Source organism: Ammospiza nelsoni, chromosome 3 (assembly GCF_027579445.1).
Source record: "Ammospiza nelsoni isolate bAmmNel1 chromosome 3, bAmmNel1.pri, whole genome shotgun sequence".
NCBI lineage: Eukaryota > Metazoa > Chordata > Aves > Passeriformes > Passerellidae > Ammospiza > Ammospiza nelsoni.
Window position 1 is genome coordinate 114,568,347 of NC_080635.1, and position 140,377 is coordinate 114,708,723.

Sequence of the window (140,377 nt, forward strand, 5' to 3'; positions counted from 1 at the left end):
CTCCTGTCCATATCAAATCCCTCCTCTTCATTATTCTGAGTTCTTTAGGGAACCAGTCTCTTAAGATTTTTATTTCCTTTAGGAGTGTAAGGCATTAAAACAGCTGCAACACTGAATCTTGATGCTGGCTAAAACCATACAGTAATTATTAAGGTGGTGATTATAAACAGATGTTTCACCAGGTCCAGCTGGGTACCCATGAAGGACATTTGGTCCAGATTTCTTCAAATCGCCAGGAGCTGTTGGTTTTGAAATTTGAGTTTGTTTCCAGATTTCCTGGACAACTGTAGACACTCTACAGTGTTTTTTGGTCAGTGAATACACAGCAACTGGAGTTAATTATAGTCCATGTTCCTCCTTGTGATGCTAAAACAAGGTCTAGTGCCATTTGGTTTTGTAAAACAGCTCGTGACAAGCTCTTGACTTCTTCCCAAGGGGCTTAGGCCCTTTTAATTCTGGAACAAGGTATCCAAAATTTTACTTTGTGCCGTTTCAACGCAGTAAAAGTTGTCAGCAGTGCTTGGAAAGGTCCCTTCCACTTTGGTTGGAGTGCAGCAGTTCCCCAGTCATTCAAACAGACCCAATCTCCTGGTTGGAACTCGTGCCCTGGTGTGTCCAACCACTGCAAATCCTGAAAGGTTTTACTAAGAGAAATGAGGTAATTATTCAAATCAACCTCTGCTTTTTAACATGTGTGTTTCCTGGAGTGTGGCACTTGGTAGGGTCAACCACAGAGCAGCTCACAGGGGCTGATTTTGCTGGTGCCCCACGGCTGAATTCTGCTTTGAAGCAGAGCACCAGGTAAGGCTTGGACCCAGGTCAAGGAGCTTTCCTGACACATTTTACCCAATTGCAATTTGATTGCATAATTCACTCACTCCACTTTGCCACTAGCCTGGGGCCTGTAAGGAGTGTGAAGATCCCAAGCTATTCCCAAGGCTTTCCTAAGTTGTTGTATCACTTCTGCAATAACATGGGAATCTGTGTCTGATGACACTCCCAAAGTTACCCCCAATTTTTGATTTATTGTATTTTTGGGGTTTTGTATTTATTTGATTTGACAGTACTTTAGTGACTTCCCTAACCGGGTTGGTGTGACAAGGGAAGATTTCTGGCCACCCAGAGAAGGAATCCACCAGAACTTTATAATAATTCTGGATTTATACCCCCCCTTGTCTGGGCAATTCAGTAAAATCAATCTGCCAATGTTCACCCAGAACATTTCCAGGTTTTATGGCTCCCAGCATTATTTTGTTAGCCTTGTTAGTGCTGTTTCTTTAACAAACTATACTTTGTTGGATCCTTGATTGCACAATCTGAGCCATTTTAGACCCAATTATAGATTTTTGCAAACGTTTTAAAAGTTTTTCAGCACTCCAATGAGTGTCTTCGTGTTTGTGACCCCCTATTTCACACAAGATCAGTTCTGGGACTGCTTTCCATCTGCTTGGGGTAACTGCCCAGCCTCATGGATCGAATTTTGCTTCTAAGGTTCTGCTGTTCAACTCCTGCACTGGGCAGGCTCTGCATTTTTGGGGGGTCACAGTGATCTTGGGGCTCCTCCAGCACTGTTCCTGCATGTGTTGCTCAGTCCCAGCTGCTTTGTCCTCACACGGCATCTCCTCTGCTCCCACAGGCTTTGGGACATCCACAGGGACATCATCTTCACTCTGGGCACAGGGGAGAAGGTGACACTGTTGTAAATAACTGTGTAGTTGTTGGCTTTCGCTATTATATTGGCTTTTGCAAATTATTTTGTGCTGTTTGTAATCACCTTTCAATTTTCCATATAATATAATTTCATATTTATTATTCATTTTAATATTTATTTCATATAATAACATTTGTCAGCCTTTTATGTTTAATACCCTAATTCCAGTGTAGATTATATATTTTAGTGTGATAAATATATTATAGTTTAAGCTCTCACAAAATATTAAAATAGAGGCTATGTGCTGTGTATTATAACATTAACTGTTGCAGAAGTAATTTTAGTTGTGAAATAATAACTAATGCTTTTATTTTTGTAGCTGACTGACAATAGTGAAATAACTAATATTGATTGAAAATACTTATAAAAATGGCTACAATGTCTGTATAAGATAACATTGAAAAGAACCATGAAAATAACACCAAAAGAGCAAGGAGGAATTCACCACTCACTCTTCAGCTATAAATAATTGTCAAACCATGGACCAGGGGCCCTTGTGAAGAAATAAAATACAAAACTCTCAAAATCACATCTGCACTGTGGCGCATGCTCTAAGATAAGGTCAGGAGTCAAACAAAGCTAAAGAATTCCAGGAACAAATAAACTCAAGTGAATTTTGAATATGTATCATTTTCGTGAATATGTATTTGAGCAATGCAATGAAAAATATATGAGAGTTGTTATAGTTAATAGTACAAGTTGTTATAGCTGTGCATCCAGCACTGTTATTTTTGCTTGTTATAGTTAATGTTACATGTGGCTACGGCTGTACATCCAGCACTGTTATTTTTGCTTTATCCCTTTTATCCCTTATTAAATTTCTAAAAACTTCAGAGTGTGTGGTGGTGTTCACAGGGGTCCCAGGAAGAGGGAAGAGACGAGGATCTGACTCCATGTTTCAGAAGGCTTATTAATTATTTTATGATATATATATTAGATTAAAACTATACTAAAAGAATAGAAGAAAGGATTCCATCAGAAGGCTAGCAAGGAAAGGAAGGAAAATGGAATGATAATAAAATCTTGTGACTGGCCAGCAAGTCTGAGACAGCTGGGCTGTGATTGGCCATTAATTAGAAAAACCACATGAGACCAGTCACAGATGCACCTGTTGCAGACATCTTTTTATGAAAAATCCTTTCGTTAGGATTTTTCCTCCTGAGAAGCTGAGAGGCTGCAGGAAAATGTAAACAATGATTATGTGCTGCTGTGGAATGCAACAGGTAGATCTTTGATTGGCCCATGTTGGATATTTGCAATTAATGGCCAATCACGGCCCAGCTGGCTCGGACAGAGACACAAACCTTTGTTATCATTCCTTCCTATTCTATTCCTAGCCAGCCTTCTTATGAAACCTTTTTTTCTATTCTTTTAGTATAGTTTTAATGTAATATATATCATAAAATAATAAACCAAGCCTTCTGAAACATGGAGTCAAATCCTCGTCTCTTCCCTCAACCAAAACCCCCTGAGAGCACCATCACAACGCACCTGCTGCATTCCACGGCAGCAGATAACCACTGTTTACATTTCGTTCATGAGGCCTCTCAACTTCTCGAGAGAAAAAAATCCTAAGGAAAGGATTTTTCATAAAACGCGTCTGTGCCAAAGAGCGAGCCTCGTTTCTCGCAGCACCGTCCATCCCCCGGGCAGCGCAGCCGCTGCCCCCAGCACGGGCGATGCTCACCGGCAGCGATGCTCCGCAGCTCCTGCACGTCGTGCCGCAGCCGCAGCCGCAGCAGCTCCCGCAGCAGCTCCCGGCGCCGGCCCCGCGGGGTGACCCCCATGCGCCGCAGGGAGCCCTCGCTGAGGCGCAGCAGCGCCCGGCCCGTCAGGGCGTGCTCCCGGGCCAGCTCCGCCGGCCCGCCGTGCGCCGCCAGCCACGAGCCCACCTCGGCCCCCGACCACTGCCCCGCCGGGCGCTGCGGCCCCTCGGGCGCCTGGCGGGGAGGGGAGGGAGCTGGCTGAACCGTCAGGGTCAAGCTGTCACCTCAGTGGCACAGTGTCCCCCCACCCAGACTGAGCACAGCCCTTGGTCACATCCCTGCACTGCACCCTCATCCCTGTCCTCAGCCCAGGGGGTCCCCAAATCCCTGCCTGTGCGGGTCCCTTATCCTCCCCCGCTGGGGATCCACAAATAACTACCTATAGGAATTCCCCCTCTTTCACCCCTGGGGTCCCCCATCCCCTTCCCATGGGGGTCCCTGAAATCCCCACCCATGGGAGTCCCCAAATCCCTGCCTGTGCGGGTCCCCTATCTTTCAATCCCGGGGATCCACAAATCCACAAATCCACTTATAGCAATCCCCCCTTCTTCACCCATGGGATCCCCCATCCCCTTCCCGTGGGGGGTCCCCCCTGCCTGTGCGGGTCCCCCATCCTCCCCCGCTGGGGATCCATAAATAAGTACCTATAGGAATCCCCCCTCTTTCACCCATGGGGATTCCAAATCCCCTGCCCATGGGGGGTCCCTGAAATCCCCACCCATGGGGGTCCCCAAATCCCTGCCTGTGTGGATCCCCAATCCTCCACCCACAGGGATCCACGAATAACTACCTATAGGAATTCCCCCTCTTTCACCCGTGGTGGTCCCCAAATCCCTGCCTGTGCAGGTCTTCCATCCTTCCCCCCTGGCGATCCATAAATAACTGTAGGATCCATAAACAAATATAGGAATCCCCCCTCCTTCACCCGTGGGGTCCCCCATCCCCTTCCCATGGGGGTCTCTGAAATCCCCACCTATGGGGGCCCCAAATCCCTGCCTGGGCGGGTCTTCCATCCTCCCCCCTGGGGATCCATAAATAACTACCTATGGGAATCCCCTCTCTTTCACCCATGGGGATCCCCCATCCCCTGCCCATGGGGGTCCCTGAAATCCCCATCCATGGGAGTCCCCAAATCCCTGCCTGTGCGGGTCCCCCATCCTCCCCCCCGGGGATCCACAAGTAACTACCTATAGGAATCGCCCATCCTACACCCGTGGGGATCCCCCATCCCCTTCCCATGGGGGTCCCTGAAATCCCCACCCATGGGGGTCCCCAAATCCCTGCCTGTGCGGGTCCCCCATCCTCCACCCCCAGGGATCCATAAATAACTACTTATAGGAATCACCCATCCTTCACCCATGGGGTCCCCCATCCCCTTCCCATGGCGGTCTCTGAAATCCCCACCCATGGGGTCCCCAAATCCCTGCCTGGGCAGGTCTTCCATCCTTCCCCCCTGGGGATCCATAAATAACTACCTATAGGAATCCCCCCTCTTTCACCCATGGGGATCCCCGAAATCCCCACTCATGGGGGTCCCCAAACCTCCTCCTGTGGGGTTTCACATTCTCCCCACATCTGGGTACCCAAACACCTACCCATGGGGTCTCCCATCTTTCACTTGTGGGTCTCCCCCTTTCATTCATGGGGGTTCCCAAACTGCCACCTGTGGGGGTCTCACATCCCCATCCATGGATTTCCCCCCTCTTCCACTGCTGGGGTTCCCTGGCAGCTGTCCAGGGGGGGTCCCCAGCCCCTGCCCACTCTCACCTCAGCCTCGGGGCTCCCCTCCTGGGGTGCCTCAGCCCCATCCTCCGCCGGGAGCTCCATGTGGGGCCGGGGGCGGTTCTGGCTCCCTGCAAACGGGGCTTCGTCAGCGGGGGGCCCTGGATCAGCTCCCCCATATCCTGCCGGCCCCACAACCCCCCAGCCCTCCACCCTGCCAAGCCACCATCCCATAGTCCCTGCCGTGGGCACACAGTCGGGGGCTGTCGCGCTCCTCGGTGCCACCCACCCCGTGCCCCCCAGCACAAGGGGCTGCTCCCGGGGGTGACACGCCGGTGACACCGGCCCGGCTCTGCCGTGCCCTGAGCCCGCAGGGGACACCGGCACCGCCCGGCCGGGATCTCTGACTCCTTCCTTCTTATCCCCCCTTCCTCCTACCTCGCTCCGGCTCCGTGCCCGACACCAGCAGAGCCAAAGGAACCTTTGCCCGGGCGCTGCCTCCACGGGCACAGCCCCGGGCGTGCCCCGAGCGCTGCCCCACAAACGGCCCCGCCGGGCACACGGGACCCCTGGGCATGCCAGGAGCCGAGGCACGGGGCCGGGCGGGGCTCGAGTGGGCTCCATCCGGACCGGGAGCCGCGCAGGGGCTCAGCCGAGGATCCCACAGCCCTCCCGGACCGCTGCCGCCAGCCCACCCCGCTACCCTGGGCACCTTGCACGCCGCACGGGCACGGAACGCACCGGAGCGGCTTCAGCCTCGGTGGTGCCGATCGATGGCAGCGAGGGTCCCGCAGGCGGCGGGGACGCGGGAGAGGCAGCGGCGGAGCAGGGGAGGAGCGGGATGAGTCTCCGGGATGAGTCACATCCGACGGGCTGCAGCCCTGCCCGGCCGAGCGTGTGCGGGCCGGTCCCGCCTGCAGCTGCCCAGGGCGCTGCTCTGCCCCCGCAGCCTGCAAGGGGTTAAACCCCCCCAAATAACACCTGCAGGGTGGGCAGGGCACGGCTGGAGTGCCCGTCCCGGGAGGGATTCAACAGCAGCGTGGATGTGGCATTTGTGGGTCAGTGGTGGTCTCTCAGATGTGGTATTTGTGGGGGAGTGGCTGGACTCAATGCGGAGTTTTCCCACTTTTCTTTTCCATCTGTGAAAAATGCATGTATTTTATGATTGGCTTTTTGCAAATATTCAAATGGATATTGTATGTGTTCTGTTAGAAAGCAATGCTGTATTAATTCTCTTAAGTACTGTGTTAAATGTAGTTTTAGGTTATAAAAATTGTTAAAATAGAAACTGTGCTATGGAAGATGCTTTGTTTAAAAGAAAAGACTTGCAGCAAGACAGCAGCCACAGGACACCTAAATCTTTCAGAAAAAAATTATTTATTGCCTTCTTATCAGAATAAACTAACTTCTTTCTGCCTCAAAGGCACTGTTAGGATTTGGAGGAAGAAGTTTACAATGACCAGACAGAATCCTGTGTGTGAATGGAATTTATGCATCATGTATGAAGTGTATGAATATGCAATGGGCTATTGCTTTTAAGGGTTAATCCTTTGTTAACCAGGGCCCTTTTTCGGGTTCATGATGCCCAGAAAAGGTACCCGGACATCCATAACTCTTTGTTTTTATTGTCTCATATTGTCCTAACCATTTTATTACTATTAAACTTTTAAAAATTTTAAAAACAGGCAATTGGCGTTTTTCACACATCCTAAAAGATTCTGATTCTAAAGCAATCCTGGCCTTTCTCTGGCCCTGGCAGTTCCCCTGTCCCCCTGGAGCAGGGCTCTTGCACAAGATTTCCAAGGAAGAATAAACAGGACAGCCCGGGTGCTGCACCCATCCCTTGTCTCAGCCGAGGAGAGCCAGGCAGCAGCTGGTGGGTGGCAGAAACTGCTTCTGTCAGAAAAAGGACTCAGAGGTGTTTTTGAGGTGATTTAGGAGAAACTCTGCTCCTTGGCAGGTAAGGGAAGCCACCCTCAGCATCACCAAGCCACGAGGAAGAAGTGAAGAAAATAACAAGGAAATCAAACTAAAGAACAAAAATCTCATCCTCCCAATGCTTGGGAGGACAGCCCTGCACACTTGAAGTTTGTCAACACCTCAGAGCCCTTTGCAGGGCCTGAAGGGGCTCCAGGAGAGCTGGAGGGGGACTGGGGACAAGGGATGAAGGGACAGGACCCAGGGAATGGCTCCCAGTGCCAGAGGGCAGGGATGGATGGGAGATTGGGAATGAGGAATTGTTCCCTGGCAGGGTGGGCAGGCCCTGGCACAGGGTGGGCAGAGCAGCTGGGGCTGCCCCTGGATCCCTGGCAGTGCCCAAGGCCAGGCTGGACATTGGGGTTGGGACAGTGGAAGTGTCCCTGCCATGGCAGAAGGTGGGTTAGGTGACCTCTCCAAGCCCCTGCCCACTCACACCAGCTGTGATTCCAGGATTTCAGAGAGCCAACACCTGGTGTCAGCTCAGCCTCCAGCACAGGAACAGTCCCCAAAGCATTTCAGGTGAAGGGAGGGAAAGAAAACAGCCAGAACTGGGTTTTGTCCTGATTTATTGCAGTTCCATCAGTGACATTCATTTGTCAGATGCAATTTGCCCATTCCAACAGCATTTGGACAGTGTGGAGCAAAGTGCCCCCTCAGAGCCCAGCTCAGCCCCTGGGACTGCCCCACTGAGCTGCTCCTCCCACAGCATTACCTCCCCTCTCAGCCCCTCCCTTCACATGCTCCTGATCTCCAAACTTAATCCTCCATCCAGAGCTTTGGAATAACTTTTGTTCCCCCGTGGGAGAAATCCTGAAGAGTTACCAGAGGGATCAGACAGTTACAGGGAGCCTGCAGAGACTCAGAGCTGTGTTAACTGCTCCTCTCCTGGAAGTGGAATAGAGCGTGCTCATTACATAAAAATTACTGGCTGAGTAGCTAAAAGGGATTGACAAAGGCCACAAATCCCCTCTCCAAGAAGGATTGGGTGTAGGATTTATTAGTGCATTGAAATGGCATCGCCAGGCACAGGGTGGAGGGACAGCACTGCCAGGGCTGTTACTGGGGGTAGAGCTCCACGATCATCGCGTGACCCTGGGGACAGACAGAGACAAAACAGCACAGGAATGGCTCATTAACAGAGACAGGACTAATTATTATTGACACAGACTCCTATCAAGAACATGAGCTGGACACGAGCCCAGGTGTGCCCAGATGTGCCAGAGGCCAATGGCCCCTGGGCTGTGCCAGCTCTGGGGTGGCAGCAGGGCCAGGGCAGTGCCCGTCCCCTGTGCTGGCACTGCTGGGGCACCTCCAGTGCTGGGGGCAGCTCTGGGCCCCTCCTGCCAGGAGAGACCTGGAGGGGCTGGAGCGTGTCCAGGGAAGGGAACGGAGCTGGGAAGGGAATGGAGCCCCAGGAGAGGCTGAGGGAGCTGGGAAGGGAATGGAGCCCCAGGAGAGGCTGAGGGAGCTGGGAAGGGAATGGAGCCCCAGGAGGGACTGAGGGAGCTGGGAAGGGAATGGAGCCCCAGGAGAGGCTGAGGGAGCTGGGAAGGGAATGGAGCCTCAGGAGGGGCTGAGGGAGCTGGGAAGGGGCTCAGCCTGGAGAAAAGGAGGCTCAGGGGGGACCTTGTGGCTCTGCACAAGTCCCTGCCAGGAGGCCACAGCTCCCAGGGAACAGGGACAGGACTGAGGGGTGATGGGGGCAGCCAGAGGTGTCTGAGGGAGCTCTGAACACGCAGCACCCAGAGCTGGGCTCACCAAGCAGGACTGCAGAGTCCCAGCAGGACCAGCCCTGCTGTTCCTGCCCTCTCCCAAGGTCCCTCCCTCTCCCCAGGCTGGGGCACAGCACCATTACCTGCCCTCCTGCAGCACAGGCAGCCACCAGGCCGTACTGGCCCCCCTCCTTCTTCAGCCTGTGGGCAGCAGTGATGACCAGGCGGCAGCCGGTGGCCCCAAAGGGGTGTCCCAGGGACAGGGAGCCCCCCCAGGTGTTGAACTTGTCCAGGGGAGGGGCTCCAACCTGCAGGGACACAGAGGGACACACCCCATGTCACCTGGCTGGAAGGGGTGACACCTCATCCCCCCTAATCTCAACATCCAGCCTAAAGCAGCTCAGGATGGCTGATGAGGGGATAAAACCACCCCAAAGGATAAAACCACACCTGCAGCCCCTCAGGGGAGCCCTGCATGTGCAAGGGCTGAGCCCCTCTCACTGCCCTCACCACCCTCCTCTGCAGGGATTGTGGCTCTGGATCTCCACCTCCTGTCGACAACGGGAACAGCAGCCCAAGGAAATCTCATGTCCCAAAGAAACTCCACAAACTGGGATTTGCTAAGCCAAGCTCAAGGAGCATCACCGCCCCTCACAGGACAGAGCCAGAGCCTGGCTGTGCAGCACCAGCACGGGCAGGAGGGAGCCCAGGAACCCCAAAGTTGAACTGAACTGCAGAGAAAAGTGGGTCCAGAGGAGACCCCAGAGCTGCTCCCAAGGCTGGAGCCAGGCTGGGAGAGCTGGGGGTGCTCAGCTGGAGAGGAGAAGGATCCAGGGAGAGCTCAGAGCCCCTTGCAGGGCCTGAAGGGGCTCCAGGAGAGCTGGAGAGGAGACAAGGGCCTGGAGGGGCAGGACAAGCAGGAAATGTCCTGAGTGTGCCTTACCTTTGACCTCCTGCCCATGTAGTTCTTTGCAAACCAGTCTGAATCCATGGCTTTCAGGTTAGCCAGGATCTGGCCCTGCAAGGGAGGAGAGGGTGACATTGGGACTAACCCAAGGCAGGTGGCCACAGGGAGCCATCCCAGCTTTAGAGCACTTACAGCAAAGGCCTCGTGGAACTCAAACACATCGATGTCACTCATGCTGAGCCCGGCCTTCTCCAGCACTTTGGGGGTGGCATAGGTGGGGCTGGAGGAGGGAAAACACACCAGTCTTGCATCTATGTTCCCTGTGAGCTCCATCCTCCCTCTTCCACAGTCACATCCTTCTCTCTGGGCTCATGGCCCATCCCTGCCCAAGGGAGGCACAGCCCCCAGAACTATTGCTGAGGGGCCCCAGCAATCCTGGGTGTTCCTGCCACTGCTGCTCTCCCACCTTGTGAAGGCCTGGAGAGATTTAACATCTCCTGAGGCACTTCCCAAAACCCCATCATGGTAGGAGAAGGCTGTTGTGGGAGCAGGGGCCGTGGGGAGAGTTCTCCATCTCCACCTACCCCAGGAGCAGCTGGTCCTTGGGATCCTGGGACACGTACACGAAATCCCTGTGCAGGAAAAGGGCTGTGAGTGCCAGGCAGAGGAGAAGGAAGCAGGAGCAGAGGCCACTGGAGCAGCCCCTCCTACCTTAGGTAGGCCTTTGGTTTGTAGCCCATGGCCAGGGCCTTCTCCTCAGACATGATCAGCATCGCCGACGCTCCGTCGGTCTGGAATGAGCAGGGAGAAAGGTGAGGGGTGAGGGACCTGCCCACAACGAGCCCCACAACCCCCAGAAAAAGAGGACCTGAAACCAACAGAGCCTTCAGGACACCCCACAATGACAGGAACCAAAGGACAAGGCTGCTGGATTGAGTGGCTGGAGGGATGGATGGTCACTGGTGATGCCAGCACACACACAGTGCTGAAGCACCTCCTCACAGCCCACAGGCACAATTCCCCTGTTCCACCCAGGACAGAGGAGCCTCAAAGCCCTGCTAGGCCTGGGACAAGCTGGTAACCCCAAACATTCAGCTGTCCTCCCATTTCCATCCCAAAAATGAGAATAATTCTGGGATGATACAAGCCCCAAGCTCACCACATGACAAAAATGTGAGTTATTATTAAACCCACTTGTGTGTTTGGCACATCAAATCATGGAATGGTTTGGGTTGGAAGGGACCTTAAATCATATCCAGTTCCATGGGCCATGGGCAGGGACACCTCCCTTTGCTCCAAGTGCTCAGAGTTTTTACCTTTTATATCTGTGTAGCTTTGTAGAATGCTTAATGCTTTGCTATAACTTCCAGTGCTTTTCCAGCAGTGAACAAACTCTTATTGATGCATTCCTAAAATGTTGTTTAGTCTTTCCTGTTACTCCTCCAAGGAGATTTTATTTTGCACCATGTAATCACAGACATGATAAAGGTAGGATAGGAGATGGGGAGGAGAGCTCCCATGGGGCAGAAGCCAGGGGGGAATCACTTAACCAACTGCTCCTCTAATTGGACAATATTGGCTGATATTCTAACTGCCCCACCTTTTATTAAATGGTACAAATCTCATTCAGGATGTGGATTTTTGCCACATTCTGTACCTGAAGGCTTTCAAGGAAAGGTTTGTTTTTATTCTAATGTTGTCTGGCAAAGTTTGTGTTCTATTTCCAGGCATCACCAGCCCCAAAGTCCAGCCTGGCCTTGGGCACTGCCAGGGATCCAGGGTGGGCACCCTGTGCCAGGGCCTGCCCACCCTGCCAGGGAACAATTCCTCATTCCCAAGATCCCATCCAGCCCTGCCCTCTGGCACTGGGAGCCATTCCTGGGTCCTGTCCCTCCAGAGCTGTGGCTGCCCCTGGATCCCTGGCAGTGCCCAAGATCAGGCTGGATAAGGCTTGGAGCACCCTGGGACAGTGGAAGGTGTCCCTGCCCATGGCAGGGGGTAGCACTGGATGAGATTTAAGGTCCCTTCCAACCCAAACCATTCCATAATTCTGTGAACCCAGACTAAACCCACTGACTTCAGTTGTACAACGTGACCAACCCCCACCCTGGGATAGAATCCCTCCAAGGGCTTTTCAAGGATTGACCCTCATGAAGCAGCTACAGAGAAGCAAACAGGTCAGACATCCCAAAACTTCAGGGGTTTTGTTATGGCTTTTAAAATGAAACTATCCAACACCCAAATTCACCAGACTACAACGTGGTTCCAAGTTTCACCTGGAAAATCTGGAAATTAAAAGGGTCATTCCCAATGATACCAGCTAAGGGAGGCAGAGGGTCAGGTGCACAGTCCTCCCCTCTTGATGATAATGCTGGGAACAGGAATTACCAGGAAGGAGGAGTTGGCTGCTGTCACTGTTCCATAGGGCTTGACAAAGGCTGGCTTCAGTTTTCCCATCTGCTCCAGGGAGGACGGGCGGATCCCGTTGTCTTTGGTGACTGTGTCTTTGCCTGGTGAAGGAAAAAAAAGTACATTTCAACTACAAAAATCAGCCATGCACAAGGATTTCATCATCAGGACTCCAGGGGGGGAAAAAAATCAGAAAATTGTGGGGTTCAGGACAAGTGTGAGGAGGGGAAAAAAGGAAAATGTGTTTGTGGCATCAGGATACTTAACATGGCTAAAAACAGCACTTAAAAAATTGAAGCTACCTCACTTTTCCTCAGATGACAGCAAAAACAAAGTGCTGCCATCTGTTTACTGATAGGAAAAATTACCACATGGGAAACCCAGCTGAGAAAAGAATTTAAATTTAGGTTAAAAAGCCTAAATGGAGAACTGGCCTTGAATCAGTTTACATTTGCATGCTGAGTTTGAGGAATAAAGAGCACTGGGAAAACCCAAATATATCCACTGCTAAATAAGCCTGTTAAGAGAAAGTACTAATTTTATCATAAAGACCACAAGGAACCATGGATCTGCAAGGAATATTTCTCCAAGATACCAATCAGAGTTCCCAAATGAACAGGTATTGCAGCCAAGTGTGTCCCCTGGCTCTGAGGGGTGATGGAGACACCATCACAGGTTTGAAGGTTCTCCCCAGATTATTTCACCTCCCAGCAAGGAGTGTGAGGCCTGGTGAAATGGAGCCTGCCACATTCCAGCTCTTCCCATCCAGCATCTGAGTTACCAGACTGGGATTTTGTTGGGCTTGTGTTTGTTGTTGATATTCTGAGGTATAAAGGTGGTTTCTCTTGCCTGGAGGAAGAGCAGGGGGATTCCATGGCCAATTGTCCTGATTTTCCCTTGTTCATTAACACAGATGTGGGCTTGGCAAGAAAAAATTTAGATATGTAAAGGTAGGACAGAGGGCAGGGTTAGATGGGGATTTTTGAAGGAGTTTTGAATGAGTTAGAGAGGGGATCTCTGAGCTTTTTAGATGATGTGGTTTATTTTTCTTATCTTCTACATAAGCAGGAAAGGTGAGTTCTGCTCACATCTTCACTGCAAGGCTCAGAAGGTCACAAGACCTTTCAAGGAGTTATTGACCAATAAAACACTGCCAACAAGGATATTTATGTTTTTTACCCTTAAATATTTCGTCTTATGGACTCGTGCTACAGTGGAAGCTTTCTTAGCCAATCATGTTATGACACACAAACCCACAGTACTGCATTCTAAACTCCTTGTTTACCTTTATAACTACTTTATTTTTCTATATCTTAAACCCTAAAACTCTAAATTTTCCTTCACTTAGCTTAACATGTCTCTGCTTTAAACTATAAATCCACATTCTTGCTTTTAGCACTTAAGTCCCAAAGTCGTTTCTAAGGTTTCAGATCAAATCCTGTGTTTAATTCTAAGCTTGGCTTACAGGCCCAAAGTTCTGAGAATCCCTTGCATTTCAGGTTCCAACAGCATTAGATGGGATATTAGGGAAGGATATTGGGGGAAGGATTTGGGGGGGAAAAGATATTGGGGGGGAAAAGATATTGGGGGGGAAAAGATATTGGGGGAAGGATATGGGGGGAAGGATATTGGGGGGAAAGGATATTGGGGGGAAAGGATATTGAGGGGGAAGGATATTGGGGGGAAAGGATATTGAGGGGAAGGATATGGGGGGGAAAAGATATTGGGGGGAAGGATATGAGGGGGAAGGATATTGGGGTAAGATCTCTTCCCTGGGAGGGTAGGGAGGGCCTGGGATGGAATTCCCACAGAAGCTGTGGCTGCCCCTGGATCCCTGGGAATGTCCAAGACCAGGCTGGACATTGGGGCTGGGAGCACCCTGGGACAGTGGAAGGTGTCAGGGCAGGAACTGGGTGATGTTCAATGTCCCTTCCCACCCAAACCATTCCATGCTTCTGTGTTTCCACCTTCAGTCATCCCATTTACAAACACCTCCCCACGCCAGCAGCTCTGCAGCAGGGACAAACACCCTGACAAAACCCACCCAGCCCCCCAGCACTGCCTGGAGCTGCCCCCAGCAGCGAGGGCTGGCCCTGGCACTGTCACCTGGCACTTTGAAGGGCACCACATCCTGCAGCAGCCCCTCGTCCTGGGCTCTCTTGGCCAGCGTGTGCGAGCGCAGCGCGTACTCGTCCTGCTCCAGGCGGGAGACGCCGAAGGCGGCGGCCAGGCGGTCGGCAGAGTGCCCCATGGTCTCGCTGGTGGAGAACTCTGCCACAGCTGGGAGCTGCCACGGGGAGGGAGAGTCAGCACAGGTGGGACAAAAACCCTCCTGGGAGCACACAGAGCTGAGCCCCATGGTTCAGCTTTCTGAAGACATCCAGCCCCTGGCAGGATTTGGCCAGGAACAGGAATCGTAAAGCATGTTTAATCAAATTAATCAAATTGATATACTGAGGATATTCCTAATACTAAGGGGGTTACTGCTGTTATCTAGTAAAATTCCTCTGACCCTAGAATGCTTCTGACACTTCAGAATAACCTTTGTATTTATGGGTAAAAAACCTTCTATTTCTGTCATCTGCAGCATAGTTTGTCCAGGAGTTGCAGAAGGAGGCTTAGCACTAAGTTTGGTTTGCTAGAGATGAACACATGGGAAGAAAAAGCAGAGGCCCAAATGCTGTGAGATGCATTAATCAGTGTTCTAACCCAAGGCAGAGAACAGAGATTGATCATGGTGAACACCAGGAAACACCTCACCCATCTTAAATCCTCCCCATCAAGGGCTGTTCCCACCCTCTAAACCAGTTCACTAAACATCTAAATGCCTGAAAAACCAAAAAATACCTCGGGAGCAAAGTAGTCAGGGCGAATTTTGGAAATGAGGGAGAGCTTCTGGCCCAGGGTCTTGGCTCTGTTCAGGGTCAGCATGGTCTTCCTCATCTTCCTGCTGTGGCGGATGGGGACGTCGGACATGAGCTCCACGCCGCCGGCCACCACCACGTCACACTGGCCAGCTGCAATCATCCCCACCCCTGCAGGGACAGAAACACTGCCAGGACAGGGACAGGAACACTGCCAGGACAGGGCCACTCACCCCCTTGCTGGAGTTCTGGGTGCTGAGAATTTCAGATTTTCTGTGCTGAGAATTTCAGACTTTCTGTGCTGACACACTCTGATCCCCAGGGAGCACTGCATTTGACCTGAGGCCGTGGAGAAGCTTCCAGAATTGATTGAGAGCACTGGGATTGTGGGTGTGGAGTGGGGTAGAAATGTGTGAAATCACAGGGTGGAAAACTTGGAGTTTGGGGTTTTAGAATATGGTAATAAATATGGGGCAGGATGGAGGTTTTAGGGTGGTGGCAGGTTGTCCTTCTTTACCTTCTTCCTTCTCCTTCATGGGTTTGGGTGGTGTTTTGTAATTGGACAGCAAAGTCCACATTGCAGACTTTGACTGATTAGTTATTGGGTTAAAAGTGAAAATAATTTAGGTGTCATTTCTTAATTGGATAATTTAGCCCAAGAGATGGTTGGCCATTTTGTGCCTTGTTAGTGAAGAACTGCAGAACTCACTGCTGTGAGACTGTAACATAGATAAGAAATAATAAACACCTGAGTCTGAATGTGAGCCATCCTCTCGAGTGCCTTCAATCCTGACCTCAACAGGGAAAAAGGGAAGTTGAAAACAGGCACCCCAACAGAGCCCTGGCCACTCCTGCACTCCTCCTGCAGCCCCTGGCCATGGCTGGGTTACACATGAGCTGCTGTCACTTGGCTGCCACTTGTCCTTGTCACATAGAGCAGGGAGGGAAGGAAAGCCCCAGCAGTTTGAGCTGTGTCTCCATTTTTTAGCCCTGGTTAGGCTAAGGCAAAGATAAAAGGAGCAAATTTCTCACCGTGGTCAGTCTTTACCTTCCAAATTATCACAGACACTGGGCAGAGATGCTGCTGCAGGCCTACAGCAGACACTCACTTCATGTTGTATTTTGTTGGCTAAAAAACTTCCACAGAATCCCCGAGGTTGGAAAAGACCTCCCAGACCATCAAATCCAACCTGTGACTGATCTCCACCTTGTCACCAGCCCAGAGCTCTGAGTGTCATCTCCAGGAATTCCTTGGACACTTCCAGAGATGGGGACTCCACCATTCCCTGGGCAGCTCCTTCCAGTGCCTGACCACCCTTTCCAGGGAAAAATTCCTCCTGATGCCCATCCTGACTCTCCCCTGCCACAGCTTGAGGCTGTTCCCTCTCATCCTGTCCCTATTCCCTGGGAGCAGAGCCCAACTTCCCCCTGTCTGCCCCCAGCTGTCAGGGAGTTGTGCAGAGCCACAAGATTCCCCCTGTCTCCTTTTCCCCAGGCTAAATCCCATTTTTCCTTCCATTCCAGCATTTCTTCAGTTGTTTTTTTTTACATTCACAAGCAGTGCCAGTTGAATAAAGGCTATAAAAGAATTCCCAAGCTCCCTCTCAACCCCACAGCTTGTTCTTGCAGCCCACATACCTGTGGTCATGGCCTGGTTTGAGGAAATGCAGGCCATGGTGACAGTGTGGGCTGGAGTTTTGTCGGAGAACCCTGCTCCCAAGGCAGCCTACAACAACAAAAGGGGAGGTTAAACCTCCAGCTGCTGCTCCCAGGCAGAGCTCCCCCTGCCCAGCACACATTGCCAGGTGGAGATGACAACAAAGACATGGAGTTTTCATCCAGTAATTATGACAGCAGCTCTTCCCCTCCCCAGGCTCTGGAGCAGGCTGCACTGAGAACAGTCACTGCCTCTCCACATTTTTTAATAAAGAGACAAACAAATCACACCCCACATTTTAAAAAAAACACATCAAAAGAGCCTCCAACTACTCAACATTAACTTTGCTTCACCTTATTGGTAAAGCCAACACGTGAAAGGGTGATTTAGACCACTCAGCACAAGGCTGAGCGGCTTCACAGAGAGCAGCAAACTGCAGAGCAGTGACTCATCCGAGCAGCCCAGAGACCTTCCCTACTTGGGATGCGGCCAACTAGTTGAAAGTTCAGCAGTTGTTCCCAAGTTAAAATTACCCTGCAGCCCCATCTGACTGGCAGGTGACCAAAGGCAGGCCTTGCACTCACGAGGCTGCACAGGGAGCCCAGGTAACATCATGGATTTCTCCAGGTGCAGAGGCTGCAGGTTAGCAAAGATCAGGCTGCTGCCTGGCACATGACTCCTGAGGATAATGCAGGAATTGTGTTTTCTGGCTGCTGGAAAAAGAGGGCAGCAAAGCTGCTCTGCTTCAAATCCTGAGAATGCTGTGTCTGAGCAGGCAGCTCAAATAAATAAGTAAATAAATACCACAAGAAAACAAACCCTCACAGCACACTCTGTTCCTCCCAGGATATTGGGGAAGTGCTCAATCCAGCTGGTGTTTAGGAGCTGAGGGATCAGCAACCCTCAACAAAACTTTCCCTTGCAGGGAAGAATCAAGTAGGGGCTCCACAGCATTGAAATATAAAAATTTGATAAAAAACAATGCTAAAATAAATCTGTAGCAGATTTCAACAGGAAGCAAAGAATCACAAAATAATTTTCCTTATAGTCCCAGGAACTCACTTAACAGACAATACTACACAACTACTTCATACTTTCAAATAATATATAGACAAACAATAATAATGGGAAATCATTTTTTAGCAAAGATCTATCATTTTCAGGGCATTTACAGAAATCAGACTCTCAGGAGAATGCTGCATAGAACCCACCTCTCTGGCAACATTACTGGTCTTCACCTCCTGGATAACTGTGCCATAAACAATGTAATCAACAACATCCCTTGGGACACTGGTCCGGGTCAGCAGGCCCCTAAGGACAGGATCAAAACAAAGGGAATTTGCATCACATAAATAAAAACTTGTCCAACATCCTTTTCCTCCAGCTTGGCTGCAGAACAGGGCAACTGTTCCCCCCTCAGAAGAAATCTCATGTGCATGTGGGTCCCATGGGAAGTGTAGCTGATTGTGGGCTGCAATCAATCTTGGTGATAATGTCACAATAAATCATTGCAGAACTTCATTAAAGCAATTACTTTATAGTCCTTACATCTCTCATTGCATAAAATGGCTCACAGAATCATCAAATCCCAAAAGAGTTTGGTTGGGAAGGACCTCAAAGCTCATCCAGTGCCACCTCAGACATGGCAGGGACATTTCCAGTGTCCCAGGGTGCTCCAAGCTTGGGCACTGCCAGGGATGGGGCAGCCATCTCCAGGCTTCTCCAAGCCCTCTCTCTTCTCCAGAGCACTTTGCTCTGCCTCTCAACAGAACAAACCCACTGCTAATGACCCTCAGAATAGGAGGATTACAGAATTAGCTCAATGCCCTTGTTGTCACTTCATTTCCTCTGTGTTGACCAGGTTGTTTTTCCCACCAGATGTGAGCACACCTCAACAGCAGCTCTGATGTCTGTGTCTAGAAAGCTACAGCTGGGAATCAAATTCACTAAAATTTGTCACCATCAGCATCTCTTTGCATCAACACCAACCTACTGAAAACCCCAAAAAAACAACACAAACCCCACTGCTTAAGCCACCCACTGCTGTGGAGGGAGGCCAGGAAAAATAAAGCACCTGAGCTGTTCAGAGCCAAGCCCAGAGCCTTGGCTCTGCAACCCTGAAACCTCAGCAGTTTAACAAGAATTCTGAGCCCTTCCAGTGCTCCATTTACTTACTGCAGTGCTGCTCTGGCTAAGTCATGTGGCATCAGATCAGCATACCTGGAGGGTGAAGAGCAGAGGAAGAAACTCAGAGGTGTGAGAAATCAGTGCAAATTGTCAGTACAGGAATCAGGACAGAATTCTCCTGTGAGCAGCAAGAACTGGAGATGGACCAGAAATGATCCATTGAGCAAACATTTCAAGGAATCACAGATTGGTTTGGGTTGGAAGGGACACTAAATTTCATCCAGTGCCACCCCTGCCATGGCAGGGACACCTCCCACTGTCCCAGGTGGATCCAAATCCCAATGTCCAGCCTGGCCTTGGGCACTGCCAGGGATCCAGGGTGGGCACCCTGTGCCAGGGCCTGCCCAACCTGCCAGGGAACAATTCCTCATTCTCAAGATCCCATCCAGCCCTGCCCTCTGGCAGTGGGAGCCATTCCCTGGCTCCTGTCCCTCCATCCTTGTCCCCAGTCCCTCTGCAGCTCTCCTGGAGCCCCTTCAGGCCCTGCCAGGGGCTCTGAGCTCTCCCTGGATCCCTCTCCTCACCAGGTGGGCACACCCACCTCTGCCAGCCTGGCTCCATGGCAGAGGGGCTGCAATTACTGCACTAAACCCACATAAAAGCAGCAGGGATGGGATAAAGAAATCCCTTCTCCATCCTGATAGTCAGGTGTGGTTCTAGTTCAGCTGTGGATTTGGTGGCACAACAAACCAGGAAGAAGAGCCTACAGATGATTCTTGGCCCTGCCAAGTTCTGTCAAACTTGTTGCTTCATCTCTATCAATTCTCCAACTTCCTTTTCTAGACATGCTCCATAAATCCTTACTCTTCTCAGGATTCAAACACAGGAAAAATCATCTTCAAACCACATTCCTACACTAAATAAACTGCAATAACTGCAGCAGCCCAACTCAGGGCACCTCCTGAGCCTTTAGGCCCAAGAATAACTCCATTAAAATGAACAAGAGAGATTTTTTCACAGAAAGAGTTGAGTTTTAAGCAAGTCAGGGGGTGTTTTCTGGGTTTCACTCCTCTCTGGTACTCACGTGGTGCCAGACTGCAGGAAGGGAATGCGGACACCCTCCACCACCACCACATTCTTCACCCCACTTTTGCCCAAGCTCTGCTTAGTCTTTGGCTGGGCTGTGAAGAGAGAAGCGATGGTGACAAGAATATCAGCAATTTTCATATAGATCCTGCAAAGATTTCTAGAAGATAAAGAAAAATGGCCTTTTTTGGTGTGTAAGTGAAAGGCAGGGAAGGTAGGACACCTGAACTGGAATCTTGGAATGGTTTGGGTAGGAAGGGACCTCAAAGCTCATCCAGTGCCACCCCCTGCCATGGACAGGGACACCTTCTGCTATCCCAGTGTGCTCCAAGCTCCATCCAACCTGGACTGGAACACTTCCAGGGATGGGGCCTGTTCCTCATCACCCTCACAGCCAAGAACTTCTTCCTCATGGGAAGAAATTTCTTCCTAATGGGAAGAAATTCTCTCCCCAGTGGGCAAGGTTCAAGACAAGGGATGTCACGACCCAGCATTATTCCACAGGTCAGTGCCAGGACAAAACTCCAGCACTGTCTGGAGATTCCTTCAGGCTCTTCCCAAAGCCCAGGGAATAATGGGGAGCTGCTGTCCAGGCCTGCTCCCAAAATCCCAAAGCCTGAGTCACCTGAGCAACCCCCACAGTGAACCCAGAGCATGGATCACCCCAAACACTCCCTGTGGACTGTGACTAAAAACTGGGAATGGCTGCTGGGAGCCAGGAGCAGACTGGGAACAGCACTCAGAGGATGAGAGGACTCTGCTGAAAACACTGGTTTGCCTGAAGTTTTCCTTGCTTGCAGCTTTTCAGGAGCACCTGAACCACTCTGCATTCTGCACCATTTCTAAGATTTAAGCTTCCAAAACTGTGTAGCACAGGCCCACTGAGATTCTGGTGTTTTCCCCTTACCTGCAGATTGGAACTGCGAGGAGCAGCTGAGTGATCGAGTAACTGGAAAACAAGAAAGGGAAAAAAAAAAGCCAGAAAAATGTTAGGAACAGTTCTAGTCTCTGCAAGAAGGATTAGAAAAGCAAATAATGTCACTGTAGGACACCTGACCACCTGTGTTGGGTGGTTTACTCTGTCCAGAAACCTGACATACTTTCTGTTAACTCAAGACTCCTCCCTATATGATGCAGGAAGGGACAAACAAGGCAACAATGTAATTTGGATTAAAAAATAAACACTGTCAGCCTTTTAAAGGTGAGAATGGGACAGATTCAGATCCCAGCATCCATTCCAAACCCAGCATTTCACCCAGAGGTTTATGCCCACCAACAAAAGCCAAAGATACTCACAGGCCCCAGCAGCCCAGGCTGAGGACACGGGGAGGTTCCGCAGGGCAGAGCTCAGCATGGAACTCATTTTGGGAAAAGGGAAAGGCTGGGCTCAGTCCAAGCTCCTGTGTCCAGAACAATCCCAAGGGAAGAGTCCTGCCTGCCTCACACAGAGCCAGCAAGGTGAGGGGCACACACTGCAAGGGCAGCAGAAGCAGCAGCAGCACAGGAATCGCCTCCCAGCACGCTCAGAGCCTGTGAATAAATACTGCCCAGTGAGCTTCTCAATTCCCTCCCAGCAACTGCTGCTCCTCCACTTCCCACTGGAAAATTGTCCCAGTGCCCAGGCAGCCCTGCTGCCAGCAGCACCTCCTGACACCAGCAGTGTCCTTGGCACCCCTGCCCCTTGCCAGCCCCTGGTGCCAGCCTGAGCACCAGGAGCTCCTCCTGTGCATCCCTGTGGCAAATTCAGGTCCTCCACCCCCAAAAACCCTCTGCAGCTTTCCCAAATCATGTTTCCCTACAAACAAACCCTTATCTGCAGCTTTTATTGCCCAGGGATGACCCTCACAGCTTCAGGATTTGTTTGATCCGTGCCAATATTCATCTCCCTCTGTCACACTTTGGCGTTCAAATCTTGGCACTTTCTCTCCCAAGCACAAAGTTTTTCCATGGAGGGGCACAGGAACACCCACAGTCCCAAACCCAGCCCTCTGCAGCTCCCCAAAACTCAGCACAAGCTGCCAGTCACCCCCTCTGACACCTCCCAGCTGCAGCTCCACACCTGGAACGTGCCCCTTCCCAGCCCCAGGCTCCTCCTGCCAACAGAGATCCCAAAACCAAACCTTTCCAGGGCATCCTGCTCCTCCTCCACCTGTGCCAACCTCCCTCCCCACACATGAATGAGGCTTTTCCCTAAATTTTCCCTGCCTAGCTGACAGAAGTTTCTCCCAGGTGTAACCTCCTCCCTCCCACACTGCACCCCCATTCCTGCACCCCTCAAATGCCCCAAATCCCTTCATTTTTTATGCTCCCCTGGCACCCCAAGGGCTCAGCCCTGCCTGCACAAACCACCGGGGCAAAGCTCCTTGCAGAGCCAGGATTTGCCTGGATTCTACAGCTGAGCCAGGCTCAGTGACCCTCAGGGATCCCTTCCAACTCAGGATAATCCCCAATTCCATGAACAGCCCCTGCTCCCTTCCCATCCCCATACACCCTGACACTTTCGCTGCTCAGCACCATCACCCCGGGACTCCCAGCGCCCACCCCAAACACACCCGCGCTGCTCTCAGCCACTCCCAAACTCCCCTCGTCCATTCAGGGCTGACTCCCGACACCTCCCATCTGCCCAGGACCAACCCCTCGGGCCCTTCGTCCATCAGGGACTCACCCCCTTGACTGGCTCTCCTCATCTTTTCCCAGCCCTTCCCTACCCCATCCATCCAGAATGAACCCCCTGACTCCCCTCACTCCCACCGGGGACGAGCCCCCCGACTCCCCTCACTTTTATTCAGAACGAACCCCCTGACTCCTCTCGCTCCCACCCAGAACGAACCCTCTGACTCCCCTCACTTTTATTCGGAACGAACCTCCTGACTCCCCTCCCTTGCATCTGGGATAAATCCCGACTCCCCCCACTCCTCCCCGTCCACCGGAACGAACCCCTCACTCCCCTCACTTATTCGGAACGAGTCCCCCGACTCCCCTCACTCCCATCCGGAACAAACCCTCCGACTCCTGTCACTGCTCCCCTGTCCATCCAGAATGAACTCCCCGACTCCCCTCACTTCTATTCGGAACGAGCCCCCCGACTCCCCTCCCTTGCATCTGGGATAAATCCCGACTTCCCTCACTCCTTCCCGTCCACCGGAATGAACCCCTCACTCCTACTCGGAACGAACCCCCCGACTCCCCTCACTTCTATTCTGAACGAACCTCCTGACTCCCCTCATGTCTCCCCCATCCACCCGGAACGAACGCCCCAAATCTCCTCGCTTCTATTCGGAACGAACCCCCCGACTCCCCTCACTTCCATCCAGAACGAACCCCCCAACTCTCCTCACTCCTTCCCTCGTCCATCGGAACGAACCTCCCGACTTCCCTCACTTTTATTCGGAACGAACCCCCCTGACTCCCTTCACTCTTCCCCCGTCCATCGGAACGAGCCTCCCGAGTCCCCTCACTGCTCCCCGTCCATCTGGGACCGCTCCCCGACTCCCCTCAGTTTTATTCAGAACGAGCCTCCCGACTCCCCTCACGTCTTCCCGTCCATCTGGTACCGCTCCCCGACACCCTTTACTGCTCCCCGTCCACCCGGCACGAACCCCCCGACTCCCCTCAGGTCTCCCCGTCCATCCGGCACCGCCCCCCGGCCTCCCTTCATCCTTCCCCCGCCTACTGAGAACCGACCCCCGACCCTCTGCTCCAGCCCGGACCGAGCCGCCTACCCCTGACCCCCCACTCGTTTCCCCGGGACTGACTCCCGACTCGTCTCACCTTTCCCACACTCCCGTCCACCCAGGACGGAGCCCGTGACCGCTCCGTGCCCTTCTGTCCCCTCCTGTCCCTTTCTGTCCCCTCCCGTCCGCTCCCGCCGCTCACCTCCGCCCTCACCCCGCTCTGCCGCCGCCGCGCCGCCACTCACCAAGGGCCCCGCGTCCCTCCCACTCTCCGGGCTGACCGCCTTACGCCTGACCCACACCTCTCCCTCCGCCGCCGTTTCTCACCCCTACCCCGGCTTCTCCCGCAATCCGCTCCGGCTCGGCGCGGTTTGAAAACACCCGAGACACCGCGAAGAGCGGAGGAGAAGGAGGCAGCGTTGTGTTGGCGGCGGCGAAGCGCGCGGGCAGCGCGGCGGGGCGGGCGCGGGCGGGGCGGCGTGGGCGGGGCGGGCGCGGGCAGGCCCCCGGCGGCCTCTCCCTCATTCGACCTCGGCGAAGATGGCGGCGGCGGTGCGAGCCATCGGCAGCCTCGGCCGCCTCCCGGCCGCCGCCAGGGCCGGCCCGACGCGGCACACCCCGCCCCGCGGTGAGCGAGGGGACGGCGGGGAGGGCGTGCGGTGTCCCCCGCGTGAGGGGAGCACCGGGGGACGGGGGCAGTCAGGAGTAAGGGACGGAGATAACGGAGGGGCACTGAGGGGACACTGAGGGAAGGGGAGCGCTGACGGGCATGGGGACAGCGAGGGGGCACTGAAGGCTCGGGGAGTGAGGACTGGCGTGGGATGGGGCCCGCTGAGAAGTGAGTTTTGGGGGGACGGTGAGGAGGCACTGAGAGGTGAGGGCAGAGGGGCGCTGAGAGCTGGGAAAACAGGGCAGTAAATGGGCGGGGGTCGGGGTGGTGTTGAGGGGGTGAGGAACAGGGGATCCCAGAGAGGATTTCCTGGTGCTGGAGCAGGGGTTGGGTGGGTCTGGGTGTCCCGAAAGGCTCCTCGGGTGCTGTGGCCGTGAGGGCTGTGAGGAGCTCCCAGGGAAGGGGCTGTGAGGACTGGGACAGGGACAGAGGATCCCCGGGGCAGCTGTGGGGTGGAAGGTGTCCCTACGTGAGAGATTTGTCCCGATGGCCTGGGAGTCACACGGGGGATCCCTGGCAGGTCCCCAAGGTCTGTCCCCCCATGTCGTGGGGTCTCTGGGGGCTGTGTGTCCCTGTGGGGGACATCCTGCCGTGCCAGTCCTTGCACAGGGACACACTGTGGGAACCTGTGTGCCAGTCCTTGCACACTGTGGGAACCTCTGAGCAGTTCTGGGGTGTCCCTGTGACCTGGCACTGAGAGGGGGGGACACTCCCTCCAGTCAGGATGGTCCCTGCACGTGAGCTGAGCAGCAGGGAGAGAGTGTCCTTGTGCCCTGACACGTGTGCCTGTCCCAGTGCCCCGAGAGCCTGCTTGGAAAGGAGAGGGTGTCCCCGTGCCCTTGGCAGTCTGGATCCTGTGGCTGCCTTCCAGACAGGCAGGGGATCCATGGGAAGGGGGGATCCCTGTCATCCCTGTGACCCTGTAATCCCACTTGCCTGGGGGAGGGTGGCTGCAGGTGCTCCATGATCCCTCAGCTGAGAGAACTGGGATTGTTCAGGCTGGAGAGGAGAAGGATCCAGGGAGCAGGAGAGGCCCTGAAGGGGCTCCAGGAGAGCTGCAGAGGGACTGGGGACAAGGATGGAGGGGCAGCACACAGGGAATGGCTCCCACTGCCAGAGGACAGGGATGGAGGGGATATTGGGAGTGAGGAATTGTTCCCTGGCAGGGTGGGCAGGCCCTGGCACAGGGTGCCCACCCTGGATCCCTGGCAGTGCCCAAGGCCAAGCTGGACACTGGGACACCCTGGGACAGTGGGAGGTGTCCCTGCCATGGCAGGGGTGGCACTGGGTGAACTTTATTGTTCCTTCCCACCCAAACCATCCTGTGATGCAGTGATTCCATGATTTTGTGTGGGGCATCTCCCATGCCAGCTCGGGCAGGGCTGTGGCTCTCTCCTGCCTCTTCACAGAGCTGCACTGGTGCTTCCTGGCTACCAAGGCAGGGAGTCCCCAGGAGCCCTGGGAAAGCCAAAGGGCCTGGCTGGGAAGCTCTGGAAATCTCATATTTGAGCACTTTGAAGGGCTTCAGAGTCTGGTGTTGATGTTCACCCAAAATCTAGCTGTGTTTCATTTAAACCCAAAAGCTGGGCTTGGTTCAGAGCTGGACTCTGTGCTCTGAGAGCTCTTTTCCAACAATTTCATGGTTCTGGGATTGTGATGAGCAATTCCATGGTTCTGGGATGATCGTGAAGAATCCCATGGTTCTGGGATCCTGGTGAGCAATCCCATGGTTCTGGGATCATGGTGAGCATTTCCATGGCTCTGGGATCCTGGTGAGCAATCCCATGGTTCTGGGATCCTGGTGAGCAATTCCATGGTTCTGGGATCATGGTGAGCAATCCCATGGTTCTGGGATCCTGGTGAGCAATCCCATGGTTCTGGGATCATGGTGAGCATTTCCATGGCTCTGGGATCCTGGTGAGCAATCCCATGGTTCTGGGATCATGGTGAGCAATCCCATGGTTCTGGGATCATGGTGAGCAGTTCCATAACTCTGGGATCATGGTGAGCAGTTCCGTGTCTCTGGGATCAGGGTGAGCAGTTCCATCGTTCTGGGATCATGATGAGCAATCCCATGGTTCTGGGATCATGGTGAACAATCCCATGGTTCTGGGATCATGGTGAGCAGTTCCATTACTCTGGGACCATGGTGAACAATCCCATGACTGTGGGACCATGGTTAGCAGTTCCGTGTCTCTGGGACCATGGTTAGCAGTTCCGTGTCTCTGGGACCATGGTTAGCAGTTCCATGTCTCTGGGACCATGGTGAGCAGTTCCGTGTCTCTGGGACCATGGTGAGCAGTTCCATCGTTCTGGGATCATGATGAGCAATCCCACAGCTCTGGGACCACGGTGAACAATCCCATGGTTGTGGGATCATGGTGAGCAATCCCATAGTTCTGGGATCATGGTGAACAATCCCATGGCTCTGGGATCACAGCTGTGTTAGGTGCAGCCTTGGAGCAGGTCTGTACGTGACAGAGTGCTGCAATCCCTGAGGAGGAGACTTGTGGCAACTCCAGGGAGTTCTCAGGCTGCTGCTGGTTGGAGTTCTTGTTCTAACTGGTAAAGCTCTGCACAACAAACAGCCCTGGAGCTGCTGTGAGGACGCTGTCCCTGTTCATAATGAATAAATACCCTCGTTCTGCCTTGCAAAACATTTGGGAAGTGGATGCAAAGCTCGGGGGCAGCCCAAAGGCAGGGAGCAGTCAGGAGCCAGCTGAGCTCCAGGGCTGGCTGTACCTGCTGGGCCACATCCCTGTGCCACCAGGTTCCCAGGGAGGCTTGGGAAGCTCAGTCTGCCAGGAGCTCCCCATCTCACGGCTCACAGCTCCGTGCTCAGGTGGCCTGAGCTTCGTCCTGTCCATCCTGCTGGGGTTTGGGGTGCTCCAGGACTGGAAAAAGGAATTTCCCTGAGCCATGGAGGCTGTTCCCAGTACAAGCCGTGTGCCACGTCCCGGTGAGTGGAAGGGTGGGAAGTGCTGGGCAGGGAGGCAGCTGAGGCAGGAACGGGGAGAGGAGAAAGTGGGAAGGAGCAGGCTGGGCTGTGGGGTGGCTGTGGTCCATTCTCTGGTGCATCCAAAGTCCTCAGGAGGTGTTGGTGTCCTGGTGCTGGACAGTCTTTGAGCTAAGAAGTGAGATGGAACTGATTTTCAGGGCTTTAACTCTGGAATCAATGATGGGACATTCACTGAGGCTGGGCTTCTGCTTCCTGCAGCATTTGGAGGAATTTTCTGGCTCCAGTCTTGACAAGTTCCCATTGCAGTGCTGAAGGGATCAACACCTAAAGCAGATGTGCAGGGACCAGGACAAGGAGCTGCTTTTGCTTCCTGGCAAAAGATGTTTTCCACAAATTTGCTGGAGTTAAAATAAACCATTGTCAGGCTACAGAAACCTCACTCCAGTGTTCACAGCTGGTGCACTGCTGACAGCACCTCTCCCAAAAGAGTTTATACTCAAGGGGAGTGAGATTTGTGCAGTCATGCCCCTGATTTATTTTTTTTCCTACTTCATCTCTTCTGTTTTGTGAGAATGGAAAGGTAGAGTGGAATTGAAGGCTGAAGGTTTTCATGGAAGGAATCTGTTTGGGAGCTGGTATGGAAAAGGAAAGCCATGTAAAGAACAAAAAACCTGAGATCCCAGACTGGTTTGGCTGGGAGGGATCTTAAAGCTCATCTTGTTCCACACCCCTGCCATGGGCAGGGACACCCTCCACTATCCCAGCTTGCTGCAAGATTGAATTAATTAATTCAGGGAGACAGTTTAACCCTTGCTTTCTCTTTAAAGAGGCTGCATGGCTTTTATTGGGTTGAAATATTGCTGTTTAGGTGCATGTTGTTCTGCTGGGCAGCCTCTCTCACCAGAGGAATTGTTGTCAGCCCACACTTGATTTGTGGGAATTGAATGTTAGTGCTTATTTTCAGGAGTACACAAAGAGTTTAGGGAAATTATTGCTGGGTGGAGCTATCACATGTGGGTATTAAATATTGCTGAGGAGCTTTGGGGTGGGAACTGGTTCACTCTTTGTTTATAAAATGCTGCTGTGGGCACATGACACACACACAGGCACCCCAGAGCTGTTTGCTGGGACAGCCTGACACTGAATTTCCATCCCCACGGCATCACAGTGCATATCCTGGGCTCAGGAATGGGAGCAAAGGTCAGTCCCTACTGCCAGCACCCCGGACAAGGTGGAATGGAGGCCAAAGTGCAGCCCTGAGCCCTCGTCACGGGGCTGTGGCAGGGGGGGACACCCGTTGGGGAGGCACAGTTTGCAGTTTGTTCTCCTGGTGTTGTTTTATTCTCCCTGCTGGGAGTGGGAATGTTCCATTCCTGAAGGCTTTATCAGTTTGGAGCAGAGCCTTCCCCTGGCTAATTGTGCTGTGTGCTGGCTGGTGGATAGATCCATGTGGAAGTTACACTTTTGCTGGAATTCAGGCTTAAAGCAGCTTTGGCAGGGACTCAGCCTGGATCTGAGTTTGGGGATCCTTGGGGTCTAGATCAGGGTTGCTTGGAGAGATCGTGGGGCCAAACACAATTTCTGAGCAGAAAGAGGAGATTTAGGAGTCAGAAACTTGTGTTCGTTTGTGGTCTGAGGTTTCTGAGGGATCTGGAAGATGTGTTTGTGTGCTTTGCATGTCATTAGTGGAGGTGGATCCAAGAGCTGGAGAATGACCCTGGACAAGGGCCTGGAGGGACAGGACAAGGGAGAATGGCTCCTCACCTGCAGAGCTGCCCCAGCCCTGGGGATTCCAACAGCACAAGGACCTGGAGCTGCTGGAGAGAGCCCAGAGGAGCCCCTGGAGCCAGGCTGGGAGAGCTGGGGGTGCTCACCTGGAGAGCAGAAGAATCCAGGGAGAGCTCAGAGCCCCTGGCAGGGCCTGAAGGGGCTCCAGGAGAGCTGCAGAGGGACTGGGGACAAGGATGGAGGGACAGGAGCCAGGGAATGGCTCCCACTGCCAGAGGGCAGGGATGGATGGGAGATTGGGAATGAGGAATTGTTCCCTGGCAGGGTGGGCAGGCCCTGGCACAGGGTGCCCACCCTGGATCCCTGGCAGTGCCCAAGGCCAGGCTGGATGGGACTTGGAGCCACCTGGAACAATCAAAGGTGTCCCTGCCATGGCAGGGGTGGCACTGGATGGGCTTTAAGATCCCTCCCACCCAAACCAATCTGTGATTCTGAATATTTTGTTGATAGATAGAGCCAAGAATAAATATTTTGTGAGCCCATTGTGCCCCCTGGGAGTTGTGTGGTCACCTCGGACTGGCCCCATTTGCTGGCACCAGAGTGTGTTTTTACAGAAATACCCTGGCCAGTTGTGTTTGCTTTGCAGGGAATCCACCTTGAAGCTCCCCAAAGTGCAGGACAGTCCCTGGTTTAGCACAGGAAGAGGTTGGAATGAGGATGATCAAGGCCAAACTCCCTGTCCCACCTGCTCCATCCCCTGCCAGCTGCTTGGGAAGAGGGATTTCATTTTTCTGCTCTCAGCTGGGCACTGCAGAGCGGGGTCTGTGCTGCAAGGTCACTGCTGGACTCTGGTGGGGCACAGATCAGGCTGTGAGGGAGGGACTGGCTCATGCCCTGGGTTTCCAAAATCTGTCCTTGGCAGTCCAGGGGAGCTGGGAGAGGCTGAGGCTGCTGAGAATTCCTTTAACACCTGTGCCGTCTTTTCCTCAGGTTATGCCTGCCGTAACATCTCCGCCTCCAGTGCCCTCCAGAGTAAGTGTGAAGCTTTTCTATAAATCCATTTTTTTCCTTCAAATGCCTGGAGCAGGAGCTGAGCCCCCCCTGTGTTTGCTTGCAGACAGAACCCACGTCAGCTGTGATATCAAAGGGGATGTTGCTGTCGTGCGCTTCAACACACCAAATTCCAAGGTATTGAAAATTCCCATTTAGGGCTAAGAGCTTCCCCGACCTGCAGCCTTACAGAGTTGGGAGCAAAGGAGAAGTAGGAAAAGAAAATTTGGGGATTTTGATCAGACATCTGAGATGCCTCTTGGAGTACTTTGTGTGTGCTAAGCTAATTTGTTTCTTTCCCAGGCACAAGGTCTTGTTAAGTTCTAAATCTCAAGGAAAACTTTAAAAAAATTAAATCTTACCTAGTTCTTGTATTCAAGTCAGTTAAAGAATGTGTCCCTACTTCAGTAATTTGGAATCCATAAGTGCTTTTGATTCTATTATCATGAACACAGTATAAATAGAAGCTAATTGTAATTTTTTAGGTCAATACAGCTGCAGTTGTTCAGGTATCAGGAGGCAGGAACTCTGTAAATGACATCTAAGGAATACATCTGAAAATGCATTTTGGAGTCTCATAACCTGTAGTGAATTTCAGGTGTCATCTCACAGATGGAAATGCTCTGTATGAACAATGATAGAGCTTGCAATAAAAACCTGGTTTTTAAAGCAAAGCAGCTGAGCTGCTCTGATGTTGTACAAGATATAAAGATTGAACTGCTGATGCTATGAAAAATCTTGTATTAATTGTAGCAGACCAGAGGAGGGTTTTTATATACTCCTTTCATTTGAGGAGCAGCAGCAGTCTCAGGTTTGAAATATTCCATTTCATGTGAGGATTTGGTGGTACCTAAAGAACCCAGGCTGGATTTGTTCTGCTTTTTGCAGCCTTTCAGTAAAGCTGGAGGGCTGTTGTCAGCCTGGTCTGGAGAAGGTGTCCCTGCTCATTGCAGGGGGTTGGATGAGATGACCTTGAAAGGTCCCTTCCATCCCAAACCATTCTGTGATTCTATGATTATATAAAAAATAACAAACCAGTTTACAAGTTCATAAAATCAATATTTCGGGCCACAAACCCACTTTTGGGAAGATTAAAGAGGAACTCCCTAATTAAAGATGACCTGCTGCAGGGTTTTATCCAGGAGGGAGTTTTGTGCTAGGGTGTCACTGTTGTATTTTTTGAAAAATCCCTTTGCCAAGATTTATTCTCTTGAGAAGATGAGAGCTTCTCCTGTATTTGTTGCTCTGGAGTGTGGTCTGGAGATTGTTTATCTAAACATGTGAATTGTTTTAACTTAATAGCCAACCCCAGCCAGCTGTGTTGAGACTCTGATGAGTCAATGACAAAATTTTAATTATTCATTCTTGATAAGCCTTCTGTCTGTATCTTTCTCTTTCTTTAGTGTAGTTTTAATATAGCATTCTATGATATGATATAATAATAAATCAGCCTTCTGAGAACATAGAGTCAGATTTTCATCTCTCACCTTGTCCTGGAAACCCTCACAAACTCAACACTAGGATTCTCATCTATCACCTTGTCCTGGAAACCCTCTCAAACTCAACACTAGGATTCTCATCTATCACCTTGTCCTGGAAACCCTCTCAAACTCAACACTAGGATTCTCATCTATCACCTTGTCCTGGAAACCCTCACAAACTCAACGCTAGGATTCTCATCTCTCACCTGTCCTGGAAACCTTCACAAACTCAACACTAGGATTTTCATCTCTCACCTGTCCTGGAAACCCTCACAAACTCAACACTAGGATTCTCATCTCTCACCTTGTCCTGGAAACCCTCACAAACTCAACACTAGGATTCTCATCTCTCACCTTGTCCTGGAAACCCTCACAAACTCAACACTAGGATTTTCATCTATCACCTTGTCCTGGAAACCCTCACAAACTCAACACTAGGATTTTCATCTCTCACCTTGTCCTGGAAACCCTCACAAACTCAACACTAGGATTTTCATCTCTCACCTGTCCTGGAAACCCTCTCAAACTCAACACTAGGATTTTCATCTCTCACTTGTCCTGGAAACCCTCACAAACTCAACACTAGGATTCTCATCTATCACCTTGTCCTGGAAACCCTCACAAACTCAACACTAGGGCAGGGCTGAAACCCTCTCAAACTCAACCTAGGGCAGGTGTGGGCTCCAGGTGAGCTCCTGCTGAGCTGCTGCTGTGCCCCCAGGTGAACACCCTGTCCAAGCAGCTGAGTGCAGAGTTCACCGACGTCATGAACGAGATCTGGGCCAACGAGACCGTGAGGAGCGCCGTGCTCATCTCCTCCAAGCCAGGCTCCTTCATTGCTGGAGCGGATCTCAAGTAAGCACTGGGCTTCAGGAGCTGCTGGAGCTGTCCCTGGCACCTCCCTGGGGTGAGGCACAGGCTGGGAGTGAAATCCCCATGCTCAGGATTTCAGAGTTGCTGAATTGAAGTGAGGATCTGAGCAAAGAGGGATGTGGTGGGTCCTTAAGCCCCTCCTGGCTGTGGCATTTGGTCACTCCTTCCTGCAGCCAAGGAAACCCAGCCTGGCTCTGGGCTGGGCATTGTCCTTGGGCACAGCAAGAGGGGATAATTCACATGCAGGACTCGTTTGAGCTGGGTTGGAGTGCCTGGCAGCCTTCCAGCCTGGCCCCTGCTTTGGGCAGGGTTTGGCACTCTGCCCTGTGCTGAGCAGCTTCCCAGCTCCCTGGGTAACTTTGCCAGGGTGTGGGATGATCCTGTGGGTGCCCACTGGGACCTGGAATGCCATTGGCTCCTACTGCTGACACTGACAGGGCAGAATAATTGTTTAAAGACTTTGAAAGCCAGAATGCTCTGAGGAAAGAAGGTAAATTAAAAATAGATCCTCCAAAACTGTGTTACATTTTTGGCTGGCTTTGTCCAGGGACAGAGACTCACTCCCTGTTCAGGAGGGAAGGAGGTGAGCAGAGCAAAGGCCAGGCTTGATTAAGAGGTGTCTTCTCCTGGCCTCATCACCTCCAGCATCCCAAATTACTCCTGCCTGGCAAAGGCTGTGAGCCTCCAGGAGAATAATTAGCACAGGGAGGCTCTAATTGGCAGTGTGGCATCAGAGCCATCTGCTCCTCTTAGAGTGATTCTGGGCTCTTTCCTCCACCCTTCCTGGCAAGTGCTTTGAGGCTTCCTGTGACCCTTCCTCCTCTCCCAAAGGCTTCCAGAGCCCTGGCACAAGGGATCCCATTCAGGAAAACCCCGTGTCAGCATGCAGGGCCTGACCCTGCTGGGTTTAGTTAGTCTCCCTGTGTTGTCTGATCCAAAACTGGGGCCTAAACAGCTCTTGCCTGCCTGTCAGCCACTGGAGATTGTGGGAAAACAGGAACAAACTCATCAAAACCTCTCATTTTCCTGCTGTTTTGTCAAGAAAACTGACCAAAAAAATGCTTTTCCCATCCTCATCCACCTCTCTCCTCCCCCCAGCATGCTTGAAGCCTGCAAGACTGCTCAGGAAGTGACTCAGCTCTCTCAGGATGGACAGAAGATGCTGGAAAAGATTGAGCAGTCTCCAAAGCCTGTGGTTGCTGCCATCAGTGGCAGCTGCCTGGGAGGAGGGCTGGAGGTACTGGGCAGTGCTGGGGCTCCCAGCAGGAGGGGGAGCTGACACTGCTGCTTCTCTGCTTCCCCAGATGACACAGGCAGGACTGGTACTGTGGGATGAGTTTGGGAGCTGATGAGGGCTCATTACATCATGTAAATGAGTTTGTGGCAAGTTAATGGCTTGCTTGTGCTTCAGGGCTCTGCTGCTGTGGAAAGAGAGCAAATCAAATCTGCACCTGTGTGGGCCAGGATAATATTTAGATGAGTGTCCAAGGGAAAACTGGCTGTTTCCAGCAGGCACTGGGTCTGCATCAATGCTGCTGGCAGAGTTCAGCCTGGAAATTGCTGCTTTTCAGATGAAGTGAGCCTTGTATCCCAGCAACTTCCATTCTTTGTGGGGCTGAGTGTGGGGACCCAGCCAGGCTCCACCCTGCCTGCAGCTCCACTCCAGCACCTTGGCTGCATCTTCTGCCTTGCAATCTCCATCCAGGGTTTTGTAAACAGCAAGGCTCTGCTAATTCCTGGAGCAGAGTTGTTACTAAAACAGTGTAATCTTGGAATGGAGACTCTTCAGTTTGTGCTGATTTCTCAATACTTTTTTTACAACCACTGTGTTGACTCATCTTGGCGGTCCAGGGATAAACCAGGAATCATCTGTAGATGGGACTGTGATCTTGGTGAATTAGTGAATTAATTAAGCCCTAGATGGTCTAGGTGAGATTAAAAATCAGCTTGGGAGTTTGATGATCATCTCAGCAACCTGGGCTAATAGTGCCTATAAACAGCCACATTTCCTAGCTCTTTAAAAACAATTCACTTCTAAGCAAGGATCAAGTGGGAAAGTTTATCCAGACAATTTTAACTTCACCCTGAGAACCGTGGATCTGTTTTAAAAGAATGAATACAGCTAAAGATAAGCTAAGGATATCTGGGTGTCCTGGGCTGATCCCCCAGTGTGGGCAGCAGAAAAGGGGGGATTCTGATGACCTGATGACACTCCTGCTTGCTGTCATCCCCCAAAAACCATCAGGGAGCACAGAGGGAATTTGGGCACTTGTTGAAGGAATTGGGGCAGGGTGATGAGGAAAGCTGAGGCAGTGTGTGGGAGAGAGCTGTGTGATGGGTGCCTGGTTCTTCTTTCACAGGAAAACCTTTCCTTGTCTCTTCCATTTTAAGGTTGCCATTGCCTGTCACTACAGAGTAGCAACAAAGGACAGGAAAACAGTCCTGGGAACACCTGAAGTGTTGCTGGGTCTCCTGCCTGGAGCAGGGGGTACTCAGAGGCTGCCAAAGATGGTGAGTAAGAGGAAAACTTAACCCCATAGCCCTTTCTGCCTGGCAAACTCCCACTCTGAAATCTTCTTTCTGCCCTTTCTAGGTGGGGCTTCCTGCTGCCTTTGACATGATGCTGACTGGGAGGAACATCCGTGCAGACAGAGCCAAGAAGATGGGGCTGGTTGACCAGCTGGTGGAACCACTAGGTCAGACATGGTGTTCCTCAGTTCCTTGATGTGCTGCTGCCTGTCAGGGAACCCCTCCCCTCACCAAAATACACGGAGAGGTTTTGTTCTGCTCTGCAGGGGAGCAGAAATCCCTGTTCCAACCTTACAAGCACGGGGGCCTTGAAATGTGAGGCTGCTGCAGAAGCTGAGTGAGCAGGAGAGGTCAGCATGGAGGGCAGGCCTGCTGGCTGTCCTCCTTAAGCTAATTATCCAGATAAGAGCCCACATTACTCATGTATCATGTCAGAGGACAGATTGCAGCCCCTAATGGAAGGACAATGGATGAGTGATGGCTGTGTTTCTGCAGCCTGCAGATGGTAATCCCTGACAGGAGCTGCAGCTGCAGCCCCCATGGCTTGGGCACTCAGAATTGCCAGCTGGCTGTCAGCTGGGGGGAGAAATTCCCTGCAAACTGCAGGATTCCAAGTGTTGCTGAATCATGTCTTGCTCCCAGAGTTCTTTCACCAGGGCAGCTTTCTTGGAAGGTGGAAATGGAGGAGTTTGAGGACTAAATCCTCCAGAGCCTCCCAGGAGGAGCCAGCAGCCCCTCTCAGGAGTTAGAATGGAAGCCACTGCTCCAGCTGGCACTGCCATGGACTTGGAGGGTGCTGAGCATGGTTCCCCCAGGCACAGCATAGCCAGAACACACTGGTGGTGCTGAAGAGAATAAAGTTAATAAAAAGCTGCTGCTGCCCACCCTGAGCAGTGCCAGGGAAGCCCTGGTGTCCATGCTGTCCCACAGGCCAGTGCTCAGCTGGGTCATGGGATGGTCTGGGTTGGAAGGGACCTTAAAGCTGATCCATGCAGAGGCAGGGACACCTCCCACTGTGCCAGGGTGCTGCCAGCCCCAATGTCCAACCTGGCCCTGGGCACTGCCAGGGATCCAGGGTGGGCACCCTGTGCCAGGGCCTGCCCACCCTGCCAGGGAACAATTCCCAGTTCCCAGTATTCCATCCAGCCCTGCCCTCTGGCAGTGGGAGGCATTCTCTGTGTCTGTCCCTCCATCCTTGTCCCCAGTCCCTCTGCAGCTCTCCTGGAGCCCCTTCAGGCCCTGGCAGTGGCTCCAGGATGTCTCCAGAGCTCAGTTTGTCCCTTGAACCCCCCAGATGTGCCCCCCACAGGATTTGTGTGCTGAGAATCAGAAGCCCAGCCCGGAGCCATGGCAGGCAGCAGCACCTTGGGATGACAGGATGCCAACTGGGTTGGGTGGGAAGGGAGCTCAGAGCTCCCTCAGTGTCACCCCTGCCATGGCAGGGACACCTGGGACTGTGCCAGGGTGTGCCAGTGTCCAGCCTGGCCTTGGGCACTGCCAGGGATCCAGGGTGGCACCCTGTGCCAGGGCCTGCCCACCCTGCCAGGGCACAATTCCCAATTCCCAGGATCCCATCCAGCTCTGCCCTCTGGCACTGGGAGCCATTCCCTGTGTCTGTCCCTCCATCCTTGTCCCCAGTCCCTCTCCATCCTTCCTGCCAGCTCCTCCAGGTGCTGCAGTTGGGTCACCCCAGAGCTTTCCCTTCTCCAGGCTGAACAATCCCAGTTCTCCCAGCCTTTCCTACAGCAGAGCTGCTCCATCCCTCTGATCACCTTGGTGCCTCCTCTGGGCTCTCTCCAGCAGCTCCAGGTCCTTGTGCTGCTGCCCAGGGCTGGGGCAGCTCTGCAGGTGGGCTCTCACCTGGCCACAGGGGGCACAGGGATAGAATCCCCCCTTTCCTGCTGCCCACACTGGGGGATCAGCCCAGGATACCCAGATATCCTCAGCTTATCTTTAGCTGTATTCATTCCTCTAAAACAGATCCATGGTTCTCAGGCTGGAGTTAAAATTGCCTGGATAAACTTTCCCACTTGATACTTGCTTAGAAGTGAATTGTTTTTTAGGAGTTACCAAATGTGGCTGTTTATAGGCACAATTAGCTCAGTTTGCTAAAAGGAAACGTGAGCTTTCTGAGGAGCTGCTGGGAATCCTGGCTCAGCCCAGAGAAGCACGTAGGAGGAACACAGAAATACAAATGACATGCAAACATTGGATGTGTTCCTTGTTATCCGAACAGCAGCCAGTGCCAGGAGGGCTCCTGTTCACTCTGTCTACGGGGAAAGCAGCTCTGCCTGGGGTGATGCTTTAACTGATGACAGAAAGCTTGCAGAGAGACACACACCATCAATCAGGAGGCAATTTCAGGGCATACAATCAGTTCTCCTTCAGCAGGGAGCTCTGCAGCATTCCCCGAATCCAGTTCTGGCATGTGCCATTTATAAAAGAAAGCAGATGGGAGTGCACAGCTCCTGGGTTAGGACACAGCAAAACACTGGGGATTAACTGCAGGTAAAGCAAACCCACACATGTGGGGTCAGCCACTCGGTGTGAGTGGTTTCACAGCTCAGACTTTGAAACAAACAGCAATTTTCTTCAGCTGGAGTATCAGAATCCAGCTCTTGTTAATGTATCCAAGCTACTGGAAATCAGGGATTGACATCTTGTAGCACATCAAGTTATCAAGCTGAAGGTCTCAGCCTGGAAGGGTGAAAAGAGAATTTGGAAGCTGGTGAAGTCTGAGCTCTGAACTCCCAATTGCTGTTGGGTTTTTCCAGTGAATTCTCTAAAACCCCCTGGGCATTGCTGAAATGTAGATTATGCAGCAGCTCTGAGCTATATTTTGTCTGCTGCCTGTAAAATCAATTGTGTTTTGTTTGGCTTGTTTTTCCTTGGACTGGCTCTGACATTCTGCCAGGGAAACTTCCACAGGGAGCTTCCCTGAGCTGTCAGAGTGTTTGTGCTGCTTTATCTCCTCCTTGCTGAGAGGCTCCCTGAGCAGGGAGCAGCTTCTGGGATCTGCTGGGTGAAAACCCACAAGTTGTTACATAGAGAGGTGAAACAAAGGGGCCACTGAGCTGCTCCAAGGGCTGGAGCCCCTCTGCTCTGGAGCCAGGCTGGGAGAGCTGGGGGAGATCACCTGGAGAACATCCAGGGAGAGCTCAGAGTCCCCAGAGGGGCTCCAGGAGAGCTGCAGAGGGACTGGGGACAAGGCATGGAGGGACAGGAGCCAGGGAATGGCTCCCACTGCCAGAGGGCAGGGATGGAGGGGATATTGGGAATGAGGAATTGTTCCCTGGCAGAGTGGGAAGGAGCTGGGCTGGAATTCCCAGAGCAGCTGTGGCTGCCTCTGGAAGATCCCTGGCAGTGCCCATGGCCAGGGTGGGCATTGGGACACCCTGGGACAGTGGGAGGTGTCCCTGCCATGGCAGGGGAGGATTATATGACCTTTAACATGCCCTTCCCAAACAAAAAATTCTGAGTTTCTATGATTAAAACCTTACTGCTGAGGAGGAGAATAGTGGGAGATGAAACAGGAGGGAGTTTCTGATTCGGATTTTACCTGTCTCCTCTGTCAGAGTGTCTGTGGGGTGTTTCCTTAGCTCTGAGGGCTCTGCAGTGTCTGGGTGTGTTTGGAGCAGTTTGGGTGAAGGTGAATGGCCCTGCCCAGCTGCAGGGTTGTAATTTCCCCAGGTTTGTTCGGCCCAAAGTTGCACATTTAGCTCCAGGGTCTGCTTGGTGACTCTGTGCAGCTTCACCAGGCACTGCTCTGTCATTAATGACTCAGAGTTTGCCTCTGGCAGCATCTCACTGCTGCCTGATCAGCCCTGTGCCGTGTCCTCCTGTCCTGATGATACAATTGTCTGGAAATGAGGATTCCTGTGCTTGGAAATTGTGCAACCCACCCTCAGAAGCTGCTAAAACTGGTTTTGTGGTGGCTTGCTTCATTGTGGGGCAGCTTTAAGTTAGGCCAGGTGTTACAGTAGCTAAAGCCAGAGGGAGGTTTCGTGCACTGAGTTCAAAGGTTGGGGTTGGTTGGACATTGACTCCAGTACAGAGATTTCCAGGGACTCAGCACTCCCAGAATGCTGGCTCTGTGTTTGACAGCTCGGTGTTGGCACAGCATGGTGGGACACACACACAGAGGAGAGGCAGGGGAGGCAGAACACCTCAGCTCCCTCAGGATTCTGGGTGCCTGCAGTTATGTCAAGTGCAAGGTTTGAGAAATAAAGGGCACAAGTGGCAAAAAGATGGTCAGGAGCTGAGGACACCTGCAGAGAGGTCATGGAGGTGTCCTGAAGGTCCCTGAGCCTGATCTGACTGCAGAGTTGGATGTAACTTGTGCCTGCTCCCACAGGGAGCTGGCATTCCAGCATTCCTGCACAATGCCCTCTGTATAAATCCCTTGGAGCCCTCATATGATCCCTTCTCAGCCTTCCACTCTTGGTCATAACCCAGAAAAGCCAAACAGGAGCAGGGAATGGAGTGGGAGCGGTCCAAAGCCCATCACTTTGTGTCTGCTCCTGGTTTCCCTGCATCCAAAGGTTCATCACTTTGTCTCTGCTCCTGGTTTCCCTGCATCCAAAGGTTCATCACTTTGTGTCTGCTCCTGGTTTCCCTGCATCCAAAGGTTCATCACTTTGTCTCTGCTCCTGGTTTCCCTGCATCCTCATCCCTCAGGGATAACCTGTGCTGTGTTCTCTGCTCTCCCCAGGGCCAGGACTGAAGGCTCCTGAAGCAAGAACAATCGAGTACCTGGAGGAGGTGGCCATTGGCTTTGCCAGGGGTCTGGCCAACAAGACTGTGTCTGCCAAGAGATCCAGAGGGCTCATGCAGAGTAAGTCAGCATGGAGAAATCCCAAGGGACAGCACTGAGTGTAATCCAGCTTGGCTTCTCCAGGATGTGTTCATGCTCCTACTTAATTCCATTTCAAAATGAAATTATTTCACATTGGAATCATCTCTTGAGTAATGTGGGGTGGTAGAGAGAACATTGCCCTGCAGATCCGGGCTTTGGCAGAGCTGGCTGTGGTGGCTCTTGAGGTTGCTGGAAGGGAGGCAGTGGGAGTACTGCAGCAGGTACTTCCAGGGATTGTCCATCTGCAAAGTTCTGGTGGCAAGTTCTGTACCAAGCTGGCAAACTCAGGTGGGAAGAGGTACAAGGGACTGCTCCATGCTGATCCTCCACAGCACTGCCCAGAAATGGGGACATCTGTGGGAATTCTGCTTCACGGGGCTCAGTGTGTCACCAGTTGTGTTAGGAGGACACTTCAGCCCTCAATGAGACTTGTCCATGGAATAATCCAGAAACCCTCTGAGCAGCCCCTGCTGCCTGGGTTTCAGGTGCATGTTTCTAGTGCAAATATTCACATTTGTATTCCTTCACCATCCTGGCAGGCTGGCTGTCCACAGCACTGTGCTGACCCTGTTCTGTCCCTCCTTGCAGGGCTCACAGACTATGCCATGGCTCTTCCCTTTGTCAGGCAGCAAGTTTACAAGACAGTGGAGAGCAAAGTTCAAAAGCAAACCAAAGGGCTCTACCCTGCTCCTCTGAAGATCATCGAGGTAACTCCCCTGCCAGGTGGGAGGGGCTGCAGGGCACGTGGATGTGTGGGAAATGTGGGACAGGCAGAGGGAAGGTGATCCTTGCTCTGAGTCAGGCCAACATCCTGATCCTCACAGATCAGTCCAGAGTGCTGGCTGTGGGGTAGAATTCAGGATCACTGCTCCAAACATGATCACCAGTTCATGGGTACTGGTACCAGTGAGGGGTAGAGCAGGAATCCCAACTGAGGGAAGGCTTAGCTGGAATATTTTGTCCATGAGACTTTCAGCTGCAGTTTTCCCAAGTTTTCTGTACAGTCTCTGAAGAGTTCAGGAGACCTGTTTAACACCATAAAAATAGAAATTGCTATGATTTTCACAGCACTAACTACATACTAGTGTACATAGAGTATTAACATTAATACTTTAGCTTTTTAACTTTATAATTAATACTTTATTACATAAAATATTACCTTTATTAGTCCCCTCTGTTACACAGACATCCTGTTACACTCACTCTGTGAATGAATCCTTATTGTAGAATGACTTTTCACTACTGAAGTTGTTGCCCAGACTCCTCTAAAACCTGTGAATGATTTGAGAGCAGTGACATTACAGGAGCACAGTTCCTAAAACCATAGGGAATGGCTAAAAATTAACCTGGTGGTTAACTCCTCACCTGTCCTGTGCTAGAAGGACAGGGTGACACAGAGCAACAGGGACAGGACTCAGGGAGTCTGAAATGTGCCTTGAAATTTGGGAATCCTGGAGACAACAGGGAATCCTGTTAAATTATGTGTTTGCAGCATGACTGAACTGTTCTATGTCTTTTCTGCTTTTGGATTAGGTTGTAAAAACTGGTCTGGATCAGGGGAGAGATGCTGGATACCTCATTGAAGCCCAGGTAAGGAGAGGAGATCCTGGCAGAGATCAGGTCCTGGTGTGATGCCTTAAGGAGCTGAAACTGAGGCTAGACAGAGTTAAGAGGAATAAAGAGGATATTTATTGAAGTGCCTTCCAAGGCAGTACCCAGATGGCTCCAAGATGGGAGCAAAAGAGAGCTTGGTCACACTTTTATAAGTTTTTGTCCATTTGCATATAGGAGTTAACTGCCCAATTAATAGCTTCAAATTATGAAGTTTCATCCTCCTTGCTTGCTTGCCTGCCCTCCACTTTTCATATTGTTTATGCTTTGGGCCTGAAGTTTGAAGAGATTTTCCTTGAGTCTCCAGCTAGAAAAGGATTGTTTTGTCTTTACCACCCTGTGGAAAGATCCTAGTGACACTTAATACAAGGCTAAAAGCTGCACACCAAAACAGAACAGAAAAACTTAGAACCCAAGGTATCAGGTGTGCTCAGGACCTGTGTTTACCCCACCAAAGGTTCATCACAGCCTGCTGCCTATTCCATCCCACCCCCTGTCATGGGTAGGACACCTTCCCCTACCCCAGGCTGCTCCAGGCCCCATCCAGCCTGGCCTTGGGCACTTCCAGGGATGGGGGAGCCTCAACACAAAGCTCTCACAGGCAGGGCCAGTGTGGGTGAGAGATGCTGCTCCTCCTGGAAGGGCAGAGCTGAGGTTCCACACTCCCCTGTAGGAGCTGGCTGGAGATGTGTCATCTCTCACTCATCTCACCATGCCGGCACATGGGCCTTGTGTCCTTAACACCATCCAGACCTGCTTGAGCTTTGCTGGGACACAGGGAGAACTGGAATAGAGTTTAATTGAGGGTGTAGGACAGACTGTGGTGGGCAGGTCCAGGGCTGGAGCAGGCAAGTGTCCTCCCCAGCAGGGAGGACCTGCTTTATCCTCCACACGCACCACAGTCTTTGTTTTCCTCAACCATTCTCTGCCATAATAAGCAGCCTATCCCTAATTATTTTTTTCTCACTGGTCCTGGTTTTGCCACACTTTTGCTCAATTTTGTTATTTCTGGTGGCACAGAGGCAATTCTGGCTGTGCAGAGTCACAGGTGGGCTTAGCTGGGCGCTGCCAGCTCTGCAAGATTGAATCCCCAGCACCCCATGTGTCCATCTGATTATCTCTGTATTTGGGTTGTCCCCAGGGTCATTGCCCCTTAAATGCTGGTGAAATCCATCCACCTCCCACTTCCCTGATGTGCTTTGTAACTCTTTTTGGTCTGAGCTGTAGCTGCCACCTCAGCAGTGCCCTCCTGGCTGTGCCCCATCCCTGCTGGTTGTGCATTCCAGCCACGTTTGGGCTGGTGCTGAATAAAAGCCTTGGGATACTCTGTTCCTTACAGCAAAGAATGAATGGGTTTTTTTCCCCAGAACAGCAGCAGGATGGAGATCTTCCCAGAACCCCTGAAGAATAATAAGTGTCAGTGTTGTGGCTTTTTTACTGCCTCACTTTCTCCCCCAGGACAGGAGATTTGCAGATTCTCTTCCAGGCTTTGTTTTGGGTATTTTTAACTGGCAGGGCAGGGGTGAAGGAAGGTGCAGCCTGCTCCAAACCTCATTCGCTGTTTTTTCTTAGCAGACTTGGCTCAGACAACTTTTGTTTTGTGTGTGCTTATGCTTTGTGTTCCTCAGAACATTCCTGCTGAGTGCTGGGAGGTTGTTCAGGCCTTAGATTTTGTTGTCTGTGATCCTCTAGAAATAGGATCAGGCTGCTGTTGTCAGAACTGACCTGTTTGTAAGGATTTTTGTCAAAGCCTGAGGACAGGCTGCTTCCACCTGGATCTGTGGGAACAGTGGCCCCAATTAATGTGGGATGTATGTGGGGGGGAAGGGTCTCATGTCAGGGAAGTCCAGTCCTGTCCTTCAAATTTCAAACTTAAGTCTAGTCCCGAGGAACTGAAATAATCAAATCCCAAAATGATTGGGAATGATGGGTGGGAGGGATCTTAAAGCCCATCCAGTGCCATCCCTGCCATGGCAGGGACACTGCCACTATCCCAGATGCCTCTAAGTCCCAATGTCCAGCCTGGCCTTGGGCACTGCCAGGGATCCAGGGGCAGCCCCAGCTGCTCTGGGCACCCTGTGCCAGGGCCTGCCCACCCTGCCAGGGCACAATTCCTCATTCCCAAGATCCCAGCCCTGCCCTCTGGCACTGGGAGCCATTCCCTGGCTCCTGTCCCTCCATGCCTTGTCCCCAGTCCCTCTGCAGCTCTCCTGGAGCCCCTTCAGGCCCTGCAAGGGGCTCTGAGCTCTCCCTGGATCCTTCTCCCATCCAGGTGAGCACCCCCAGCTCTCCCAGCCTGGCTCCAGCCCTGGAGCATCTCCATGGCCTCCTCTGGGCTCTCTCCACCAGCTCCACATCCTTGTGCTGTTGGGGAGGAGGAGGTGGTGCAGGCTGGGCTGTGCTGAGCCCAGAAGCTGCCTCTCCTCAGAGGTGACCTGGGCCCTTGTCCCTTTTCTATCCAGGTCGCTCACCTGTGCAGTCACACAGTGCCTGTCTCCCCTTGCCATGTTTTTGTGTGCTGGCCCTGAGAGAGCTGTTAAATGCCAACACCTCTGCTTCCCTCTTGCTTTTCTTCCAGAGCTTTGGCCAACTTGCAGTGACCAAGGAATCCAAGGCGCTGATGGGGCTCTACCACGGGCAGGTGCACTGCAAGAAGAACAAGTTTGGGCATCCTCAGAAAGAGGTCAAGTAAGTGCCAGTGTGGGATGCCTGAAGGAGCAGTTGGGGATCTCTGAAAGGCTCCTGGGACTGAGTGAGCTGCAGAGCTGTGATCAGAGCAGAGGTTCCCAGCCTCCAGAGCCTGACCCACTGCAGTTTGGAGGCCTCACTGCTGTGTGGCCTCACTCAGGTGGTGCCTGGATGGATGACAGGAGCTCTGTGACTCTGCCAGCAGTGATGGGAGTTCTCCATGTCTATGTTGAAGGTGTCCCCTTGTTCCTTCCCTGCAGGACTCTGGCTGTGCTGGGAGCAGGGCTCATGGGAGCTGGCATCGCCCAGGTTTCTGTGGATAAGGGCATCAAGACCATTCTGAAGGACACGGCACAGAAGGGTCTGGACAGAGGCCAGCAGCAGGTCTACAAGGGGTATGTGTGTTCAGGGGGTTTGCTCTGGTGCCACTGGGCTGGGTTTAGTCATAGTTCTCCTGTGCTGTCAGCAACAACAGCTCCTGACACTGCTGCTCTGCTGGAGGAGCCATGGATGTCACAGAAAAGCTTTATTTTAATGTTGTCCCCTGCAGTGTGCTGGGATATTGCTGTGGGATGGGCTCACCCTTAGCTCCTTAGGTAGGTAGAGTCCTAAGATTCAGCAGTGACTTCTAGAGCTAAGGAAAAAGTGATCCTGGCTGCCTAAAGGCAGGGAAGGCATCCCAGGGTTTTCTTGCTGGGTTTCTTTCCCTGTTCTCCTGGCTCTGCAGTAACAGTACTCAGCTGCGTGTAGTCAGGAATGTCAGTGACCAACCTTCAGCTGAGCTGTAGGAGCAGGACTCTCCCGTTCCCATGTGGAAGGAGGGGTCACAGCACAGAGTGACAGTCCTGCAGGGTCAGAGATGGAGTTCTGGGGGGAGACAGGAGGGATTCCCATGGTGCACCTCCAGCAGCCTGGCTGGTCCACTCAGGAGCTGTGACAGAGCTGTCCCTCCCTAGGCTGAATGGCAAGGTGAAGAAGAAGAGCCTGACATCATTTGAGAGGGACTCCATCCTCAGCAACCTGATGGGCCAGCTGGACTACAAGGGCTTTGAGAAGGCAGACATGGTCATCGAGGCCGTGTTTGAGGACATCAGTGTCAAACACAAAGTGCTGAAGGAGGTGGAGGCTGTGAGTATCAGTCCTGAGCAGCCCCTGGATGGGGGCCCTGGCTGGTGGAGGGTCCTGGGCTGTGCTGCTGGGTTTCTCCCCTCCCCTTTGTGCTGCTCTTGGGTCTGGGTACTAATCAGCTACACCAGGACATGAACAGGCATCCAGAGCAGCCTTTCTGTTCACTGAGGACACTCCCTGCTCCATTAAAGAATTGGTAGCTGAATGGGACAAAAAAAAAGTGCTCCAAAAAAAGCTTCCATTTGACTGAGCAGACTGATGTGACAGGGATGTCCTTGGGTATCTCCACACCTTGCAGTCCTTCACCTGCTGTCCCTCTGTTCTATCCAAGGGCACACTGAGGGAAAGGGGTGTTCCCTGCAGTGTCTCCTGTGGCTGCAGATGCCTGCCAGAAACAAGGGAGCTCTGGGCCTGATACTGCAGACCTGGGGAGAGTTCAGGGCAAATCACAGCTGTCTGACTTGAGCTACTGCTTTCCAATTAGTTTCTAATGAGCAAACCCAGTTTGTCTCATTAGCCAGGGCTCCCTGATCTCCCAGGGCTCTGCATGGTCCTGTGTGCTGACACAGCCCCTTGTCCCCTCCAGGTGATCCCTGCTCACTGTGTGTCCCTTGTCCCCTCCAGCTGATCCCTGCTCACTGTGTGTGTCCCTTGTCCCCTCCAGGTGATCCCTGCTCACTGTGTTCTGACCCTTGTCCCCTCCAGGTGATCCCTGCTCACTGTCCCTTGTCCCCTCCAGGTGATCCCTGCTCACTGTGTGTGTCCCTTGTCCCCTCCAGGTAATCCCTACTCACTGTGTGTCCCTTGTCCCCTCCAGGTGATCCCTGCTCACTGTCCCTTGTCCCTCCAGGTGATCCCTACTCACTGTGTGTCCCTTGTCCCCTCCAGGTGATCCCTGCTCACTGTCCCTTGTCCCCTCCAGGTGATCCCTGCTCACTGTGTGTGTCCCTTGTCCCCTCCCAGGTGATCCCTGCTCACTGTGTGTGTCCCTTGTCCCCTCCAGGTGATCCCTACTCACTGTATCTTCGCCAGTAACACCTCTGCCCTTCCCATCAGCCAGATTGCTGCTGCCAGCAAGAGGCCTGAGAAGGTGAGTCCCCAAGGCCACGTGCCCTGCACAGAGCTGTCCTTGGTGAGGTGGCTTTGCTTTAGAGACCTTCTGCCCTCTCCTCAGGACATGGCACAGCTCATCCTCTGCTCCCAGGGCCAGCTTTGAGCAAAGAGCTTGGGGGCAGGTGAGGAGAAGGTGGATTCACCCCCAGGGTGATGTTGGTGGGGCAGCACACATCAGAAGGTGTTGGGGGCAGAGAAGCTGTGGAAGGTTGGAGCCGAGTGGGGCTTGGGCTCTGCTCCCAGGGAAAAGAAACAGGATGAGAAGAAATGGCCTCAAGCTGTTCCAGGGCAGGTTCAGCTTGGATATCAGGAGGAATTTCTTCCTGGAAGGAGTAGTCAGGCATTGGAAGGGGCTGCTCAGGGAGGTTTGGAGTCCCCGTCCCTGCAGGTGACAAGGGAATTCCTGAATGTGGCACTGAGTGCTCTGGGCTGGTGACAAGGTGGGGATTGGGCACAGCTGGGACTCAGTGATCTTGCAGGGCTTTTGCAGCCTCAGTCCATCTGAGCAGGAGCACTGATCCCACTGCCCTGCCAGGGGTACCTGTGGTGCCTGTGAGTGTGAGGTGACCTGCTGGGGGTTCCTGTCACCCTGCTGAGCCTCTTCCTCATTTGCTGTGGGACCTCTGTTGCATCCAAATTGCCAACTGAGCCTCATTTGTTCATCCTTACAAATTACATCCTCTTGCTGTTTAAATTGCCTGTACAATGGCTCTTAGGGGGAAACTCATAGGAAGTCAGTTAACTAATTAGCACATTTTCTTTAATTAGTTTTGCAGCCTGCAACTCAGCAAGGTGCCTCTGACTTACCCAGGGCTTGGTGCCAAGTGTGGCTGCCAGGAGGCATGAAGGTGACAGGCTGATGGCATGGTCACACTCACACAGTGAGGCACACTGAGATAATCTGCACTTAAACGCTGTTCCCGGGGGAAGGCTGCACTTCCCTCTCTAATGAGTTCCTGGATAGAAGCCTTTTCATCCTTAAATTCATTTCCTCACCACAGACATTCACAGGCAGCTTGCAAGGACTCCCTGAGCCCAGCAGACTGGGTGGGGCTGCACTGCCAGCTCAGGTGTCCCTCCAGGTCACACCATGCCCCTCATTTCCCTAGGGATGAGCTCAGGGATTCCCAGGCAGATTTGGCTTAAGTGGTCCTGTAAAAGTTGTACCTTTATCCTGAAAGACAGGAGCTCCTGGGCATGTGCTGTGTGTCCTTGGTTTTCTCCTTGGTTTTCTCTCCTTGGAAAACCAAGGAGAGGAGGGAATTGGAGAGCACTCCTGTCATAGATGCAGAGTGTGCTCAGGGCCTTCCCTCTGCACTCAGCTCACCCAGCTGATTCCTCTGGGAGCCAGAATCCCTCTGAACCCAGCTCCTCTCTCTGCCAGGTGATTGGGATGCACTACTTCTCCCCTGTTGACAAGATGCAGCTGCTGGAAATCATCACCACAGAGAAAACCTCCCAGGACACAGCTGCTTGTGCTGTTGATGTTGGCCTCAAACAGGGCAAAGTGGTCATCGTGGTGAAGGTGAGGGGACACTGCTGGGGCTGGGTAATAAATAAAAGGGTTTGTGCACTGAGGGGAGGGTGAAACATGTCTGTGGACACATTGGCTGCTCCTCTGAGAAGTGAAAAGGGAAGTCAGAAAGGGGCAAGTGCCCAGGTGATCCTCACATGTCCTTCAGGGCAGGCATGGAAGGCCACCAGGCACACGTGCAGGGCCAGCACGAGGAGCTGGCACTCCTGTCCCACACAGCTTCCAGGGCATCCCAGACAGTGACAGGACTGTCACCACCTCAGCTCCCTGGCAGGCTGCAAGGACAGAGGGTCAGTGAGCAGCAACTCCTCTGCCTGGCTTAAATCTTGGGGGAGAGGGGCAGGAATGTGGAAAAGTGGATTTAGGTTGGATATTAGGGACAAATTCTTCCCTGTGAGGCTGGGGAGGCCCTGGCACAGGTTGCCCAGAGGAGCTGTGGCTGCCCCATTCCTGGAATTGTCCAAGGCCAGGTTGGTCAGGGCTTGGAGCAACCTGGGACAGAGGAAGGTGTCCCTGTATTTTTCCTGATTCCTGAGGTTGCCAGAATGCTGAGCATGTCTTTCCTGTAGTGCTGGGAAAACTGGCTTGTCAGAAAGTGCTCTGGGCATCTCCAAACACCAGTGGGGATGCAGAGCTGCTTCCCTGAGCCTCATCCCCACCTGAGCTGCCTCCCTGCAGGGCAGTTTGCAGCTCATCTGCTGCTTCCTCACTTTGTGGGGAGCAGCAGAGGTGGAACAACTGGCTTATGCTGGTTTCCTTTGTGCTGAGCACCCTTTGCCTCACCAGCCTGTTGGGCTTAGTGAAGCAGCAGCTTGCTCTGGACCTGCAGGCACTAATTCAAATAAAAACACTGGGATGGGAACTTGCAGGGAGTAAGTTCATGGAAGCCTGCAAACACTGCTGAGCTTTACAGGGAAAAAAAAACACCCAACCTATTCTGGCAGTCAGTACCATAGTGTAGGAGATGAGGTTTGGGGGGTCTGAAGTGCAGCCTGGGCTGTGAGCCACAGTTCTGGTGCTGCCAAGAACTCACCTGCCTCCCTGCACTGCTTTTCCCAGGATGGGCCTGGATTCTACACCACCAGGTGCCTGGGGCCAATGCTGTCCGAGGTGGTCCGAGTTCTCCAGGTGAGCATTCCCCAAATAATCATGGAAATTGCTTCTGCTCTGGCCAGGGCAGGGGTGTGCTCTGCCTGGGTGTGGACAGGAGAGGATGTGTGTCACCAACCCTGGGTTTTGTGGCTGTCCCCAGCCTGCTCCTGGCTCCTGTTTGCAGTCAGTTAATGGGGCTGGGCTCTCTGCCCCACCTCACCCTGAGATCTCATGGTTTCCCCTCCTCTCCTGCAGGAGGGCATTGACCCGAAGAGAGTGGATGCCATCTCCACGGCCTTCGGCTTCCCGGTGGGAGCGGCCACGCTGATTGACGAGGTGGGCGTGGACGTGGCCACCCACGTGGCCGAGGACCTGGGCAAGGCCTTTGGGCAGCGCTTCGGAGGGGGCAGCATCGACCTCTTCAAGCTCATGGTGCAGAAAGGCTTCTTAGGTGAGCTGCTGAGGTGTTCTCAGCTAAAGGGTGTCCCCTCTGCTCCGGGAAAGGCACCAGCAGTGGGAGAGCAGCCCTGGGAATGGGGCAGGAATCCCTCCCACAGAGGCAGTGCTGCTGTTGGTCCTGTGGACCCAGAGAAAGGGCCTGGCACAGTGGCAGCTTCTTGCCAAGGTCCCTTCCCTGTGCCCCTGCTGAGGCAGCAGATCTGTGCTCTGTGACCGTGTTCACAGGGGTTTTGGTTGAGGGAAGAGGTGAGGATCTGACTCCATGTTTCAGAAGGCTGATTTATTATTTTATGATATATATTACATTAAAACTACACTAAAAGAATAGAAGAAAGGATTTCCTCAGAAGGCTAGCTAAGAATAGAATAAGAAGGAATGATAACAAAGGCTTGTGGCTTGGACTCTCTGTCCGAGCCAGCTGACTGTGATTGGCCATTAATTACAAACATCCAACATGGGATCCAACATCCAATCACAGATGCACCTGTTGCATCCCACAGCAGCAGATAATCAGTGTTTACATTTTGTTCCTGAGGCCTCTCAGCTTCTCAGGAGGAAAAAGCCTAAGGAAAGGATTTTTCATAAAAGATGTCTGTGACAGTGCTCTGAGTGCAGAGTGCTGGGAGGGTCTGTCCAGGAGCAGGAACAGCAGGCACCAAACAAGATCCAAGGTGTCAGGAGGAAACAGGACACGTGCAGGAGCTGATTGTGTGCTGTGATCCCCGCAGGTCGCAAGGCAGGGAAAGGCTTCTACGTGTACCAGGAGGGAGTGAAGAACAGGAGTCTAAATTCTGGCATGGATGAGATCTTGGAAAAGTTCAGGGTGCCAGCAAATCCTGATGTGTGAGTACCTGTGTGTGAGGGAAGGCTGGGGCTGGCTCCTGCTCTGCCCAGCTCCTTGTGCTCTGAGCAGCAGCACGAGGGGCACCAGGTGGCATTGAGGGGCATGGAGCCAGGCTGGGAGAGCTGGGGCTGCTCACCTGGAGAGGAGAAGGATCCAGGGAGAGTTCAGAGCCCCTTGCAGGGCCTAAAGGGGCTCCAGGAGAGCTGCAGAGGGACTGGGGACAAGGGATGGAGGGACAGGACACAGGGAATGATCCCACTGCCAGAGGGCAGGGCTGGATGGGATATTGGGAATTAGAGGGTGGGCAGGCCCTGGCACAGGGTGCCCAGAGCAGCTGGGGCTGCCCCTGGGTCCGCTGGAAGATCCCTGGGGCTTGGAGCAACCTGAGATAGGGGAAGGTGTCCCTGCCATGGTAAGGGTGACACTGGATGGGCTCTAAGGTCCCTTTCAGCCCAAACCATTCTGTGATTCCATGACATGGCTGAACACAGAGGTTGATCAAGCCGTTGCTTTTATTCCATATCCACCTGGCCACAATCCTGAGTGCCATGCCCCAGGAAACCCTGCACTAGAGGAGCCCCAGTGGTCCCTTCCAATCTCAGCCATTCCCTGGTTCTTAGTGCCTGCTTCAGGACACTCCCAGGGCTTAGCCCTGATCCTCACATGGACTGGGACATCCCAGGGAGGCCATTCCCACCCCTGGCCTGGTTCTGTGTCCCCCCTGTGTGCTGGCCCTGCCCAGCTCTCACAGCCTCTGTCCCACAGCTGCTCCGACGAGGACATCCAGATGCGCCTGGTGACACGGTTTGTCAACGAGGCCGCCATGTGCCTGCAGGAGGGCATCCTCAGCAACCCCGTGGAGGGGGACATCGGGGCTGTGTTCGGCCTGGGCTTCCCCCCCTGCCTGGGAGGTGAGTGCTCTGGCTGGGCTTTGGGCTCCAGAGCTCCCCGTGGGCTGCAGCCATGTGGCAAGGCCAGGTTTGAGCTGCAGCCTGAGGAAATGGCCTCTAGCTGCATCACAGAGGGTGTAGGTTAGATAGTGGGAGTAATTCCAGGCTGTCCATCCCTGGCACAGCTGTAAACTCTCCATTTAAAAAGGGATTTAAAAGCCTTGTGCATGTGGCCCTTGGGGACATGGGTTAGTGGTAGTCTTGGCACTGCTGAGGAATGTTTGGACTCAATAGTCTCAAAGGGCTTTTCCACCCTAAATAATTCCATGCCTCTGATGCTGTCACTTGACACTGCTGCTGGAGTTCACCAAGGGCTCTGAGGTGGTGCTTCTGCCACTGCCTGGTGCTTTCCCTCCTTGAGCCATGTTCAGACTGAGGGAGCAGCCCCAAGGGACTTCTTACAAAGGCCTGGAGGGACAGGACAATGGGGAGTGGCTTCCCATGGTTGGACAGGATATTGGGAAGGAGTTCTTCCCTGTGAGGGTGGGCAGGCCCTGGCACAGGGTGCCCAGAGCAGCTGGGGCTGCCCCTGGATCCCTGGCAGTGCCCAAGGCCAGGCTGGACACTGGGGATGGAGCACCCTGGGACAGTGGGAGGGGGAGAGACTTGGCAGGGTGGGAATGGATGGGATTTGAGATCCCTTCCCACCAAAACCATCCATGATTCTGTGGTTATCCATGTCCCAGCTTGTCCCCAGCCCTCCCCAGCTCAGGTGAGCAGGGAGCAGAGTCCCTGATGAGAGACTGGGGGTCTCTTGTGGAGAAGGATGAATGGGACAAAGCCATTGCTTCTGGGTGTGGGACCCTTCCAGGCACCTTGGTGCTTCTTCTTCCCTGTCCCAGCAGTGTGTCCCTGTCCCTGCTGTGTCCCTGTCACAGCCATGTCCCTGTCCCAGTTGTGTCCTTGTCCCAGCAGTATGTCCCTGTCACAGCCATGTGTCCCCGTCCCTGCTGTATCCATGTCCCTGCCGTATCCATGTGCCTGCCATGTCCCTGTCCCTGCCATGTCCCCATCACAGCCATGTCCCCATCGCTGCTGTGTCCCCTTCCCCATCCCAGATGTGTCCCTGTCCCCACCATGTCCCTGTTCCAGCCATGTGTCCCTGTCACAGCTCTGTCCCTGTCACAGCTCTGTCCCTGTCTCTGCTCTGTCCTCGTACCCGTCATGTCCCTGTCCCTGCCATGTCCCTGTCACAGCCGTGTCCCTGTCCCAGCCGTGTCCCCATCCCCACCATGTCCCTGTCCTAGCCATGTCCCTGTCACAGCCGTGTCCCCATCGCAGCCATGTGTCCCCGTCCCAGGCATGTCCCTGTCACATCCATGTCCCCGTCCCCGTTGTGTCCCTGTCACAGCCATGTCCGTGTCCCCACCGTGTCCCTGTCACAGCCGTGTCCCCGACCCAGCCCTGTGTCCCTGTCCACATCCGTGTCCCTGTCCCAGATGTGTCTCTGTCCCCTCCATGTCCCTGTCCCAGCCATGTCCCCATCCCAGCCCTGTGTCCCTGTCCCAGCCATGTCCCCATCCCAGCCCTGTGTCCTTGTCCCAGCCATGTCCCCATCCCAGCCCTGTGTCCTTGTCCCAGCCATGTCCCCATCCCAGCCCTGTGTCCCCGTCACAGCCATGTCCCTGTCCCCGCAGGTCCCTTCAGGTTCACCGACTCCTACGGCGCCCGGCAGCTCGTGGACAAACTGCGCAAGTACGAGGCCGTGTACGGCAGCCAGTTCACACCGTGCCAGCTCCTGCTGGACCACGCCAACAGCCCCAGCAGGAAGTTCCACCAGTGAGGTGGCCTGGTGACACCCCGACAGCTCCTCCAGCCGGGCCCCAGCTCCCCTCTGCACCCCATTCTCCATAGGTTAATCTCCAAAGCTCCCGGGGCAGGAAGGGAAGAAAGGAAGGAAGGAAAAAAAGAAGAAAGGAGGGAGGGGGGCAGGAGGTTGCCTCAGGGCTTGTAGTCATTTCAAGTGCCTTACCAGCCACTGTGTGTTGGGTACGTCCGTCCCAAGCCAGCCTGGGCCTGGGGGCTCCGTGCTGGGGGAGGGAATTCCTGCTGCCTTTGCCTCCTGAGCCGTGGCCTCCAGAGCTTCCAGCCTGGCCAGTAGCATCCAGCTTGTGGCTGGAGCCGAGGCCTTGCCTTTCCATCAACAGCCACCAAAATAAAGCCCCATCTCCTGGGTTTGGACTCCTGCTTCTCCTTCCATCTCCCTGAGGGAACAGCTTGAGTGGAGATTGACTGGTTCAGGCCCTGGTGTCCTGGGTCCATGGAGGGGCGGGATGGCAGCAGTGCGGGACAAAGCAGTGTCACCTCTGCCATCACTCAGGGGCTGTGAGGAGCCTCCAGCTCTCTCTGCCACAGGGTGATCCTGGCAGGTGATCCTGGCAGATGGACCTGCCTGTAATTGCAGATGGAGCAGCCAAAGGCCAGAGGGCCCCCCCGTGGGGAGAGATCAAGTTAAACTAAAAGGCTTTAAATCTCTGGGCACCTGTCACTGGCCTGGCCCCCCCTCCCTGGCTTCCTTTCCAGCTTCCTGCCATTTTCCTGCTCCCTGGCAGGCCTTGGGCCATGGCTGAACCCTGCTGCTCTTCATGTCACCTCTCCCTGTCTTTCAAAGCTCCCAGACCAGAATTGGGCCAAGACATCATCTCATCTGCCTCTGCTGAGTGGTGGGGCAGGCACGGAGCTGGTAATCCCTCCCCAATGGATGGGAAGGGTCTGCAAGGAGGGGAGAGACCCCTCAGAGCATCCATCCCCCCCCTTCCCCTCCTCCCCAAGCAAGAGCCTTCTCTGGGGGCTCGTTACTCTCCCGTACGTTTATTATGCTAATCCACAAGGATTAAGTTAAACCAGTCGACGCAAAATCCAGTGTTTTCCAGCCCTTTGGGGCCAAAATTACTGTCCAGTGTTAAAAGGGGAACTGGGGAGGGCTGGGCAGTGGGAGAGAGGAGAACCTGCAGCATCAGAGAGGGACGGGAGCGGGGCCACCCAGAGCCGTGCTCCAGGTGATTTGGGGACCTGCCCGTGCAGGGGGTCCCCGCCGTGGCACTAGATCTTGGGGCGCCAGCCCTTGATGAACTGCATGATCTTCTTCACCTGGAGCTTGGTGAGGCGGAAGTCGTCGGCCAGGATCTCCTCGCTGAGCTGCACGAAGATGCTGCCGTCGATCCTCTCGCGGGCGAAGAAGCTCACGACGTCCTCGGAGAGGCCGATGAAGCGCAGGCACTTGGACACCTCCTCCAGCGACAGCGCCGACAGGTCGGCGGGGGGCAGCCAGGCCGGGCCGTCCCCGCTGGGCCGGGGGGCGGCCGGCGGCGCTGCCCCATCGCCCCTCGCCGCCGGCGGCACCTCGATGACCCCCTGGGCCAGGTACAGGCGGGTGACGCCCTCGGCCCCGCGCAGGACGGCGGGGGACAGCGGGGCCGCCCCCCGGATGACGATGCCGTCCCCGTCCAAGCCCTTGGGGGGCCGAGGAGGGGCCGCCGCTTCCTCGGCGGGGGCGAAGGGCTCCGGCGAGGAGGAGGAGGAGGGAGCGGCCGGGGCCGAAGGCGCCGCTTTGGACCACTCGGGACTCTCCGGCCACTCTGCCGGGCCGGCGAAGGGGTTGAGCGCCCCGAAGGGGGCGAAGCGCTTTTGGGGGTGCGGGGGCTTGAGGCGGGGGCAGCTGCGGAAGGGCTTCAGGGGGGGCTCGGACCCCAGCAGCGGCGTGGAGCAGCCGCTGCCCGCCCCGGCGCCCGGCTCGGGGAACGCCCAGGGCTCGGACCAGGAGCTGGGCGCGGGCTGGGCCGGGGGCAGCGGCCGCCCGGGGGGCTCGGCGGCCTTGCAGTCGGCCCAGGTGCAGGGGTAGCAGTACAGCGAGTACGCGTCCGGAGAGGGCGAGGCGCTGCCGCTGCGCGGGGCCGACCTGCGGGGGCGAGGGCAGTGTCACCATCACCCCGGTGTCCCCATCCCTGGGATTCGGGTACCCCAACCCACCCTCCCCGGTGTCCCCGGAGCCACTCACCCGTCGTGGAGCCCCGAGGAGTAGTAGGAGAGGCTGGGGCTGGGCGAGGGCACGGGTGCCAGCTTCGGGCAGCGCAGGGGGGCCGGGGGGCTGCAGGGGGCCGGGGGGCGGCTGCCCCGGGGCGGCACCGGGGGCGCGTTCAGCAGCCGGCACTCCTCCTTCACCTGGAACGGGACAGCGCCGTCAGGGCCCGGGGGGAGCCGGGGATCCCCGCGGCTGGAGGGGGTGATGGGGGTCGGGGACAGCCGGTCCTGCCCGACCACAAAGTTCTGGGTGCGAGTGGGGAGGCTTGGGGCCCTCCTAGCCGGTGGTGCGAGGAGATCACAATATTGGGGTACCCTGTGGTGAAGGGGAGCCTGAAATTTTGTATAGGGAAGGCCAGAGGGTCGGGTACCTCACGGTTCTGGGCAGCCCAAGAGCTTGAGGTACCCGATGGTGCAGGGAGCCCTGGGGATCATTCCGGGGGTCATGAGGAATGAGGATCGGGCATGGGCAGCCCTGGAGAAGCGAGGTCTGCAGGTTTGGGTGACCAAGCAGAGTTGGGGAGGGACCCCAGGGAGGGGACAGGGAGGGGGTCGGGCTGCCCTGCCATGGCGCTGGCTTTGCCATGGATTGGCTGACGGGAGCCCGGCGATGCCATTCCCCATCCCTGGGCACAGGTGCGGGCTCTTACCGCCTCCGATTTGGGTGGCACCGGGGGCGGCGTGTCCCCGCGGGGCTCGTCCCCGGGCCGGCGCGGGGACCCCAGCGGGGTGACAGCCCCGAAGGACACGAGGTCGGGCCGGCCGCCGCTGCTGCCCAGCTCGCAGCAGCCCTCCGGGCTGGCATTGCTCCACAGCTCCTCGTAGGGAATCTCCAGCGGCTCCTGAGTCCTGAACTCGGGCTCGGCCCAGTCGGGCGTCATGTACTCCCGCTCGGGCTCGGGGAAGTCGGGCAGCGGCGGGCGCGGGGTGCCCGGGCCGAGGCCCCGCGGTGCCTGGCAGCGGCCGGGGGGCTCCCGGGGGCCCCCGGAGCCGCAGGCGCAGAGCGAGAGGCGCTGCAGGGGCTGGCTGAGCTCCTCGCGGCCGCAGGCGGGCAGGCAGAGCCGCAGGCGCCGCGGGCTCGCACACTCCTCCAGCAAGTCCGGCTTGGCCTCCCGCACGGCCCGCGAGTACTCGTCGGGGTTGAAGCGGTCGTGGCAATACGCGGCGCTGTCCCGCAGCAGCTTCTCCAGCTGCGGGTCCCCGGCCAGCAGCCCCTCGGGCAGCTGGAAGCGCGGCATGTCGGTCAGCAGCAGGAAATGGAAAGGCACCAGCTCCTCCCGGCGCAGGATGCAGCACAGCACCACCGTCTTGGAGATGATGCTGACCAGCTTGTAGCAGTGGCCCTCTCGGATGGCGTGCAGGTCGTAGGGGTTGCGGGCGGGCCGGCTGGGCACGGCCACGTTGACGGGCAGCCGCACCTTCTCGATGATGCTGCGGATGGTGTGCTCGCCCTCCTGCAGGCGCAGCTCCAGCGGGCTGCGGGTGCTGAAGCGGCCCTTGCACTGGAAGGGCAGGCTCAGGCTCTCGTTGGTGCGGTGGTTCATGCAGATCAGGCACGGCATCTTGCCCTTCACCTGCCGCGCCCCCGCGGCCGGCGCCGCCTTGCCCAGCTTGCGCAGGAGGGTGTTGAAACGCGACTTCTCCTTCACCGTCTTGGCGCACAGGATCTCCGCTTGCCCCATCAGCGTCAGCTCGTCCCCCGCGTTCAGCGTGAAGTTGTAAACCTCGCTGTCCTCGCTGAACTCCCCCGACACCACCTGCCCGCGACAGCCCCAAGGTGGCACCCGCTGCCCTGCCCTGGGCCCCCGACACCCCAACAGTATCCTTGATGTCTCACCAGCATCCCCTGATGTCACATTACCACCCCTGACATCCCATCACCATCCCTGACATCCCATCACCATACTCTGACATCATCCCACCATTATTCCTTATCCCACCACCATCCCCCAATGTTCCACCACCATCCCAGACATCCCACCATCATCTCCAATGTCCTGCCACCATCCCTGATGTCCCACCACCATCCCTGAAGTTCCACCATCACCCTGACATCTTCCTACCATTACTCCTGTTCTCCACCACCATCTCGAAGTCCCACCACCATCCCTGAAACTCCACCACCATCCCCTGACATCATCCCACCATTATTCCTGATGTCCCACCACTATCTCCTGATGTCCCACTACCATCCCTGACATCCCACCACCATTATTCCTGATGCTCCACCACCATCTCGAAGTCCCACCACCATCCCTGACATCCCACCACCATCCCCTGATGTCCCATCAGCATCCCTGACATGGCGCCACCATTATTCCCGATGCTCCACCACCATCTTGAAGTCCCACCACCATCCCTGACATCCCATCACCATCCCTGATGTCCCACCACCATCCCTGACATCCCATCACCATCCCTGATGTCCCACCACCATCCCTGACATTCCACCACCATCCCCTGATATCATTCCACCATTATTCCTGATGCTCCACTACCATCTGAAAGTCCCATCACCATCCCCTGATGTCCCACCACCATCCCTGACATTCCACCACCATCCCAACGTCATCCCACCATTATTCTTGGTGCTCCACCACCCCTCCCCGCTGTCCCACCAGTGTCCCCCGCTGGCCCAGCCCTGTCCCCTGCTGTCCCCAGGACCTTCACGCTGAAGGTGATGGCCTCCATGACGAAGATGCGGTCTGGGAAGATGCTGGCCACCTCCTCCACGCTGTTGAAGTACTGCACGGGCTCACGGAGGTCCCGGTCCTGGTCCAGCAGCTTGAACTTCCCTGAGGGGACCCCCGAGGTGAGAAGGGGCCCGAATTCTCACAGGGACCTGCTGTCACTGCCCTGGGCCTTTCACGGGGGACAGCCACCCCTGAGGCAGCCCGGGGTCCCGAGCTCCTCACAGGGACCTGCTGTCACCCCCCTGGGGCCCTTCACGGGGGACAGCCACCCCTGAGGCAGCCCGGGGTCCCCAGCTCCTCACAGGGACCTGCTGTCACCTCCCTGGGGCCCTTCACGGGGGACAGCCACCCCTGAGGCATCCTGGGGTCCCCACCACATCTTTGGGGACATTCCCGTGGGCTTTGCCAGTGTCCCATTGCTGCGAGGGGACCCCAGAGCATCCCTGGGGGGTTTCTGGGTGGGACAAGGCGCGGGGTACATGGGATGCACCCCCAGAGCTGCAGGGACCCCCCAAAAGCGTTCCTGGGAGTGCCCAGAGCAGCCCAAATTGCCAGGGGTGCCCATTGCCCCCCAAAATCCCATCCCAGCCCTGCCAGGGAGAGACACCGGGAAGGGAACCGGGCAGTGGAACAGGGAAGGGCAGGAACGGGAACGGGGAAAGGGCAGGGATGGGAATGGGGAAGGGCAAGAACGGGAACGGGAAAGGAGGAACCGGAGCAGGGAAAGGCAGGAATGGGAACGGGGAGAGGTCAGGAATGGGAGCGGGGAAAGGCAAGAACTGGGAAAGGGCAGGGACGGGGAAAGGCAGGAATGGGAACGGGAATGGGCAGGAATGGGAATGGGGAAAGGCAGGAACGGGAATGGGGAAAGGCAGGAACGGGAATAGGGAGAGGCAGGAACGGGAGCGAGGAAAGGACGGAAGGGAGCGGGCAAGGGCAGGAACAGGAATAGGGAAATGTAGGAACGGGAACGGGGAACGGGGAAGGGCAGGAACGGGAAAAGGAAGGATCGGGAGCAGGGAGAGGCAGGAACGGGAACGGGGAAAGGCGGGAATGGGAATGGGTAGAGGCAGGAATGGAAATGGGGAAAGGGAGGAACGGGAGTGGGGAGAGACAGGAACGAGAGAGGGAATTGGCAGGAACGGGAGCGGGGAAACGTCAGGAACGGGGAAAGGTCAGGAACTGGAGTGGGGAAAGGCAGGAACGGGAGCAGGAAAGGTCAGGAACGGGAGCGGGGAGAGGCAGGAATGGGAGCAGGGAGAGGCAGGAATGGGAGCAGGGAGAGGCAGGAATGGGAGCGGGGAAGGTCAGGAACGGGAGCAGGGAGAGGCAGGAATGGGAGCAGGGAGAGGCAGGAACGGGAGCGGGGAGAGGCAGGAATGGGAGCGGGGAGAGGCAGGAACGGGAGCGGGGAAGGTCAGGAACGGGAGCGGGGAGAGGCAGGAACGGGAGCGGGGAGAGGCAGGAATGGGAGCGGGGAAAGGCAGGAACGGGAGCGGGGAAGGTCAGGAACGGGAGCGGGGAGAGGCAGGAATGGGAGCAGGGAGAGGCAGGAACGGGAGCGGGGAAGGTCAGGAACGGGAGCGGGGAGAGGCAGGAACGGGAGCGGGGAGAGGCAGGAATGGGAGCAGGGAGAGGCAGGAACGGGAGCGGGGAGAGGCAGGAATGGGAGCAGGGAGAGGCAGGAATGGGAGCGGGGAGAGGCAGGAATGGGAGCGGGGAGAGGCAGGAATGGGAGCGGGGAGAGGCAGGAACGGGAGCGGGGAAGGTCAGGAACGGGAGCGGGGAGAGGCAGGAACGGGAGCGGGGAGAGGCAGGAACGGGAGCGGGGAGAGGCAGGAACGGGAGAGGGGAGAGGCAGGAACGGGAGCGGGGAGAGGCAGGAACGGGAGCGGGGAAGGTCAGGAACGGGAGCGGGGCGGCTGCAGCCCCAGCGCCGCCGCCTCCACGGCTCCGGCTGCCGGGCACGGACCTGACGGGAATTTTAATTCCCGCCCGCCCGGCGGCGGAGCCGGGACACCAGAGCTCCTCGCCCGGCTCGGGGGCACCCGAGGCTGGAGCCGGCTCAGCCCCGCATGCCGGGGCAGCGGGGGCACGGCCGACCCCCGATCGCTGTTAACACACTGCCCAGCCCCCTGCCGCCCCCGCGGGACGCGTGATTAACCCCTCCCCCGCTCCATTTCCCATTATTTATTTATTAGCAGGACTCATTACCGCCGTGGAGCACTTAGAGGGGTCATTAAGGCTCTGGCGGCTGCCGGCAGAGGCAGCTCAGCACCTTCGTCTGAACTGCCGGCCCCAACCCGGCCCCATCCTCATCCTCAGCCCAGCCCAGCTCCTCCCCATCCCACGCTCATCCCTCTCCCTGTCCCCATCCCTTCCACATCCCATCCCAGCTCATCCCTGTCTCTTTTCCCCATCCCATCCTCGTCTCTCTCCCATTCCCAGCTCTATCCCATCCCACCCCATCCTCATCGCTGTCCTTGTCTGCATCCCATCCCATGAATCCCATCCCATCCCACGAATCCCATCCCATCCCATCCCATCCCATCCCATCCCATCCCATGGATCCCATCCCATCCCATCCCATCCCATCTCATCCCATCCCATCCCATGAATCCCATCCCATCCCATCCCATCCCATCCCATCCCATCCCATCCCATTGATCCCAATCCCAATCCCTGCCATCCCCTCTGCAGCTCTGCCAGGGGTGGGGGCAGCCCCCAAACCAGAGCATCTCCTGCCCCAAACTGGACCTTACTGGAGCAGCCCCAGCAGGAGGAGGGACGGGAGGGGGGTCAGGTCCGGGCTCTGCTGGCCCAGGGCCACCATTCCCGCTGTCACCATTGTCCCCAGCCACCCCCCACACCTGGGTACTGGAGCGGGATGTCGATTTTGGGCCCGATGACGTAGTGTCCCTCCTCCAGGCTGTGCGCGGTCACCGTGGTCCACTGCCGGCACGAGTGGACCAGCAGCACGTCCTGGGCCGTCACCCCCTCCACGCGCTCACCTGCGGGGGACAGCGCTGTCACCACCGCCACCCCCCCGCCCCGCCCCCCGCGCCGCCGGACGGACGGACGGACGGACGGAGCGAGGGATGAGCAGGTGCCGCTGCCAAGAGGCGCCAGTTGCCCAGGAAACAATTTCTTTGTCCCCCCTGAAAAGCTGCAGCCGCCGCAAACAAGAAGTTTATTGAGCCGGGGCCGGCGCGGGGCCCCCCCCCCGGGAGCCCTCCAGAACCGCGGCACCCCGACCGACAGCCCCCGGTATCCCCGAGAGCCCCCAGGGCCCCCAACACCCTCCAGACACCCCAACAGCCCCCAGGGCCCCCGACAGCCCCCAGGGCCCCCAACACCCTCCAGACACCCCCAACACCCCCCGGCATCCCCTGCAGCCCGCCGGGATGGGCCCTGATCTGGGGGGGACACGGCCAGGCTGGGGGTACCCTGCACCCCCTGCTCCCCACAGCCCCACATTTCCTGCTTCCCTCACCCTCAAATCCCCTGCTCCCCAACCCCCAGTAGCCCCTGCTCCCCACATCCCCTGTTCCCCACATCCCCAAAGCCCCACAGCCCTGCTCCCCACATCCCCAAAGCCCCACAGCACTGCTCCCCACATCCCCAAAGCCCTGTTCCCCACAGCTCCACATCCCCACATCCCCTGCTCCCCACATCCCCAAAGCCCCATAGCCCCTGCTCCCCACATCCCCAAAGCCCCATAGCCCCTGCTCCCCACATCCCCACAGCCCTGTTCCCCACAGCTCCACATCCCCACATCCCCTGCTCCCTACATCCCCATAGCCCCTCCTCCCCACTGCCCCACATCCCTGCTCCCTGCTCCCCACACCCCCAAATCCCCTGCTCCCCACAGCCCCACATTTCCTGCTCCCCACCCTCTCATAGCTCCACATCCCCTGCTCCCCAAATCCCCTGCTCCCCGAAGCCCCTGCTCCCCACACCCTCACAGCCCCACAGCCCCACAGCCCCAAATCCCCTGCTCCCCACAACCCCACAGCCCCACAGCCCCACAGCCCCAAATCCCCTGCTCCCCACAACCCCACAGCCCCACAGCCCCACAGCCCCAAATCCCCTGCTCCCCACAACCCCACAGCCCCTGCTCCCCACAGCCCTTGCACCTCAAACCCCACATCCCCTGCTCCCCACACCCCCACAGCCCCACAGCCTCACAGCCCCAAATCCCCTGCTCCCCACACCCCCACAGCCCCACAGCCCCTTCTCCCCCCTCAGCCTGGGCTTGGGGGGGGTCCCAGCCAGGCCCCCCCAGCCAGGCCGTGTCCCAGGCGGGGCAGGGAGGGGACACGGTGGCTCCCAGCCCCCGCCAGCACCCCCAGAGAGTCACCCGGGAATGGCGACAGTGGGGGAAATCCTGGGCCATGGCTGGGGGGCTGGGGCACACAAACTCCCCCCTCACATCCCTGAGGGCAGGGACCCCCCTGAGGAGCAGCCCCGGTCCTCCCACCCTGAAGGACCCGACCCGAGCAGCGCCGGAGCCGGGACAGCAGCTCGGGCTCACCTGGCCCAGCCTTCCTCCCTTCCTCCCTCCCTCCTCCTCCTCAGCACTCCAGCCTCCTTCCTTCTCTTGGTCCCTCCGGTCTTTCTCCTCCTCATCCCTTCAGCCTCTCCCAGCCTACTCTTCACCCCTCCAGCCTTCCTCTCTCCCTCCACCTCCTCCTCACTTCTCCAGTCACCATTCCTCCTCCTCACCTCTTCGTCTTTCCTACTTTTCTCTTAATCCCTCCACTCTCCATCCCTTCCTCCGAGCCTTCCTCCCTTCCTCCTCTTCACTCTCAAGCCTTCCTCACTTCCCCATCCCTCTACCCTCCACCGCTCCCTGCTCTTCATCGCTCCACTCTCCCTCCCTCCTCTTCATCTCCCCAGACTTCCTCCCTCCCTCTTCCCGGTCCCTTCGTCCTTCGTCTCTCCCTTTCCCTCATCACTCCAGCCTCCCTCCCTCCTCGTCCTCACTCTCCGGCCTTCCTCCCTCCCTCCCTCCCCATCCCTCCGCCTTCCACCCCTCCCTCCTCCTCATCACTCCATCCTTTCTCCCTCCTCCTCCTCCTCCTCACTCCAGCCTCACTCTCCGTCCCTCCATCCTCCCTCCCTCCCCTGGTCCCTCCAGCCTTCCTCCCACCCTCCTCCTCCTCCTCCCCATCACTCCAACCTCCCTCCTCCTTCTCGTCCCTCCAGACTTCATCCCCGGCCGGGCTCACCCTGCCCGAGGCAGACGAGGGTGGGCAGGCGGCACTGGCTGACGATGGCGTCGAGGGGCAGCGCCGCGGGGCTCCAGCGGAGCCGGGCCAGCCCCGCCGCCAGCTTCTCCATCGCATCGCGGCTCAGGCCGGCCCCGGGCCGGGCTCCATCGCCGCCGCCGCCGGGCCGGGGCCGGGGCGGGGGGCGGGGGGCGGCGGGAGCGGGGCAGGAGGAGCCGCCCCCCGCCCGCCCCCGGCCCCTCCTGCCCGCCCGCCCCGGCAGGCGGAACCCCCCGGCGGGGGCGGGGGAGGCGGCGGCGGGCGGGGACCCCCGTGCGGGGCATCCCCCCGGGCACGGGCACCCCTCGGGACCGGGCACCCCTCGGGCTGGGCATCTCCCCGGGACCGGGCATCTCCCCGGGACCGGGCATCTCCCCGTGCGGGGCATCCCCCCGGGCACGGGCACCCCTCGGGATTGGGCATCTCCCCGGGACCGGGCATCTCCCCGTGCGGGGCATCCCCCCGGGAACGGGCACCCCCTCGGGATTGGGCATCTCCCCGGGACCGGGCACCCCCTCGGGCTGGGCATCCTCTCGGGACTGGGCACCCCCTCGGCACCGGGCATCTCCCCGGGAACGGGCACCCCCTCGGGCTGGGCATCCCCCCCATGCGGCGCACCCCCTCGGCACCGGGCACCCCCTTAGGGCCGGGCATCCCCTCCGCACCGGGCACTCCCCCAGGGCTGGGCATCCCCCAGGGCCGGGCATCCCCCCGTGGAACCGCACCGGGGGTGTCCCGTGGGGTTGGGGGCGGCTCCGCCCGCGCCCTCGGGCTCCGGGGGGCTCAGCCCCGGCTCGGCCCGGGCTCCCGGGTTCGGCTCTCTGGGGCCGCCGAGGGAACGGGCGGGGGGCGCCGCGGGGACCCTCCCCCGTCCCGTCCCGTCCCGTCCCGCTGCTGGAGCGCGGAGCCGCCGGAGCTGCCGGGGGTCCCAAGCTGGGGCTGCGGGGAGCACCAGGGACCGGTGGGGCACAGGAGGGACCCCGATGCCGCCCCACACCCCGATGTCCCCGCCGGAACCCCCGACCCGGCGCTGCCGGACAGACGCGGAGCACAAACGGCACCGGGAGAGGGGGCCGGGGACATCGCAGTCCCTCGGCAGCGACATCAGCGTCACCCCGAGCGGGGTCCCCGCACCCTGCGGGCTCCCGGCCGCCCTGAGCGGGGGACACCGGGCCCGGAGGGTCCCCGCACCCTCGGTCACTCAGCCCGGGGGATGTGGAAGCTCCGGTCCCGCTCTGCAGCGTCTGCTCCGGGATCCCCTTTGCCGGCTGCATCCCCACTGCGCTGGAGACTGGGCTGAGGAGGATGAGGGAGGGGAGGAAGCGGCAAGTGTCTGCAGGGTCAGTGCCCGCTCCTGGGGATGTGTCACCTGTGCGTGCTGTCCCCTGCCCCCGCCACTGTCCCCGGGCCAAGCACAAGGGGAGGCTGCAGGGATGGGATGGGATGGGATGGGATGGGATGGGATGGGATGGGATGGGATGGGATGGGATGGGATGGGATGGGATCCATGGGATGGGATGGGATGGGATGGGATGGGATGGGATGGGATGGGATGGGATGGGATCCATGGGATGGGATGGGATGGGATGGGATGGGATGGGATCCATGGGATGGGATGGGATGGGATGGGATGGGATGGGATGGGATCCATGGGATGGGATGGGATGGGATGGGATGGGATGGGATGGAATCCATGGGATGGGATGGGATGGGATGGGATGGGATGGATGGGATGGGATGGGATGGGATGGGATCCATGGGATGGGATGGGATGGGATGGGATGGAGCAGAGGTGGAACAGTGAGAAGGGTGAAACAGGAGCAGGGAAGGGAAGCAGCAGGGATGGGAAAGAAGCAGGGAAAGGGAGGGAACAGCTGTAGGAAAGGAGAGGGGACAGGGAAGGGCACGTATGGAGCAGAGCCGGGATGGAGCCGGGATGGGGATGGAGCCGGGATGGGGACAGAAAGGAGAATCCAGCAGCAGGAGGAGGAGGATGGGGAAAGAGCCAAGCCTCACTGCCGGGGGTGACACGGACAAACGGGACACTGGGAGCTGCTGGATGTGTCCATGTGGGGAAGGTCCCTGCCAGGTTCCCTCTCCCCGAGGCTCTCTGGGAGTTCCCCCCCAAATCCCGCACCCAAGGGTGGCTGTGGGGGCTCTCCCACGCCGTGAGCCCCGGGATGGGGAGGATTTGGGGTCTCTGAGCTGCTCCCACGGCCTCGCCCCCTGCCAGGGCCTGCCGGGCACCGCGGCCATGACGCACTCCCGGCTTTATTCCCAGTGGCGGCACAAAAACAGCAAAACAGCAAAACAGCAAAACAGCAAAACAGCCTCTGCCGGATCCCGGCGCCATGGGAACGGGGACACCGTGGCAGCGGGGACACCACGGCATGGGGACATGGTGGGAAAAGGCATGCTGTAGGAACAATGGCAGTGGGGACACCATGGCAGCAGGGACACTGTGGCATTGGGGACATTGTGGGAATAGGGACACCATGGCAGTGGAGACACCGTGGCAGTGGGAACAGGGACACTGTGGGAACAGTGGCACCGTGGCAGTGGGGACACAGTGACAGCAGGGACGCCATGGCATGGGGACACTGTAGGAACAGGGAAACTGTAGGAACACGGACACCACGGCAGCAGGGACACCATGGCATGGGGACACCATGGCATGGGGACACTCTCAGAACAAGGACACCATGGCAGCGGGAGGGCAGCAGCAGCAATGGGTCCTCTGCTGTCCCTGGGATGGTCCCTCACTGGGCTTTGCTGGCCCCAGAGGCTGGCAGAGGGGACAGGCTGGGGAAGGACAGTGGCACAGCACTGAGGGCTCTTGGAGAGCTGGAACAGCCACCCCTGACTCCCACCCAAGGCAGGGGGTGCAGAACACGGGGTGGAAAAACAAAAAACTTTTCCCAAAAAACACCCAAAGTCCCTCCCCAGCAGGTCCCCAGAGGAGACCTCACACCCCCAAGCTGGTGTCCCCACCCCAAGGGGGCTCCACATGGGGATGGGGCAGCCTCAGACCCCCCCATAGCCCTTCCCACCACCCTGCCCTGGGCAGCTCTGGGAAATGCAGCAGGAACAGCTCCACGCCAGGCAAACCAGCCCTGAAATTCTGGGCGGACTCATCCCACCTCCTCCAGGGCCGGGCTCACTCCCAGCGGAGCCAGAGGGAATTCAAGGGGCCCAGGAAGTCACCAATGCAAGTTTATAAAAGCTTTTATTTGCTCTTGGTACGACCAAGAATGGGACAGTGATCTTTTATACAATTTGATACAGTAAGTGGTACAAAAGAATGTGTTTTAAATAAAAAGCCAGAGTGGAGTAGCAAAAATATTAAAAGATTAAGTAAAAAATTGTCGGCATGGGAATTAATCCAAGACCTTGACGCTGTTTTGTTTCCACCGTCCGAGGGCACGAAGCGCCGCGGCCACCCCGGCGCGCGACACGGCCGTGGGGCAGAGCCGAGCTCGGGTTTGGTTTAGCAGGACCAATTTCATGGTTTAACTCTTTGTTTTGGTGACCAAAGGGCAGCGCCGAGCTCCCTCCGGGGGCACGGAGGGGCTGCTGACACCTCCCGCTGCCCTTCTCTACTCCACAGGGCTGGGCTGGGTTCCAAGCAGAGGTTTCACAAGCAGTTAGTCTGGAACGAGCAGGGAGTTGAAATACCAGCAGACATCAAGTTACTGCAAACTCCTCCGACATCATCGTTATTATTAATATTATTATTAATTTTAGGGTTTTTTATCTGTTTCAGCATCGTGCTGCTCCCTCCTCCCGGCCCTGCAGCTGGAGCTTGGACAGGAACAGAAATAGACCCGATAGAAACAGCTCAGTTTTATTGACGGGGAGGGAGGGAGGGAGGGACGAGGGGGCGGCGTTGGCAGCGAGTGGCACCAGCGAGTGGCACCAGCGAGTGGCACCAGCGAGTGGCCTGGGCTCCACCTGTGCCTGCAGCGGGCACAGCGTCTACAAAGGGGGCACACACAGGGAGCCGAGCCCCTGCAAGCAAATAAAAAGCTCACGTTTAAAACAAGGATTATACAAAAAGAAAAACCACCCTTGATGTAGATTTCGCCATTTTTTTTCCCTTTTTGATCACGTTAGAAAGTGCAGATTTAGCCGGAAGGGGCCGGACTCTGTACGCTGAGCCGAGCTCACCAGCCACTCGCCTGGGAAGGGTTAACACACACGCTGGGGACAAAATGCCAAATACAGAGGGACAGGGGGGGACACCTCGGTGAGGAGCCGCTCCGGACCAGGAGTTCCGTGTTAAAACACCGTCATTTCATTAGAATTCACTCAGCGTTAGCGGCTGCGGCGAGGGCGGAGCGGAGCCACTGCCGGTGCCAGTGCCGGTGCCAGGGCCGGTGCCAAGGCCGCGGCCGGAGCCAGGCACAGGCGGGGCCCAGGGGCTCGGGGCGGCTGCCGAGTGTCCTCCCCACTGGGACCGGGCTCGGGGCTGGGTTTGGAGCCGGGATTCACCGCCGGGGATTCATCGCTGGCGATCCACGCGGGGCAGCGGCCGCGCAGGGCGAGCGCTCGGTGCCCAGGGCTGGTGCCAGCGGCAGGACAGGGCCAGCAGGGCCGGTGACAGTGGCAGGAGCGGCAGGACAGGGCCAGCAGGGCCGGTGACAGTGGCAGGACAGGGCCAGCAGCGCCGGTGCCAGCGGCAGGAGCGATGGAAAGGCCGCCGCTCCATCCCGAGGGAGCTGCCCCGCCGGGATCCGGAGCGGGGCTGGCCCGGCACGGCCGCTGCGGACACTGGAACGTGGAAAGTTTCCAGGGAGGTAATAAATTAAACTGCCCTCTGGCTGGTTTGTTTCCTTTCCTTTCCTTCTCTTTCCATCCAGTTCCGCTCGGGCTCGGGCCGGCCCCGCAGCCCTCGGGGACAGAAGCTGGGAGCTCGTGTTAATGAACTGCTGTCAGTTTGGGGATCCATGTTATATTCATACACAGAAAGTAGACAACCACATCACCCTCCATAGAAACTAGTGCATGCAAATAACTCTTCCATATGGGGGGAAAGGCCGGGGCTACGCAGGAGGAGGAGGAGGAGGAGGGAACCACTAGTGACGGACAGGCCTAGGGGGGTTAGTAGGAATCTCAACATTTTTACCTCGGAAGCTAAATCAGTGCTTTGTATTAAATTTTTGGCAAACACACTGCGTTGCCATCCTTTCCATTAACACATCACACCATGGAGAAATGCAAATCAAAGCAGCATGCAGGCAAAAAAAAAAAAAAAAAAAAAAGAAAGAAAAAAAAAGAAAAAGAAATAAAGGAAAGAGCGGCAAAGTGAGAGAAAAAAAATGGCAGCAGGAAGAGTTGGGAACGGCGGGATTGGCAAGAGGAGACACAGCAGGTTACATGGAGTTTGCTTTTGTTTTGCACCACCCTTTGTCCTCGATGCATGACACCAACGTTACAGAAAGCAACCACTACAGAGGTCAGGACTCAATGGCACAGGGGGGATGGGATGTCTCCTGCACATGCTTCCACCAGAAAAGAGAAAAGAAAGTGAAAATAAAAGTTCCTTTTTCCACATAAGGCACAGAACAAAGAAACCCCACTCACGGACTCAAGGCGAAAATGAGTTTTTCCTGGCTCTTGCCTGATGCATCTAGAGAATATGGTGACTCAAGCACATGATCCATGACAGAAAATTCCACTGTTGTACAAAATCAATTGTTAATTCTAACCTTTATTCTTATACAATTTGCAGAAGAGAGTTGAGTATGATTGCTCTGGGGTTTAATGGCAGGAGGGACGGGACTATAATACAACCCAAACGTAGTGGTGAGCTGAGCAGGGACATGGAAATGAAGTCACGGAGATGAATTTCCTATACATGTGTTGAGAAAACTGGAGTAGGCAAAGCTGTCCTAGCCAGAAAACCAAGGGGAGGCAGGAGCTCGTTAAGATGAGGAACAAAACCATTGGTTTCAGGTTAAAAAACGGGCAGAGTGGTTTGTTTTGCAGCGAGAAAAAAGGGGCGGTGGATGGCGATTGGTGAGAGAGGAGAAGGTTCAGCAGCACTTGCTCTTCCAGCCCGTCACCCCACTGCCACTGCTGATATCTACATTTTCACTGTTGGGCTCTTTTACAGGGGTCTGCAAGGAAACAAGTGAACACAGTTAGCTGGCCCTGGAGATCCCCCAGGAAAACACCCAGAGCTGGGGGCTGGCATCACCAGAGGGAACTGAGATCAACTATGCACAGAGTCCTCAGAAAGGCAGGAATCCTCCCTCCAGTCCAGCACAAATGTGCAAAACCAATTTAAGGTTTTTTTCTGTTGTTTGGTTTGTTTTAAATAAATCTAAAGCTGGGAAAAAACCCAGTGCTTGAAGTGGGACCACCCCAAAGTCAGCTGGAACTGTTTCAGAGCCAACGCTGGGTTTGGTGGAGTAAGGAAATCCCAGCCTGCAAACACCACAAGCTGAACTCAGATAATGTGAACTAATGACCTCCAAAACCCAGAGTTTTTATGGATAAACTGGGCTTGTTCCCAGCCTCTGCTCCAGGGACAGCAGCTCCCAAGGAAGGACACACAAGCTCCTCCTTGTCGCAGGACGGAACTTGGTGACACCAAAGCCAAAACCCCACTCCAGTGGGTTTGATCCAACACCAACATCTACTTCCAGCTGGCTGGAAAGGAACCCAAACCCTCACCACAACTCACTCTCCACATTCCTTTTTAAACTCTCTTTGTCACAGCCTTGCCAAAGAACCCGCAGGATAATGACAGAGGCCAAAAATGAAGATTTAAGCCCAAAGGTTGGTATGGTTTGCAGTCTGACCTCCTGTTCACCAAAGGCCAGGGTTTTTCAACCCATTTATCACACAAAGCTTGTCAGAAGCTGTTTAAGAAATGAGTGAGGACTGCAGTGACAACTGGGTGACATTATCCACAGAATTATCACACGGGAGAGGGAGGGAGGAAGGAAGGGCTGAGACAGGCTCAGGATGGGGTTCATTTGTGGAGGAACAGGAACAACAAGGGCCAGGGTTGGCCAACCCATGTGTCTGGAGCTCCACAGAGCTCCCATGAGCTGCTCCTAGGCAGGAACGTTCCAGCACAGGGGTTTGTGTTTGCACTGAGCCCTTGGCCAGGGGAGAACATCCCACAGAAATGATCCCAGAAATGGTTTCTGTGTGCACTGAGCCCTTGGCCAGGGGAGAACATCCCACAGAAATGATCCCAGAGCTACACAGGGATCCAGCCCAGCTCAGTCCTGGAACACCTCAGTGGCACCTGCAGGAAGCTGATGGATTTTGAATTCCTGACAGAGGTCAGGGCCATAGAAACAGCAGCTCTGGGCACACAGGGAGCTGCTACAGGGCATGGACACAACCCAGGGTGGCAGTAGGGCCAGGACAGTGCCCGTCCCCTGTGCCGGCACTGCTGGGGCACCTCCAGTGCTGGGGGCAGCTCTGGGCCCCTCCTGCCAGGAGAGACCTGGAGGGGCTGGAGCGTGTCCAGAGAAGGGAATGGAGCTGGGAAGGGAATGGAGCCCCAGGAGAGGCTGAGGGAGCTGGGAAGGGAATGGAGCCCCAGGAGGGGCTGAGGGAGCTGGGAAGGGAATGGAGCCCCAGGAGAGGCTGAGGGAGCTGGGAAGGGGCTCAGCCTGGAGAAAAGGAGGCTCAGGGGGGACCCTGTGGCTCTGCACAAGTCCCTGACAGGAGGGGACAGCCAGGGGACAGGGACAGGACAAGGGGAAATGGCCTCAGGCTGGGCCAGGAGGGTTTAGATTGGATACAGGGAACAATTTCTTGCTGGGAAAGCTGGCCATCCCTGGAGGGATTTAAAAGCCCTGTGCATGTGGCACTTGGGGACATGGATCAGTGGTGGCTCTGGCAGTGCTGGGGGATGATTTGACTTGGTGCTCTCAGCTTTTCCAGCCTCATTGATTCCATGGTTCATTGGTTCACTGCACCACACAGCAAGAGGAGCTAACCACCAGATGAAGTGGGGCAATGGAACCCCCAAGGAAACACCACAGCTGGGAGTGGCAGAGCTCATTCCTGCCCCACCCTCCACACCTGAACTCCTCCCAACAGCCCCTCAAGAGCTGTCAGTGCACTGACACAGTGGCAGGAAAGGACAATTCTCTCCACACCAATGGAAACATTTAACTCCAGCACAGGCACAACAACCATGAGTGTAAGGCCCAAACAAACAGGAATTTCAGTTCTTGGCTCTGATGGATGTTACTCTCTATAGGCAGGCCCCCTACAACAACAAAACATCAAACAAGCTACAGAAGTTCAGCCCTGCTCCTTCAGGGACTGCTTTGCCTCAGCACAGCAAAGTCAAAGTGCAACAACACAGGTGAAGATCACAACAGGAGAGCTAGAAATTCAGGATATTTGTTCCCAAGGAATGCTGTGAGCACCTACCTTTCGAAGAATGTCTTCTGCTAATGTGAGGAATGCCTTCTCAATGTTTATATTTGCTTTTGCACTAGTTTCAAAAAACCTAATACCGTGCTCCCTGGCAATCTGCAGCAAACAGAGAGAGGGAGGTTAGAGAGGCTGAGCATGTTCCAGTGGTGCCACCACCACTTTGGGGTCAGCAGCTTCTATAAAGGAGGGAATACTGGGCTGGACATGAAGCCAGGGGTGCCCCTGGGCTGTGCCAGCTCTGGGGTGGCAGCAGGGCCAGGGCAGTGCCCGTCCCCTGTGCTGGCACTGCTGGGGCACCTCCAGTGCTGGGGGCAGCTCTGGGCCCCTCCTGCCAGGAGAGACCTGGAGGGGCTGGAGCGTGTCCAGGGAAGGGAACGGAGCTGGGAAGGGAATGGAGCCCCAGGAGGGGCTGAGGGAGCTGGGAAGGGGCTCAGCCTGGAGAAAAGGAGGCTCAGGGGGGACCTTGTGGCTCTGCACAGGTCCCTGACTGCAGGGGACAGCCAGGGAACAGGGACAGGACAAGGGGAAATGGCCTCAGGCTGGGCCAGGGCAGGCTCAGGGTGGACATCAGGAGGAATTTCTGCATGGAAAGGGTGCTCAGGCCTTGGCAGGGGCTGCCCAGGGAGGTTTGCAGTGCTCATCCGTGCAGGTGTCACCTGGATGTGGCACTCAGTGCTCTGGGCTGGGGACAAGGTGGGCATTGGGCACAGGTTGGACTCAATGTCTGGGAGCTCTTTCCCAACCTCAGGGATTCTGTGTCTCCCTTCCAACTGGCACCAACAGCACCAGCCAGGTAAGGTGGTTCAGAAGATTCACAATGTCACAATTCAAAACAATTAAAATCTACTAAATAATCCCCAGTGTGTGTATGGGCCTAAGAGGACAGACACCACACACTGTGACACTGTGAGGAACTTCAGGGATGTCTGGGAATTTTGAGTTATCAAAGGAAGCAGAAACTGCAGCTGAGCTCACCCCATTCATGGCACTTTCTGAGCAAACATTCCCAGGATTCACATCCATCAGCTCCTGCATTCATTCCCTGGCACACCCCACTGGGGCATCCCAACCCCCTGGAGCAGGCAGAAGTCTTGGCAGTGATTTGCTGACTTGGATAAAGAAGTTTTTGTTTGCTACTCACCTGTTCACCTTTTGCTTTAGGGACAACTCTTTTATCTTCCATGTCACACTTGTTTCCTAACAGCATCCTCTCCACATCCTCGTTGGCATGCTGGAGGGACACAGGGACAGGGTTACAGGGTCACACATGTCCCCCTCACACCCTAAATACCTGCTTCTCTTTGGTGTGGCCAGGCCACCACCTGCACCTGCAATCGGGGCACCTTTACAGCTGCCCACAATGGAGCTCCATGCACTGCAGTGGCAGAGGAACAATTAATTGTTAATTAACCCCAGCCTCCTAATGACTTCCCAGCACTGGTTAATGGTTTTTTCCTCTCCACCTTGTCACTGCACAATGTGAGGGATGAGCCAGGGGAGAAAAAGGGATTGGGGAGGAAAACAGGGGCAGGACCCAAAGAGAGAAATGAGAGAAGGGAAGCAGAAACCAGAGTGGGGCAGGGTCTCCAAAGGGAGAGGAGGGGAGGGGTTGGTGTTTCCTCATGGTGTGGGGCAGAAGGATGCAGTGCCAGCCTGGCAGGGATGAGGAATCCCAGATCCAGCCCAGATCCATTCCCTGCAGCACAGGCCTCTCTGGAGAGGGAATATGGATCATTTCTCATCAGTCCTGGGGAGCTGGGGAGGTCCTGTCCCCCTGCAGGTTGCCCAGTGTGATGCCAGGCTCCAAGAATTACTGAAGGAGGACCCAGGAACTGCAGGAGCTGGGGAAGGTCCTGGAGCAGATCACCTGGGCTGTGATCACACTCTGCACGTGCAGGACAAGCAGGGGATCAGGCCCAGCCAGTCTGGCTTTGTGACAGGTCCTGCTTGACCACCCTAATCTCCTTTTGTGACAGTGTGACCTTAATGGAGGAGGGAAAGGCCGTGGATGCATCTGCCTGGGCTTTGCTGAAGCCTTTGGCACCTTCTCCCATGGCATTGTCCTGGAGAAACTGGCTGGTCCTGCCTTGGATGGGTGCACCCTGGCTGGATAAAGCTGGGCATGAGGGCACATCCAGCTGGGCACGGGCACCAGGGGCTCAGGGCTGGCTCAGTGCTGCCCAACACCTTCAGGGCATGGAGGGCACCAGCCTGGCTCAGCTCAGGCACAGCCCCAGGGATGTGGAGCTGCTGGGGGCTCTGCAGGGGGAGCAGGACAGCCTGGATCCATGGGCTGAGGGACAGCACGGGTGAGGGACAACAGGGGTGAGGGACAAATTGTTTTATCGTTTTCATGTGAATTTTTTTGACTTAATGACCAATCACAGCCAGCTGTGTCATGACTCTGGAGAGAGTCATGAGTTTTTCATTAGTATCTTTTAAAACTTCTGTAAGTATCCTTTCACTCTTCTTCAGTATAGTTTAGTATAGCATTCTTCAATATAATATAATATCATTAAATAATAAATTAGCCCTCTAAGAACATGGAGTCAGATTCATAATTTCTTCCTCTTCCGATGGGGAACCCTGAAAACACCACACACAGGAGATCAGGTTTGGGATATCTGGCCCTGGTTTGGGGTGCCTGGCCCTGGTTTGGGATTTTTGGCTCAGGTTTGGGGATGCCTGGCCCCGGTTTGGGGTGCCTGGCTTAGGTTTGGCTCAGGTTTGGGAGGTCTAGCTCAGGTTTGGGATGTCTGGCTCAGGTTTGGGGATGCCTGGCTCACATCTGGGGTGTCTGGCTCAGGTTTAGGGGATGCCTGGCTCACATTCGGGTGCCTGGCTCAGGTTTAGGGATGTCTGGCTCAGGTTTGGGGATGCCTGGCTCACATCTGGGGTGTCTGGCTCAGGTTTGGGATGTCTGGCTCACGTTTGGGGTGTCTGGCTCAGGTTTGGGGATGCCTGGCTCACATATGGGGTGCCTGGCTCAGGTTTAGGGATGTCTGGCCCCGGTTTGGGGATGCCTGGCTCACATCTGGAGTGTCTGGCCCCGGTTTGGGGATGCCTGGCTCACATCTGGGGTGCCTGGCTCAGGTTAGTGGATGCCTGGCTCACATTTGGGTGTCTGGCTCAGGTTTAGGGATGTTTGGCTCAGGTTTAGGGGATGCCTGGCTCACATCTGGGGTGCCTGGCTCAGGTTTGGGGATGCCTGGCTCAGGTTTGGGGATGCCTGACTCACATCTGGGGTGCCTGGCTCAGGTTTGGGGGTGCCTGGCTCAGGTTTAGGGGATGCCTGGCTCACATCTGGGGTGCCTGGCTCAGGTTAGTGGATGCCTGGCTCACATTTGGGTGTCTGGCTCAGGTTTAGGGATGTTTGGCTCAGGTTTAGGGGATGCCTGGCTCACATCTGGGGTGCCTGGCTCAGGTTTGGGGATGCCTGGCTCACATTTGGGTGCCTGGCTCAGGTTTAGGGGATGCCTGGCTCACATCTGGGTGTCTGGCTCAGGTTTGGGATGTCTGGCTCATGTCTGGCTCAGGTTTGGGGATGCCTGGCTCACATTTGGGGTGTCTGGCTCAGGTTTGGGATGTCTGGCTCAGGTTTGGGGATGCCCGGCTCACATCTGGGTGTCTGGCTCAGGTTTGGGATGTCTGGCTCATGTCTGGCTCAGGTTTGGGGATGCCTGGCTCACATTTGGGGTGTCTGGCTCAGGTTTGGGATGTCTGGCTCAGGTTTAGGGGATGCCTGGCTCACATTTGGGTGCCTGGCTCAGGTTTAAGCGTCAGGCCCAGCGTGGCACTCACCTCGTCGATGTTCCTGAGCCACTTGCTGATGTTCTCGAAGCTCTTGGCGTTGGTGATGTCGTACACCAGCATGATGCCCATGGCGCCCCGGTAGTAGGAGGTGGTGATGGTGTGGAAGCGCTCCTGCCCCGCCGTGTCCCTGCGGAGACACCACAGCTCGGCACCGACACCCACAAGCCACGTCTTTTATGGAAAATTATTCTAGTTTTTCATAGTTTTATTTTTGTAATTGTAATTTTTAATATTTTTATTTTAAAATTTTAATTTTTAAAATTTTTATTTACATGGTTTGCATAAATTTAACAATTTATACACTTTTAATAATTTTTAAATTGTTATTTACATTGTTTTAATATAATTTAAAATATTTTCATTTACATTGCTTCAATTTTTAAAAATTTTATTTACATAGTTCTAATACAATAAAATATTTAAATAATTTTATTATATTTTTAAAATTTTTGTTTACATCGTTTTAATATTATTTTTAATTTTTTTATTTATCTAGTTTTACTATACATTTTAAATTTTTTATTTACACAGTTGTAAAAAAAATTAAAATTTTTATTTACACAGTTTTATTTACATAGCTTTAAGATAATTTAAAATAATTTTTAAGATTTTTATTTACATGGTTTAATACTTTTTTAAAAAATTTATTTACATTTTTCAATATAATTTTTAAAATTCTTATTTACAGTTCTAATATAATTTTTAAAAATTTACATTCTTTTAATATAATTTTAAAAACATTTACATAGTTTAAAGATGATTAAAAATATTTTTAAAATTTTTATTTACATGCTTTTAATAAATATTTATAATTTTTATTTACATACTTTTAACATAAGTTTTTATTTACATAGTTGTAATATGATTTTAAAAAAATTATTTATGTAGTTGTAATAAAATGTTTTACAATTTTTTTACATAGTTTTAATATAATTTATAAAATGTTCATTTACACGGTTTTATTATAATTTTAAACATTTTTATTTACATAGGTTTAAGGTAATTTTAAAAAATAATTTTAAAATTTTTATTAACATAGTTCTAATAAATTTTTAAAAAATTTATTTCATAGTTTTAATATAATTTTTAAAAATTATTTACACAGTTGTAATATAATTTTAAACTTTATTTACATAGCTTTAATATAATCTTTTAAATTTTATTTACAGTTTTAATAAATTTTAAAATTTTTTCTTTACATGGTTTTAATAAATTTCAAAAAATTTATTTATAGTTTTAATTTCTAAAATTGTTATTTACATAGCTTTGAGAATTTTTTAAAAAATTTATATCCATAATTTAAATATGATTTTAAAATATTTACATTGTTTTAATATAATTTTTAAATTTTTTATTTACATAGTTTTAATAAATGTCAAATTTTTTTTACATAGTTGAAATACATTTTTAAAATTTGTATTTAGTTTTAATATAATTTAAAATTATTTACATAGCTTTAGTAAATGTTAAATATTTTTATTTACATAGTTTTAATATAATTAAAAATATTTACATAGTTGTAATATAATTTAATTTTTTCTTTATTTTAATTTAATTTTATTTTTATTTTAATAGTTTATATTTATAGGAATACTAGAAGGTACTGTGTTTGAATTTAATATGTTAGTAATTTATTGAAACTTATTTATTTTATTAATTAATTTTTTTTAGGTAGTTTACATTTTTCTTTGGGAAGTGTTTTATATGTGGAGAATTTTCTTTTTTGTGGGTGTGAGTTGTTTTTCTATAAGAATAGATTGCTATGTAAATTGATTTTTATTTTTATTATTTTTATTTCAACAGGAACTTTTAAGGTTAGTTGTTCGTTTAGCTGAAATAGTAGGGCTTGATTTTATAAGGTGTTTTTTAAAATAATATTTTACTTATCAGTAACAAGACATATGTCACAGATAGAGCAAGGTGAATCCACAGACAACAACCCAACATTTTTAGAGACTCACACTTAACCCTGGGAGGAATTCTGTTCTCAGATCAGCCTGATAAAACTTTAAAACTTTTTTTTTTTTTTAACTTGATGCTGCAAATGTAAATTCTGCCATTTCTGATCGAACTCTGTGCTGTTAAATGTTGGTGTGTGAGCAATATGCTGAGAACTGATCAGAAACATCAGTGACAGCCTGGAATTCCTGTTTTTTCCTGGGGTCTTTGCATAAGATGTGGAAGGTGGGAATGAGCTGAATACTGAGAATAAACTGGGATGAGATGTGCTTAAAGAAACCTGCATGGCAGGAAGGTGGGAATGAGCTGAATATTGAGAAAAAAATGAGAATGAATGTGAGAGATTTAACTGCACGTTCTGCAGGGTGTTTCAGAGGCCACAAACCGCAGAGACTGGAGCTTTACAGACACTGTTTCAGTGACACTGTTCATGTGACAAGGACATGCAGGACATGGAGCTGCTCCAGGGCTGGGGCCAGGCTGGGAGAGCTGGGGGTGCTCACCTGGAGGGGAGAAGGATCCAGGGAGAGCTCAGAGCCCCTGGCAGGGCCTGAAGGGGCTCCAGGAGAGCTGCAGAGGGACTGGGGACAGGGATGGAGGGACAGGAGCCAGGGAATGGCTCCCACTGCCAGAGGGCAGGGACGGATGGGAGATTGGGAATGAGGAATTGTTGCTCCCTGGCACAGGTGCCCAGAGCAGCTGCGGCTGCCCCTGGATCCCTGGCAGTGCCCAGGGCCAGGCTGGACAGGGCTTGGAGCCACCTGGGACAGTGGAAGGTGTCCCTGTGCACTGGATGAACTTTAAGGTCCCTTCCATCCCAAACCATTCTATGATTCAGTGATTCCATGACAAGGTAGACCCCAAGGTGTCCCCAGATTTAAACTGGACTAAAGCAAGGTTCCAGACTCCACAACCCCTCCAGGAAGGCCCAGTGTCTCCCTGCCCCACAGCACACGCAGGCAACTGATGTCCCTCTGCTCCTGGTGACACCAGGACAAGGGCAAGGAGCACAGGAGGGGACAGGCAGGTCCCAAACCCCTCTGCCAGGGATGCCCTGCCAGGCCTGGATCTCTGCCTGTGGCCTCAGGAGGTGCCTGACTCCACTCCCAGCTCCACAAACCAGCCAGGGATCCCACACTGTGCCTGAAATGTGTGCAGTGCTTCTGGAACCTTCCCCAGCCTGCCCTGACTGGCCAAGGGCTCAGGCACAGCCCCAGCTCCCAGGGATCCCACACTGTGCCTGAAATGTGTGCAGTGCTTCTGGAACCTTCCCCAGCCTGCCCTGACTGGGCAAAGGGCTCAGGTACAGCCCCAGCTCCCACTGCCCCTGGACATGGGGATGTCCAAAGCCCAGGAACACCCAGGACACTCAGCTGGAGCCTCACCAGCCCCACACTGGGACATTTCCAGGTTTGCTGACCCCACTGCTGGCCCCACACTGAACTCCAGGACTTGGCATTTGGCTGCACTGGATTTCACAGGACTTTTTCCAGTGACTTTTCTCCAGCTGGAATTATTATTAGTTTAAATCCACTCCTTGACTGGATTTACACTTCACAGCTTCACCTTTTCTGGCTTATCTTCCATAAAAGACCCAGAGTCTCTCTCCTTGTCCCAGCTGTTAACTCCTCCCTGGCAGGGTGGGCAGGCCCTGGCACAGCTGTGGCTGCCCTGGATCCCTGGCAGTGCCCAAGGCCAGGCTGGACATTGGGAACACCCTGGGACAGTGGAAGGTGTCCCTGCCATGCCAGGGATGAGATTTAAGGTCCCTTCCCACCCAAACCATTCTGGGATTCCATGAAGTAATTTGGAGGAATTTAATTATTTAATTGATGGCTTTCCTAGCATATCCCAAAGAGAGGGATCCTTCCCTTCACTCAGGACAAACTCCTGCAAATTATCTCCACTCACACCCTCATTATTTTCTCTCTTCCCACATTCTGTACCCAGTTGCCACCACCTTCTGCCCCACTGGCTCCTACCAAGCTGGAGAAGCCTGACCAACCCCACCAACCCCAGATTTTTGAGATCTGTGATTCTCCTTCCTGTCACAGGAACAATTCTGAGTGCTTTTACACCAACTTGGAGTAGGCAGCACAGAGCTGCTACTCACTGCTTGTCACATCCTACAGCTGACTCCCTGGTTAACTCCTCCACTGTTTTTTCTGGCAGCTGGAGCTCAGCTAATGGAAGAGAAGAAAGCTGGGGAGGGAAGAAGTGAAGAACCTGGAGTGTTTGCATTTTTTTTTTTTTTTAAATAAATGCTACAGCTGCCCTTTCCCCTGGTTAATGGATTCTCCATTCATTATTCAGAGATAACTCCTAATGGCTGGAGATTAGAGCTGGCTGAGGCAAAAGGAAATGAGTTACGGTTGTGTGGGTGCCCACGAGGGCTGGATCCACCCTGGGCAAACTGCAGCAGACACTGCAGGGGATGTTTGCTGCCCTGGCTCCCCAGCCCTTTGTTCAAACCTCGCTGTGGGCACAGACTGGCTCACTCTCCCAGCTCCCATGGATGTGGGCAAGGATTACTGAAAGAGCCAAGGAGAATGAGACAGAGCTGGAAAGGGAGGGAGCTTGGGTGCTCAGCTTTGTGAAGACAAAGGAGGCTGTCCTGTGGGACTGGGGAAAGGAGATGCTCAAGGAAAGTGAAAAATCTATTTGGATTATTCTCGTGCCAACATTAAAATATGCATCAGCTGTATCATATTAGAGGTTTAACCTGGAGAGAAAGGAATTTCTGGGACAGCTTTCCAGCTGACCTGGCAGAGACTAAAGAAACCTTAAAATGCATTATGATTTATTGATGAAAGATTTACATGGCTGCAGCAAGATGAGATTGGATCTGATGATTTGTGAGCATCCTGCCAGTCCACGTGGCTCAAAATGAAGCTCTTCAGCACATTAAAGCAAGTAATTCCTAGCAAAATAATCCCAAGAATTTTATTAGTGTCTCAATGTTGCTACATTTGCAGCTCAGTGTTGCACTGGAGGGACCATGGAACACCAGGCTGAGGATTTCCCTTCCTAAAGGGAAAAGTGTCCCTGGCTCAGCACTCCTGGCTGGATAAAGCTGGGCATGGAGGCACATCCAGCTGGGCAGGGGCACCAGGGCCTCAGGGCTGGCTCAGTGCTGCCCAACACCTTCATGGATGGGCTGGGAGGGCGTTCAGAGCACCCTCAGCCAGGCCCTGGAGGGGAGGATGTGCTGGAGGGCAGGAATCTGGGCAGGCTGGATCCATGGAAAGGGTGCTCAGGCCTTGGAAGGGGGGTTTGGAGGGCCCATCCCTGCAGGTGTCACCTGGATGTGGCACTGAGTGCCCTGGGCTGGGGACAGGGTGGGCATTGGGCACAGTTGGACTCCATGGCCATGGAGGGATTTTCCCACCTCAGTGATCCTGGGGATCTGTGCTCTGTCAGACTTCATGACTGGCAAATTTCAGCTTTTCTGAGTAATATTCAGCAAGGAAAAAATTCACAGAATCACAAAATCACCAGGCTGGAAGAGACCTTCAAGATCATCAAGTCCAATCCATCCCCAACACCTCAACCAAACCCTGGCACTCCAGTTAAACACACCCAGGATGGTGACTCCACCACCTCCCCAGTCCCTGAAAATTCCCAAATTCCCCAAATTCTCAGATTTCCCAGAATGACCAGGTTGGAAGAGACCTCCAAGATCATCAAGTCCAATCCAGCCCCACCACCTCAACCAAACCCTGGCCCCCAGTGCCACATCCAGGCTTTGTTAAACACACCCAGGGATGGGCACTCCACCACATCCCAGTAACTCCAGAACTTTATCACCCTTTCTGTAAAGAACTTTTCCCTGATATCCAGCCTAAATTCCCCTTTGGCTGTGTGCTCTGGTTGTGTCAGTGCTGCCTGGAGAAAGAGCCCAGCCCCAGCTGAGCACAGCCACCTTTCAGGGGGTGTAGGGGGTGATAAAGTCACCCCTGAATCTCCTTTTCTCCAGGCTGAACACCTCCGGCTTCCATAATGAGAAATCCAAAACAAGAGAATTCTCCAATTGTTTTATAGGACTGCCATGACAGAGAAACATGTTCCACCTCGAGTCTCAAAAGCCCTCAGCAAACAGAATTAACTCCTAGCCATTCTAGGGCTAATTGCAGAAATTAATGGGGCTGATGGCACTGGGGAAGGGAGGTGTGTGCAGCTCTGGTCACCACCACACTCCCTAAACAGCAGAACCTGCACATCCCAGGGAATTCCCACACCTGGGAGGACTCAGGATGATTTATTTCTGACACCAGCTCATTGCTGAATCAACCAAGATCCTGAGGACACTTCTCTGGCCATGTAAGAGTGCTGCCAGCAGAGATGCACTGAGAGAAAAATGTTATTTCAGAGTCCTCCACACAGCTAGGAGCTGCACACTAAAGACATAAAGCTGTTCCTAAAATTTGGAATCAGTCAGAAGACTGTAGGAAAACAGGCTGACACACAAATGTCATTAAAGGTAGGAGAGTTGGAGGAGCAGCTAAGTGGAAAAAAAAGAAAAAATTCAATTTTTAGCTGCCAGTTCCATTCCTTTGAGGCTGTGCTTTGCCTGGATGACAAAGCCAGCTCTGCTTTTGGTGCCTCCTGACAAGCACCTGGGCAGCCCAGAGGTTTTCCAGCTTCCATTTCCCAGTGGTTAAGGAATTCTGGAACCAAGGATCCTCTCTGTGGATTTGAGAGTCCAAACCTGACCAGGCTCTTGTGAAATCCCCTGTGAACCTGTTCATGGACACCTGCAGCTACCCCTACATCCCATGGGGAGCTTCCCAGCAAAACTTCATTTCCTGGTGTTTTCCACGTGCCACTTTCCAGCCTCAGGGCAGAACTGATGTTCTGGTGCTGGAAAAAGGCAGCAAGTTCTACCAGACCCTCCCTACCTGCTCGGATATCCAGGATTTTCTGACACCATGAAGAACCCTCATTTTCCCATTTGTTCTCCCTAAAAAAGTCCCTTTCTCCCCAGCAGTGCTGGTCAAACCTGTGCTCTGTGGGACTGCCACCCTCCCTTCCTGCCCAGGAAAATCCCATTTCATTTCTCAATGGCCCCATTATGACAATGAGTTCTGGGAACTCCAAAGCCTTTTGGTTTCCATTTCAAAGCCACTCTGAGTTCCTGAATTTGTGATATCACACTAAACACAAGTTTTAGCTCCACTGCCCTGTCCCTTTGAAGTCCTTCAGCAAAGCCAGCACCATCTTCTCCTGGATCCATCACTCTGCTCCTTCATTCTTTCTCTTGACAATGTTAATATTCTTCTAGCCATTCAGCACTGTAAACCCCTCCAGCTCCCAGCCTTTTAAAGTATTTCCACTCCTAAATGTGTATGAATTCATTTCTCCCAGCTGGAAAATGACCCAGCCAAGGAGATCCTCAGCCCCTGGACTGCTTCCACCCAGAACCTGACATGCAGTGGGAGAACCTGGATATCCTGGTGGGTCTGCCCTGGATAAGCTCATTTCTTTGGAAGGGCAGTCCAGGGCTGTGTCCCACCCTGCTCCTCACAGCACATTTCCATCTGGAGCAGCAGCAGAACTCTGATCCAGCCTGCTCCTTACAGAGCTGCACCCCAGCTTCAACAGCTCCTGAGTATTGAGTTACTGCTCACCCCAGGCAGGTTCTAATTCAGCCTGACCTTTGTGTTCTTGCTTTAGTCCTAAATATAATTTCAGAGGTCAGTGAGGCTGTCAGAGGGGCCTTTTCCACAGCCAGGAGCTGCTCTGCTGTGTGGTGTCACACCTGAAGGACAGGGCCATCCATAAGGACTCCAGAGGTGGCCCCATGGGAATCTCCTGCAGATCCAGAGCAGCCTTTACACAGGAAATGTTCCCCTAAATCCACCCCCTGCTCACTCAGCTGCTGCCCTGCATGTTCTGGGAATGTTGCACAGCTCCTGCAAATGTGCAGTGAGTTCAAAGGCAGGAGCAGAGGGGAAATAGAGATGCACTGCACAAAACACCTCCAAAGACACTGAGCCACTGCTGGGCAAACTCCTGCCACAGGAAAAGTTGGAAACACAACACTGAGATCTCATTTAATTTTTTTTTTTTTTTTCTGCAGGAGTTTCATTTTCTGCTTCCCAAGTTTCATTTCAAATGTGCAATCTGAACCCAGCAGAAACAAGCAGCAGGTTCAGGCCACAACTTCCCAATTTTGTGACATTTAAAAGTTGCCACTGTGTAAATCTCAGCTCGCCCAACTCCACTTCCCCAAGGCACTACACCCCACAATCTGTAACAGTTTCACTACATCTTACTCTTTATACATAAATATCCTAATTTTTCTATATTTTCTGTTTTTACATTTAATGACGATTTTCTTATTCAGTTTAATCATAGGGTTATGGAATGGTTTGGGTTGGAAAGGACCTTAAAGCTCATCCTGTCCTACGCAATGTCCAGCCCCAATGTCCAGCCTGGCCTTGGGCACTGCCAGGGATCTGGGCACCCTGTGCCAGGGCCTGCCCACCCTGCCAGGGCACAATTCCTAATTCCCAATATCCCATCCAAACCCACTTTCTGCCAGCTCTAACACTTCCTCAGGGTGCTGAGGACAGGAGGGCTCCAGAAGGCTGGTTAGGAAGGAAATCACTCATGATTATCCTGGGATGATTATTCTGGGATGACTGGAAGGATCAGGGTCCCCCAGAACTGGAACTCACCCCCCTGCATGTACAGACACCCAGGTTATGGAGCCATGGGGTTGTTGTGGGTGGGACAAAAGGGACAAATCCCAGCTCAGAGCCCTGGGAGAATGCAGGGTGAGCAGGGAGCCCAGCCAGCCCCATGGGCCAGGAAAAGCCATGGGTTCTCCTGAGCTGACCTGACCTGCTGCAAAGCCTCAGCTTCAAAGCACAGCAGCTCAAAGGAAGGAGCTGAGGCTTTGCCTCTTGTCAGACATCCCCACAGAGCAGCTGTGCTGCTGCCAGCTGAGAGCCTCTCCACAGCTGAGCATGGAAAATTCCAGCCCTAGTGCAGCCCTGGGTTGCATTTTCTTGCTGACACAAAGCAAGGCTGAGAGTCAATTTATAGTCACAGACTGGAGGCAAGTCCTAATTTAAAAATTCCAGTTTCAAACCACTTCCCACTAAATCACAGCCTGTGAGGATGCTCTCCCCCCCCTAAAACAGGAGGTTTGCCAGCTGCCTGTCCCAGGGAGCAGCCAGGCCAGTGGTTACAAGCACTGCTACTGCTGCAGACACACACATGGAGTGGAGCTGGCCCTGTGGAATCACAGAGCACAGCTGCAAACCTGCAGCCCTGAGGGAATCCAGAAGAGCAAACTCTGCCCAGGAACACCTGCTGCTGAGGGAAACTCTGTGTTACTCACCAGATCTGGAGCTTGATCTTCTTTCCTTGTAGTTCAACAGTTTTAATCTTGAAGTCTATCCCTAAAATAAACAAACACATAAATAAGTAATTAGTGTTTAGTTATTTTAAAGAAAAATCAATTCTACATGAGCTCTGAATAGCTGGGACAGAACAGCAAATTTTTTTTCTTCTTCCACTGACTGCCAGGTAAACCAGGGATGTGCAGGGACACAGAAATGGGAAGGGAGCTGGGACAGAGCACAGCCAGGGCCTCAGGGACTGCTCTGGAACACCCTGAGCAGGAAGGAGCCACAGGGATCACCCACTGCTGGGATCCAAAATGCAGGGAACTCTGAGAACTCTGAGAGCCAAAGCTCAGAATTAATCACAGGATTTGATCTGAGACCTTGGGAAAGGCTTCCAAACTTAAGTGCTGAAAGCAAGAGTGTGGATTTGTAATTTAAAGCAGAGACACACAGTGTCTCAGACAGTTTAGATGCTTAGAGTTTAAGATATAAAATAATAAAGTAGTTACAAAGGTAAACAAGTTTAGAATGCAGTACTGGAAGTTTGTGTGTCATAATTTAATTAGCAAAGAAAGCTGACAATGCAGCACGAGTCCATAAGACAAAATATTTAAGGATTGGGTCAAAAACAGAAGTATCCTTATTAGCAGTGTTTTATTAGTCCATAGCTCCTTAAAGTCTTGTAACTAAGGGTCTTGAGAACTTCTGAACCCTGCTGTAACAATGGAAGCCAAACTCACCCTTCCTGTCTATGTGAAAAATAAGAACAATAAATAACATCATCTAAAAACTTCAGAAGTCCTGTCTCTAACTTATTCAAAACTCCTTAAAAATCCCCATCCAGTCCAACTCCTGCCCAGGACACCCCAACAATCCCCCTGTACCTTAGAGTGTTGTCCTGGAGCTCTGGCATGACAAACCCAGCTCTGCATCCCTGAGCTTCCCCAGGGATGCAGAACAGTTCAAGCCACCCAAAGCTTTAACCAGCAAGGAAAGGAGAATGGTCAGAGCTCAGTCTGCTTGTCCAGACCCATCCCTGCCTCAGCCTTGGGTGTGGGACAGACAAAGCCAGGCTTGGCAGAAGTGTCACCAATGCTCTGAGAGCTCAGCCAAGCACAGATCATTGAAAAAGGTTTTTACTTTCAGTACCAATACAGAAAGTTTCAAATGCCACATGCACAGAGCTGTTAAATCCCTCCAGGGATGGGCACTGCAAACCTCCCTGGGCAGCCCCTGCCAAGGCCTGAGCACCCTTTCCATGCAGAAATTCCTCCTGATGTCCACCCTGAGCCTGCCCTGGCCCAGCCTGAGGCCATTTCCCCTTGTCCTGTCCCTGTTCCCTGGCTGTCCCCTCCTGTCAGGGACTTGTGCAGAGCCACAAGGTCCCCCCTGAGCCTCCTTTTCTCCAGGCTGAGCCCCTTCCCAGCTCCCTCAGCCTCTCCTGGGGCTCCATTCCCTTCCCAGCTCCCTCAGCCCCTCCTGGGGCTCCATTCCCTTCCCAGCTCCCTCAGCCCCTCCTGGGGCTCCATTCCCTTCCCAGCTCCCTCAGCCTCTCCTGGGGCTCCATTCCCTTCCCAGCTCCCTCAGCCCCTCCAGGTCTCTCCACCCAGAGCTGCCCCAGGTCCAACCTTCCCTTCCCAAATCTGCCCACAAGAATTACAGCAGAGCTACACCAGAGCAGCAGGACACTCCAAACCATCCCCTCACACTGCTCTGACACTAATTAGATGCCACCACCATCCTGGCTTTCAAATCCAATCAGAGAACACCACTGATCATCCCTCATGCTTTCCAAAAACCTGCTTATATTTAGACTTTTTAAAAGGCAGCAGCTGCAAGCCCAAAGTTCCCTCCCAAATCTACAAGGTCACTTTATACCAAGCAAGATTAAACAGAATTTATGAAATGCAGCATTACATAAGAAGTTTGCATGGGAGCTCTGCCTTGAACTCCTTTCAGCCAACACCCAGCACACAGAATTTGTTGGGCTGAGAGCTGGACAATGCCCAGCCCTGAAGGACATCCCTGGAGGGGTCCCAGCAAGGCCTGGATGTGGCACTTGGTGCTCTGGGCATTGGGCACAGCTGGGATTTGATGATCCTGGAGGGTTTTTCTGACCTGAAGAATTCTGGGATTAATTCTGGGCATTAATCCCAGGATGGCAGCCTGGGAACTCCCAGCCACCTCAGGTCAGGGCTCCTTTGTTCCCCAGCACTGCTGCATCCCTCACATCAGCTTACACTGGTGAATCAATGTAGGAACTGTCACACAAACGTGACTGGAAATACAAACCTGCTCAAGGATTGATTGCCAAGATACAAAACTGCCCCACATCCACCCAGCCCTGTATTTCTGTCAGCATTTCAGGGAGGTGTTTGCTGCCACGTCGTGTCCCCAGCAACACAACCAAACAAATGAACACCAAACATGTCAATGAAATATTTTATATGGTGACAGTCACCTCTAGGCTGTGCCCAGATGCAGCAGAGTGTTTGAGAGCCACTTTTTATGTGTTAAGATAAAGTAAATTATTAACCCAGCCAAGGAAATTAACTCCTCTCTTCGCTGTGAGGGATTTAGCCAACTCCAGTATTTAGGGATAAAATAAATCTCTAATCCCATGTTATAGTCAGCTCCCATTCCAATATAATACCAGTTCAGCCCTCAGAGCAGCAAGGTTGTTATAAATAGCAATGAATTTCCCTGGAAACACTTCCAGAGGAGTTCCACCAGACTCCTGCATGGCTGCAGTGCCTGGCCAGCCAGGCTGTTGACAATAAACAGCAGAAACACAAAGGCTTCCCAGAAAACACATATGGGGAGGTTTCCAGGAAAATTCACTTCAGGAAAGAGCTGGAGAGGGCAACGGGCAGAGAAAACCTGAACAGACATCTCGTCATCACAGGGGGATAATGAAAGAGCTCATGAATTAAAGATGAGCATGAAATTACTCCCTCATTAAGTGTGGGTAAGATATTTATCACCTTCAGCAGGACAAGCTGGAATTCACAGGAAAACCTGGAAGAACATGGGCCAGGCTTAGGAAAACCTTATCAACTGCAGATGTTCCAATTAAGATATGGAAATGTTTGCTACCCTTCAGCACAGCACAGGTCCCAGGTCACTTCTGCATTTCCTGCCCATTTCCACTCCTCACCTGTTGCTTAGAGCAGCCTGGGGGTGCTGGTGGGTGAGAGCTGGACATGAGAACCCCAAATCTCCCAAGCCCTGGGCTGATCCTTCAGTGTGGGCAGCAGGAAAGGGAGGGATTCTGTCCCTGTGCCCAGGGATTCCACCTGCCCTGGGCATTCCAACAGCACAGGGACCTGGAGCTGCTGCAGAGAGCCCAGAGGAGCCCCAGAGCCAGGCTGGCAGAGCTGGGGGTGCTCACCTGGAGAGGAGAAGGATCCAGGAAGAGCTCAGAGCCCCTGGCAGGGCCTGAAGGGACTCCAGGAGAGCTGCAGAGGGACTGGGGACAGGGATGGAGGGACAGGAGCCAGGGAATGGCTCCCAGTGCCAGAGGGCAGGGCTGGATGGGAGACTGGGAATGAGGAATTGTGCTCAGGTCCTGGCACAGGGTGCCCAGAGCAGCTGGGGCTGCCCCTGGATCCCTGGCAGGCTGAACAAAGCTTAGAGCACCCTGAGGTAGTGGAAGGTGTCCTTGCCATGGCAAGGGTGGCACTGGATGGGCTCTGAGGTCCTTTTGAACCCAAACCAGTCTGGGACTCTGGGATTCCATGGGCCCAGGTGTGACACACCTGAAGTCAGCTTTAGAAAGCACAGAAGCATTGATGGAGTTTCTGGGCTCCTGCTCCACGCTCAGTGCAAGCACTGCCCTCACACAAACACCGGGTCTGCTCTGCCAGCCATGGCAGCCACGGCCCAGGAGCAGCTCCAGGGGCTGCCAGCTCACACTGGGCACTGAAGGCAGGCCCCTCCATGCCACAGCCACAGGGAATGCTGCCCACACCCCCCCTGTAGCTGTGCGGGCTCAAACCCTCAATGTCCTGCTGGATACACAACCACTGGCTCAAGGGATTTGTGCTTCCAGCTCTCTCAGATATGAGATGTTAATGAAGAGCCAGGAGCTGCAGCAGCAGAACAGCTTTAAGTCCATAATAATTTCCATATCACTTTCCACCTTCCCCAGCCCCTGCCAGATCCCCCCTCTGCCACTAAATCACAAAGTGACTGTTGTTGACAAGTGACAGACCCACGGCCACCGCTTGCAGAGGGAGGGAGGGAGAAAACATTATTTTCCAGTCCACTGCAGAGGTACAAATGATGAGCTGGCCCTTTCACACAGCCCGAATTTTGTTTGCATTCCTTCCAAACAAAGCCCCCATTGAGCACGGGGAGGACGCTGGGCGGGAGGAAGCAGAATGTAGGGCAGGAGGAGGGCACGGCTGCGAGCTGGAGCTTGACAGGCATCCTGCAGGGACAGCCCACCCTGCAGGGACAGCCCACCCTGCAGGGACATCCCACTCTGCAGGGACATCCCACTCTGCAGGGACATCCCATTACACCCTATAGGCACATCCCACAGGGACATCCCACCCTGCAGGGACATCCCATCCTGTAAGGACATCCCACCCTGCAGGGACATCCCATTCCACCCTACAGGCACATTCCACCCTGCAGGGACATCCCATTCCACCCTGCAGGGACATCCCATCCTGCAGGTCCATCCCACCCTGCAGGGACATCCCACCTTGTAAGGACATCCCACCCTGCAGGGACATCCCACCCGATAGGGACATTCCATCCTGCATGGACATCTCACCCTGTAAGGACATCCCACCCTGCAGGGACATCCCATCCTGCAGGGCCATTCCACCCTGCAGGCACATCCCACCCGATAGGGACATCCCACCCTGCAGGGACATCCCACCCTGGAGGAACATCCCATTACACCCTGTAGGCACATCCCACCCCATCCCACAGGGCCATCCCACCTTGTAAGGACCTCCCATCCTGTAGGGACATCCAATTACACCCTACAGACACATCCCACCCCATCCTACAGGCACATCCCATCCCACAGGCACATCCCACCCCATCCCACAGGGCCATCCCACTCTATCCTACAGGGACATCTCATTACATCCTGCAGGCACATTCCATTCTATCCTGCAGGGCCACCCCACCCTATAAGGACATCCCACCCTGTAAGGACATCCCACCCTGCAGGGCCATCCCACCCTGCATGGACATCCCAATCCATCCTGCAGGGACATCCTGCCTTGTAAGGCCATCCCACCCTGTAGGGACATCCCATCCCACAGGGACATCCCATTACACCCTACAGGCACATCCCAGCCCATCTCGCAGGGACAGCACATCCCACAGGGACATCCCACCCTGTAGGGACATCCCATCCCATCCCATAGGCACATCCCACCCTGCAGGGACATCCCACACTGCTGGCACATCACATTCTATCCTACAGGGACATCCCAGTCTGCAGGGACATCCCACTCTGTAGGGACATCCCATCCCATCCCATCCCATCCCATCCCATCCCATCCCATCCCATCCCATCCCATCCCATCCCATCCCATCCCATCCCATCGGCACATCCCATCCTGCAGGGACATCCCACACTGCTGGCACATCACATTCTATCCTACAGGGCCATCCCACCCCACAGGGACATCCCATTATACCCCGCAGGGACATTCCACCCAACCCTGCCGGGATATCCCACCCTGAATGGACATCCCATTCCATCCCACAGGAACATCCCACCCTACAGGCACATCCCATTAGATCCTACAGGGGCATCCCACCCTACAGGGCTATCCCACCTGGCAGACACATCCCATTCCATCCTACAGGGACACCCCATCCTGCAGGGCCATCCCACCCCACCCTACAGGCACACCCCACCCAGCCCAGGCCAAGAGCAGAGCAGCACCGAGTGCATTTTGTCTGGAACTCATGAATAATTGCTGTGCACACGCTGCAGCAGGGCCAGCCCTGCTGTGCTCAGCTCGGGAAGGAAAGCAAACGTGCAAAATTCACCCTCAGGTTCACCAGGGGAGGGAATGGAGCCCCAGGAGGGGCTGAGGGAGCTGGGAAGGGGCTCAGCCTGGAGAAAAGGAGGCTCAGGGGGGACCTTGTGGCTCTGCACAAGTCCCTGACAGGAGGGGACAGCCAGGGAACAGGGACAGGACAAGGGGAAATGGCCTCAGGCTGGGCCAGGGCAGGCTCAGGGTGGATATTTGGAGCAATTCCCACCTGGAAAGGGCTGTCCTGCCCTGGCACAGCTGCCCAGGGAGGTTTGAGGTGCCCATCCCTGGAGGGATCTAAAAGCCCTGTGGATGTGGCACTTGGGGACATGGGGCAGTGCTGGGGATGGTCTGAGATCCCTTTTCCAGCCTCATTGACTCTAATTTAAATCTCGTGTGCTCCAGCTGCCCAGCTTTGTGCCACAGGCTCTGAGAACAGCCAGGATTTGAAGTGTGACTGAAGGAACAGCTCTCAGCACCTGAGTTCCCTGAGCACACCCCCATCTCCTGAGGAGCAGCAGGAGGGGTCTGCATGGCCGTGCCCAGCTGAGCTCCTCCCTGTGCTGGGTCACCCTGAGGGAGGCGAAGTCCTCAGCCAGAGCCACAGCACCTTCTCCAAGAGCCCCAGCTGATGGGAAAACCATGCAGTGGTTTGGGTTGGAACTTTAAAGCCCATCCAGTGCCACCCCCTGGCACAGGCAGGGACATTTCCACAGTCCCAGGGTGCTCCAAGCCCCATCCAACCCGGCCTTGGGCACTGCCAGGGATGAGGATGGAGATTATTGTTGGATTACCCAGTCTGCAAATCTGTCAGCTACAAATGAAGTCACTGTACCACCAAAACAGAGTTCAGCTTTTGTTTGGGTTTTATGCTTTAGCAAGGTGAGGAGTCAAGGCTTTTCCTGCCAGCTGTGTAATTCTGTGTAATCCATGTGTTCCTCCACAGGTACCCACTGAGCTGGAGTCCAGCAGTGCCACTGTCCAGGCCTGGGGTTTGCTATTATCCCTCCAAAATAAACTCTCCTGTCTGAGCTTGTGCTTCCAAAACCTCTCACACCAAGTGAAATCCTTGTCCCAGCAAAGTCCCAGCACCCAATGCTGGGGATAACACCTGGAAAAATTAACACTGAGACCTTGCTGAAGGATGAAGGAGGCAGAAAACAGCTCCCAGAAAACCTCAGGAAAGCAGTGCTGGCACTAAAGGTGTAGGTTTGGGATGGTGCTATCCACACTGTGCAGCTCTGAATCCTCACAGGAGAAATGTTTTGAAAGACTTAAGCGGCAACTGAGATCATTAAGAGCTTAATTAAAAGCAGAACTCTCAGCTCCTGCCTGATGAGCTTGTGCTGGGCTTTCCTTGGAAAGAGAAAGTGGATTTGCTGCTGAAGCTTTCTTACGAAATAATTAATAATTATCTTAACTGATAACCAAGGTTAATGGCTGCTGCCCTGAGTAAATGACACTCTGAGGCACTAAAGGCTCTTTGCAAGAACTGAATTTCTTCTAAGAGTTTAGAGTTCTGCACTTATTTGGACGTGTTTGGTTCTGGGAAGGCTTGGAGGACATCAGGAGGAAATTCTTCCTGGAGAGGGTGGTCAGCCTTGGAAAGGGATGGAATCCCCATCCCTGGAGGTGTCCAGGGCATTCCTGGATGTGGCACTCAGTGCCCTGGGCACTGGCACAGCTTGGACTCCAGGGTCTTGGGGGTCTCTTCCAACCCCAGAGACTCCATCTCTCTCAAGACTTGGGGGACCTCAGCATGAAATTGCTGAATTTAGAAAGACCAGACAAATCTTTCCACCCCCAAGTTAATTTGGTAATTTTAAAAGCTCCCAGGGTTAATTATTGCTGCTGCTGTCAGTTCTCTTTATTGCATTTTTGTTATTTAAAAGAAGGCATTTGGGGCTGGTTCCTGGGCCCTGTGTAAGCTCTGAGCACACCTGGAGGATCCCAGCTCCACAGTGACTCCAGGTGTGGCACAGCCTGTGCTCCTGGGATTGCTGCGAGTCCTGGCTCTGTTCCTGCACACTTTGTGAATGGGAGAGTTGTTCATTCAACACAGGAATTCCCAAGAAGTGAGGCAGCAAGGACAAGGTTTACACCTTCCTGTGGCCATTAAAGCCCTTCCTTGAGCTGGACCGGGCTAGGGAGGTGCTCCAGGCCAGGCTGGACAGGCCTTGAAGGAACCTGGGATAGTGGAAGGTGTCCTGCATGGCATGGAGCTGAGCTTCAAGGTCTCCTTTTTCTACCTCTGTTGAGGTCAGGATTGAAGGCACTCCAGAGGACGGCTCACATTCAGACTCAGGTGTTTATTATTTCTTACCTGTGTCACAGTCTCACAGCACTGAGTTCTGTAACAAGGCACAAAATGGCCAACTGTCTCTTGTACAAGGTCTTTTAAAGCTAAACTATCCAATTAAGAAATGACACCTAAATTATTTTCACTTTTAACTCAATAACTAATCAGTCAAAGTCTGCAGGGTGGGCTTTTCTGTCCAATTACAAAATACCACCCAAAGCCATGAAGAAGAAGGAAGAAGAAGGTAAAGAACAACCTGCCACCACCCTAAAACCTCCATTTGCTTCATATATATGACTATATTCTAAAACACCAAACTCTACAAAATTTCCACCCTGTGACATCACACATTTCTAACCAACTCCACACCCACAATCCCAGTGCTCTCAATCAATTCTGGAAGCTTCTCCATGGCCTCAGGTCAAACGCAGTGCTGTCCTGGGGGTCAGAGTGTGTCAGCACAGAAAGTCTGAAATTCCCAGCACAGAAAGTCTGAAATTCTCAGCACCCAGAACTTCCAAGCCAAACCAATCCCTGATCCCTTCTATGGTTACACTGCTCAATTCCTGCAGCCCCTCCCAGCTCCTTGGGGTGTCTCCTTTGCCTCATCCAGGGGAGATGAGAGAGGAACAGGCCTCCATCAGCCAGTGCCACCTGTAAGGGTCACAGCTCTCTGAAAGGGCACTCAGGAAAGAGAATCTGAAGCTATTCCTGGCCTCATCCTTTGACAAAGGCTTGAGGGAAAGCCTGAGATTTATCAGGGAGCCAAACTCAGGTAATGTGGGAGGGAGTGGGAAGCTTTAGGCTGGCTGGGACAAGCCTGGACACTCATGGCAATTCCTCCTGCAGTCAGGCTTTGCCACCTCTGGCAGCCAGCACAGCACCCACCTGTGGAGGGGAGGAACTGCCAGAATGGGGCTGCAAAGGGAGATAAAACCCCCACTGTCCTCCCCCAATCCCAAAACTTCTCTGACAGGAGAGTCTCTGACCATCAGAGCTTTGGGAGTTCTTCTTTCTCAGGAAATTCAATAAAACGGCATTAGGGGTAACCAGGCAGTCCCAAAACTTCTCTAACAGAAGAATCATCAGAGTTTTGGGATCTCTTCTTTCTCAGGAGAAAGATTCAATGAAACAGCATTAGGGGTAACCAGGCAGTCCCAAAACTTCTCTGACAGGAGCATCTGTGACCATCAGAGCTTTGGGAGCTCCTCTTTCTCAGGAGAAAGATTCAATGAAACAGCATTAGGAGTCACTAGGCATCCCAAAACTTCTCTAACAGGAGCAGCTCTGACCATCAGAGCTTTGGGAGCTCTTCTTTCTCAGGAGAAAGTTCCAATAAAACAGCAAGAGGGGTAACCAGGCAGTCCCAAAACTTCTCTAACAGGAGAATCATCAGAGTTTAGGGAGCTCTTCTTTCTCAGGAGAAAGTTTCAATAAAACAGCATTAGGGGTAACCAGGCAGTCCCAAAACTTCTCTAACAGGAGCAGCTCTGCCCATCAGAGCTTTGGGAGCTCTTCTTTCTCAGGAGAAAGGTTCAATAAAACAGCAAGAGGGGTCACTAGGCATCCCAAAACTCGCTCCCTGACAATGAGAGATGGCAATGAGGAAATCTGAAAGCTTGGGACCAGCTGGCTTCTTTTAAACAGTACCGGGAATATCCAGATTAAGGAATTGACACTTCAGGCCATGGCTACCCTTCCTAACAAAACATTTATTCATCAGGAGTGAGGACTGCACTGCATTTGAACCCTTCCTTGTGCTCAGCCCTGATCATGTGTAGCACAGTCAGGTACATGGGAAGGGCAGTGGGAACAGGGAAAGGCAGCTGGACCAGAACAAAAAACCAGGGATGGAACCAAAACAAGAAGCCTGAGCATGCTCTGGGTCTGACAGGGGGTGCTCCTGGTTTAAACCCAGCAGGCAGCACCAATTCTGCTCATGCCTTTGCAGGAGGATGCCCCAAGTCCACAGCCCTGCACACACCCTGCTCTGGGAGCTCAAACACACTTAATCCCCTGAGTAAACAGAGAGTAATAACTCAGTAAACCCAGCAGCTGCTCCTCCTCCTGCAGGGGAGAGCTCACCTGCTGCTGGGTGTGTGCACAGAACCCCAGCACACAAATCCCTGCTGGGAGAGCAGCCACTCCTGCATGAATCCTTCCTACACTCACATGTGGCCAGGAATTCCTCAAGAAAACAGAAAAAAATAGCATTCACTGAATCCCAGAATGGTTTGGGTGGAAGGGACATTAAAGCTCATCTTGTCCCTCTTTGTGCCATGGGCAGGGACATCTTCCACTGTCCCAGGTGGAAAAGTTTGTGTTCTATTTCCAGGCATCAAAAGCCCTGTCCAAACTGCCAGGGATCCAGGGGAAACCTGTGCTAGGGCCTTCCCAAGGGGAATACTGGAATTCCTTCCCAAGGGGAATACTGGGATTCCTTCCCAAGGGGAATACTGGAATTCCTTCCCAAGGGGAATACTGGGATTCCTTCCCAATATCCCTGTCCTTTGCCCATGGGAGCCACTCCCTGTGTCCTGGCTCTGTCTGTCTGTCTAACCCAGCCAGCCACAGAGACCCCAGAGGAATCTCCCAGCCCAGAACACCTGGATCAGAGAGGCCAAGAGCTCTGCTGGCCTGAGCCAAGCCCACACAAAGAGCTGCAAGTTATAAATAATGCAGGGCCCAGCACACATGGGCAGCAGAGCTCAGATCTATGCACATTCCCAGCCCTCCTCACCACAGGCTACTCCCACACTACTCAGAGCCAGGATAAAAGCTCTCCAAAGCACTCCAGCCCGTGGTACAAACCGTCAGGGGAGCTCCCTCCCAAGTGCAGTGACTCAGGAGTCCAAGGCAGGATGAGGAGTTCCTGCCTGGCTTGTTCAGACACACAGCCCGTGCCTGGAGGGGGAGCAGAGCTCACACAGGGAGCAAAGGGGCCCCAGGAAATGAAGAGAGGCAGGGAGGACTCCCAGAGACAGAGCCTGGGCTGCCACAGCTGTGGGGAGAGGCAGGGGCAGCCCTGGGAACAAGCCAGAGAGGATCAGTCACCACAGTGACACTGGAATGGCTCCTGGCTGTCCTTGCTCTCCTCTTCCACACCTGCAGTTCCATCATTGCTGACATCCCACGACCAGGGGTGTAACAAACAACTCAAGGTATGAGTAAATCATAGATCTGTGTTAGCAAAGCAGAAATTCAGTGAATTTTCAGTGAATTCAGGTGTTTCACCCTCTCTGCAGGAAGTTTCTGCCAGTGCAGGGTGTGCAAAGCAGAGCTGCAGCAGGAACTCACTGGTCCTGCTCTGCAAGGTTTCAAGTCGTGACAGCTCAGCCCTGACAGAGCACCTGAAGCTGGATCTGAACAAAGTCAGCACATACCTCATGAATAAAGTAACACACACCTCAGCTGGAACCTTGGGAAATGTGCTCTGAGCTCAGTGACAGAACAGAATCGTGGAAATGGAAACAATCACCAAGGCCAACCATGCCAGTGGTCTCAGAAAGCTCCACAAGAGGGTGGCAGAAACTCCTCCCTGCAGGTGCAGCTCCTGCCTGGGAGCCTGGGTGGGATCAAGCTGGGCTTGGCAGCACCATGGGAACAGAGTCAGGTGATTTCATTGCTTTAATCCACCAGCCACAACTGATAGCATGATCACTGTTAGCAGTTTTGCCAACATCTGGTGCCAACCCTCTCATCCTCAGTCCATCACCCAAAGGCTTCTCCTACCCCAAAACTCAGGGCACACACCTCAGCTGGAACCTTGGGAAATGTGCTCTGAGCTCATCTGCATAACAGAATCATGGAATTGGAAAAAATCATGAAGACCAACCACTCCAATGGTCCCAGAAAGCTCCATAAGAGGGTGGCAGAAACTCCTCCCTGAAGGTGCAGCTCCTGTCTGGGAGCCTGGCTGGGACCAAGCTGGGCTTGGCAGCACCATGGGAACAGAGTCAGGTGATTTCATTGCTTTAATCCACCAGCCACAACTGATGACATGATCAGTGTTAAGTTTTCCCAACATCCAGCCCCTGTGCCGACCCTCCCATCCTCAGTCCATCACCCAAAGGCCTCTCTCATCACCCACTCACCAATCCAGCCCTTGCACCCTTCGCTTTTCCCCCTGAATTATCACCTGGGCAAACATTCCCTGCTTTATTCTCCATCCATGCACACCATGGATGATCCACACCAAACTGCTTTTCTGGGTAACATTCACAGCAGCAGCAGAGAAACTCCCATGGGAAGAGCTGTATCCAACTGCTGGGGATCCACAGGAGCTGCAGCTTCCTGAAAATTGGTATTTTGTAGAGCAGGTACCAAGAAGAGGAATTATGACTAGATTTCACTCTGTAAAGGTAAGTTAAAAACTCTTATCCAGTGATATTTGCTAGCATGAGCATGTGTATCTTGAAAAAAGTTTATTTAATCCCAGCATCTATTTTTAGGAATGCAGCAAATTCCCAAAATCCAAACAAAGCACTTCAGCTTTTAACACAAAATTTGCTAAGTTAGAGATCCTTAAACCCAAGTGTATTTCCTTTCCAAGAGGCTGCTCAAGCTCCACCAGCCCCTCTTAGTGACCCCCTGGCCCTGTCCTGTACCCCCATTCCCCAATATTTTATAACACTGCCCTTCCAGGCTGAGTTTCCCCAGCCCCAGAGCACTCCAGAGGAATTCCAGAGCTGGTGATGTAAGGCAGGACACGGGACAGGGGCAGCAGCACCAGCAGCACCAGAGCCAGGTCTTCTCCTCCCAATTAATCTATTCTTAACGAAGCAGACGACAGTCCTGTGAGACAGCAGCTCCTGGGCTGACCTACATTCCCCTCCTGATGCATGTGTGTGCCTCAGTCCCCGTCACACATCCCCAGCAGGGTACGGGGAGATCTGATTTATGCAAACCAGCCCCGAGCAGCCCACCAGGGACTGGCTGAATATTCATCTGGGTGACAAATGCAGGACTCTGCTTCTATCCCCCCAAATCCCAGCTTAATCCCCCCCAGACAATAGGAGGCTGTTGTTATCCAGCCTGACCTGGTGTCTGGGAATGGCCACTTGCTGGCAATTCATCCACATCTCCACTGCTGGAGGAATTTGGGGATCTTCCCAAAGCCACCTCATACTGCCCTTACAGCACCCAGCAATTCAGAGCTGAACAGGATTCACAACTCCAGGAGAGGAGGAGACCTTCCTAACTGGAAATTCCTTTCTGGAATGCTCCTGTTGCCATCAGAGCAGCAAAGGAGCTGTGGGCAGGTGAGATCTCTGCCACTGGCCCTTCCAGGGATGCACAGCAAATGTAGAGAACCAAAATTGTCTCACTGCAAGTCCCCACCAAACCTTCTCCATGACTGGTTTTGAGATTTGTATTAAAAATCACAAATTAACACCTGAGGTAAGTCACTGCAAAAGGCTTCCAAGAATTCTTGTTGAAAATATTAAAAATATGAAGTGACCAAGGAGACAGAGGTGGTGGGAGCTGTGTGTTCCCCACACAGCACCTCCATGGCACGGGGGACCTTCCACCTCTCCACTGCTCATCACCTAAATTAAAATATTAATCACTGCCAGGAACAATCTTCTTTGTTCCACCTTATTCCTTCCAACAGGGAGCAGTCCATTACCTTGCTATTACACACTGGATGCTTGCACATGTAAATCCTTTTATCAGCTGAGTTTTTTCTCCTTAAAACTACAGATTCTATCCACACACTTAGGTCTGGGAAGGCACAGGGCTGTGAGGAAGCAGAGAATCAACATCAGGGATTCCCCAGAGCTGCTGTTCCTCAAGCAGCACTGCTCATGTTTGACAGATGGATTACAATGTGAGTGCTGCTCAGCCCACACCTGCAGTTAAAATCCAAATAATCGGGAGCTGGGGAAGGCCCTGGTACCACACAGCAAACAGGGACCTGCCTGGGAGGGATTTCCAAATGTCTCTTTCTCATTTGTGATGACACACAAGGTCTTTCCAAAAGCTCCACATCAACCTCAGGTTCCAGGTCCCACACTCCATCTGCTGCAGGTATTTAATACTGACACAAAGCGCCAGCCATGAATTTTGTACCAATCTTTGCAGATAAATTTCAATTTTTCTGTAAAGTGAAGGTGACAGCTCCTCCAAGGGAGGAACAAAGGTGTGTGAGCTTACAACCATTAGTTAGAGGTGGCAGGAGGGAAAGGGGACTCAAGGGACTGAAGTCAAATCCCCAAGAGCTCAAACCAACCTATTTCTACCTTGAGAGGCACCACATCCTCCTCCAGCTTCACAGGAAGGGACAGCAGCACAAGGAGCCACACCTGAGAAACTCAGCTACCACAGAATCAATCTGGGTTGGAAAAACACTCCAGGATTGAGTCCTGTGCCCAATGCCACCTTGTCACCAGCCCAGGGCACTGAGTGCCACGTCCAGGCCTTCCCTGGACACTTCCAAACCCTGCCAATGCTAATTTGGGGGATTAACAAACACAGCCTGGGTGATTTCAGCTGGGGTGGAGGCTGAGGCAGCACCAAGGGACATCGTGGTTCTGGTTCTCCCACCCTGGCAAAGCCACCAGGGCACCTGGGAGGGCTCTGGCTGTGCCAGGAAAGCTCCAGGGAATGCTGAGCAGTGCCCACAGCAGCCAGGCCTGATGCTGAGTGGGTGATGAGAGAGCTTTGGGGAAGGAGAGGCCTTTGGGTGATGGGCTGAGGATGGGAGGGTTGGAACAGGAACTGGATATATGAACTGGATATATGGAAAAGCTGTTTGCACTGATCATGCCATCAGTTGTGGCTGGTGGGATTAAAGCCATTAAATCACTTTACTCTGCCCCCATGGTGCTGCCAAGCCCAGCTGGATCCCAACCAGGCTCCCAGGCAGGAGCTGCACCTGCAGGGAGGAGTTTGTCCCACCTGGGCAGGAGCAGAGCCCCAGCCAGTGGGCCAAGGCTTCATGGCACAGTCTGATCTGGTGCTTTGATCCCTGAGCCAGCACCCTCCATATCAGCACGTGGGCAAAGTTCAGGAGATAACTGGGGAGAGGAGCATTCCCATAAAATGGAGTATTTCCATAAAATGGAACATTTCCCATGAAATGGAGCATTTCCATAAAATGGAGCATTCCCATAAGATGGAGCATTGCCATGAAATGGAGCATTTCCACAGAATGGAGCATTTCCCATAAGATGGAGCATTTCCATAATATGGAATATTTCCACAAAATTGAGCATTTCCCATAAGATGGAGCATTTCCATAAGATGGAGCATTTTCCATAAGATGGAGCATTTCCATAAGATGGAGCATTTCCCATAAGATGGAGCATTTCCCATTAGATGGAGCATTTCCATAAGATGGAGCATTTCCATAAAATGGAACATTTCCATAAAATTGAACATTTCCATAAAATGGAGCATTTCCCATAAGATGGAGCATTTCCATAAGATGGAGCATTTCCATAAGATGGAACACTTCCCATAATATGGAATATTTCCATAAAATGGAGCATTTCTATAAAATGGAGCATTTCCATAAGATGGAGCATTTCCATAAAATGGAGCATTTCCCATAAGATGGAGCATTTCCCATAAGATGGAGCATTTCCCATTAGATGGAGCATTTCCATAAGATGGAGCATTTCCATAAAATGGAACATTTCCCATAAAATGGAACATTTCCATAAAATTGAACATTTCCGTAACATGGAGCATTTCCCATAAGATGGAACATTTCCATAAGATGGAGCATTTCCCATAATACGGAATATTCCCACAAAATGGAGCATTTCCCATAAGATGGAGCATTCCCATAAAATGGGCATTTCCCATAAAATGGAGCATTTCCATAAGATGGAGCATTTCCATAAGATGGAACATTTCCCATAAAATGGAGCATCTCCCAAGCACTGTGACCTGGACATGAAGACACAGCCACTTTCCAAGAGCCCAGAATCTCACATGCTTTATCCCAGACAACAACAGAGAATTCCAGAGCTGCTGGGGCTGGAAGGGACCTCTGGAGACCCTCCAGTCCAACCAGGATCACCTGGAGCACGTGGGTTTGAAACATCTCCAGAGAGGGAGACCCCACATCCTCCCAGGGCTCTGTCACCTCCATGAACAGAAGTTCTTCCCCACGAGGAGCAGCTCCTTGTGTTCCAGTTTGTGGCATCTTATCCTGCCACTGGCACCACTGAGCGGAGCCTGGCACCATCTCTGGCACCCCCTTGGAAATTTCTGTGTGCACCATCAGCGTGGGGCAGTGACTGCTTCACATTTCTGAAGCCAGAATATGGAACATCCTCATCCTCCCCAGCTGCCTTCAACTCACAAACATCAGTGCAACTTTCATCCAGGGAGGCCTGACTGACCCACACTCCCCCCAGGGCAGGAGTTTCACAAGTCACATGAAAGCAGAGCTCAAATCTTTGTGTAAAAACAATCTCTGTGCAGAAAGGAGGCTCCAGGTTCCTGCTGACACCACCTACGCTGTCACTAAGGTCCCCGAGACCACGGCTTCAACACAAGCAGTTATTTCTTCCAGAAAAAAGAAATTTGATCATTTTGTTATTGCAGCAGCTAAACCTTACACAAGGCTCCCACAAACAAAACAAAAGAAAATGAACAAAGGAACTATTTTAGTGATGTTTTATGCATACCAAGAGACAAGAGAGACAATAAGGTTTTTATTCATAAGGTACTAAGGGGGGGAAAAAAAGGAAATGAAGCTCTAGCAAGAAAAAGAACTTCCTTCAGAGCTGTTCCCATGCAGCAGCAAAGTCTGCTCAGTGTCAGTTAATTCCAGGTTTGAGGGCTGATTTAATTCCCTGCCATTACATCTTTCATTTTCCAATATACTCAATTAACTCTGGTCCAGGCCTTCAGCAGCCCCTATTTTTAGGGAGGGCATCACATGAAGCAGCTGCATCTCCTCATGAATCCCACTGTCAGGAGCCCATCAGGTCCCACACCCAGAATCACAGCAGGGCAAAGTCTGGACTCCAGACAGCCCAGTCTGCAATTGGAATTCTACTCTAAACCACCAAGGACATGAATTAAATATGTTCAAGTTCAATTACAGCAAATTAAATCAGTTTTCATGCATGTCTCACCCTACTTAAGCTATATTTGTTAGCTAGGAAATAAATACAGCACATGAATCTGCTTTCACATAGACTGCTATTTATGAAACCCAGAATTTGGCACTACTTGCTGCAATGGTAATTTTGCCCTCAACTTACATAAAAATAAATTCAAGTTAACACTTATCCTGGCTAATTTATACTCAGCAGATGGACAAGAGAGATAATGTGAATTCATTCAGAAAAGCATCAGCTTTACCAAAGAGGAGGTGCTGTGCTGGGGAGGTCATTAAAGGATTCAATTCACTGCCAGGGAATCACTGAATCCCAGAAGGGTTTGGGTTGGGAAGGATCTTCCAGCTCAACTTGTTCCATGGGCAGGGACACTTTCCCCTGGACCAGGTTGCTCCAAAAGGAGCCATGTGACAATTCAGTGCTGGAAAACCTGTTTGTGTTCTTACCAACACAAAACAATCCCATTATTTCTGAGTGTCCCAAGCAGAGAGCTCTGTCACTGCTGGCACCACATGTGACCTCACATTACTGCTGCTCACAAAGGGCTGGGGACAGGCTGGGAGCCAGCCCTTGCTGGGTGACATTTCCAGCGGGGAATGGCTGATTAGGGACACACCTGTTCCCTCCCCAGGCTCCTGCAGGATGTTCCAATAATCCAACAGGTGTCCATGAACAGCTGCCACATGGCCGGGGGTGCTCCCACTTACTGATCAGCAACTCACACAGCAGAAAATGTCATTTATTAACCCCTCAGCATCAGTAAAAAGTGTGGCAGCAGGTTCTGATCATTGTTCACACCAAGTTCTAGCAGTCTGTAAGGCAATTCCTACACATCAGGGTCATGGGCAGTGTGACCATGAGAGATCCTCCAGCTCCTGGAGGAGGTCAGATATTGGAACACCAGACGTTTCCACCCAAACCTTAAGTTCTCCAGCAAGTGAGATGAGTGGCAGAGCTCTCCAGTTCATCAGCAGGGAAAAACCTTGAAATAAAGGCCCATTGTTATGATATTGCCCTGAAGCATCACATTCATCAGGAAGTTTTATCACCCTTTTGAGCTGTTATTGATACTGCAACAGTCTAACTGAACTCACAGAAAAAGCCTGAGAAACAGGAAAAATGTGCCTTTGAAAATGTGGAAACAACTGGAACAATGTCACACAACACACCCAGAATCAACATTTCTTACTACCCAGAGCACTGGAATCTCCTGAGGCAGCACTGGAGGCTGTGACACTTGTTTGGATTTTTCAGGTTGCTGTATTCTGCAAGAAGGTTCACAGACCCCAGAATGGTTTGGGTGGGAAGGGACATCAAAGTTCATCCAGTGCCACCCCTGCCATGGCAGGGACATTGCCACTGTCCCAGGTTGCTCCAAGCCCCAATGTCCAACCTGGCCTTGGGCACTGCCAGGGATCCAAGGGCAGCCCCAGCTGTGCCAGGGCCTGCCCACCCTGCCAGGGAACAATTCCTCATTCCCAGATCCCATCCAGCCCTGCCCTCTGGCACTGGGATCCATTCCCTGGGTCTGTCCCTCCATCCTTGTCCCCAGTCCCTCTGCAGCTCTCCTGGAGCCCCCTCAGGCCCTGGGGGTCCCCACTGGTGCTGGCATTGATCACAACAGGGAAAAGCTGTGCTGCAGGTGGTGTGTGACAGGGACAGAAATGCAGAGAGCTGCTGCCACTGCTGCCCCTGGGGCAATGAGAGTCCCCAAATGACCACAGGCCTGCTGTGGGGTGACAAGCACAGTCTGTGCTCCACAGGCTGCCTCAGCCTTGCTGCTGCTCCTGGGTGCCAGGGCAGGACCTGAGGAGGGGATCCCATTTCCCAGCGTGTCAGAGCTGCCCAGGATCCCACCAAAAGCCCTGCAGCCAGGGGAGATTCCTGCTGGGTGAGGTCTCCTTATGATCCTCAGAGCATCTGGGAGCTTTGAAAGCTTCTAACCCTGCAGGTGGGCGAGACAGAGGTGGTGTGGGACGTTCTGCTCCGAGCAAGTGCAGGTGCTGTCACCGGCAGCTGCCAGAGGTGACACAAGGACTGTCATGCTGTGGTTTGGCACCCTGGGGCTGCTGCTCCAGCTGCTGGCAGAGCTCTGCTGCAACCTCAGCTCTTTTCCTGTAAATCCTGGTGATGTTCTCTGACACAGCCCATGCTGGGCTGGAGCTCGGAACAACCTGGGAGGTGTCCCTGCCCATGGCAGGGGGTGGAGTAAGGAACATTAAATGTTCCTTCCAACCCAATCCATCCTGTCATTCCATGCCCCAAACCCAGGCAGCTCCATCTCCTGTTCTCTGCTGGGTCAACGGCTCAGGCACACTGGGACACGTCCCTGAGGCTGGGGACACATCCCTGACACTGGGGACATGTCCCTGACGCTGGGGACACATCCCTGACACTGGGGACACATCCCTAACACTGGGGACACATCCCTAACACTGGGGACACATCTCTGACACTGGGGACACATCCCTGAGGTTGGGGACATATCCCTAACACTGGGGACACATCCCTGACACTGGGGACACATCCCTGACACTGGGGACACATCTCTGACACTGGGGACACATCCCCGAGGCTGGGGACACATCCCCGAGGCTATGGACACATCCCTAAGGTTGGGGACACATCCCTGACACTGGGGACACATCCCTGACACTGGGGACACATCCCCGAGGCTGGGGACACATCCCTGACACTGGGGACACATCCCTGAGGTTGGGGACACATCCCTAAGGTTGGGGACACATCCCCGAGGCTGGGGACACATCCCTAAGGTTGGGGACACATCCCCGAGGCTGGGGACACATCCCTGTGGCACATGGCCACCTCAGCTGGCCACCACTGCCAGCCTAACCCTGCTGCAGGTTTGTGAGCCCCTCTGAAGAACACACAGCATTTCTGCTCACTGAAACAGGAATGAGACACAGCAGACTCCCAGAGAACTCACATTCCTGTCCAGGCTGTACTGGACAGACCCACAGGAAGCACAAATCCCAAAGAACCAGACAGGATTTACTTTTGCTCTTCCCAGATATTTGTGTAGCTAAAATAACTAACTAAGTAACTTTGTTGCTTACTGGGAAGATCAATAAGTTCCCTGGAGATGAAAGCCCTTCCCAGCACACCCAAGGAACCAGGAGTGTTTAGGGACTCCTTTAACCAGCACTCAGCTGTGCTGAGACTCCACACCTGAGCCCCCTCTCCAGTGACAGAGGCACACACACATCCTGCCACGTGCACAGGGCTGGAGGTGACAGCTCAGCTTCCAAGGAGCTCCTAATCCCACCTGGAGAAGGGAGAGGAGAGGATGGATCAGACACAGCCTGAAGCAAGCCTGGGAAGGTGTGAAATCAATGCTGCTACCTGAGGAACTGGAAACTTCTAGGTACTACCAGCATTCCAGTGACCTGAGTTCAGGCATTTATTACAGATCTGCAGTAATGAAAGTGCAAAGTGCCCTCACTGCATGCCAGGTGTCACCTCCTGCCCTCAGGGGGACTTGGTGGGGAGGAAGAACAGGTACCATGGCCTGCTTGGAAGGGCAGGAGGTGACACCTGGCACATAAATAGGTCAGACATCAACAGGTGAGCTCCTACTTCCAGGTGCCCAAAGTCAGCACCTGAGCACCTGAAGGGAAATGTAAAATCACCTTTAGTGTAGAAGATTGCAATGGTGAGACCTGAAGGGAAATGTAAAATCACCTTTAGTGTAGAGGATTACAATGGTGAGACCTGAAGGGAAATGTAAAATCACCTTTAGTGTAGAAGATTACAATCCTAGTGAGGCCCACTTACGACATAACCATCTCAGGACAGAATAACTTATCTGGGATCAGGTACAGCCCATTCAGGTAATGCTGCCAGGAAACAGAGGCAAGAGTTTGCTCTCATGAGGTGCAGATGAGCCATGACAAAGCCCAGCCTTCCAGAACCTTCCATAAATCCAGTGGCTGTACCATCCCCTGACCCAGGCCAGGTCAGCCACCCTCCTGGACAAGCTGAGATGACACCTGAACCCACCAGAGCACCACCCACCCTTGGAACCAGGATTTAAGGGTTCTGAAGTTCAGATCTGAGGCCAGGACAGCCTCCCCAAGCATGATGCTGATCCCAGCACCAAAGGAACTCCCAGCACACACAGCAGCAGCAGCACGATGCCACAGCAGAGCCGTGGGTTTGGGAAGAGACATTTCCAGCACTCCTCCTGGTCCAACAACAGCTTCAGTGCATCCAAACATGAAAGCACAGCAGTTTGAGAAGCATCCTTGAGGGAAAAGCTGTTCAGGTATGGATGTAGCTGTAAAAATCCCATACCTGTTGGCTCTCAAGAAAGCAGGTGTCTCTCTGGGAGCACTAAGTCAGATTTTGGAAATGCAAGACACAAAGGAGTGCTCCTCCAGGTTACAGAGAACAGTCACAATCCCAGTGGGAGAGAAAGCCTGGAGTTGTTTTAGCTACAGAACAGAACCAAAACATGCAGAGACTTTAGTTAAACCCACACAAGACTTGTAGTCAAACCCACACAGAGAGAGGAAAACCCACACAGCTGAGCTGCACCGAAACACCAGACATTCAACACAACCTGCACGAGCAGCTCTGGTCTCTCCCCTGCTCTCCAGGGCCACACAGGGAATTCCCACAGCACCAGGAATTTGCCAGGCTGGTTCTTCATAAAGCTTTTCTCAAACACCTTACCCCCTCACAAGAGTTACACAAAGCAAGGCTGAAATCTCTACTTTTTGCTCTCTTTGGTGGCACAACAGGATTGCTGGAGAATCCGTGTATCCTGCTCTGCTCTGGGGTGCTGTCTGGGCATTCCTCAAGCCCAGGTGGGATGAATTTTGCTGAATTCCCTCAGCACCAGGAATTTGCCAAGCTGGTTTTCCAGAAAGCATTTCTCAAACACCTTACCCCCCCCCCCACAAGAGTTACACAAAGCAAGGCTGAAATCCTTCTCTACTTTTTGCTCTTTCTGGTGGCACAACAGGGCTGCCACTGCTGGAGAATCCATGTATCCTGCTCTGCTCTGGTGCACTGTGTGGGCATTTCTCAAGCCCAGGTGGGATGAACTCTGCTGGCAGAGCAGCCCTGTCCCAGCCACCATCCCTCCTGAGGCTCTCCAGCTCACCAACAAGCAGGGACACGCTGGCTTTCCGTGCTCCAGGGAGGAGGAGCAGGGAGCAGGCTGTGGGTACCCTGGGTGGGGAGAGCCCACGCCCTGCTCTGGGGCTGCAGGGACAGAGCAGGGCCTGCCAAGGCAAAACCCTTCCCTGGACCTCAGGCAGCAACATCTGCCTTAATTCTTCAAGTCAGGGTTGATTCTTCCTGTCCCCTGATGAGGTTTTCATCAATAGGCTCTCAATCAATGCCCTAATTAAATATCAGTATTGACTTGGAGAGTGGAAGAGATCAAGTGTTTTCTCAGGGTAAAGAGAATTGGTGAATCACAGGATGGTTTGGTGGGAAGGGAGCTTAAAGCTCATCCCATTTCACATCCTGCTATGTGCAGGAACTCCTTCCACCATCCCAGGGTGCTGCAAGTCCAGCCTGGCCTCAGACAGCTCCAGGGATGCAGGGGCAGCCACAGCTTTTCTGGGCAACTTGTGCCAGAGGGAAGAAAATCTTCTGCAAGAGCATAAAAGGTTTTCTTTCAAAAGACATAAACCCAGGAGTCAAGAGGAAAACACTTCTCTGCACCTCCCAGTTGTGTTTATCATTCAACAAAGCACTAAAAACTAATCACTGGCTACTTAAAACAAAGGCTGTGCTCCTGCTTAGGCATTCATGAACAAGTTTCTAGCAACACCAACAGACATTTTGTTTGGCCTCTGAAAATTCACAAGCAGCCCACAGATCACGAAGCCTGTGCTCCAAATCTGTGCACACATTACCCCAGAAAATATCAGTGACTTCCTAACTCCTCATCTCTGTCACTGCTGAAGTGACAGCTCAGTCCCCTGCTGGAAACAGCGATGGCTTAACTGGAGCAGCCAACCTGGGCACTCTGCAGGGCTCCTGAATGTGCTCAGCACATTTGGGGAGCTGAGTTTCAGCTGCACATCACCAGTGTGTCAGAGCAAGGACAGAGGAGCAGCAGGGCTGCCAGAACAGGGCTGAGCCCAGGGAAGCAGCTCTGCAGTGCTCACCTCCTTCCCTGACCAGCTTTGCCTGAGGCACCGACAGCAACAGCAGCAGGAGAGAAGAGAGCCCAGTTTGGGGTTTGTTTCATACTGGGAGGAGGGAAGGGCAGGCACTGGAACTGCTGCCAACAGGTCTGTGGATGTGGAACTGCAACCAGAAAGTGAATTTTCGTGGGGAACCCCTCAGGCCCAGGGCAGTGCCCGTCCCCTGTGCTGGCACTGCTGGGGCACCTCCAGTGCTGGGGGCAGCTCTGGGCCCCTCCTGCCAGGAGAGACCTGGAGGGGCTGGAGCGTGTCCAGGGAAGGGAATGGAGCTGGGAAGGGAATGGAGCCCCAGGAGAGGCTGAGGGAGCTGGGAAGGGAATGGAGCCCCAGGAGGGGCTGAGGGAGCTGGGAAGGGAATGGAGCCCCAGGAGAGGCTGAGGGAGCTGGGAAGGGAATGGAGCCCCAGGAGGGGCTGAGGGAGCTGGGAAGGGAATGGAGCCCCAGGAGAGGCTGAGGGAGCTGGGAAGGGGCTCAGCCTGGAGAAAAGGAGGCTCAGGGGGGACCTTGTGGCTCTGCACAAGTCCCTGACAGGAGGGGACAGCCAGGGAACAGGGACAGGACAAGGGGAAATGGCCTCAGGCTGGGCCAGGGCAGGCTCAGGGTGGACACCAGGAGGAATTTCTGCATGGAAAGGGTGCTCAGGCCTTGGCAGGGGCTGCCCAGGGAGGTTTGCAGTGCCCATCCCTGCAGGTGTCACCTGGATGTGGCACTGAGTGCCCTGGGCTGCTGACATGGTGCAGACTGGGCACAGGTTGGATGGACAGGCTGGGAAAGCTTTTCCAGCCTCAGGGATCCTGGAATTCTGAGTACAAGCACCACCTCCTCTGCTGTTTCCATGCCCCCTGCTGCCCTATCACTCCCCCAGCACAGATCTGGAGGGTAACATGAGGAGCCCCATCAGGGAACTGCTCCAGCTCAGCTGAAAAAACAGCCACGTTACACAGAGAAGTTTGCAGCCAGCTCAGTTCCTCAGCTCCTCACCACAGCCATCCCCAGCTCCTCATCAGCAGCTCTGTGAGGCGTGTGCAAAACTGCTGCTCATTATTCACTGCCCTACATGAGAAAAAAATCCCCAACCACTCACACACAAAAGCCCCAAAAAGCCCTGCTAAAGAAAACCAAAACCAAACCAAGCTTTTTGTACAGCATCACACAACTCCAGCTCGCTCTGTCACCCTTCCCCTGGCTGTCCCAGCACACAGAGGAGAGGACAACCCCCCTCCAGGCCAAACAATGCCTGTCCAAGCTCCAGCAGCCCAGAGCCCAGGGGATTCCCAGGCTCCAGAGCACTGTATTCAATGCCCACCTACAGATTCACTTCCATTTTCTACTTTCATTCTGAAGCCACCATCTTTTCCCCTCTGAAATTCCCCTGGCAGCCACCTCCAAGTGGAAATGATTTTGGCCTCTCCTGCTGCCTGATGGGTTCAGGTCACAGAAATGGCTGAGCAGGAGTTGGGATCGGGGGGGCTTTGCTGGGCCAGGGTTTATTGGGATTTTTCCTTGTCTGATTCACCTGCTCCATGCCAGGCTGAGCCCACAGCCTGGGCACAACACGAACACAACTCACAGCTGGTAGGATACAAAAATGGGATATAATGATGGAATATGGAATGGTTTGGCTTCGAGGGACCTTGAAGCTGACTCCATTTCACCTCCTGCCATGGGCAGAGATCTTCCACTAAACCAGGATGCTCCAAGTGCTGTCCAACCTGAGCACAACACAAACACAACTCACAGCTGCTGCTGCTCCTGCAGGCAGGATACAAAACAGGGATTTAATAATGGAATTATGGAATGGTTTGGCTTCAAGGGACCTTGAGGCTGATCCCATTTCACCTCCTGCCATGGGCAGAGATCTTCCACTAAACCAGGATGCTCCAAGTGCTGTCCAACCTGGCCTGGAACAGCCACAACTTCTGGGAACAGGCAAGCCAGCACTTCCCACTTAACCCCTGCTTTATTTGAATCCTGAAACTACTTGGTTTTCAAACTTCATTGCATCCCCTGCACAGCAACAGCATCTTCACCTCTCAAACCATCATTTGTTTCCCAAAATCTGGCAAGTTTTTCTCCATTCTCTACCTGGGGATCCCTCTTTCCTTCTGACATAAATATATCACAATCCTGAGTGAACAAATCCTCCCAGGATGCACAAACAAACTTGGATTTATTACCTGAGGACTACTGAGGTCAAATTTTTAAAAACTTCAGTGCTCCAATGTGCCAAGATGAAGCAATTTCAAAGCAAGTGGTTCTAACTCAAATTCAATTCAAATAAAGGCAAAAGAAAGAATTAAAAATAATTATTTCATCCAAATAGTTTTCCTATACTTTCACATTTAAAATACCAGTTTTGCACACTCTTAGCACAGCTTTGGTTGTGCTCAAAATAAAACAAACCTCAAAAATCACTGGTTTTTATCTCTGGATTTCCAGACTTGCAGCCAGGTGAGTAAAGCTCAGGAATACAAAATACAGCTGCACCTCCAGGAGGGATAAAGATGCAGGGAAGTTTTACCTCCATCAGGAGCACTGGGAGGGATAAAGATGCAGGGAAGTTTTACCTCCATCAGGAGCATTGGCAGGGATAAAGATGCAGGGAAGTTTTACCTCCATCAGGAGCACTGGGAGGGATAAAGATGCAGGGAAGTTTTACCTCCATCAGGAATACTGGGAGGGATAAAGATGCAGGGAGGTTTTACCTCCATCAGGAGCACTGGGAGGGATAAAGATGCAGGGAAGTTTTACCTCCATCAGGAATACTGGGAGGGATAAAGATGCAGGGAAGTTTTACCTCCATCAGGAGCACTGGGAGGGATAAAGATGCAGGGAAGTTTTACCTCCATCAGGAGCACTGGGAGGGATAAAGATGCAGGGAAGTTTTACCTCCACCAGGAATACTGGGCAGGGATAGAGATCCAGGGAAGTTTTACCTCCACCAGGAGCACTGGGATAGGAAATCTCCCAATGCTCACACACCCTTTGTTCTCCTGAGCTGTTACTAGAGATTTCATGGGAAAACATTTTTGTGACTCACCTTCATTTGCATTAGACTTAGTCAGACAACAGTGATTACACGCTTAGGCTCAGCTCTGGCATTTAAATCCTTCAGCAGCCATCCTGGCCAGAAGAAACTCCCTCCCTACCTGTTCCAGGTGCCAAAGGCTGGACCTCAAGGAGCTCCACAAAGTGTGCCCACCTCCTATGGATCCTTTATACACAGCTCCCTTCAAACCACCAACAACTGACACACTGAGTGCCAATAAAGATATTAAAAAATAAGATCTCAGGGATATGCTGCCTGGAAGTTACTCATTTTTAACATTCAAAACAAAGACAATCTGCTGGGAGAGCACAAAAATGAGGAGGAGCAGCAGTGCCAGAGGGGCAGCTGCACCCACTCATTGACCCTCAAGCACCACAATTCTCAAAACCAAATACCATAAAAATGGTTTTTGCACCAGAAAATTGCTGTAGAACAGTAAAAACTTAAAATTATTTGTGATGGACTAAGCCTTCCAAGGTTTATTCCTTTTGTACCTGCAATGAGCAGGGCAGGGCTGAGGCTCAGGCCTGGCCTCCCCAGGGAGGTTACCATGACTCTGGGATTTCTTGCAGAAATGCCAGCTGGAATATTTATAGTGCCTGAGAAGGGGCAATGAAATCACTCAGGCTGGCACCTCAGCACATCCAGGAGCTTAACTGCTGCTGCAGCAGGAAATATTAGATTGAAGTGACTCAAAGTCAAAGTGAGACTATGGCAAATCACAGGGGCACTAAGTTACCTCCCAGCAGCCACCACGGAGCAGGGTCCATGTGCAAAGATGGAATGTGAAGTGACAGAAGTCACTGACATGAAGCAGAAATGTTCTGTTAGGGTGTCTTCCCTTACATATGCAATCAGGCCTTTGGTTTTAGAGAATTAAAACCTTTTTCTCATACCTTCTCCTTAAAAAGAGGTCAGTTTCAACATTCCTTAAGATTCTTCTTTTCATTGCAAACTAAAGATGGAGCCTTCAGTGCTTGAAGGGAACCTACAGAAGAGCTCAGAGGGACTGGGGACAAGGATGGAGGGACAGGAGCCAGGGAATGGTCCCAGTGCCAGAGGGCAGGGCTGGATGGGATATTGGGAATTGGGAATTGTTTCCTGGGAAGCTGGGGAAGGGCTGGGATGAATTCCCACAGCAGCTGTGGCTGCCCCTGGTTCCCTGGCAGTGCCCAAGGCCAGGCTGGGCATTGGAACACCCTGGGACAGGGGGAGGTGTCTCTGCCATGGCAGGGGTGGCACTGGGGGGGCTCTGAGCTCCCTTCCCACCCAAACCATTCCAGGATTCTATGAACCAGCCCCCAGCAAACACCCCAGAGTGTTTTTGGTGTGTCCCAGGCTGTTGGTAGAGCTGTGAGCAGAGCTGCTGGGGTTACTCAAACACAGGAGAGCCCCAGCCAAGGATCCAGCCACAGTCACCTCCCGTCACCCACCGTGTACACAGGGCTCTGCAAACCACATTTCCTTGTTGCTACAGGTCACAGACTCCAGGGGGGCTTTCCCTGAAACTCTGCTCTCCCAGCTGCAGGGCTGGCATTTCCCTCCATGGAAAGCCCTTTCCAGGTTCCTGGATTGTCACTGCTGCTGCAGGGCCAACCTGGGCAGGTGTGAGAGCTGCTGAGAGCAGGGGGAAATTGAAATCCCATTTTCAGCCACATTGCTGCACTGTTTGGGATAACACAGAGAACTGAGTGGACCTGGATAACTCAGTGTTTGGGGTCTTCCTTCAGGGATGGGCTGTTTTTCTCAAGGTGCTAATGGAGGTCACCCTTACAACTGACATTGTCTGCACAATTCCCTCCAGGTTTCCACACCAACTTAAAGAAGAACTATGGAAACAACACATTTAAGGCATCTTTGGGCAGTTGAACACCACGCAGAGAATCGATTTGTACCCCAACACCTGCCAAATTCCACTGTGAAGACACAAACCTGTCACAGCTACCATCTCCAGACATACAGGTCAGAATTCAGGGAATAAAACACCTCTGCCCTCCAGTTTAGGCACTCCACAAACAAACAGCCACTGGTGTGACTGGTGAGAAACACCTCCAAAATCTGCACATGCACACTTCTACTCATCTTGGTGATACTCCTCTTGAAGGCCCCAAAACTGCACAGTCAGACCAGCAACTAATACTAATTAGTAAAAGCACGAGTTGTTGGAGCAGGAGCCACTGTGCCTGCTGACTTTTCAACTATGACGTTGACTATTTTTAACTTTGAGAATTGAAATAAACCTTCCCAACGAGCTCCAAAGGCAAGGAATGTCATGTGATCCCAGCAAGGATCTGCCAGGCAGTGCCAAAATACACCCTGGCCACAGCAGCAAACCCATCTGGCCTCCCAGAGCCAGGCTTTGGGAAGGGACATTAACTGTCACACAGTGCCCAAAAATTCACCAAAATGCCAAGCTGAGGCCCTGAGAGGTTTCAGGAAATAATTTTCTCTTAGCAGTCACAAAGGGTTTTTTTTTCACTTTAAATTTCCCAAGCCTTGCTTAAGAGAGCGTTTTTATGTGCTATAGTCTGAGGTGCAATTTTTAGGTGATATTTCATCAGAGATAAGGAAGTGCACAGGGGTGAACTCACACCCAGCACCAAGATCTACACTAACACTCCACGTTCCCTCAGCTGCATGACCAGTGATTTAAGGGATTTACAGCAAAAACAAAAAGTCAGATCCAGTCCAAACCCCTCAAAATAATTTTCTTTTTTATCTAAATGTGGGTATCCAGTGCAGCACCAGTGGGTGCTGCAAGAAAGCTGAGACAGGAATGACCCTTAATTTCCAGAGCCAGCCACCAAGAAGGTGACAAGCTGCTGACCGGTTCATCTGCCAAAAAAAGACGTTCAGGAGAAGCCCTGTGGTACACCTGCGATGGAAGGATTGGGTACCAGGCCTGTCCCACGGCACAGATTGCACGGAAAAGCCAAAGACACGTCCCTCGTTCATGATGTCACGGCAGCTCTACCTCGGCCAGGAGGTGCCGAGGGGGGAAGGACAGCTTTGTCGGGCGAGAAACCAGACCCCACCCACGAGCGCGATGGTTTGCGAGGCACCTCCATAGCGGTGCAAACGCGGGCACGGCGAGCCCAGCGCCCCGCAGGCACCGGGATTAACGCTGATGGAAGGGGCCAGGTGGGCTCCGGAGGCTGCCACGGGGCGGGGGGGGACGAACTGGCGGCGCAGCCCCCGCGGGGGGGACAGCGAGGGTCGCCCAGGGTCACCCAGAGCCCAGGGAGGAAGCAAAGCCACCCTGCCCTGCCCTGCGGCGGGGGCGAGGCGGCGTCGGGCGGCACCGGGGCGGCTCGGCCGGGGCTCGGCACGGGCACGGGAGGGGGACACGGGAATGGGGCTGGGGGGACACAGGGGGTCCCTGAGGGGGTGCAGGAGTGGGGCAAGGGGGTGACACAGGCCATCCCTAGGGGTGACACAGACACGGGGCTGGGGGGGGGTCACAGGGGATTCCTGATGGGTGGCACAGGGTGTCTCTGAGGGGGGATACAGGGGTGGGGCTCGGGGGTGACACAGGCCATCCCTAGGGGTGACAAAAACACGGGGCTGGGGGTCCCTGGGGAGTCCTGATGGGTGGCACAGGGTGTCCCTGAGGGGGGATACAGGAGTGGGGCTCGGGGGTGACACAGGCCATCCCTAAGGGTGACACAAACACGGGGCTGGGGGTCCCTGGGGGTGGTAGGGGGGGGTCACAGGGGATTCCTGATGGGTGACACAGGCCGTCCCTAGGGGTGACACTGGGGGCTGGGGGTCCCTAGGGAGGGAGGGGGAGGTCACAGGGTATTCCTGATGGGGGACACAGGAGGGCCCTTGGGGGCTGGAGATAACACAGGCGATCCCTTGGGGGTGACACAATAACGGGGCTGGGGTGAGCACTGGGGGTCCCCGGGGGTGACACAGGGCCGGAGCTGAGGGGGGTACGGCGGTGGGAACCGAGGGGTCCGCAGCCCCGCCACGGGCGGAAAAGCACTGACCAATGGTGGAGATGAAGGTGGTGTTGAAGGCATCGTCGGAGAAGCGGAAGAGGACGCAGGTCTTGCCGACCCCCGAGTCCCCGATGAGCAGCAGCTTGAAGAGCAGGTCGTAGGTTTTCTTCGCCATGGGGGAGGGCGCGGCGGCCGCCGCCGCCCCTCCTCGCCGCCTCCTTCACCGGGCCCGGCCGCTCCCGAGGGCGGCGGCGACGGCGGAGGACGAGGAGGAGGAAGAGGACGAGAGGGACGAGGAGGAGGAGGAGGAGGAGGAGGGGGCCCACAAAATGGCTTCCTGTGGCGGGGCGGCCTCGCGCGCTCCCCGCGCCCGCGGCTCCTCACGGGGAGGCGGCGGCGCCCGCCCTCATAACCCCGCGCTCCGCCCGGGCTCCGCTCGGCTCGATGGGCCCCGCTCGTCGCCGGCCCTTCCCGGTTCTCCCCCGGGGCTCGCGGCGGCTCCTCAGAGGCGCTGCCGAGGCTGCGCGCGCCGCCTCCCCCGCCTCACGCACCGCGCAGGCCCGGCGGGGGCGCGCGCGCGCGCGTACGCCGCTGTGACGTCACCGGGGCGGGGCGGCGGGTGCGGGTGACGTCACCGCGCGGCCCCCGGAGTTCGTTTGTTTTGTGCGTGGTTTTTTTTTTTTTTTTTCTGCCCGGGATTCGCGGCCCGGGGAATGGATGAGCTCCGGGAGCGAGGATCTCGTGGGGTTTAACGGGACCGGGTGCTTGTGCTGCTGCACTTGGGTCGGAACAAACCCTCGGATCCATCCAGGCTGGGCATGAGCACAGGGAGAGCAGCTTTGGGGTGTTGGTGGGTGAGAGGCTGAGCAGAGCCTCCAGAGTGGGCATCAGGAAACGGAGACATTCTGCTACTCTGCCCCTGTGCCCAGGTGAGAGCCCACCTGCCCCAGTCCTGGGCATTCCAACAGCACAAGGACCTGGAGCTGCTGGACAGAGCCCAGAGGAGGCGCCAGAGCTGCTCCAGGGCTGGAGCCAGGCTGGCAGAGCTGGGGGTGCTCACCTGGATGGGAGAAGGATCCAGGGAGAGCTCAGAGCCCCTGGCAGGGCCTGAAGGGGCTGCAGGAGAGCTGCAGAGGGACTGGGGACAAGGCATGGAGGGACAGGACACAGGGAATGGCTCCCAGTGCCAGAGGGCAGGGCTGGAGGGGATTTTTGGAATCAATTCTCGGCCATTCCCGCGCTCTGCCCCGCTCAGGTGCGCTCCCGCAGAACCCCCGCGTGATGACGTCACCGGCGGTCGCGCGACCCTAGGGGCTTCGGTCCCGCCCTTGCGCCGGCGAAAGCCCCGCCCCTCGCTGCGCTCCCCGTGCTCCCATTGGCTGGGCTGGCCTCCTCCCCTAAGGGGTGGAGTGACGTCACTGAGCGGGGCGGAGCGCGGGCGGGGCAGGAGGCGCCCCCTGGCGGCGCAGGCGTGAGGGGGCAGAGAGCCCTGAGGGGAAACCGGAGAGGGCCGGGATTGTGGAAAGGTTTGGGTGGGAAGGGACAGCAAAACCCATCTCATTCCACCCCCTGCCATGGCAGGGACACTATCCCAGCCTGCTCCCAGCCCCAGTGTCGATCCTGGCCTTGGGCACTGCCAGGGATCCAGGAGACAGCCCCAGCTGCTCTGCCCACCCTGCCAGGGAACAATTCCCAATTCCCAATCTCCCATCCGTCCCTGCCCTCTGGCAGTGGGAACCATTCCCTGGCTCCTGTCCCTCCATCCTTGTCCCCAGTCCCTCTGCAGCTCTCCTGGAGCCCCTTCAGGCCCTGCCAGGGGCTCTGAGCTCTCCCTGGATCCTTCTCCCATCCAGGTGAGCACCCCCAGCTCTCCCAGCCTGGCTCCAGCCCTGGAGCAGCTCTGATGGCTCCTCTGGGCTCTGTCCAGCAGCTCCAGGTCCTTGTGCTGTTGGAATGCCCAGGGCTGGTGGAGTCCCTGGGCACAGGGGCAGAATCCCCCTTTCCTTCTGGCCACACTGGGGGATCAGCCCAGGGCTGGGGGATTTCCAGGTGCTGGCACACATGGCCAGGCCATGCCCAGCCTCTGATCCAGCAGCATTCCCTGGATGAGCTGGAGGGGATGGCTCAGGTGCTGACCCAGCACGAGGAGCCCAAGGACCTCCTGCACCTCATGTATTTGCAACCTGGACATGGGGAATTCCCTCACACTTCCTGCTCTTCCCACAGAGGGGAGGAAAGCTTCTTGCAAGAGCCAGGCTGTGGAACCAGCACTGAAGGCACCGGAAACGCTGCAGATGCCCCATCACAGACCCAACACTCCTCTCACGTTGAATCCTGAGCTCTCCCATGGTATGATCCAGCATACTGCCAACTGCAATTTGCTGTCATAATTGAGTATCCAGCTGTCAGTAATTTCCCACTGTTTGCAGGATGAGTTAACTCATGTGGGGGCAGAGGGGCTGGAAGGCTGGAAAAGGCCCTGAGGGTGCTGTGCCAACAGCTGGACACATGCCCAGGTGTTCCAGAGGCCAATGGGCCCTGGGCTGTGCCAGCTCTGGGGTGGCAGCAGGGCCAGGGCAGTGCCCGTCCCCTGTGCTGGCACTGCTGGGGCACCTCCAGTGCCGGGGGCAGCTCTGGGCCTCTCCTGCCAGGAGAGACCTGGAGGGGCTGGAGCGTGTCCAGGGAAGGGAACGGAGCTGGGAAGGGAATGGAGCCCCAGGAGGGGCTGAGGGAGCTGGGAAGGGAATGGAGCCCCAGGAGAGGCTGAGGGAGCTGGGAAGGGGCTCAGCCTGGAGAAAAGGAGGCTCAGGGGGGCCCTTGTGGCTCTGCACAAGTCCCTGACAGGAGGGGACAGCCAGGGGGGTCGGGCTCTGCTCCCAGGGAACAGGGACAGGACAAGGGGAAATGGCCCAGGCTGGGCCAGGGCAGGCTCAGGGTGGACACCAGGAGGAATTTCTGCATGGAAAGGGTACTCAGGCCTTGGCAGGGGCTGCCCAGGGAGGAGGAGGTGTCCAGGGAAGGCCTGGATGTGACACTGAGTGCCCTGGGCTGGGGACAAGGTGGGCATTGGGCACGGGCTGGACTGGATGCTCTGGGAGAGCTTTTCCAACCTCAGGGATTCCCTGCAGGCTGTGTCCCTCCCAGGCCCAGCTGTGACACAGGGCTGGGTGTATTTGCTGTTTTGGTTCCCACCCTGCTGGCTGTGCAGGCTGCTGCCCCCGCTGTCCCTGTCCCCTGGCCTCTGTCCCTGTCCCCCGAGCCCCGGCAGCGGCTGAGCTGCAGCGCTGACACAGCACACACAGCAGCCACAGCACACACACACGGGGTTATTTTTAGCTCTTTGCTCGAGCAGAGCACAAACACTTCCTCTGTGACTGAGCAGAGATGAGGGGAGAGCTCCAGTGCCCGTGGCACAGGCACTGCCACTGAGCCAGGCTGGCACCACGCTCCAGGGCGCTCCAGGCACTCCTGGGAGGTTTGTCAGCTCTGCAGGGTCACAGCCCTGTTTGCAAGAACCTTCTGTCCTCGGCAGCTGGCTCATGGACTGCAGTGCTCCAAGGAAGGTTATCTCTGGGGTCCTGGAGAGGACGTGGTGCCACACAGAATCTCAGAATCCCTGAGGTTGGAAAAGCCCTCCCAGACCTTCCAGTCCCAGCTGTGCCCAATGCCCACCTTGTCCCCAGCCCAGAGCTCTGAGTGCCGTGTCCTTGGACACCTTCAGGTATGGGCACTCCAAACCTCCCTGGGCAGCCCCTGAGCACCCTTTCCATGCAGAAATTCCTCCTGAGAATCCCACACATCCCTCTGGAAGCAAGACAGAATGTTTTCTGTCTGCTGTGTAAGGCTGGCCCTCGTGTCCAATTGTTAAATGTTACCCCACGAGAGAAGCAATCCCTCAGGAGATGCCTGGCCAAGGACAAAGACACCTTTGGTCTTGGTGGCTCAGTCAGGAGAGCATCCCTGCAGGACTGGGAGATTTGGAGATGTCCAGGCAGGGGTGGAACTGCTCCCACAGCTCTCCCCACACATCCTTCCCAGGATCTTCTGTGCTGATCCCCAGAGGACACTGATCTGCGACGAGGAGAAATTACCAAATTAGGGCTAATGAGGCGTAAAGGGAGAGCCAGCAGGGCCTGGCAGTCTCTTCCTGGGCTTTGCAGGGCCAGCTGAGCAGCAGGAATTGCAGCGGCACTGCTGGGGAGCTGTGAATCAGCGGGCAGTTGTGCAACAGGAGCACAGCAGTGACACACTGGCCTGGCTGGTTACTCACAGCCTCCCAGAGCAGGGCCCAGCCCGTGCTGCTGTGGGGATGGAAGGGCCTTTGTCATCCCAGAGCCACTGGGAACAATCTGCTCTGTGTTCTGCAGCTGCTCCCCCAGCCAAGGCAGGGCTGGGGGCTCTGCTGCTGGGCATGGGCACAGGCCAGGCCATCTGGGGAGGTTCTGGGAGCACCATTCCATGAAGGATGAGCTCCCATGGGGCACAGACCCTCCCAGCCCCTGGACACCCCCAGCTCCCCCCATTTTGGGAGTGTCTGGAACCCAACAGACACTTTGTGTAAGGACAAGACCCCCAAGGGAGCTGGTTAACAGCCCCAGCTGCTCAGGGCAGAGCCTGAGGAGGAACAGAAAAGGTTGAATTTGCTCCACCTGCTGCCCTTCAACGTTGTCCTCTTAGCAGGGGTGTCCACAGTGTGTTCTGTGCTCCAAGCGCCCCAGACACCAGAGCAGGAGCTCTGAACTCCTGACACCCCTCTGGCTTTTTGGTTTTTATTGATGTCATCATCAGGGCAGTAGAACTCAAGTAAATACACAGAATCCTTCACAAAAGACTTTCAGGATCATTGAGGCCAACCTGTACCCAATTCCCACCTTGTCCCCAGCCCAGGGCACTCAGTGTCACATTCAGGCCTTCCCTGGACATCTCCACCTCCCTGGGCAGCCCCTGCCAAGGCCTGAGCACCCTTTCCATGCAGAAATTCCTCCTGATGTCCACCCTGAGCCTGCCCTGGCCCAGCCTGAGGCCATTTCCCCTTGTCCTGTCCCTGTTCCCTGGCTGTCCCCTCCTGTCAGGGACCTGTGCAGAGCCACAAGGTCCCCCCTGAGCCTCCTTTTCTCCAGGCTGAGCCCCTTTCCAACTCTGATGAATTTTTTGAGACACCCCAGGAAAGCCCAATGTAAGAAATAACCTTTGTCAGAATGTTGAATTCCCCAGCAGAGGAAATGACAGCACAGCAAGAAGGGATCCCCATAGAAATTTTCTCTTTTGCAAATATGGTGCTGGGTCTCACCAGGCCTCCAGCCACCCTCCTGCCTCCAGCTGACCCCACAGCCACACTGAGTGGCTCCTGCCAAGGCTCTTTGGGCAGTGGCAGGACAGGTTGGTGTTTGGAGCAGCTCCTGGCACTGCTGCCAGCAGGGTCAGGCTCTCAGCACCTTGGATTTCACCTCCTCCCCTCAGCCCTCTCCCTGACAGGTGGACGTGAGGGGAACAAGAAAGGCAGCTCCATGTTCCTGAAGCAGGGACTTCCCCTGGTTTCTGTTCCTGCAGCCTGCTGGGAGGAGAAGGACTCAGTCAGCACTTCCAGGTGACAGGGAGGACACAGAGGGCACACAGACAGAGCCCTTTGGCAGCAGCTCTGTGGGCCAAGCACGGCTCTGATTTCTGCACAGTCACCTCAGCTTGGCCAGCTCGGGGCACTGAGCTGGGCTCTGCCAGCCCTCCTGGAGCTCCCTGCCCAGGGCACCTCAGCAGGGCTCCTTCCCAACTCTAATGCCTGAGGACCTCCATCTTCCCATGCCTCTGGCCCTCCAGGACAGCCTTTCCCCTCCAAAGCTCCAGCCCTGGGGTCTGCAGCCAGAAATCCCTGCCCTGGGCCATGGCAGCACCTGCTTGTGCTGGGCCCTGGTTCCCAGTGGGGGAAGAAGCCCAGCATTGGTGTCAGTGCTCTGCAGAGCCAGTCACAGCCTGGGTTCCTGCAGGAGGGAACCAGGAGGGAAGCAGGAATGGAATAAAGGACTGAGGAGTGGGGATGGATGGATGGATGGATGGATGGATGGATGGATGGATGGATGGATGGATGGATGGATGGATGATGGATGGATGGATGGATGGATGGATGGATGGATGATGGATGGATGATGGATGGATGGATGATGGATGGATGGATGGAGGGAGGGATGGATGGATGGATGGATGATGGATGGATGATGGATGGATGGATGGATGGATGGATGGATGGATGGATGATGGATGGATGATGGATGGATGGATGGATGGATGGATGGATGGATGGATGGATGATGGATGGATGATGGATGGATGGATGGATGATGGATGGATGGATGGATGGATGGATGGATGGATGGATGGATGATGGATGGATGAGGGATGGATGGATGATGGATGGATGGATGGATGGATGGATGGATGGATGGAGGGAGGGATGGATGATGGATGGATGATGGATGGATGGATGGATGGATGGATGGATGGATGATGGATGGATGATGGATGGATGATGGATGGATGGATGGATGGATGGATGGAGGGATGGATGGATGGATGGATGGATGGATGGATGGATGGATGATGGATGGATGAGGGATGGATGGATGGATGGATGGATGGATGGATGGATGGATGATGGATGGATGAGGGATGGATGGATGATGGATGGATGAGGGATGGATGGATGATGGATGGATGGATGGATGGATGGATGGATGGAAGGATGGATGGATGGATGGATGGATGGATGGATGGATGGATGGATGATGGATGGATGATGGATGGATGGATGGATGGATGGATGATGGATGGATGGATGGATGGATGGATGGATGGAAGGATGGATGGATGGATGGATGGATGGATGGATGGATGGATGGATGATGGATGGATGATGGATGGATGGATGGATGGATGGATGGATGGATGGATCCCCACTGCTGCTGAACGGGGCTTTGACCTCCAGCAAGGGCAGCTCTGCTGTCCTCAGTACCCAGAGATGTACTTGGAGTCATAGGATATTGGTGTTGGAAAAGCCCTTGAGACCATCTGTGATGGTGTTCACAGGGGTTTTAGGATGAGGGAAGAGATGAGGGTCTGACTCCATGTTTCAGAAGGCTTGGTTTATTATTTTATTATATATATTACATGAAAACTATACTAAAAGAATAGAAGAAAGGATTTCATCAGAAGGCTAGGTAAGAATAGAAAAAAAGTTGAATGATAACAAAGGTTTGTGGCTTAGACAGAGAGTCTGAACCAGCTGATTGTGATTGGCCATTAATTAGGAACAACCACGAGACCAATCACAGATGCAGCTGTTGCATTCCACAGCAGCAGATAATCAATGTTTACATTTTGTTCCTGAGGCCTCTCAGATTCTCAGGAAGAAAAATCCTAAGGAAAGGATTTTTCATAAAAGTTGTCTGCGACAACCATCAAATCCAACAGTTCCCACCACTAACCCCTGTCCCCATGTGCCACATCCGCACCCAGCATGGAGGCAGTGCCACTTTGAGTTCCTTATCCCTTCTGGAGCAGCTCAAGTACAGAGTGAAAGGCTCCCTGGCAGCTCATTACTGACAAATCAATTGTTACCTACAAAGGAAGATGAAGTGTTAGTCCCTGGATCCATGGAGAACAGGGCCTGCCCCACACGCTGGGATTTGCTGTGCTTGCTGGAAGGTTTGGAGGGATCTCAGGAGCGTGGGAATGCCCTGGTGCCTCAGCTGAGTGCTGCACAGCCACAGCTCTGCCTTTTTCAATTACATCTTGCCAGCAGATTATTAAATCCTTTAATCTGGGTGCAGCAAAGCTGAGCTGCTGCCTTACAGACATTGCTCACTCCACATCTGTTGGAAAGCACGGCCAAGATAAAAGCCTGGAGCCTCCCACACAACTGCCAGCTGTCCCTTTTCCTCTCTCAGCTCCTGTGTGAGGTGATGGCAGAGGTGGGCAGAGGGCACAGCCCGGGGCTGTGGCACCTTGGCAAGCAGCCATGGAGTTCCCCAGGTCACACAGGAGTGGGACACAGCTCAGGAACCACAAACCAGGGGCACCAGGGCCTGAAGCCAGCAGGGCTGCAGCTCCCTCCAGCCCCAGAGTGATGTGGGACAAGATGCTGCTAAGCCACCCAGCCTGCATCCCAGTGGGATTTATCCACATCTTCTCCTGGGGGCAGCCTGAGGAGAGGCAGCACTTTGCATTCCTGTGTCCCCATTGGTGAGGAGACACAGCCCATCCCTCCTGAGGCTGTTTACACACCCGGGGGTCATGTGGAATGCTCTGCATGGGGGGATGTTGGAGCTCTGTGCTCCGAGCTGGCTCCTGTTCCACTGCTGCTGTCTAATTATAGAGGAGTCAGCTGCTGGCAAACTGATCCATCCTAAATCCAGGCTTAGTGTGAGCTGTGCTGCCCCTCCTGCTCCCCCACTTTGGATATGGGGTGAATTTTGCACTGGGTTGATTTCCTTCCTGCCTTCCCTTGTGGCTGTGGGAGGTCCCCTGCCCCAGCCCTCCTGTGCTGTGCCTGGGCAGCCCCTGCTCAGTTCACAGCCTGAGAAACCACAAAACCTCCGATGTCAACCCAAAAGGGTGGCTGGAGTCTGAGGCCCTGCTGCTTCCCAAGCTCCCCCAGCAGCAATCTGGCATACGGAGATGGGGATGGCAGGAGCATGAGGAGGATGAGGAGTGTCACAAACAGCTGAGCTGAACCACAGAACTGCCACAGAGGAGGGAGATGGGAAATAAACCCACTGGATCTCTGGGAATGCTGGCAAGTTGGTTTGGAGGGAGAGCAGCCAAATGCCTGCTGGACCCTCAGCACCCCTTCCCCCCTGGAGAAGGCAAGAGAGTGAGAGGATGAAGGGTCTTTGGTGTGGGAAAACGAGAGGATCCACCCTCTGAGCTGGGAACATCACACTGGACGTGTCCTTTTCCCACCAGGGAGGACAGGCTTTTCTGCAGGCCTGCTCCAGCCAACACCACTACCAGCTGGCCAAACACCAAGAAAAATCCTAAGGAATGTCAACACAACACTGCCAACATGGCTGATTTCCCTGTTCCCAACTTGTGTGAACTTCCATCCGTCCCACAGAGGGAAATGTCCTCCCTAGGGACAGGGGTGCCTCCTGTGACCCTGCCAGGAGAGGCAGCACTGTGACCAGAGGATGTTCCTGAGCTCCAGCACAAGTTCCTGGTGACAGCGAAGGTGAGAAGGTTTTGGCAGCCACTGAGTGCTCCTGTTACAACCTTGGTTTAGACAAAGTGGAAATGCTCCAGGGCAATGAGCTGGGAATGGCAGCAGGAGCTGGGAATGAGGGACTGCAGCTGGCCCTGAGTGGAGCTGCAGTGAGAGCAGCTCTGAGACACCTCAGAGCAGGGTTTGGGAGGGGGGAGCTGGTCCCCAGTCCCAAACCAGTTTCAGCCCAAGGGGAACAGGGCTGGGACATGTGGGACAGGTCCTGGTGTGTCCCCTGGCAGCCTTTCCCCTTTATCATTCCCCTGGAGTGCCATGGGGATGGCAGTGCTGAAGGAGATGGGAGAGGGTCCCTTGGGTGGGATAACATCACCCCAGCACTGGGCATCCCTTCCCTCCCACATGTGCCTGGCTCTGGCAGCCAGGGGATGCCAAGAGCCCGGGGCAGACCGTGAGAAGGAGGTCCCAAGGTCTCATGCCACCCTCACTGCCAGCCAAGGGTGTCGAGTGTCCCGGTGACTGCAGGGTACATGGGGCGACAGCCCTCCCAGATCCCTCAGTCACCCAAAAGAGCTGGGAATTGGGGTGGCCACAGTACCCAGGGATGGCTGCAGTGTCCCACAGGTGACTGTACTGTCCAGGGACACCCTTGGTGGCCAGGTCTGGCACTCGTGTCTCCAAAATGGCCATGGTGTCCCAGTGTTGGCTGTGGTGGGATTGCTGCAGGGACACAAAGCCAAACAGAGTTCCAGGGGCTGGACACTCTCAGGAGTATCTGGGTTGTCCTGGCAGCAGCCACAGTGCCCAGGGGACAGCTGGAGTGTCCCAGGGTGGCTGTAGGGTGTGGGAAGTCCTGATGGGGAGGAACAGGAAAACCAAGGTCACAGGAACTGGGATCTACCACCATATCACCCCACACACACTATGTCCCCATAGACACCATGTCCCCACACAAGCCATGTCCCCATACACACCATGTCACCCCATACACACCATATCAATCCATACACACCATATCAATCCATACACATCCCTATCACCCCATACACACCGTGTCACCCCATACACGCCATGTCACCCCATACACACCATATCACCCCATATACTCCATGTCCCCATAGACGCTGTGTCCCCATACACACCACATCACCCCATACACACCACATCACCCCATACATACCATGTCACCCCATATCACCCCATACACATCCCTATCACCCCATACACACCATGTCACCCCATACACACCACATCTTCCCATGTCACCCCATATCACCCCATACACATCCCTATCACCCCATACACACCATGTCACCCCATACACACCATGTCACCCCATACACACCATGTCACCCCGTACACACCATGTCACCCCATATACTCCATATCACCCCATAGACGCTGTGTCCCCATACACACCACATCACCCCATACACACCATGTCACCCCATATCACCCCATACACGCCATGTCACCCCATACACACCATGTCACCCCATACACACCATGTCACCCCATACACACCATGTCACCCCATATCGCCCCATACACACCATGTCACCCCATACACACCATGTCACCCCATGTCACCCCATACACACCATATCACCCCATACACACCATGTCACCCCATACACACCATGTCACCCCATATCACCCCATACACACCACATCTTCCCATACACACCATGTCCCCATACACACCATATCATCCCATACACACCATATCACCCCATACACACCATGTCCCCACACACACCATGTCCCCATAGACACCATGTCCCCATACACACCATATCACCCCATATACACCATATCACCCCATAAACACCATATCCCCCACAGACACCATACACACACCATACCCCTCCCATACACAGAGGGGGCTTAGGGGGCTTTTGTGGGGTGGTTGCCCCACAGAGTCCCTGCCCAGGCATCCCAGGGCTGGCCCAGGATGGCCTCAATGGGGGTTCACTGTTCCCTCAGCCCCATAGCCCCAAGAACAGTCCCCAAGGGTCATCCCTGAGGGCAGAGGCCACTGGCCACCACTAGCACACTCTGGTCCTCTGCTGACACCTGTGGGCAAGGGACTGTCCTTATGTGTCACCCTGCCCTACCTGGCACCCTGCCCCACCTGGCACTGCGTCCCTGTGTGTCATTCTGCCCATACAGGTCACCTCACCCTCCCTATGTCACTGTGTCCCTGCAGGTTACCCCACCTGACGTGTCATGCTGTCCTTACCCATCACACTGTCCCTACATGTCCCCTCTGTCTCTTTGCCATGTCTCATGCCCTGCCTGTACACCCTCCTGTTCCTGTGTGTCACCCACCCGGCTGTCCCCACAGCCTGGTCCTGCAGGGGATTTGGGGACAGCCAGGGGAGCAGGGCCATGGTGCCTCTGAACTCATCCCTGGGGACACAGGGACAGTGCCACAGGCAGAGCCATGCAGCACCCGGGTCCCTGCCCATGGCTCAGGGCCTTGGTGGGGAGCCAGGATGTGGGGACACAGTGGGGACAGCACCACCAGGTCTGTGCTGTGCCATGGGGACTATCCCCACCCGATGGCTGTGCCCCTGACAGGGCCCAGCTGCAGCACCCTGGGCATGGAGCCTTCCCTGGGAAAGGGCAGGAGAGGAAAGGTGGCCCCAGCAGTGTCCCCTCCACAGCCCCCACTGTCCCCCCATGCCATTCTCTACCTCCTCCACCTTTCCATCACTGCCTTCATCCATAACACCCTCCATCCCCTCCATTGTCCCTCCATCCTCCTCTATTGCCCCCTCCATTTGTCACCCTCTCCATCCATCCATCCATCCATCCATCCATCCATCCATCCATCCACCCATCCATCATCCATCCATCCATCATCCATCCATCCATCATCCATCCATGCATCCATCCATCCATCCATCCATCCATCCATCCATCCATCATCCATCCATCCATCATCCATCCATCCACCCATCCACCCATCCATCCATCCATCCATCCATCCATCCATCCATCCATCCATCCATCCATCATCCATCCATCCATCATCCATCCATCATCCATCCATCCATCCATCCATCCATCCATCCATCCATCCATCCATCCCCCTGCATCATCCCTGTCATCCTTCCTCCACCCCTCTCCATCCTTCCTTCCATCACTGCTGCATCCCCCTCCCACCCTTCCTCCTCTGAAGTTTTCATCCCCCTCCATCCCCCTCCAACCTCCTTCACCCTCCCCATCATCTCTCCATCCTCAACTTGCCCCCTCCATCCTGATTCCATCTCCATCCCTGCTGCCTCTCCCTCCCACTTTCCTCCCTCACACCCTCCTTTGTCCCCCGGTCCCCCTCCATGGCTGGGGCTGTGCCTTTGGGGAGGGGACTGTCCCTGCCTGGAAGCTCCTCCTGGAGCAGGAGGACTCAGACAGCGCCAGGCAGGCCTGTGTATGTCAGCAATACCCTAATTAATTAATTATGGGATAATCGCTGGTTCTGGGGAAGGAACGGGTGGCTGCTCAGACTTGATTAACCACAAGAATGTTTAATCTCCCCCTGCAGCCGCGTAAGGCACTGGGATTATTCCCACTGGGATGCACCAGCCATACCAGGCTGCAAGGGGACACAGAGCCTGGGACAGCCCAGGGACCCCCAGATTCCACAGGGTGACCCTGCCCCAGCCCCACAGGGATGGGACTGGGCATTCCCTGCTTCTCTCTGTCCTGCACCCCAATCCCACATCCCTGATCACCCATCATGCACCCTGCACCCTGCTTCCCACATCCCAGTCCTGCATCCTGCATCCCACATCCTGCATTCCACAAAAACATTCTCCTTCGCAGACACAAATCCTGCATCCTGCATTCTGCAACCCACATCCTGTATCCCACATCCCCGACCTGCATTCTTCATCCTCAGTCCTTCATCTGGAACCCTTCATCCTGCATTCCAATGCAGCATCCCAGCCCAGAATCTCAATCCTGCATTCCAGTGCTGCATCCCAGCACCGGACCCCAGCCCTGCATCTTTCATCCCACATCCCAGTCCTGCATTCCAGTGCAGCATCCACTCCTACATTCCAATCCTTTGTCCTACATCCCGATCCTGTATCCTTCATTCCATATCCCAGTCCTGCATCCTGCATGCCATCCCTGCATTTGTGATCCAATATCCCAATCCTGCATCCTAGTTCTGCATCCCAGCACTGCCTGACAGACCTGTATTCTTCATCCCACATCCCAGTCCTGCATTCCAGTGCAGCATCCCAGTCCTACATTCCAATCCTTTGTCCTACATTCCAATCCTGTATCCTTCATCCCATATCCCAGTCCTACATCCTGCATGCCAATCCTGCATTTGTGATCCCATATCCCGATCCTGCACTCTGTATCCTGCATCCTAATCCTGCATCCCAGACCCTGCCCGCCAGACCCGTATCCTTCATCCTACATCCCAATCCCGCATTGAAACGCCGTATCCTTCTTCCCACATCCCAATCCCGCATTCCAACGCCGCATCCCAATCCCACGAGCCGGTTGTGCATTCCAATGCAGCGTCCCAGTCCCGCATCCCTCATTCCCCACCGCAGCGCTCCCCCTGATCCCGCATCCCGCACCCCGGGCTCGGCACAAAGGCCGCACTACAGCTCCCGGCGTGCCCGGGGGGGGCCGGCGCCGCTCCCGCCCGCGCCTGCGGGTGCTCGGCCGCGGGAGCGCGCTCGGGGGGCGCGGGCGCGGGCGCGGGAGCGCGCACCAATCGCGGCGCGGCCGCGCCCCGCCCCGGCCCGCCCCGGCCGCCCCATCCCCGCACCGGGCGGGGCGCAGCGGCCGCGCTGCCATGAGCGAGCGCCCGGCGGGGCCGCCCCGCCGCGCCCCGGCCGCCCGCGCCCCGCGCCGCGCCCGCGCCCGCTCCGCCCCGGCCCCGGCCCCGGCCCCGGCCTCGGCCCCGGGGATGCCGCGGGGGCGGCGCGGCTGAGCCCCCCAGCCCCGCTGCGCCGCCGGCCCCGCCCGCCGCCGCCATGGCCGGTAAGCCCCGCAGCGGCTGCGAGGCGCTCCGGGTGGTGGCCCGGTGCCGGCCCATGAGCCGGCGGGAGGAGGCGGCGGGATACGAGCGCGTCCTGGAGCTGGACGTGAAGCTGGGCCAGGTGAGCATCCGCAACCCCCGCGCCGCCCCCGGGGAGCTGCCCAAGACCTTCACCTTCGACGCCGTGTACGACGCCAGCTCCAAGCAGGCCGACCTCTACGATGAGACGGTGCGGCCGCTCATCGACTCGGTGCTGCAGGGCTTCAACGGCACCGTCTTCGCCTACGGGCAGACCGGCACCGGCAAGACCTACACCATGCAGGGCGCCTGGGCGGAGCCCGAGAAGCGCGGCATCATCCCCAGCGCCTTCGAGCACATCTTCACCCACATCTCCCGCTCGCAGAACCAGCAGTACCTGGTGAGGGCCTCGTACCTGGAGATCTACCAGGAGGAGATCAGGGACCTCCTCGCCAAGGACCAGAGCAAGAAACTGGAGCTGAAGGAGAACCCCGAGACCGGGGTGTACATCAAGGACCTCTCCTCCTTCGTGACCAAGAACGTCAAGGAGATTGAGCACGTGATGAACCTGGGCAGCCAGACGCGCTCGGTGGGCAGCACCAACATGAACGAGCACAGCTCGCGCTCGCACGCCATCTTCCTCATCACCATCGAGTGCAGCGAGACGGGGCCGGACGGCGAGGAGCACATCCGCGTGGGCAAGCTCAACCTCGTGGACCTGGCCGGCAGCGAGCGCCAGAACAAAATGGGGGCCCAGGGAGAGCGCCCCAAGGAGGCCTCCAAGATCAACCTCTCCCTCTCGGCCCTGGGCAACGTCATCTCGGCGCTGGTGGACGGGCGGAGCACGCACATCCCCTACCGGGACTCCAAGCTCACCCGCCTGCTGCAGGACTCCCTCGGGGGCAACGCCAAGACAATCATGGTGGCCACCTTGGGCCCGGCCTCGCACAGCTACGACGAGAGCCTCTCCACCCTCAGGTTCGCCAACAGGGCCAAGAACATCAAGAACAAGCCGCGGGTGAACGAGGACCCCAAGGACACCTTGCTGCGGGAGTTCCAGGAGGAGATCGTGCGGCTGAAAGCCCAGCTGGAGAAACGCGGGATGCTGGGCAAGAAGAGGAGGAGGAGCAGCCGGAGGAAGAAAGCGGTGGATGGAGAGGGCACCGTGGACAATGAAGGGGAGGATGAGAATGAGGATGGCCTGGAGAAGACCATGGAGAATTACTTGAAGGAGCAGAAGGAGAGGCTGGAAGAGGAGAAAGCCGCTATCCAGGATGACCACAGCCTGGTGAGTGAGGAGAAGCAGAAGCTGCTCCAGGAGAAGGAGAAGATGATTGAGGACCTGCGGAAGGAGCAGGAGGCCACGGAGCTGCTGGCCATCAAGTACAAGGTTCGTGTTGCCAGGCATGGTGACAAACGGGGCCGGGGTGCCTGCTGTGCCCCCAGCCCCTGGTGTGGATGGGAATGGACCCCAAGCAGGGAGCCTGAGGGAGGTGCCCGCCCTCCCAAGTGAGGTGACCAGGCAGGGTCCCCAAGGGCAGCCCTGGGCTCTGGTGTGGGGCTGGGCTGGGGTGGCCCTCAGACCTGCGTGGGGACACTGTGGGGACCTGCAGAGAGTGGCAGGGAAGGGCCACGGGGGAGAGGGTCACTGTGGCACCAGTGTGCTGTGCTCAGCTCTTGTCCCCTCCAGCACAACAAAGCAGCTGTGTGGGCAGGGAGTGAGGAGAGTGATGCTGCAGATTTGTCCCTGGTGGCCTCGGGAGCGAGCCCGGGGCTGGGCTGGGGACACGGGGCACCTGCCCCCAGTTCTGAACAGCCCCTGGCTCCCAGTGGGCTCTGTGGGGATGGGCAGGGCCTGGCAGCTCTGCAGGGACCCACATCCCCACCCCAAATCCTTCCTGGCACCCCAAGCCAGAGCAGGGTGCGTGGGGGCACCGCTGCTGTCTCAGGGATGCTCAGGGGTTTGGTGCTGAGGGTGAGAGGGGCCACGGCAGCCCCAGCTGGGCCGGGGTCTGGGGCTGCACCTCCCCCTGCCCCAGCCCTGCTCCTGTCCCCACTGCTGGGGGGTCCTGACCTCTCCTCCCTGCCCACGGTGGCCGTGGGGCCGGGATCCCCGGTGGGGAGGGAGCCCCCTGACCCTTGGCATCACGCTCAGCACAGCCCCGCTGGCACAGCCCCGCTGGCCCAGATGCAGGGACTGTGCTGGAGCCCAGGCAGGGAGGGACCCTCTGGGGTGGGACATGCCCAGGGTGCCAGGGCTGGGCAGGGGTCTGGACCCTCTCCCATGGCCAGGGTGGTGTTTATTGCAGCCCCAGGGACACATGGCCGTGCCCAGGGATGTGTGATTGTGCCCAGGGTGGTGTTTTGGCCGTGCCCAGGGATGTGTGGTTGTGCCCAGGGATGTGTGATTGTGCCCAGGGATGTGTGATCAGGCCCAGGGTGGTGTTTTGGCCGTGCCCAGGGATGTGTGATTGTGCCCAGGGATGTGTGATCAGGCCCAGGGTGGTGTTTTGGCCGTGCCCAGGGATGTGTGATTGTGCCCAGGGATGTGTGATTGTGCCCAGGGTGGTGTTTTAGCTGTGCCCAGGGATGTGTGGTTGTGCCCAGGGTGGTGTTTTGGCCGTGCCCAGACATGTGTGGTTGTGCCCAGGGATGTGTGATTGTGCCCAGGGATGTGTGATCATGCCCAGGGTGGTGTTTTGGCTGTGCCCAGGGATGTGTTTGTGCCCAGGGATGTGTGATTGTGCCCAGGGTGGTGTTTTGGCTGTGCCCAGGGATGTGTGGTGGTGCCCAGGGATGTGTGGTTGTGCCCAGGGATGTGTGATTGTGCCCAGGGTGGTGTTTTGGCCGTGCCCAGGGATGTGTGATTGTGCCCAGGGTGGTGTTTTGGCTGTGCCCAGGGATGTGTGCCCATGCCTGGATGCCTGCACAGAGAGCGTGGGATCGCACTGGGACGTGCCCCTGGGGCAGAGCCGTGGGCTGCTGGCTGGCACGGCGGGTATCCCGTGACAAGCGTCCCGTGCCAAGTGTGCTGGCACAGCAGGATGCCTGGCACAGGCACAGGGGTCTCTGCAGCCGTCCCCTGTCACAGTGGGGTGCAGGCTGCGGGGTGCAGGCTGCCTGGGCTGGCAGCTGTCCTGCCCAGTGTCCCTGTGTGGCTCAGCAGGGCTGGCTCAGGGCCACCGTGTGTCCTGGAACTGCTGAGTAACCAGGCAGGGCTGCAGGAGAGGTGACACCGTGTCCCTTTTGGTGGCCTTTGGGGCTGCTCTGCACATGGGGACCCTCTGGCCACGGGGGTACAGCACAGTGACAGCAGAGAGGTGTCACCTCAGTGAGCACCAAGGGGCACAGCCTCCTGTGGCACTCACCCCAATGGGCGCTGCAGGGACACTGGGTGGCCTCAGGGTGCTCCTGGGCAGCTTTGCCACACCGTGGGGCTGGGCAAGGAGCCCCTGGCTCTGTGATGACCGTGGCAAAGACAGCTGAGGTGACGGGGGGACACGGGGTGCCCCCCACACCCACGGGTGACACACTGCACCCTGTGTTATTGTCACACTCGTGGGTGTGGGCTCTGCCTCTGCCACCCAGCTGGGACATGTGGGACACGGAGCTCGGAGAGGTGGGGTCAGCCTGCCCCAGCAGATGTGATTGTGGGGGCCCAGATGTGCATTGGGCACCCAGATGTGCTCCTAGGTGCCCTTTTGTGCTCCTGGGTGCCCAGATGTGCTCCTAGGTGCCCTTATGTGATTCTGGGTGCCCAGATGTGATTCTGGGTACCCTTATGTGCTCCAGGGGGTCCAGATGTGGTCCTGGATGTGCTCCTAGGTGCCCTTATGTCCTCCTGGGTGCCCTTATGTGCTCCTGGGTGCCCAGATGTGGTCCTGGATGTGCTCCTGGGTGCCCAGATGTGCTCCTGGGTGCCCAGATGTGCTCTGGGTGCCCTTATGTGCTCCTAGGTGCCCTTATGTACTCCTAGGTGCCCTTATGTGCCTCTGGGTGCCCAGATGTGCCTCTGGGTGCCCAGCTGTGCTCTGGGTGCCCAGCTGTGTGCCCAGGCAGAGGGGCTGTGCCACAGAGGAGCTGCCTATGGGCTGTGGGTGTTGCCAAGGGCTGTGCCAGGGGCTGAGGCCGAGGTCAGCGGGAGGGAAAGCGCTGGGAAGTTCTCTGGGTGCCGGAAATGAGTTCCTGGGAGAGGCTTAGTGCCAAAGGAGATTGGGAGCCTCTTCCTTAGAGGGAATGAATGCCCTGGCAGGGAGGAGGAAACAGTGGCACTGAGAAACCCCTTAATCTGCCAGAGGCGGTGTCAGCCCTGTGGGAGGGGGGCTGGCTGGGGCACCCACGGCTGTGGGGGTGTCCCCTGGGGGCTGCTGGCATGGCTGTGGGGTGTCCCCTGGGTTCCCCCAGAACCCACAATGCACCCCCTGGAGCCGGAAGGGGAAAAATGGGGGGAAAACCATGGAAACAGAGCCTTGCCCCAGGCAGGTTGGCCTCTGGTTTGCCAGAGCCCTCACTCTGTGCACAGCACCCCCATGGAGACCCCTGCCCAGGGACATGTGGCAGCAGCACCGTGATCACTGTGTGACCCCCAGAGCTGGCGCCACCCTTGGGGTGGCCTGGTAGCCCCTCTGTCCCTCAGTGGCCATGGCAGTGGGGAGGGGGCCAGGCCCTGTGAGGAGCAGGGCCCTGGATCTGGGGGGACAGAGGGACACAAGGGCAGGTGCCTCGGGGTGAGGGTGGCCACGTGCTGGTGGCAGAGGGGACATTGCAGAGATGGCCACGTGCTGGTGGCAGAGGGGACATTGCAGAGATGGCCATGTGCTGGTGGCAGAGGGGACATTGCAGAGACGGTGGCTGAGCTGTCTCTGTGGCTGGCACAGTGATTTTTGAAGCTGTGTGAGGTGTCCTGGGGACATCTGGGTCTGTCCCTGCTGACACCCCTGAGGTGCAGCCGTGGGGGCACAGGGTGTCCCTCCATTTGTCCCTCATGGACGCCCTGATATGGGAGCCAGGCTGTAGGGCACGGATACACACACATGGTGTGCGCACAGACACACAAATACACACACAGTGTGCACATGGACACACACAGAGACATTGTGCACACACAGAGTCTGCACACAGACACACAGTGTGCACACACACAGACACACACACATACAAACAGTGTGCATATGGACACACACAGAGTATGCACATAGTGTGCACACACAGAGACACACAGTGTGCACACACACAGACACACACACATACAAACAGTGTGCATATGGACACACACAGAGTGTGCACATAGTGTGCACACACACAGACACACACACATACAAACAGTGTGCATATGGACACACACAGTGTGCACACACACAGACACACACACATACACACAGTGTGCATATGGACACACACAGAGTGTGCACATAGACAGTGTGCACACACACAGACACACACACATACAAACAGTGTGCACATGGACACACACAGAGTGTGCACATAGTGTGCACACACACAGACACACACACATACAAACAGTGTGCATATGGACACACACAGAGTGTGCACATAGACAGTGTGCACACACACAGTCTGCACATAGTGTGCACACACACACAAACAGTGTGCACACAGACACACACAGTGTGCACATAGACAGTGTGCACACACACAGACACACACACACACACACAGTGTGCACATGGGCACACACACAGTGTGCACACACACAGTCTGCACACACACAGTGTGCACACACAGACACACACACACATACAAACAGTGTGCATATGGACACACACAGAGTGTGCACATAGACACACAGTGTGCACACACACAGACACACACACACATACAAACAGTGTGCATATGGACACACACAGGGTGTGCACATAGACAGTGTGCACACACAGAGACACACACACATACACACAGTGTGCACATGTGCACACACACAGTCTGCACATAGTGCGCACACACACAGTGTGCACACACACAGACACACAGACATACAGTGTGCACACACACTGTGTGAACATAGACACACAGAGTGTGCACACACACAGTGTGTACACAGACACACCGAGTGTGAACACACAGGTACACGCACATACACACCCTGTGTGCACAGTGTGAACATACACACACACACAGTGTGCACATATATACACACAGAGTGTGCACATAAACACAAGTACACAGTGTGCTCACACACACACAGAGTGTGTGCACATAAACACAAGTACACAGTGTGCTCACACACACACAGAGTGTGTGCACATAAACACAAGTACACAGTGTGCTCACACACACAGTGTGTGCACATAAACACAAGTACACAGTGTGCTCACACACACAGTGTGTGCACATAAACACAAGTACACAGTGTGCTCACACACACACACAGTGTGTGCACATAAACACAAGTACACAGTGTGCTCACACACACACACAGTGTGTGCACATAAACACAAGTACACAGTGTGCTCACACACACAGTGTGTGCACATAAACACAAGTACACAGTGTGCTCACACACACACAGTGTGTGCACATAAACACAAGTACACAGTGTGCTCACACACAACACACACACACAGACACAGTGTGGACATACACAGACACACAGTGTGCACATAGACACAAATACACACACAACATGCACACAGACACACACAGTGTGCACATAGACATGGTTGCCCACACACATGGTGCACACACAGAGACATTGCACACACACAGTGTGCACATAGACACAAATACACAGAGTGCACACACGCAGACACACACGGTGTACACACACACAGTGTGCACACACACACGAGTGCACACACACAGTGTGCACATACATGCACACAAACAGTGTGCACACAGTGTGCATGTACACAGTCTGCACATACACACAGTGTGCACACACAGAGATAGCGTGCACATACACACACAGGCACAATGTGCACATGCAGTGTGTACACACACATGCACACACACATGCACACACACGTGATATGCAGATACACAGTATGCACACACACACACTGTGTGCATACACACAAACACACGCATGATGCACACACAGTGTGCACATACACACAGACACACAGAGTGCACACACACAGTGGGCACATACACACACAGTGTGCACATACACAGAGTGCACACACACACATACACACACATGGTGTGCAGATACACAGTGTGCACACAGACACAGTGTGCATACACACAAATACACATGCACAGTGCACACATACACACACATGGTGTGCAGATACACAGTGTGCACACAGACACAGTGTGCAAACACACAAATACACGCACGGTGCACACATACACACATGGTGTGCAGATACACAGTGTGCACACACACACAGTGTGCATACACACAAATACGCACAGTGCACACATACACACACGGTGTGCAGATACACAGTGTGCACACACACACAGTGTGCACACACATACATGGTGTGCACATACATACAGAGTGTGCATGTACACATAGACACAGCGTGCATACACACAAATACACACACATGGTGCACACACACACCGTGTGCACATACACACACACGGAGTGTGTGCACATACACATCGACTCAGTGCACACACACAAATGCACACACACGGTGTGCACATGCACACTGTGCACACACACACACACACACATACACAGTGTGTACGTACACGCACACACACAAACATGGTGTGCACAGACACCCGGTGCTCCCACACGTACCCATGTGTGCGTGAACGTGTTCAGCCTGGCACAGGATGTGCTCCCTGTGTGTGTGTAATTTGCATTTCTGTTTGCACAGCCCCTGGGTGTGTATTTCAGTGTTTGTTAACTTCTATGTGCTCAGCCCCTGGGTGTGTTTATGTGTGTGTTTGTGTGTGTGTGCATTTATGTGTGCACAGCCCCTGCATGTATGTTTACCTATGTTTGTATGTGTTTATTTGTGATTTTGTGTGTATTTATGTGTGTGCACAGCCCCATTTCTGTGTGCACAGCCCCATTTTGGTGTGTATTTGTATGTATTTGTGTATGTTTATGTGTGTGTTTGTGCATTTCTGTGTGCCGGCCCGGTGGGGCGGGGTCCAGCCCACAGCTGCTGCCCATCCCAGCCCATCCCTGTCCATCCCAGCCCATCCCTGTCCATCCCATCCCATCCCACCCCATCCCAGCCCATCCCTGTCCATCCCAGCCCATCCCTGTCCATCCCATCCCATCCCATCCCACCCCATCCCATCCCAGCCCATCCCTGTCCATCCCATCCCATCCCGGCCCATCCCATCCCACCCCATCCCACCCCATCCCTGTCCATCCCATCCCAGCCCATCCCATCCCATCCCAGCCCATCCCATCCCATCCCACCCCATCCCAGCCCATCCCATCCCATCCCACCCCATCCCAGCCCATCCCTGTCCATCCCATCCCATCCCATCCCACCCCATCCCATCCCATCCCAGCCCATCCCATCCCATCCCATCCCATCCCATCCCATCCCATCCCATCCCATCCCATTCCACCCCATCCCATCCCATCCCAGCCCATCCCTGTCCATCCCATCCTGTCCCGTCCCGTCCCATCCCATCCCGTCCCACCCCGTCCCGTCCCATCCCTGCCCATCCCTGCCCATCCCTGCAGTGCCAGCTGTGCCAGGGCAGCCCTTTCCAGGTGGGAATTGTTCCCATGTCCAATCCAGTCCTGCCCAGCCTCCTCCCCATCAGCAGGGATCCGAGCAGAGGGGCCCTGGATGCTCCCACATCCCTGAGAGCAGGGCTGGGGACAGGGATGGGGACAGGGATCATGGATGGGGACAGGGATCAGGGATGGGGACAAGGATCAGGGATGGGGACAGGGGTCAAGGATGGGAACAGGGATCAGGGATGGGAGCATGGATCAAGGCTGGGGACAGGGATGAGGGATCAGGGATGGGAGCAGGGATGAGAACAGGGATCAGGGATGAGAACAGGGATCAGGGATGGGGGTGACCACCAGGGATGGGGACAGGGATCAGGGCTGGGGGTCACACCCAGTGAGGGTGGCATGGGGCAAAGCCCCCGGGCAGGGTGGGGATGGCAGCCTGACCCCCTGCCCTGTCCCTGTCCCCTGCAGGCCATGGAGAGCAAGCTGCTGATCGGGGGCAGGACCATCGTGGACCACACCAACGAGCAGCAGAAGATGCTGGAGCTGAGGCGGCAGGAGATCGCGGAGCAGGTACCAGGGGGGTGACAGGGATGTCCTGGGGTGTCCTGGGGGTGACAGAGCTGTCCTGGGCTGTCCTGGGGCTGTCCTGGGCCTGTCCTGGGCTGTCCTGGGGCTGTCCTGGGCTGTCCTGGGCCTGTCCTGGGGCTGTCCTGGGGCTGTCCTGGGGCTGTCCTGGGCTGTCCTGGGGCTGTCCTGAGGGTGTCCTGGGGTGTCCTGGGGGTGACAGAGCTGTCCTGGGCTGTCCTGGTGTGTCCTGGGGCTGTCCTGGGCTGTCCTGGGGCTGTCCTGGGGCTGTCCTGGGGGTGACAGAGCTGTCCTGGGCTGTCCTGGGGCTGTCCTGGGGCTGTCCTGGGGCTGTCCTGGGGTGTCCTGGGCTGTCCTGGTGTGTCCTGGGGCTGTCCTGGGGCTGTCCTGGGTCTGTCCTGGGGCTGTCCTGGGGTGTCCTGGTCTGTCCTGGTGTGTCCTGGGGCTGTCCTGGGGCTGTCCTGGGGCTGTCCTGGGGCTGTCCTGGGCTGTCCTGGTGTGTCCTGGGGCTGTCCTGGGGCTGTCCTGGGCTGTCCTGGGGCTGTCCTGGGGGTGTCCTGGGGGTGTCCAGAGCTGTCCTGGGCTGTCCTGGGGCTGTCCTGGGGGTGACAGAGCTGTCCTGGGGCTGTCCTGGGGCTGTCCTGGGGCTGTCCTGGTGTGTCCTGGGCCTGTCCTGGGCCTGTCCTGGGGCTGTCCTGGGGCTGTCCTGGGGCTGTCCTGGGGCTGTCCTGGGGCTGTCCTGGTGTGTCCTGGGGCTGTCCTGGTGTGTCCTGGGCTGTCCTGGGGCTGTCCTGGGGCTGTCCTGGGGCTGTCCTCGGGTGTCCTGGTGTGTCCTGGTGTGTCCTGGGGCTGTCCTGGTGTGTCCAGAGCTGTCCTGGGCTGTCCTGGGGCTGTCCTGGGGGTGACAGAGCTGTCCTGGGCTGTCCTGGGGCTGTCCTGGGCTGTCCTGGGGCTGTCCTGGGGCTGTCCTGGGGTGTCCTGGGGTGTCCTGGGGCTGTCCTGGGGCTGTCCTGGGGCTGTCCTGGGGCTGTCCTTGGCTGTCCTGGGTCTGTCCTGAGGCTGTCCTGGGCTGTCCTGGTGTGTCCTGGGGCTGTCCTGGGGCTGTCCTGGGGCTGTCCTGGTGTGTCCTGGTGTGTCCTGGGGCTGTCCTGGGGCTGTCCTGGGCTGTCCTGGGGCTGTCCTGGGGGTGTCCTGGGGGTGTCCAGAGCTGTCCTGGGCTGTCCTGGGGCTGTCCTGGGGGTGACAGAGCTGTCCTGGGGCTGTCCTGGGGCTGTCCTGGGGTGTCCTGGTGTGTCCTGGTGTGTCCTGGGGCTGTCCTGGGCTGTCCTGGGGCTGTCCTGGGGCTGTCCTGGGGCTGTCCTGGGGCTGTCCTTGGCTGTCCTGGGTCTGTCCTGAGGCTGTCCTGGGCTGTCCTGGGGCTGTCCTGGGGCTGTCCTGGGGCTGTCCTGGGCTGTCCTGGGCTGTCCTGGGCCTGTCCAGGGCTATCCTGGTCTGTCCTGGGCCTGTCCTGGGGCTGTCCTGGGGCTGTCCTGGGCTGTCCTGGGCTATCCTGGTCTGTCCTGGGTCTGTCCTGGGGGTGTCCTGGGCTGTCCTGGGCTGTCCTGGGCCTGTCCAGGGCTATCCTGGTCTGTCCTGGGCCTGTCCTGGGGCTGTC

General features: G+C 54.6%; 5 protein-coding genes across 7 annotated transcripts in view; 2 read left to right on the plus strand and 3 right to left on the minus strand.

Moving 5' to 3' along the window:
* Positions 1 to 7,728: 7,728 nt before the first annotated feature.
* On the minus strand, positions 7,729 to 23,880 carry HADHB (hydroxyacyl-CoA dehydrogenase trifunctional multienzyme complex subunit beta). Of its 3 annotated transcripts, none has more exons than XM_059469119.1 (16): positions 23,861 to 23,880; positions 21,238 to 21,471; positions 20,849 to 20,890; positions 19,940 to 20,036; positions 18,904 to 18,948; positions 17,940 to 18,039; positions 16,710 to 16,797; positions 15,055 to 15,242; positions 14,314 to 14,494; positions 12,187 to 12,308; positions 10,510 to 10,589; positions 10,383 to 10,430; positions 9,991 to 10,078; positions 9,835 to 9,909; positions 9,035 to 9,199; positions 7,729 to 8,271 (listed from the first exon to the last, which is right to left on the minus strand). In XM_059469119.1, the coding sequence occupies exons 2-16, from the start codon at positions 21,302 to 21,304 to the stop codon at positions 8,236 to 8,238; spliced, it is 1,422 nt and encodes a 473-aa protein (XP_059325102.1). In that variant the 5' UTR covers positions 21,305 to 21,471; positions 23,861 to 23,880; the 3' UTR covers positions 7,729 to 8,235. The 3 variants fall into 3 exon arrangements, with proteins under 3 accessions (XP_059325102.1, XP_059325104.1, XP_059325101.1); XM_059469121.1 differs by lacking the exon at positions 23,861 to 23,880 and adding an exon at positions 23,818 to 23,837; XM_059469118.1 differs by lacking the exon at positions 23,861 to 23,880 and adding an exon at positions 23,713 to 23,804.
* Positions 23,881 to 24,133: 253 nt separating this feature from the next.
* On the plus strand, positions 24,134 to 53,354 carry HADHA (hydroxyacyl-CoA dehydrogenase trifunctional multienzyme complex subunit alpha). Its single transcript, XM_059469073.1, has 20 exons — positions 24,134 to 24,243; positions 29,963 to 30,004; positions 30,090 to 30,160; positions 32,225 to 32,358; positions 33,475 to 33,613; positions 34,768 to 34,887; positions 34,970 to 35,072; positions 39,617 to 39,739; positions 40,349 to 40,467; positions 41,294 to 41,350; positions 43,950 to 44,059; positions 44,320 to 44,454; positions 45,016 to 45,187; positions 46,191 to 46,277; positions 47,685 to 47,825; positions 48,894 to 48,962; positions 49,182 to 49,377; positions 50,114 to 50,228; positions 50,995 to 51,140; positions 52,817 to 53,354. The coding sequence occupies exons 1-20, from the start codon at positions 24,156 to 24,158 to the stop codon at positions 52,960 to 52,962; spliced, it is 2,313 nt and encodes a 770-aa protein (XP_059325056.1). The 5' UTR covers positions 24,134 to 24,155; the 3' UTR covers positions 52,963 to 53,354.
* A 677-nt stretch (positions 53,355 to 54,031) lies between these two features.
* Positions 54,032 to 63,261, minus strand: GAREM2 (GRB2 associated regulator of MAPK1 subtype 2). Its single transcript, XM_059468892.1, has 6 exons — positions 63,124 to 63,261; positions 60,763 to 60,903; positions 57,864 to 57,994; positions 55,850 to 56,956; positions 55,177 to 55,340; positions 54,032 to 55,077 (listed from the first exon to the last, which is right to left on the minus strand). Exons 1-6 carry the CDS (start codon positions 63,233 to 63,235, stop codon positions 54,222 to 54,224), a joined length of 2,511 nt encoding a protein of 836 aa, XP_059324875.1. The 5' UTR covers positions 63,236 to 63,261; the 3' UTR covers positions 54,032 to 54,221.
* Positions 63,262 to 68,854: 5,593 nt separating this feature from the next.
* RAB10 (RAB10, member RAS oncogene family) lies at positions 68,855 to 115,818 on the minus strand. Its single transcript, XM_059469695.1, has 6 exons — positions 115,318 to 115,818; positions 84,695 to 84,755; positions 75,376 to 75,514; positions 72,716 to 72,805; positions 71,569 to 71,670; positions 68,855 to 69,281 (listed from the first exon to the last, which is right to left on the minus strand). Exons 1-6 carry the CDS (start codon positions 115,442 to 115,444, stop codon positions 69,198 to 69,200), a joined length of 603 nt encoding a protein of 200 aa, XP_059325678.1. The 5' UTR covers positions 115,445 to 115,818; the 3' UTR covers positions 68,855 to 69,197.
* A 13,665-nt stretch (positions 115,819 to 129,483) lies between these two features.
* Positions 129,484 to 140,377, plus strand: part of KIF3C (kinesin family member 3C) — an 18,540-nt gene continuing 7,646 nt past the window's right edge. Inside the window, 2 exon segments of the mRNA XM_059468039.1 lie at positions 129,484 to 130,896; positions 138,607 to 138,708. Of these exon segments, the coding sequence (XP_059324022.1) occupies positions 129,484 to 130,896; positions 138,607 to 138,708 (1,515 nt within the window).

Bases quoted from the DNA above. Each gene is read 5' to 3' on its own strand.
- HADHB (XM_059469119.1), bottom strand. From the start codon at position 21,304: ATGAGTTCCATGCTGAGCTCTGCCCTGCGGAACCTCCCCGTGTCCTCA. The intron at 16,798-17,939 runs GTGGGTTCTATG...TTGTTGTTGTAG, and splicing joins CCAGTAATGTTGCCAGAGAG to GCTGCCTTGGGAGCAGGGTT. The intron at 8,272-9,034 runs GTAATGGTGCTG...GTCTGTCCCCAG, and splicing joins CCTGTGCTGCAGGAGGGCAG to GGTCACGCGATGATCGTGGA.
- RAB10 (XM_059469695.1), bottom strand. From the start codon at position 115,444: ATGGCGAAGAAAACCTACGACCTGCTCTTCAAGCTGCTGCTCATCGGG. The intron at 72,806-75,375 runs GTGAGTGCCACG...GTGTCCCTCCAG, and splicing joins GGCTCAGGAACATCGACGAG to CATGCCAACGAGGATGTGGA. The intron at 71,671-72,715 runs GTGAGTAGCAAA...TGTTTGCTGCAG, and splicing joins CTAAAGCAAAAGGTGAACAG to ATTGCCAGGGAGCACGGTAT.
- GAREM2 (XM_059468892.1), bottom strand. From the start codon at position 63,235: ATGGAGAAGCTGGCGGCGGGGCTGGCCCGGCTCCGCTGGAGCCCCGCG. The intron at 57,995-60,762 runs GTGTGGGGGGTG...GGGTCCCCTCAG, and splicing joins CATCCCGCTCCAGTACCCAG to GGAAGTTCAAGCTGCTGGAC. The intron at 56,957-57,863 runs GTCCTGGGGACA...TGTCGCGGGCAG, and splicing joins CCATCACCTTCAGCGTGAAG to GTGGTGTCGGGGGAGTTCAG.
- HADHA (XM_059469073.1), top strand. From the start codon at position 24,156: ATGGCGGCGGCGGTGCGAGCCATCGGCAGCCTCGGCCGCCTCCCGGCC. The intron at 44,060-44,319 runs GTAAGTGCCAGT...CCTTCCCTGCAG, and splicing joins CATCCTCAGAAAGAGGTCAA to GACTCTGGCTGTGCTGGGAG. The intron at 44,455-45,015 runs GTATGTGTGTTC...GTCCCTCCCTAG, and splicing joins CAGCAGCAGGTCTACAAGGG to GCTGAATGGCAAGGTGAAGA.